This window comes from Streptopelia decaocto (genome assembly GCF_964273445.1).
Source record: "Streptopelia decaocto genome assembly, chromosome: 1".
Lineage (NCBI taxonomy): Eukaryota > Metazoa > Chordata > Aves > Columbiformes > Columbidae > Streptopelia > Streptopelia decaocto.
In genome coordinates, this window is record NC_138663.1 from 74,169,765 (window position 1) to 74,313,943 (window position 144,179).

The 144,179-nt window shown below is 39.6% G+C and overlaps 1 protein-coding gene across 1 annotated transcript; it reads left to right on the forward strand.

The window, feature by feature from the left end:
- The first annotated feature begins 19,296 nt into the window (after positions 1-19,296).
- On the forward strand, positions 19,297-101,406 carry SHISAL1 (shisa like 1). Its single transcript, XM_082066504.1, has 5 exons — positions 19,297-19,409; positions 58,825-58,923; positions 67,389-67,602; positions 75,103-75,426; positions 101,109-101,406. Coding segments are annotated over exons 2-5 (606 nt in total). The 5' UTR covers positions 19,297-19,409; positions 58,825-58,856; the 3' UTR covers positions 101,110-101,406.
- The last annotated feature ends 42,773 nt before the right edge of the window (positions 101,407-144,179 follow it).

Sequence of the window (144,179 nt, forward strand, 5' to 3'; positions counted from 1 at the left end):
TTGATATATATCAGTGCAGTAGTATAAAGAGATACCTGAACTAGAAATCTTTCTCTGTGCTACAAGCCATGTAGTTTCCTTAGCCCAGTATTTAACTTGGACACTTTATTGGTTCATTTGGAGACATCTGAGGCATGTCTACACAGTGTTGTGTGTTAAAACTCCAATGTGTCAACAGAAATATCCTCCCCTAGAAAGCCACAAAAAAATAGGACCAACTCTGATTGCCCTAGAGCTGTTTGTGTACCTCCCTTCTCAGCAGTCAGTTCTCAGTCATGTACCAAGCACAAAGCCGGGACAGAAAGGATGAACAGTGTTTTTATCCACTAAATCACAAAGGGAGCTCAAAGAGCAAGAAATGGCCAGCCATCTGTGAGTATGGCCAGGATGATGATATTGTGATCAATCATCAGGAATGACTGGAACCATGGTGTTCCGTCTCATGCTGAAGACAGTAGTTATGTCACTTTCCACCTTTTCCACTGTTTCTCAGCAACCTGGTGTTCTCCAAAGGACTTCTGTTCTAGTGCTGACTCACATTTACCCAGCATTAGTTGAAAGAACTGACGGCAACTTAGCCATGGCCTGGGAGTATCACAGAATCGCAGACTGGTTGGGGTTGGAAGGGACCTCTGGAGATCATTTAGTCCAACCCACCTGCTAAGGCAGGTTCACCTGGAGCAAATGGGAATGTGGCGCATAGGATTGCACAGGAATGTGTCCAGGAGTTTTTTTAATATCTCCAGAGAAGGAGACTCCATGACCTCTCTGGGCAGCCTGTTCCAGTGCTCTGGTACCCTCAAAGTAAAGAAGTTTCTCCTCTTACTCAGATGGAACCTCCTGTGCTTCAGTTTCTGTCCATTGCCCCTTACCCTGTCACTGAAGAGCCTAGCCCCATCTTCTTGACACCCACCCTTAAGATATTTATAAGCATTTATAAGATCCACTCTCAGCCTTCTCTTCTCCAGGCTGAACAGAGTCAGCTCTCTCAGTCTCTCCTCGTAAGAAACGTGCTCCAGATCCCTAATCATCTTTGTAGCTTGCTGCTGGACTCTCTCCAGTTGTCTTTCTCAAACTGTAATGCCAGCTCCTCTTAGCCTGCCTTAGAATTGTGCATGAACACCAAGAGAAACAGCTCCCAGAAGGAAGACTCACCAGCAAAGACTAATCATAAATCACAAAAACAGAGCTGCAAAAGACCTCAGCATGTCATTTGGTTTCTCACTTTGCCCAAGGAAGAATCAACTGTATCTGCCTCATTCGAAACAAATGGTGGTACAGCCTGTTGGCAAACACTTCTAGTGATGGCATCAAGCATACAGACTGCATTCCTACATTGCAGAAACTTCCTTTGGAATCTCTTCCCATTTCTAATACAGGTTGAAACCCAGTGATGACTGCAGCATAGTGAATTGAGCACCAATGAGCTCATGGCTCTTTAAGCATTTTCCTTAGAACACTTTTTTTCTATAATGGCAGACAAATGTGCATTCAGGTCAGCGAGATGAAAATGGCAATGTTATTGTTAAGCAACTTATATGTTTCAGTCAGAGGTTTAATGGACGCTGAACAGGATGTTGAAAACTCTTCCAGACCACAGCTATTCTGAAGCTCCCATCTCATCCACTTTCTTTTTGTTAGAAACCTAAGTACTCTGTTGCAATCACATAGAGAAACTTGCCATGGGAAGGTAACCAGTCTTTGCTAGAGTCATGGAAAATGAAGGGGTTTTCCTGTCCGTTTGTGTAAGGTGTTACTGCCATTTTAATACTCAATGAGTAAGAAACTTTCCACAAAGCATTTAAAAAAAATGGAAACAAAGTTGATCTGTGGTGTCAAATATTAATTAAACGCAGCACTCCTCTGCTTCTTCCTGAAAAAAGGCCGTTGCTGTACTGAAATGTATCTCTTGCTGCAGATCTTGTTTTGCTACTGAGGTACAGTTGTTGCGTAAGTTAGTTGTTGCATAAAGTGTGAGGTGCTACCTGACAGAATAGTATCTGCTTTCTTGACACAGCTTTTCAACACACTCCCTGTGTGTGACACTACGTGGTATGGCTCAGCTCATTATCATTAACCAATGATAATAAATAAAGAGAATAAAAGTTAGTTTGCTTAAGAAAAAGCTAAACATGTTCTAATTTAGATTTATTTATACCCAGTCTGTGCTGCCAGCAACAATTTCCAATTTTTCCGGCAGGGGGGAGGGGCATGGTCCTTGAATTCAGAATCCAAAGACCATTATCTTACCAGATTATTTTTCTTGTTCCCTAAAATGAAAGGTAAGAATTTAGCTAAATCTCCTTCCATTTTTTTCCCTCATGTTTTACTCTTGTATTTCATTTTTTCATAAATAGCTGGATTACTTTTAGCAAATAAATATTCTAGAATACAACTATATCCATTTCATTTGCATACCGGCTAGAAGAAAAATAGCTTTCCTTCCTCTCATATTTGCATGTAAATTTTCTTTTTAAAAAATTTTTTTTCTCCCTTTCTGTCTTTCTTCCTGGAAATTTCATGTCAAATCAATACTTGAAATCTCCCAAAGAATATAACATTCCAAATAGGGAAAAGAAAAAAGTTATTATGATAAATGTCTTCCAAAGAGATTTATTTTTATGAGAATATAAACACAGAACCTTTCATCAGCATATTAAAACTCAGATCCTCATATGCCTCTGAGCCTGTCATTATCTATAAAAATAATCAAGCCTTACATCTGTCACGGCTATACACTCCTGCTTTCATTTGCAATCATAAGCACTTCAGGTACTGAAGGTACCAGCCGTGCTTAGACCATGAGCTCTGAGAAAAATGCTGTTCTACTTGGTCTGTGATTGCACAGTGCCCACCACAGCCTGATCTGGATCTGTGGCTTAGACTCAAAAACAACATATCAATACATACAGCAAATTACAACGAGAAAACCACTCTGTTCACTTGACGCTGAAGACTCTTGCCCTATTCCTCACCAGCACCTGAGCAGTTAGCATCATGCTCGTGGAGACAGAGGTGATCCTTGGCCTTGCAGCTTCACCACGTTTGGAGCCCAGCAAATGATGAAATAGTAAGGGTCGTTTATCTTTTATTTCCAGGAAGGAAAGCATCACAGAAGGCCTCAGGAGATGTTGATTCAGTTTGTGATGTCTTCTACAGATTTCTCATAAAACTTGAGAGAAATTATTCACTCTGCCTTTGCCTAAAAAGCAGATTTTGGCATTTTCTTTTTCTTCTACCCAGGTCCTTTTTAAGCACTCATGTTATGAGTTATTCTAAATGGGGAGATTAATTTTGTTTGCCCTGCGTCTAACCCAAGGGGAATCCAGTATCAGTGGGGATGTTAGGCTGTACTGTAGTAGAAATTATAGAAACATTAGTGATTATTCTTCAATCAATTACATAATTCAAGGTTAGATGGCACTCCGTGCTTTAAAAGTAGATGAAAGTGAGACATATTTCTAACCAAAGAATGATCTTAGGAAACTATGACTTACAGTATTCAGAGTGGAGTGACTCAGACTCATAAATTTTACTAATTATTTATCTACCAAAAATGCATTTGTTTAACAATTCTTCACTGATTTGGCTGACTGATAGTTTAAAAATTGTAAAAAGAAAAAAAAAAGGTAATATAAATATGCTGCTGTTCATTGTTTTCAAACAAGATTTTTCGGTTTTTAAAAATAAAAAAGAAAAATCAAGATAATACTTCTGTTCTGGTCAGCCAAAATATTCAGTAATTTGGAATTATTTATTTTACAATCTGTGTTACTGAAAAAAAAAGTTGAGTTTAGCCCAATAAAAATGTAAGGTAGCAGACACTCAGCTGGTCTGGCTTAAAACAGGCAATTAGCAGTGAAATTGGCATATGTTGCTGCTTGGATTATTTAGCTGGCTGGATGTTCTTGGATTTATTTAGAAGCCAAACTATTAAGGAACTGACTCTACAGCTTTCCAGAACTTCACTGCCATGAATATAAGAACAAATGTCAAGAACAGAGTCAACTTTCTCAAATAAACAATAGCGTCTCAAAATTTATAAGAAGCTGTGCTATTGTCCACATTCACAATTCAATGTTTTATTTTCAACATTTTTTAATATCAAGGGTGAATTGCATTCTCATTTAATACAGTTTCATGTTCCTTACAAAAGACAACACGGTAATAACATGGTATTGTAGTTTATTTTCATCTTCCTGCATTATTTAGTATTTCTGAGTCACTAATTATGTTTGACAATGCCTAGTTTATCAAGCAATACTGCCATTCAATCAGAACTGAAAGGCTCAGCTCACTTTGACCAACTAAGAAGCTGCTTCTATTACCCAACGTAGCCTCTTACATTTTCATGGGCTCATATTGATCATGAGGACAGAGAACATTACTGGATGCTAGTTAGCAGAAATTACAGAAATGTCATGCAGAAAAAGACAGCATGGCCAGAGAGACAATTCTCCCAGTACATCTTTTTGGTGTCTTATTTCCTGAACAAGTGCAAAGGCTCCGTTGGCTGTGTCTTAGTAACGTCCTTCTCTGTGCTCTGACAATGATACCTCAAAGATACTCTCCCAGCTTAAATCATCCAGTTTTTGCCAGAGGCTGAGGTACTGTGCATGTGCATCTTACACAGATGAAAGTGAATTAAGTCAGACATATGATTTTGTCTCTGTAAGTGAAAAGAAGGTTAAATTTTTTCAAACTGAAGCACCACCAGCCTAGCCAAACTACTTCTTTCTTCTATCTAACCAGTCTTACAGGGAAGAATGAAAACAGAAAGCTGTTTTAAGTACTGCCTGCTCACCTTGTAGTCTCAACAAAAACTGCATCTCTCCCCTGTCTCTTCACCGACTGCCACTGAGGTTTATGTTTGCCTGCCAATGCACAGAGCATTTATTCTTCCGGACTATAGTGAGCTGACATTTTTACAAGGCAATTTTTTTCTTATGAAGGAAGGAATTGGACACCTTAGCAGATTTTAGTCATAGATAGTCAAGGTGACCTACAAAGCTGAATTTGTCATGAGCAGTGTGTTCATTCTTCAGAGGAAGAAAGGCCCAATACCAGCCATGGCTGTTTCTTTGTGATGTTTTCATTGTGATGCCAGTTTAAGCTTCCACAAGAGCAAAAAGAATGAGATCAGCAATGAGATTTTTCTGTAGATGAAGCACATGTTGTAAGTTCCTCCTAGAGATAAACCACCAGACTCAATGAACTATGAGTATGACTTATCAAAAATAATTATTTTGTGTAGCCTGTAGGTCTCCCTGCTGGTTCTGTGTTAGTAGTTGTATCTCTCCAGACTCAAACAGTATTTCAATTGGTGCTGCTCTGAAGTAGCTTTATATGTGTAACTGCTATAAAAAGGAAAGAAATTAACCTCAAAAATAATACATTTTGTAATAAACGATAGAAGCTTCCTTCTGTCTGGTATTGTTGAAAATGTAGTCAGGAGACTTATCTTGAAGGGAAAACAGGCACATCATTTAGAGGAGACTGAGAGGGAGAAAATCTTACTAATGACACAATTTAATACAGCAACCTCAAAATTAAAACATCTATGATCTTTTAGACTGCAAATAACACTGAAGATACTGATTTCAGTTTATGAATGCAGTCAGACAGTAGGAGAATGGGGTATCCTACTGCTAAAATAACACTTACAAAATTGAAGACACTTGGAATTTTATTTGGCTTCATGATCCATGCACTGTCATGCCATATTCCCTAAATAGAGCCAGAGTTAATTATAAGTTGCAGTGTGGCATGTGCTACATGCATTGACTTTATGACAGTAGTATATTATGTTCACTTTAATCTGTAGCTCTTATTTTCTGTGTCACTGTGAACAATTTCAAAGAACATTTAACATAACTTACTATTTAGTTTTCTGCTGTTACACATTGTGGTACAATGCTATTTAATAGATAGGGAAGCCTATCATGCAATGTAAAATGCTGTGCACTTTGAGAGCCAGAGCTGAGTTGACAGCAATATGAGTGTTGCCTGTAAAAGAGAAGCCTGGCACTGGTGCTCTCTGTAGCCACTGTGTGAATAAGTGGAAAACCCCTTTCCATCACTGCACATGATCTATGCAAAGCGTTGGTGACCTGATATCTGATGACCAGCATTTCTTATCTTCCTCCATTTCAACTGAGGCCAATGAGAAAAGCTGGAGCCCAGAATTTCTGAAAATCAGACTCTTCAAGCCCTATATCCTGCACCTGTTCAAACCAGTATTCTCATGGATTTCACTGGAAGGAGCACAGTCCTTTGGATTTAAAATTAGAAAGTCCTTTCTCAAGGCACTGGCTGAGAGCAATGCATTTGTGTTGTATCACTTGGACAGATGCATCTAGACACGAGGTGATTATTTACATCCCATCCAGCGTAAAATACCTAAACTGACAACATTGTACCAACTTATTTAAGGAAAAAAAAATGTGGAACATCTTTGTCAGAGTAGTAGAGGGAAAATATAGAGATGGAGAGAAATGTAGGGGCCTTCTAGTCTTATTTATGTTGTGCTGAAACCAGAGAGGTAAGCTGATAGTAACAAGGGGTGGAGGGTCACAGAGCAGAGATGTCTGGCTAGCTAGTTGGGGATCTTTTCACACCCTCAGTTTAATGGCACATTTCTGTATGAAATTGGCTTCAGACGGTTTCACTGCCTGACTGTGCCACCACAATTGCTCACTTATGGAAGTGAGAAAGGTCCCAAGTTTATGCCAGTTTAATGCATCCACAACTGACTTCCATGAAAGATAAGCCAGACCCCATGGGCAGACACAAATCGCGAGCCTACTTATGTATTACCTGAACAACTGTTTCTGCTATGGAAGTCTAATAAGTATATACACACTCTCGAAATAAATAATATCTACTGAGCAGCAAATATAAGCTGTTTTGAAATGCTGGTCATAATACTGAGCAAAAAGTTCTTTTTTCTGTAACACGGTGTTTCATTATGATCAGGGGACCTTTTTTTTTTCTTCCACCTGCACAGCCACACAGACTTCTGCAACTTCAGCTCAAGGGAGTGAAAATCCAATGTGGCCTTTGTTCCTTTTCAGAAGAGGTTAACAGTGTCCACCCTAATGGGAAAATGCTTCACGTCCTCCCCAGAAGAAGCTTGGGAGAAGAGTTTGTCCCATAGGGGACGTACCCATTTTCCTTTTATCAATGGCCCATGAGAATTTGTTCTGCTACATGCTAGGGAGGTGTTATTTTTAAATTCCTCTTGTACCGTTTCCATGAGCAGCTAGCATACTGGAGAAAATATGTTGTATTCTGGGGTTCGGGGATTTGGATGGCACCGTCACGGTGTTTGTAGACATGTGTTGACATATTTTATATTTTTGGTTCAGATATTCTTTCTTTTTCCTTTTGGAGGATAATAGAGCACAGCAAGCAAGCTACTCATTTTGAGTTAGGTAATGGGAGAGGGGGAAGCAGCTGAAAAAATAGGAGAGGATGCAATTTCATTATAGGATCTTCCTTTGAATATATTTAATGATTTAAATTGCGTGGGAGTCAGACAAGGTGGTACTGACTGTCTAGTCAAGGAGAATTTTCTCTGGTCATTGAAGTTCTTGCACAATACTTAGATGTTTCTTTCAAAAACTGTGATTGAACAGTTTTCTGAAAAAGTACATTAAACATACTGCTCCTCCCTCCCTCCTCACTTAGAGACACGGAGCTAGTTAAAAGCTGCCTGCTAGAAGAATAAATCCTCATAGTAACTGAAAACATTAGGAAGATATAGATGCATATATACATAAAATCCAGAGGAAGTGACTATCTTTAATAAATATTTTTTACAGTATTTGCAATTCAAATGTTATATTGGTGTGTGAATGCTAGAGAGAGGCCTAAAATGAAAATGACTGGGAAGTAACTATTTTTATTGCAAACAGAAAGAAAGGTACAAGGTAATCAAACAGCATACACAATGAAAAGCAAATCAGATTTCTGAAACTCTTCCTGTATTTAGTGACTCCCATGTGGCATTTGCAACACAAGCGAGCAAACTTGTTTATTTTATAAACAGCAGGCCAAATCCTTACATCCTCCCCGTTCCCCTCATGCCACCCTAACACCACAGATGCTGATAAGTTGATTTACCAGCTGCTTTCTCAGCCAGCCTGCAAAGGGATGTCATCTCCCTTGAGCTGCATCCAGGGCAGAGGGTGAGCTAGAGGAAGGAGGACGGTTGCTCACGGACGGAATATAATTTACTGGTTTGAGCTGGGCAAAGGGCAAAATCAAGCACAGCCAGCTGCATGTGGAAGAGCATCATCTCTGGGCTGCTCTGAAATGTCAAGTGGAAGCTGAAATATGGTGTGAGTGAAGAGAACAGAAGTCCAGTCCACCTGGCTTGTTAAGACGTAATTCTTTTCCTTTGCAAAATGTAAGATATTCTCACATTTTAATCATAATACGAAATTAGGTGAGATAGGTTAGAAATATTGAAATATTGCCAGAAAGCAGAACTTCATACCTCAGTAGTGATATATATATACAAATTTATCACCCCAGACACATTGCCTGGAAGCCACTTTAACTAATGGCTAACCTTTCTCACTATTCTTCAGCATTTCTGTTTTCTAAGTATTTTTGACTTTGTAACATCAAGGAACTTGGCTATGACTCATGTAATATGAGTTCTCCTCCTGCCTCTCACATCATTTCCCTGGGTGATCTTGAACAAGTTACTTCATTAATTTTAATTGGATGCTGTCATGAGAAAAGGCTTGTAGGGCCGGGCTGTGAGTCTGCAGTCATTCAGTCCTTGTTCGGGCAAATTCCTATTAATTCTAGTGGGAATTTTCTCTGTGTCAAGACTGCAAGATTTGCCACAATTGCATGTGCTTAAAAGGCTGCAACAGTTGGATATAGTTTCTGGTCATGTGAAGGTTTATTAGTATCTGTTATTACTACTTATCTTCTTGTTTGCCACTTGAACAAATTCAAAAAGGCCCTCCCTCAGCCTTTACCAGCTGATTCCAGTCACAGGAGGCATTTTCAAGCGAGTCTGTATGTCTGCCAGCAGCTCTGCCTAGTCCATTCAAACTCTGGGCAAGCCTTGGCCATGAAAGAAAAAGCACAAAATAATGTGTGATTTATTTTTTCCTTCCTACAATTTTGCAGCAAAAATTAGCAGGTAGATACAGTTTCCCAGAATATCTTATGTTCATGTTCCCATCTCTAACTGGGCTGTGAACAGCCCAAGAGAAGGCAGCCAGGCTGGCTTCAATTGCAGGAAAAATCCAGGCAAATGTTACTCTTCAGCAGAGGAGACCAGAGACAGTTTAAATAATTCTTACAAGATTCTTAAGAATATTGCAAATAAATGGAATCTGGAAATACTAGATTAGAATGTGATTTACATAGCTTTGTAAAGCGAATATTGCTATTATAATTAAAGCAGTGACAGCTACTGATAAAACAATATCCTCTTAAATGTAGGAGCACTATAAAAATATAAGAAGAGTCAGAAAAAATTACTGGAACTGTGTAAAATAAAAATAAAATTTAGAACAAATATTATTATTATGTTCCATCTGGATTCTCTGCAATTCCTCTCATATTCATTTCTGATCCTTAGGAGGCTGGGACAAGCTCTGGACGTGTGGAAGGGGTGAGGAGGAGGTGTTTGTGGTTTGTGAATGTTTACCTTCAAAACTGAGAAATAACGCTGAAAATATTTGTGAATTCTTTCTATTTACTCATCTGTAGTTTTGTGGGGTTTGGGGGCTTTTTTTGTGGTGGTGTTTTTTGTTTTTTTTTTTTTTTGAAAGTGTTTTTGCCTCAAGAGAGTGTCGAGATTTCCAATGGGCATGACCAGTGGTGCTGGTAGCATTCGCTGGCTGCTCTGAAAGGGCTTTAGTATGAGAGTCAACACAAGAGGATTCAGAAACCTTGACATACAAAGGCCACCGTGAATTTGGGTAAGAAGCAATCACAGTCACTGTCCCCATGGCTGGCATTAAAGACATTCAGCCCTCTAATTCTACACATACTTTCTACAGGAGCCCTGAGATCCTTATAGCGAACTGGTGTCTGTTTCATCCCTTACAGTTCCCTGTGTGTTTTTGATGAGCTGTCTCTCTTCCTCTTTCATTTTCCCTGTATTTCTACATTTCTTCCCTTTTCTTCTGCTACCCTTTCTTACTGGCTTCTCTTTTCACTCTCCAAAACACCTTTTGTTTCCAACCTCTGTTCTCCACTAACCCCAAAACCTCACATTTCTCTCTCCCTGAGCCTCTCCCCTATCACATACTGCACCAAAGACCAGATTGCTCTCCCTGTTTATGCACAGTGAGCAACTCAGTACAACGGATGTCACCTGGTGAGTTAGGCAACCTGAGTATGACTCAATACAAATGGATATGCTTTCTGGGAAAAAAATATAGTTTATCCTGTGAGAAGGAAAAAGAAATCCTCTAGCCAAGACAAATCGAAAGCAGCATGCAAAACAGTTGTCTATTTTTCTGACAATTATGGAAATACAAGCTTAATATTATTACATCAAATGGCTAGTAAATACTACTTACAGACACTGATACTGTTTAATGTATTTCATCCTGAAAAAAAATTCCATCAGTCATTGCTAACAGAACACCATAGATATACAGCCATCATTTAGCAAAGGACAGCAAAACTGCAACATCTAATTAGGTTTGTGTTGAACAGTAAAGACCTTTCTTTTAGAAATCTCACTTATAATCCCTTCCTGTGAGAAGACACACAGAGTAGTATTTATCTAGCTCAGACAGAAGTGGACAAGTTTGAGCCTGTGCTTCCAGAAAGAGCAGGGATTTCTAATGTACTCAGGGAACCTCTAATTTCTTTCTCTCTGGGTTTGGCTACCAGCCCATCAGTCAAAATGGTTTCTTCCATTTTCTATAAGCGATATGTGTTGTCTTGATGTAGGTGTGCCACCCTAAAAAATATTTTTTTCTCTCAAAATAAACAGTGGCCCAAAGATGCATGATTAAGGGACTGAAATGCAAAGTAACCTATTTCTGTTTCTTTCACTAACAAAAAGGGTGTCTGGTATAAATAAGCAAGAAGGGAAGGAGCAGCATGCAGCAAGAAAATTTGTATTGAAGTTGCATTTCAAAGTGAAGATAACATTTTCTAAAATATCTGTGAGTCAGATCCTCAAGGATATGTAGCTGTTTTACTCTGATGATTAAATAATTTTAAGGATATGGGCACAGATTATTTAGAAGGACACCTAAATACCTATCCTCCAAACTGCCTGTGGTTGGTGTGTCTGTTTTTGCAAAGATTTACAAAGAAGAAAATACTGGAGAGAGTATAATACAGTGCATAGCGATGAAAATGCTGTACAAGCTCATGAGAATTTCTAGAAAACACCCGGACCCTGATGAAAGCAGTGGTGCTGTTTGGTATGCTGGCTCTTCTAAGGGAGGATGCAGCAGTACGGTAAGGGAGAAACATGCTGTCGTGGGGAAGGTCACTATCCCAGTTTCCATTTCAGGCAGGAGAAGAGTTTTACAGTGGAGTTAAAGATTTCCTTTTCCAGTCCACCAGTAAGAAATCCTAAACAGGAGGATGAAATACTGTTCTGGATGTAATAACTTATTAATACACATGGGGTTTTGATTATGAGCCATGCCCATTAATAGTAAAGGCACATCTACTGGATGCAAATCCTAGCCCAAGAATGACAATCTAAAACCTATGAGCATGGAATATTGTGCAAGAGAAACCTATTTACATTACGGGTTTATAATTTATTTTCTCTGTCTGTCTGCCCTGCACTGACAAATTCCATGGAGATTGAATATGAAGGAAAACATAAGCAACTCTGCAAAGTATGCTTCAGTCTCTGGGTTTGGCTCACATTAAAAACCGTTTCACCCAGCTTTTGTAGTTCATTACCCTACAGTAGAAAAATCCCCTTGCTGACATGCCTCAGTGTTGCCCTGCATGTTTCTTATTCAAAATCTTTATTTTTTTCTTCTGTGAATACTAACTTCAGGGAATATTTCCAGTGAAGTTCCAAGACATAAATCATGTAAATCTTTCTTATAGTATAAAGAGTATGGAGATCCAACATCTTGGCTTCTTCTGTTGAGCAGTATGTTTTGACATTTTCAATGTTTTAGGTTCTCTCTTTAATAACATGGATTAATATGATGTGCCTACAAAGAGATTAAGTGAATAAATTACGCAGGAGATTAGGGGGAAATCTCATTTTGTGCACCCATCAAAATAAAACCTTTTCAGACTCAAAGAAAAGCAGCCTCCCTTTTCTCCCTCATTGGATCAGATCCTTAAATATCCTAAAGCTATAAGAGGACTGAAAGAGATCACTGAATGTGAAGCTAACCTATATTCCTAGTAAAATTCTAAACAATCTCTCCTGCAAAGGTCACGTATGCCAGCTAAGAAATACATGAGTCAGACCCATGTGTCTCTCAGGTGTATCACCCTCCAAAGCCCATAAAGTGAACAGGCAGAGCGGGAGTTAGCTGTACAAGAGCTTCTGCTGTTTTATAGTAGCAAAATACAACAGTACACATTCTTTCTTGTTTGGAAGACCTTAAAATACTTTACAAACAACATGTCACTCAGCATATCTAGGAGACCAGGTATTTCTGTGTTCATGTTATGGATAGCTAAACCATCCGCTTGTCAAGGGTACCAAGAGAATCAAACAACTGGAAAAACAAACAAAACAAGTTGAAACAAAATCAAAAATTATTCCCAAGAATCTTGTGCTGTACCTACAAGAAAACACACCTTATTTGCTCTCCTTCCTGCTTTAGTTTATTATTTCTCAGTAAAATATTGTCATTTCACATCTGTGCAGCTCTTTCCATGTCAAGGATCTCAGACTCCTTTAAAAATTGTGAAAGATACAATTAAGAAATAACAGTCCCACCCCTTAAGTGTAGCCATATTTGCAATGTAATTTAGCCACTGTTCAACAATCCAACTCTGTGTAATAATCTCTGACAGAGAGTGAACAGTGACAAAATAAAACTTAGGTGATATGCATTGTACAATAATTTAAACCATAAACAGTGGAGAATATAAAACTTGTTCCAGGATTTGCTGTTTTTTCTCTTCACACTTCCCATTTGTTTTGCATAACTCTACTTACATTGCAATTGTTCTTCCATCACTTTTTTCTCTTATTAAGGATTCCACATCCAAGTCCAAATACTGCATCTAGCTGCATCTCTTTTTTCATAACCAGAGAGTTTGGCTAGGCACTGTGGCCATGAAGACATACTCAGATTTTGTAGAGCCAGATCCCCTTTCTCTTTCTTTCTTTCTCTTTCTTTTCCTTCCTTCCCTCCTTCCCTCCCTCCTTCCTTCCTTCCTTCCTTCCTTCCTTCCTTCCTTCCTTCCTTCCTTCCTTCCTTCCTTCCTTCCTTCCTTCCTTCCTTCCTTCCTTCCTTCCTTCCTTCCTTCCTTCCTTCCTTCCTTCCTTCCTTCCTTCCTTCCTTCCTTCCTTCCCACTTCCTCCTTCCTCTCTCCATCACCACAAAGACACACAGTCTCATCCAACTCTGACTTCTTTGGAACTGGTAACTTCTCTGCCATGCAAAGAATGATTCAGAGGGTTGGGTTGTCTTTGAAAAAATGGCAGCCTTACAGAAAACTCTAAAGATACCTTTGCTTTTAATGTCAGATAGAAATGCTGTTCCAGCTCTCCACCCACTGCTTTACAAGTCCATTGTAACACAATCTGAAAGCAGAGATCTATTAACCTTTTGGGAACAATGGAAATCATACATTTTCTCCTAGGCAATTAGTAGAAAGTGAACAAGCAAAAACTATCTAAAAGATAGAAGAGAGCTTGAGAGGCTGGGGACAGCCTCACTCAGCTATTGAGGGATAATCCACTCATCGTGTAATATTTCTGTGACAAGTGTTAATGGGTTTTAAATGTCAGGTGTTGTAACATAACCCACTGTCTATACAAAGAAATAACCAATATTTTTTATTTGCTTACACAAAAATAGTTACCCTCCTGTCTTTCCCTTCTGAACAGCAGCTGGCTGGGGTGCATGCGAGTGGGAGGGAGGTGCTGCAGCCTGACTTGCTTAGCAATGAAATGGAGGAGAGAGCATCCTGAATTCACAGTAGGCTGCTCTGTGGGAGGAGGAGTGAACGTCCTTCCCTCCTTGATAACAGGATTAATGCCAATCCCACACATCCATGTGTATTCTGAGGTGGATTTATCAGTACAAGTCCTTACCGCAAGCTAGCACGGCAGAGGCGTCAGCATTGTGTATGTTGTGACCTGTTCTGCTTCTCTAGATGTGGCTTGAAAGTGTATATTTGTGTACATGTGCCTACGTGTTTGTGTAAATCACACAGCTAGATGTCCTTGCACTGCTATGATTAACTTTTATTTTACTTCTGTTATTTTCCTTTTTTATTTTTGGAAACCCCAGATAATTAAAACAATAACAAAATGTTTATGCTGTAGCTAGTCCTTTCCAAAGTCACAGCTCCAGCAATCTCTGCAGAAATACGAACCAGTGTTCTTGGTTTTCATCCGTTTTTAAAATATCAGTTTCTTCTTGCATATGAAACATACATATATACATATATACATATATACATATATAGCCTAGACAGCAACAGTGAGGCCTGTGTCTGAGTCATTTCCTTGACATTTAGTCCTGAAAACCACCTTCGGCAACCATTCAGGGCCATGTGGTAGCCAGCGCCAGGTCCAAACCACCTGAGTTTGGACTTCCCTGTTTGTGGTCAGCACTTTGATTGTTAATTCACTACAGATGTCAACACTTTTCATCTGGAAGGATCTAATGCCTTAGGTGTACCTTGTTAGCACGCAAGTCCTTCACAAAAAAAAAAAAATCAAAACATGCAAGTTCCCCTTAGATAATATTTGAAGATGTGTTATGAAAGATGGATGAAACAATACTTGAAAACACTCTTTTTCCAAATACTATGTGGAAACCGTGTGCATTTCGTATCAAAATAGTCCAATGAAAACCATTTAAAATAATAAGAATGGTGGATTGGCCATTTCAAAAATGAATCTGATATTGACATGTGCTGTACTTCTGTGCTCATAAGGCATTATTAAGATTTCCTGACATGGCCTAGGAAAAAAAGCTGTGTTTATGTTAACAGCTACACAGAGAGTAAAAGTGCCCGGAATTCCAAGGATGGAACAATACAGCCTTGTTGGCTTTGGCAAAGTACAATCCTTAGTGATGAAAACCTGAGAAATTTGGGGTCAGTCCCACAAAGGCTTACACATATGCTTATCTTTATGCATAACTCATCCATGCAAATCATTACAGCATTTAGCCTCTGACATGACTGCTTCAGCACAGAGTTCTGCACTGTAAAGCTGAGGGTGTGAGGGTGTGATCTTGTCCTTACTGAACTCAGTGGGACTTTCCGTGTGAGCAGTTATTTATGTGAGCCAGCAGAGCTGGCCCATAATTGGCTAAAACAGTAAATTAGCTGTTCAGATGATGTGAGCTTTAAAATAGTGCTTTTCTCTAACTTCAGAGGGGAAAAATGAATCTTTGAATAGTGGCTCTATGCTATTTTTCATGATTATATTATTTACTGTGATGTCATTCCAAGGTCCAAATGAGATTCCCATTCAAGGTTTCTTTGTACCACAATCACACAAGCAATCACTGCCTGGATTCTAACCATCTTTTGTATTTTTATGTACAACTTTAAATTTGAAACCTTGAAGTAGTATAGGCTTAATCAGGAACACTGCTATACTCAGAAGACCCAGTCCTAATACCAGTTTCAGCACTGGTTTAGGCAGGAGTGATAGATAAATCACTTGTATCCTGTTAATGTCAGTCTCCATACCAAGGTATGTACTTGGAAGTTTACACAGTGATAGATGTAATGATTTTAAACAGCTTTTATTATATGAGACAGGAGCACTAGAGCAGGAAGTCTTGCAGCTATACAAAAAATAAGAAGTGTCTACTAACTACCAAAAATATAAGATTGTTTTTATTTTATATTTACTGCAGAAGAACCATACAACATCAAGCAGATGATGATGAGGCTGTTGGGACACAGGCATTTGGTTGCTGCATCTGGCATTAGCATGGGATGGCAGAATCACTGATCAGGATTTAATTTTCATTTCTTGTCCTAATTTGCATTTCCTATTACTGTTTGTTGCATTTCAGCCCTGTGGGTTTGGGATCTGACCAAAAACCAATTGAAAACTCAAACCAGTGAAAGTCCAGCATTTCTTTCTCTCCTCCAAAAAGTGTCGAACAAAAATAAACACCCTCCCTCCTGCTGTTTCCCCTCTCACATATACCCACTCAAAAATGTCTGCTCCTCAGGAAACAGGCATGAGCAATACAGAATCATTTGTGTCATATTTAAAGGAGAATCTGGCCATAGCTTTTCCTTTGGTCACTCACAAAAATGAAATAGATGGGAGTATGTCACTCTAATAGAGAAGCCCAGAAAAAAAAAGAAGAGTGGCTGAAGCCCAAGTACCTCACATGAATGGCTTAAAAAAAATAAGAAAAAAAGAAAAAAAAAAGAAAAAAAAAAAGAAAAAAAAAAGAAAAAAAAAAAGGGACTAGAACAGCTTATTGCCTTTGTCCTTTTCAGGTTTTAGTAAGTTGAGGGATCAACAATATTACAGAATGGTAATAAAAAAAACAGACAGATGAACTGGTGGTCTACCATTCCTGTACTCTGTCATTATTTTATGAAAAAATAACACCAGCCCACTTAGTTATAAGAAGTTCTGTTTGCTATCTGTAACAGAATTAGTCCCAATGGGACGGTGTAGCCTAGTTTTATGTGGCTGTGTAATGAGACATCCTACTATGAGAAATTGGCACAAGCTGACAGGGGACCTTGATTTCTGTTTGAAATGGTTCAACTCAACAGTTTTTAAACAACTGACTAAACTTGCTAATGTGAAGAAAGTCATGGTTTATATTCTTGCCTGGTCTGAGAAGTGCATCTGCAATTGCTCCTTTCCATGTGGAACACCTGTGTAGAAAGTGCACTTCACCTGCTTGAATATTCAAAACATGTAGTTTCATGCAAAAATATGAATTAAAACATGGCAGGGAGAGAGACTAGGGTTAAGAAATTATGCTTTACTTCCTCCAGATCATAATTATATTTAGAATTATGGGAAGCAGTTTAGAACATCCAGATTATGCTATCAAGCGGCCTAATTTAAACATAGCTTCATCTCCAAACAGTAAATAATGCACATGTGGTGAGCATGAGTCATTACTCTTGCAACAGTGTCTGTGGAGCTCCCTGCTTTGCATGATTTACACATTAAAATGTAAATGAAAAGTAGGTTTTATCATAATTTGAAATCATTTATAGACAGTGATTTAGAGCAGTCTCCTTCTCTGAGGTCACAGCCACCTGATGAACTGTGGCACGAGAGGAGGGATGGAGAGAAGAGGAAGCTTTAGCCATCTTGAGAAAAGTAAGCTCGTAAATCAGTGTCTATCTTCTTCTCTTGGATTTGCTTTAGATTTTGTCTGAGGGTGATGGGTTCTGCTGTGGCAGCAGCAAGCATCCTGGCTATGCAGATGTGCTGTTGAATCTCCCGTGTGTGAAGCCAGGGGGGCTCATGCTGCTCTGCCTGCACATCTGCTGGAGTCACAGTGTAAAAAAAAAATAATTATAATAAATTAAAAAATAATAATGAAAGCCCGAGGTTTCACAGGTTTTGACTGCTGTAAGATATGTGCTTACTCCCGTGCCTTAACTCCTGCTTAGCAGATAGACCCTGCCTGAGCCTCAGCTATTTTAATTCACAGGGAGACGTAGGACTCAAACTCTTACGCAGTCGCCGAGCAGAGGCTGCGGTTTGCCAGCAGCGGTACCAGGCTGGTGCCTGCGTCACGCTGCTCCCAGGAGATGCTGCGCCGGTGCCTCCACACACCCGGGCAGCCCGTTCCCCTTGCGCTCGTCCTGCCCGGTGCCGGTGCCCACGTCTGCTCGCTACCACACGGCCCATACCCCGTGCACAGGTGCGGAGGGCAGGGCCGCCGCTTCGGACAGATGCCAGTCCCGGCAACTCTCTTACAACGCGTTTTCCTAACGAATCCCAAGTAGACTTTTTGCTGCGGCTCTGCCGGCCCCCGAGCGGGCAAGCGGCACCGGAGCCACAGGAGGACGCGGCGCCCAGGCTTTTTGGTCCCTCCGATCAAAATGTCCCCGGAGGGAATTACTTTCTTACCGAGCTGCCGAATGCTCCCAGAGTAATTTTAAATCACCGAACCACTATTTATTAACGTAATGCTCTTAACACTGAAAGTACACTTAATCCTCGGCGTCCTCGTAATGAGCCCGGAGGAGGAGGGGCAGGGAAGTATGGAGTGGGCTACGGGCGCTGCCCGTTAGGAGCCGGGCAGGGGCAACAGCGTGGCTGCTGCCCGCCCGAGGGCGCCGGCCGGGCGGGGAGAGCTGGGCTTGGGGAAGCCGCCGCGCTCTCGCCGCCTGGCTCCCGTGAGAGAGGCCGAGCCGCCCGTTCGCTGGTGACAGAGACCAACTTCACCAGGGCAAGCAGCCTCGAGGGCACCGAGAGCGGCACCGCACCTGCTGATAATTGACCGCCCCAGCCTCTTGCCCCTCAGCGTGCTCCCTCCCGCAGAGGGGCGGGGGGCGGCCACAGGCAGCCGCAGAAGCGCCTTGGCCGCCCGGCTCCTCGGCGGGGCAGCCGGTGCCGGCAGCGGGCGAGCAGCGCGTCTCCCCTCAGCGAGCCCCGCAGGAGGAGGAGGGCATGGGGCACACCCGCTAGGTTTCACCTCCATCCGTGATGCCGCGGCAGCCGCCGGCGCTGCATCTACTGCCCACCCCCTGAAGACACCGCTGGGCTTTCTTGAGGTGAGCGGCCACCTCCGGGCGGCTCTACCCTTCCCCGAGTCGGGGCAAGACTCCGTGCAGCAGTGCCCTCAGTCCCGCAGCAGGAAAGAAGTACTGGGTGCTCAGGTGGGGAAGTTTGCGTGCGGGACAGCAGAGCCGGCAGCCGGTGCGGGGAGATGTGGCGCGCCCGCTCCTGCGCTTCATCTGTTGTAGAGAGGACGCGCGTGGGAGTAGGGAGGCACCTGGAAAGCCGGCCCCAGGTGGAGGGAGAGCAGCTGGTTGGAGCGGAGGCGGGGGGAGGAAAGGAGAAGGTGGGGAAGCAGGCGGGGACAGGAGGGGATGGGGGAGCTGCAAAAGGAGGTGGCGGCTCCTGGGCACCGGCGCCTCGCCCCTCAGTGAAGCACCGCTGCTCCCTGAGGCTGATGGTGCTGCCGACCCAGGCGCTGTTACTGTCCTCGGCTCCGCGTGAGCGGCGTTTTCCTTCGGGGCTTCGCCGCGCAACTGCTGGGAAAAGTGGCTGTGCCCCTAGAGCGACTTAGCGCAAGGTTAGGGGTTGGTTCGTATGGGACTTGCGGAGGGCGGGGAGGTCGCGGATCGCGCTTCTGTGTTCGCTCCCGGGCGCTACCCAAGAGGAAACCTGCGGGCGCTGAGTCCCGGTTCCCGGCAGCGCTGCTGCGGCCTCGCCGACCGGGAGCGTAGCGGCGGAGCAGCGGCGCCAGCCCGGCCCGCGTTGAGCTGGGCGGCCGCCGCCTGTCTTCTGCGCAGCCCGGCGGCAGCTCGCCTTTCAGAAACTTTGTGTGCCTCTCTGAAGCCAAGGCGGTATAAACAGCGCGGCTCAGGGACCCGGTGCAGAGCGCAAGCTGCGGGATGGCTGTCTTGTTTGTTTGCCCATTATCTAGGCTGCTGGCAGTAGGTTTTTAATGTGTGTGTTTGGGATTTGAATCTGTATTTATTTACAGGACTCGGATATTAATCACTCCTGTCTTACAAAGCTCATTAGTGGTGACTTGTTACCATGACAACAGGACCCCTCTGAGTCTTCGGGGTTATCTCTTTGCCCGATTTTTATTTTATTTTATTTTATTTTATTTTAAAATTTTCATGAAGCCTGTTTGTACTAGTGTCGTCTTTTATCACCGAGGAGAAAAATAAGCAAATAAAACCTGTGTTACCCTGTAGCACCTATTCAGAGTTCTTCTAACGCTCAGTTATTGTCCCAGCCTTAATGATACATGGATGGGACTAAGCAGGTGTCTGAGTTATACAAGATTTCTTAGTAGTTGTTTTCCTGCCTTACCTCCTTTAGCAATAAAGCTCAGACTAAGATATGGTTTGACTTGTCGCTTGTTCAAAGTACTCCTTAGACGTGTTAGTACTGAAAAGTGTGACATTTGTTATCTTTGTATATCGTTTAGTAGCACAGAACCCTTTGAGAGGTGTGATATTGCGGTCTCTGTAGGTTTATTGCTACAGCAGAGCTGGGAATCAGGAGAGACTTATTGTGTAACTTTGTCACCTTCTGGTGGTGTGACCTTGACAGGTCTCTTAACTTCTTTATATTCCATTGTGTCTCAACAAAAGGGAATGTTGCCCACTTGTGTACCTCTGAAGTGCTCTGAGCTAATCAAGCAATACATTTTTCTAAGATGGAGTACTGCTAAAACTTAATATATTGTTTTCTGTTATGAGAAGTAAACATGTCATACATTGCTTTAATGATACAGATGAAAATCCCCCTTTTTTGTTTCAGTCTTTATTTAACACTGTACAGTCATGTTAGCTTTTCAAAATATGTGTAATCATCCCATTTATGCTAACTACCAGTTACTGCTTTCCTGGGTTAACTTCATCAGACAGGTAAAAATGTGACTCCCTATCAGTCTTAAATTTGTAGGAATATATACTGTGATGAAGAGTATACATTCAGCAAGAAGTAAAGAAAAGGCTGTAAAACTGATTTACAGTCTCAATCACTTGTCTTAGCATTGCAGCCTGAGAGGGACTTAAATGCTTTTTTCAAGTGAAGAAGTAAGCAAGCACACACTTTTAACTATATGTCAAGTTAAACATCTGAAAGTGTTCTACCAATTTTCATTGTTTTCCAAGAAACATTTTAGCATGTAGGGTTATGTTGGGAAGCATGGGAAGCGAGTGTGTAGGAAATATTTTAGAATATACGGTTCTAAATCAAAATACTACCTGAGTGATGTTGAGTTAAAACCATTTTAGATTACATGAGCAGTAAGTTATAATAGTAGGGGAATTTAGTAAGAAGTGTACATTTTTATTCTTTCTTGAAATGCTCCTTTTAAGTGAATAAAATATATCTGCAATAAAATAAGTATATCTTTTCTACTGTGAAGAGTCTGTCCTCAGATTAGTTAAGCAAAGTGCTAAAAGGTATGCTCATTCAAGATGCATTCGTGTTCTCTAAAATCAGTAGGCAAATTTCACTTCAAGCATCCTTAGTTACCAGTGAAGTAACTTTATGAGTCTCATGAAGAGAGAGGAAGAAGACGAAGTGACTTCTTAGTCAGCATCTCATCTCCTTTGGATGCCACTGACTTAAATTTCCATACTGAACTCTTAAATTTTTACTATTTAGTGCTGCACAGTCAATACAGGTAGAGAGAAAGTTATTTAGCTATTACTTTGTGCTTTACATGCTCTTCAAAGGTCAGTCTTTTATTACTGGTGATAGTAAGGACATCAGACAATCCAGTTCAATTCTCAGATCCTAATTGTCATGAGACGAAAAAAAAATCTTCATTTTATTTTTTAGGATTGATAACAGGGCAGTGAGAAAGATAATTCATAAGAAGCCTATATTGCTTTTGTAGTTATTTTTCAGAACAATAACCACTTAAGATTGAAAGAAGACAACTGAGTATATGAGCTGTCACTGATAAAGGTGTTCTGTTTGAGGGAGCGGGAAAAAAGTGCATAGATGTGAAGGCTAAATTCATATGTATGGATTTTGATATTGGTTTGTGTTGTATTTTACTCAGTATTATACCAAAGTATCTTGGAGGTATGCTGGTTTTCATAAACAGATGCTTCTAACGGTGTTCATATTCAAGCTACACATACTGCTCAAACCAGATATTGCTGAAATTTTGTTGGCATGTAGAAATAAACTTGGTATTGTTTGTATCTCTGTTATTAAAAGTCCCTCAATGGCTTTGGTGAGAAAGGTACCGGACCAGTATTTGATATTTTCCTTAGTCGTCCTGCCCCTATTTATCATTCAGTCTGGCTTATTTGGAGTGTAGGATCTTCACTGTCGAATCTTGTTATGGGCATATTTCTCTGTTGGAGCAGCAACACATTACCAGAGTACAATAACAGGAGATGATAGCCAACATTTTTCCTGTTATCAGTCACCATGGTCTTTGCATGATGAATAGTTACTATCTGAGAGGCAGTAGGATTGTTGCAGATCAGTGTGAAAGTATAGTGGAGGAATTGTTTCTAGTACTAGTTCCTTAAAATTCCTTTTTGCTAAATATATTTGAAGAAAATAGCTTTCAGATAAAAAGTTCACAGGTCTGTCCTCCAAGGACTAGAGAGTAAATAGTGGCTCATTCATGCTTTTTCACCTGTGTTTGCTGTAAGGTTGAATGTACTAGTTTTCTGGATGTAAAAATAAGGCAATCATTAATTTAAAATATGCATATTAGTGGCAAGGGTATCATAAGTCTGAAACCAACACTAAAGATAAAAAAAAAAATCTTAATTTCCGCCCCCACCCCCCTCTCCTCGGTGTTTTTTAGGAGGGAGAAAGGAGGGAGGGAGGGAGAAAGGGAGAAAGGAGGGAGAAAGTATCCTTGTGAACTTCTTGAGCTTATAAAACACACAACTTCGTTTGACAGAAGTAATAATGTTAGAAAGGTATGAGAGCTGTTTACATATTGTTGCAGTTGGGAGGTTAATTATGTTCTTCATAAACTACTACAAAACATTTACACTTCAAAATATTATTTACTTGGTTCAACTATGTCTCTTTGTTTGGTCTTTTCAAAATCACTATGCTAATTGATACTGATGCCTTCTGATAAACCAGGTTTTTAAATTGAGGCAGAGTTATTTCCTATGAAAGGTTTACAGATAAAAAACTGACTTTTAAAGTGATCTATTTTCTGTTATATATGGTAGATTTACTTCTTTCTTTGGAATTTAGCTGTCAAAACTGAGATACAACAAATAATGTATTTTCACATACCAATGGAAGGTGAAGTAAAACTCTTCTGGTTTGGTTATTTTATTCTTCTTAAGGGTAAGGTCACTTAAATATGAATATGTAGAAAAGCTCCTTCCCAACCTTTCATTTACTTGCTGCATTTTTAATGAACTCTGTACAATTATTTCAAAATGACTTGGAATTTTAAGGCCCAAATTTGAGACAACCCATAGAAATATGTTTAAAATATATATTCTGGAGGGAAGATTCCACCAGGTCTCTAATGCCTGATGTTGCAAACCTGAAAGTTGACATGCACAAACTCTCTAGTAACTTTGGAAGTTTTGAACCTGGGTGTGTTTTCTACTTACAAAACAGATGAAAAGAGACATCAGCTCAAATTACTTCAAAATTCAAGTTACTTCCAAATCTTTTTATTGCTCAAACCAATAATGGAATTCAGTAGTTGTAGAGCTCAGTCAGTGATCAATTTACACATCACTGCAATATAGACTATAGAAAGTTAGAGGAGTAAAGTAAACCTTCCTTCTCACAGGGTCCCACTGAACATGGTGTGGCCTCCTGCATGAAGGAATAAAATGCATGGAAGTTTTTGTAGGGACTTTAAACTTCAGGAGGCAATATGGTATTCAGTGAAGACAGGCATCACAAAAGAGTTACTCAGATACTGGTGAACTGGGTAGTAACAGTTAGTGGTGTTAATAGTCACCAGAAGCCCAGTAAAAGCAGAAGCCAAGTCACAGATGTTAGAGTAGATCAAATCTGAGAGCGAGCAGACCAGACTGCCTTACTGTTTCAGAAACACCAAACAAAAGGATTAGTTTCAAAGGCTGTGAAAACAAAGACAGAGCTATTTGCTGGCCTCTATAGATTCTGCAGTATGTAGTCTTCATTATTTCTGTGCTTTTGCCTCGATTGTAGAGTTCATCCACTGGTGATGGGAAATATCGGTGGTGTAATTCTAATTCAAAGAAGATGACTAGTGTCTAGAGGCAAAAAACACATGGCAAACCGTTTGTCTTTGCCATATTGTATCTTTGCTCCAGCATCTGGATAATATCCAGTAGACTTAAGAAGCCTCTGATCTCAGGAGAATCCTTGAAAATCTAAGCAAAGTGCAGTCTTTGGAACAGTTCACATTTAAAGCACTGGAGGAAAAAAATATTTTTTTGTTTCATTTTCTTTCTGAAAACTGGAAAAACATAGGCAAATCTATCTGATAGCAGTTCATAGGACAGAAGATAGATTTCTGCTTTGATTGGTACCCCAGATGCGCATATACCACTCACCAAAACAGAGTCACAGAATGTTAGGGATTGGAAGGGACCTCAAAAGATCATCTGTTCAAATCCCCCCACTGGAGCAGGAACACCTGGATAAGGCTACACAGGAAGGTGTCCAGGTGGGTTTTGAATGTCTCCAGAGAAGGAGACTCCACAACCTCCCTGGGCAGCCTGTTCCAGTGCTCTGGCACCCTCACTGAGAAGAAGTTTCTTCTCAAATTTAAGTGGAACCTCCTATGTTCCAGTTTGCATCCATTTCTGCTTGTCCTGTTATTGGTTGTCATCGAGAAGAGCCTGGCTCCATCCTCGTGAACACCTAACCCTCAGGAAATCAATGCACAGCAGGAAAATCAGATAGCATGCTCCCCACTTATGGCTCAGTACCCTCTGTCAATACAGAATACCTCCAGAGAGGAGCAACTGAGTACTTAGGTGAGTTCAGGTGGCATCTCAGCCATTAAATCCTGCTTCTGAACTGCCTTTTCAGCTGGCATAATACAGCATTGTTTTTATGGTAGGCCTGTTTTTCCCAGGCTGTTCCACTTGCAGGAGGTGTGTTCTGAGCTCAGCAGCTGGCAGGTCTGGCTGGCTGTGCAGGGTGGAAGCCAAGGTGCAGATTTGTGATGTTCCTCCCCTGCCTCTGCATGTGCAGCAGTCCCAGGAACAGCCTGCTTGCTTCTCCTTTTGAGTCTCTTGATATGTAGCTGACCTTTTCACACTAGTGAAGCTTAGCAGGCCCACCCAATTTTGTCACTTTATGCTGGGCTGTCTCTTCCAGACAGGGAGTCTGTTCTTGCTCTATTTGGAGTCAAGGGCAGAATTCTCACTGATTTCCATAGGAACAAGATGTGTTCCTAAACATACTTCAGTAGCTAGAAAGAAACTTCCTAATAAAGAATCAGATTATAACATTACACGGAACATTGTTCGAGGCTTCAAAGCTCTTAACATTTACATGCTTGCAGACCAAGCAGTGCAAACAACAAATCTCAGGGCATTCCTGGCAGGACTGTGGAGGATTACCAGCTCGCATTCTGCCCTGAGAAACAAATGAGGCTTGATCATATTACTAATGAAATCCTACTTATTCTAATAGACATGATTCAGGCCCCTTGGATTATATCTGGAATAGAATTCTAGAAGCAGTGAAGTGTGACATAATAGCTGTTACACAGAGGATTTACCATGACAAGCAGAAAAGGCAGTGGGATTTCAGTTCACCTGAAGAAGCAAAAGGCCCTTTCCACATTGATATGGAGACTGTTGGAAGTTACCAAGGAAAACTTTGGACTGCAATTCTGCTGCTTTGAGTTGTTACACATTGCTAAGACTAGTTCCCTAACTAAAACTTTTTTTTCCCCTTCTTCCTTTGGATATTTCTTTTTCTCTCCACCTTGTCCCTGATCTTACTGACATTGCAATGTTTCACTTAACAGAGAAACCTTTCCAGTTACAGGCCTTTTCTTTAAGAGGGGTTGAAATGAAGTACCTAGAGCCTGTTGGAAGTAAGGGTTTGCAAAATGTAGCTCATAGGTATCTGCAGTTCTTTGCTTGCTTTCTGAAATCTCTGTATTCCACTAATTTTGCCACTAGAAAGCCATTGCTCTGCCCAAATAAACTTGTCAAGGTTCAAGGAAGTGGTGGGAATGTAGCCACTTGAGTCATATAGGTAGAGTGTTTGCCATTTGCAATGCATTCCCAAACACGAGAGCTCCAGAACTACTTTTTCACACTATTTTCAGCTTGTGTTAGTCAGAATACTATTTTATCTGAATACCAGGTGAAGCATGGTTATCACTTGTCTTTGACCAGTTTGTTTTTGTGGTGAACATTTGGGAGATTGCATGTTTTCCCTGTAGTGTCCTAACAGCATCAACATTTATTAAATTCTTCTTCACCTACTCTCCTGTCCAACAATTCCTAACACTTGTAAAAAGAAAAGCAAAAAAAAAAATTTTTTTTCTTGTAAAGCATTTGGCTGACATGCTTTCCTGTTATGTCCCTTCCCAGGTAATTAGTATTTTAACATTCAAAAACGTGGCCAAAATTTTAGAGGTAAACTTTTCCAAGGCAATTGTGACTACTTCAGACACTTTATCTTGAATGACAAATATGAATGTTCAATATGCATTAAAATCCAGGGTGCTGGATCTTGTGAATGTCTTACACAGTTAAGGTTGGGTTCTTTGTTCCTGTCTTATTTTCTCAATACAACCATGGCATGTCATTTGGACAGAAAGCTGCCAAGATTATAGAGAAATTTTATATTCTAAAGATACAACATATCCCAAAATACAGAACTTGAATACAAAGATGTTTGAGTGATTTACTTGAAAGCTGTAAATGAAAACATAAGACTATAGCCAGAAAGGGTGTTAGTCTGAACTTTTATGGTCATGAAGAACTTAATATTCTCCAAAATGAGAGAAACGTTAAGCATGTGTGAATGGAAACTGAACAACATTTTCATAGGAGGGTCTTTATTGCTGTTTCATGGGGAAAAAAAATTAAGACTCATTCTTCTAAATATCATCGGTTACACCAGCAGTTATAATCCCCTTATTAGATATGTGGTGCAGCAACACTGACCTGGAGAAAACACTGGTTGCATGTCTGGCTTCTTGGAAGAGTTGCTCACTTGATGGATTGGGCTAGAACTGAGAAGTCATGAGAGAAATCAGTGAGTGGCCTTTCTCAATATTGAAACCATTTTTATTAATCAAGTTCGGTATAATCATGCTTGTTATCTTTTTTTGATTGTGTGGAGTTTAAAGAGTAATTCATTGTGATCCTGTTGTAAATCCTTGTGATGTGGCAGCATTTCCTTGATTAATATGTTGCTGAATTTTCAGTTTTAGAAATACTATTGGCAGGGATTTAGAAATCTGGAATCTAGCCAGAAAGCAAACAATCACTGAAGCCAACTTTGTAAAGAGATTCTATACACACAAGTTGGAGACCGTTAATTATTACTTTGTGTTGCAGCCTCCCTTGCCTGTATTTGGGTAAATCTGTGAATTCCTACGTGAAATAACTCGATAGCCATGTAACTGGCCACAGAGACATTGCTCTAGTGCAGGGGCGCTAGCCAGCGCAGTGATAACTGAGCCTCATCCTGTCCCATAGCCCTTTAAGGACTGGTGGCAAATAGAAAGGATTCTGTGGGCTTGATGCTCTTCTACTTCTGGTCTGTGATTTGTGACATTCTTCAAGTTGTTCTATTACTAGAAGAGCAGCAGGGTGTATGAATCACTATGCGGTCAGTGTCTTTGCTGCAAAGATCAGGCTCAGTCACCCTTAACTTCTTCCCATTTCTGTTCTTTTTTCACTCAGGGTGAGCTTCACTGTTTGTCTTTTGACTAATGTCAATCAAAAGCAGCTCCCTTGATGTATATAATTTTACACAAGAAACCAGCTCACATCACACATTGATGATAATAACTTTTTAGGAGTCTCACACATGGAATTATATTTAAAAATTAAAGCTTATTTTGCAGCAAAGAAACTATTCACATTTATTACTGAGTAGAAGAGCACAGGTGAAGAGTTATTGAACAGGGCTCTTTCCTTAATATGAAGTAATGGTTTTCGAAACAGGGATTCTACTTGTATAAGTCCATGGGCAAATTCCTTTTTATTTGCATGGAAGCAGGATCAAGCCCCGTGTGTCTGAGGGATGCTATTGTGAAAGTCACTGAGTCTCCTCTGTAGGAATTGGGATGCACTCCTGACTAGTTATCTAAATATAACAATGTGAAATTTATGAGGAAGAGAATTGACAGGAATAATATTTCTTTGCCTTTCTACTCTTCATTTTTAGCTTCCTGCACTTTGGGTCATTCTTAGCACTGAGCTGTTCAGTCCATTAATTATCATTGTTAGACAGTCTCTATCTTCTTTCTCTGCGAAGAATATGTTACTATGAGAAAGTTCTACCCATCATTAGTCATTTAAGCCCTAAGGCCATAGTCCAAAGACTGCTTCCATTTTTTTTTTTTCCTAGAATTGATTATACATGAGAGAAATGAATATGTATCCACATGCATAGGTCTTGTTAAAATTAATTTGCATAACGTGTTCAATTTATACTTCTATAACTGGTCTGATGGCTCAGTGATAATATGAGGGGTGCAACAAGGTTAATGCTTATGGCAAATTTTGGTCCAGAGTTTGTAACCCTTACAACTATTTTCTAACTCCACCCATTTTCTCCCTAAATCTTCTGAGTTTGGACTGCAGTGGAAGATATGCAGTAGCATGAACATGAGTCCAAATGATACAGAACTGCTAGGAAAAATAAATTGATACTTCACCTGTTGGGCATCAGTAACGTCTTTCTAAATTTACTGCAGTGAATTTCTAAATTTACTGCACAAGGCTTTGGAGTTTTAAACATTTAAGAGACTCTTTCTGTCTTTTATTCTTCTCTGAAGTATAAAATTTAATCCAATAATCTCAAATCAATGGTAATTACAGTCCAACCTTAAAACACTAAACAAGAGCTTCAACAACACCGGCGTGCTGCCTCTTTCTCACAGTAAGCCCTAGTCAAGATTTGGTGCTAGGTGCTTTGTAAAGAAAGGTAAAAGAGGAGCAACATTCTCAAGGAAGTCAGCGCCTTCTTAAGCAGGATCTATTTACGTTGTTGTCTGTTTTGATAATTAGGCTTTAAAAGCAAGCAGTGTTTTTGCAACCTTCTGCATAGTAGTTAAAAATTAAAAGCCCTGTAAAAAATAATGTGAACGAAACTGTAGTGCTGTCACTCTTCATGATCAAAGCTGAGATTTCTCTTCCCTTAGTTTCTGAACTTGTTCTTTCTTTTCTGTTCAGTCTGCCTTGTCCGTCGTGTATCCCTCTTTAGGCTGGCCTAGGCAGGCATATAATGGAGAGTAATAGGACTCTTGTCATTTATTTTAATTACTAAAGTTAGGACTGACTGTGTTTTTGCAGTATACTGGTGGCATGGGCTGAGCTAATAAAGTTTGGGTGTTTCATGAGCCTAATACCTCTTTCCTTTGTTTTTTCCTTTCCTTTTCCTTTCTGCCTGGTATGAAGTAAACATTCTGCTGGTTTAGCTTCAGGCATCAAAACCAAACAAATGTTCATCCCATGTAAACATAAGCATCTTCTCTTTTTGAAATTCAGCTGCCAAAACAACAAAAAAACGCAGTCAGTTGCATAGCCTTATTGGATAATATGTGTCTGTCACAGAATGACCCCTCAAAAGAACATGAGTTTTCCTGTGAATTGACATGCAGAGGACATGATATGATCAGTTTGTTTCCAGAGTCCTTATCATTGTAAGTCCTCTTTCATGGAAGAGAAGTCCGGTCTTCTTGCATAAGAGCATTTTCCATGACTGAAAAGCCAGAGACTCACAGAGTTCAGGAAACCACTAAAAAAGTGCCAAAGCTTGTTTTAAGGGAGTAAATTACACATGTCAGTTTCTTGAAAACAAAGTTAAGACATGGTCCTCAAGGAACTTGGTGTCTTCAGTTCTTAAGCCCATGCTGGCTATGCTTTTCATAGAATCATAAACTTCTATGTAGTTTCAAAAAGTGCTGTTAATATGAAATGTAAAAATATTTTTTGATGGATACGTGTTGGGTCTTATGGTAGAACTATCTCACATGTCATTTCTATATCCATGCTGAATACAGTCCATCAATATGATGGTTTTGTTAATTTGGGGAGACAATGCGGGGGAATCATGTAACCTAAATTAAAACACCTAGCTATTAATAGCAAAGCAGACCAAATAAAGCAAGCTAAGTGTTGCATGGCTTGCTACTGCTAAAAAATGTAGTGAATAATAAAACAAAATGTAGTGATTTAACAAATACAGAACCTGAATTTTGAAGTATTGAGTGATGATGGATGCAACTGAAATTTGTGGGAATGACAATCTTTGGCCTTCCTTTCACTGTGAAAGGGATGAGGGCTTTCTTGCAAGACTAAGCAGAAACATCAATGCTTTAAAATAAGTAAGCAGGAACCTAAGTAATATTGAAGTTTGTTCTGTCACAAGAGTGAAGGAGCTCTGAAAATGAAATTATATGAGTAGCTAGCAGCAGATCTCAAACATTAGAAGAATGAAATAATGCCTAAGAACATGCTGCTTTAACACAGAAGGAGTAACCTACCACATAAAATTGAAACAAAAATTCCTTCTGCACGTTCTGTTTTCTTAGTGGTATGCTGTACCAGTTTTCGGTCAAAAACCAAAGTTCACTAGGATACAAACCCTTTGTTGTTTTTTACCCTATGAAGCACACTGCAATAGAAAGCAAAATCCTCAAAACACAGGTGATCAGCAGGATACAAGTAAGGCATAAATATCTATACAATATTAGATTCTTGCTAAAAAATACTCCAGGAAGATTCTCATTTCTGTCTCATTGTGACAACTAAAGGGATCAGCTGTTTTCCTGGAAACAGCTTAAGGACTTAGATGAGTCTGTTTTTTCTGAAGACCTTTTTCTTCTGTGACTAAAAACTACACAGTTGGCAGACTGACCACTACACAACAGTCGCCTGAACCTTTTGCCTGCTGTGTACCCTGTGCAGGGTCCAGAGCAATTTTAGGTTGAATACCTAGATGGTGGTTGTCTATACACAATAATAACTACATGTCAGTACAGTGGCTTTGTCCTTTAATGGGAATCTGCTTTTAAGATTTGAAAGTCTGTTTGAAGAGTTCTCTTGGATGCTCTGACCCTGAGTTGTATGTCATTATGTTTTGTGGTTTTAGAGGATCCAAAGCCGGGTTGACTATTCAGTACACAGAGAAGGGTGGATTATGAGTCTCAAATTGTGAAGTTCTTCTTACTGTACCTGAGCATTAGAACTCGAGGCTATGGTTGGTTGTATTTGCCCAGAAACAGACTTTCAGACAGACTGGAGTGCTTCTAGTACCAAGTATTATACTACATCTTCTAGTACCAAGAGATTTCAGAAAACTATGATCTTTGCAGCCATCAAAAGGTGACTTCAAAGTCATGATCCGTTCTTGTTGAGTAATGCTTTGGTTTTGCACAGGCATTCTGCAGAAATGGGGAATGGGTCAATGAGACTGGCCTTTGGTGTGGCTCTTTTGGATTGGGCAGCTGACACAGAAAAATTATGTAAGAGTGGATGTTTTGGGTCAGGTTAAACATCCATTAAGCTTACTGCCATGTCTCTTGAGGCTTGTTGGAGTAGTTATCCTGTTGTGTAATTACAGGACAAATGTATTTCCCTAGATACTCACTCTCAGCTTCTGGCCATCTGTATCACAAGTCCTTTCTGCATTAGAGGTCATAGTTTTGTTTTTAATAGCTGTTGGTGGATGATTTTATCCATTAAATGTATTGAATTATTCTTCAAATATAAGTGAGCTTTTGTTGTGAAAAAAATCCAGTTAAACTGCATGCTCTGTGTGGAAAAAAAAACCTCACAACAACAAACACCTTCTTTTGTTTTAGAACTGTTATCTGCTAATACTGTAAGTCTTGTATGATGAGAAGTGATGCATGATTGTTCCCAATTCAAGTTGCCCATGCTACTTGTACATTTGGATAGACTTTTTAAGGGATTCCTTCCCGGTTGAATCTTCCTAGTCTATTTAAATGTTTGATACAGAAAACATTCTACATCTCTTACTATCCTTCTCATCCCCACCTGTTTCCCTTCCAGCTCTAGAGATGTAGATAAACAGTAAATAGTGCTATGATGTAATGAGCTTTTCTTTTGTTCTCTTTTTTTTTTTTTCTCAGCAGCTTCTGAAATTCTACTTTCTACTGCTACTGGGTGCTAAATCACCATCTACATGGAATTGACTTGCATAAAAATTTTATTATAGCTTTCATATCTACTTCTAAGGTGCAGTAGCCCACCACTGTGCAAAGCTAGCAAGGGAAAGGAGTTTCCTTTTGGCATTACTTTGTGTTTGCAGACATGAATTTCATATATCATTTTATCTCCCCAGTTACTCAGCATCATGAGTGATGGATTCTACTTGAATGATGTCTGAGTGAAGGCAAGGAAGTGTTCTGGCAAGTTGTGGATGCTCTGAAGAGGCAGTCAGCTCAGTATAAGGGAATGCATGTCTCAGAGCTTGTCATAGTTTTGCAGAATTGGAACTCCTAAGTCTCTAAAATAAATTTGGTCAAGAAATTTTCCTATTAAGCCTGTGTGTTTCTTTGCCTTCTGCCACAGAGTCTTTGAAGGACTTAATTGGCAAAACCTCATAGCCAAATGAGGTTATGGAGGGAGTAATGACAGAAGGAATGTGGAAGGTCTGCCTTATTAATTTTCAGGATCATGGGTAGCAGTGGGAGGAGCAGAATACCTGGTTCCAGAAGACAGGCTGAAAAGAAGGAGAGGAAAGAGACCTAGAATCACCAAAAAAAAAAAAAAAAAAAAAAAAAAAAAAAAAAAAAAAAAAAAAAAAAAAAAGATAAAGGCTGATCACCTCCAGAAATCTCTTAACTTAGAAACACAGGATCTTGATAGCAGGATTACAGCATGGTCAGGTACTTGATTGGTTGACAGCAGTATTCGTGGGATATGTGCGCTGCAGCCATTGTAGTTCTGCAGATTTTTGTTTTTTCTCAACTGGCAACAGTGAAGCAGTTCCCCACCATGACTTTATGCTTTATTTCTTGTACAGATTTAAAGATTCTGAGACAGAAGTGGTACTTGTTTTTTGCTCAGTATACAGTGTCTCGGTCGGCAATAGGAATTAGACACCTTGGTGCTGACAGAAGCGACCTTCAAAGTGATCTGTATTCTCTATGCTTATTCATACTGCTTTAAAACTGGAGGATGCAGTTCTTAATTTTCTTGTGTAAGGCAATCTTAAGATGTGTCTTCTTACAAAATAGAAACAAGAAGAAAAATCTTCAGGCTGGTCAGATCTTCCCCTATAAATCTTAAGTTTTGCCCATGTAGTAAGCTAGTGATGTCTTCAGTGAGTCATCAAGTGTTCAGGGTTTTTCCCTCTCTGTGTTTTTACCTTGGCTAGAGTATGGGTAATCATTACCCCTTTGGGAAAGCAAATTTCAGTTGTTGGTGTTGCAAAAGAATTGAGTTCATCATGGAGTCACACAGAGACAGATACTTAAGGGAACTACTATCTAGCTAGTCTTCACATGAGTTTATCTCAAGGAGACAGAACAATAATTGAACATCATCAACAACAAACAGTAACAGCTCAGATCAGATATTGAAGAAAACTGAGTTATTTTTGCAACAACCCTTTGTCATGGTATCCTTATGGTTACCTGAATAGTTTGAGGTGCTTCCATTTCCAAATGTTGTATTGTTATTTTTAGGGGATTTATCTTCTTGTTTTGATTTACTCTGGAATTCTAGTTCTTTCCAGGGCTGTTTAGACCTTCTGGTCACGCTCTTTTGCTATTTCTTTTAGATTAAAGCATCAGCATTGTCAGCATTAACCATAATCAAAATAGGTATAATTTTCCTTTAATTACCTTATTTTCTGGAAAAGTAATCTACAGATAACATTCCCCTAAGGGATACCATAAAGGTATTTTGTTTTTCTAACAGCCTTAGGCATAATCTTGGGCTGCCTAAGGTATAGGAAATATTTGGAATCATTCATCTCTTCAGATTTCTCCCCTCATTCTCTTTTTATGTGCTTGATTGGTTCTTCTCAGCTGATGTTCTACCTCTTTTTATACTGCATGTGCATTCACTTTTTGCTTTTGCATGTTATTTCAGTAGCCATATGACAAAAGACTCCTATCATGATCTGTGACTTAAGGCACAGAATGCAGAGTGCTGGAGCTTCTTGAGTTCTGTTCTGTCTCTTCCTTTACCATGTTAACACCTCCTTGGACCCTGCATTAGCAGTTTTATATACACAGGAGCAGCTGTCTAGTGAGCAATGTGGTGAAACTCCGTCATGGGTGGTTCCTTCTTCACTATATTACTATGCATTGTACCTTTCTTAATCCATTTACTTCAGCATTTTATTCTATACTATCCCATTGTGAAAACAAAGTACTCTTAAACTCAATTTAACTTCTATACATGAAGTTTTTTGGTTGTTTGGGTTTTTTTGTTGTTGTTTTTGTTTGTTTGTTTTTTGTTTTTTTTTAAGTTTTGATATTGTGATTTGGCTAACCATGCCAACTTTTGTATGCCAAATACAAAAGTAATAAACAGCCCATTTGATTTCAGGCTGATAATCTTGCTTTATCGTCTTCTAAAACCCTGTTTATAACTCTTAAATAGAATGCTTCTGAATTAATTGTGTTACTGACATGCTTCTCATTCATGTTATGCAAGCTCTGATTCTTATATGCTTTCGCTTAAGTGACATAATTCTCTTATAGTTGCTGCATCTGTTCTTCATACAGCAAAAAGTTACCTTGCTGTCAGTTTACCATAGGTCCACAGGTGACTTTCTGTATCAGATTTCTTTTGCTTGTAGTAGTTTGGGTTCTTTGAAGTTTTGCATAGTGGTTGTATGTGTGGATTTGCTTCACTTGACACATCATCATTTCTTCAAGGAAGTTCAAGTCTGTATCTTCCACCTGTCTTTCTCAGTTTCTGTTGTATATTGTAGTTAAAGCCTGGTGCCTTGTCAGTGCAGTATTTCTCATTTGTCTCTAAGGATGTTCTATAGTTGTCCTTCTCTGCTGGATTTGACTGAAAGGCAATCAACTTCTGTCGGAAATAAGGTTTCCTAAAACTGTCTCACACCTAGCTGGTGCTCAGTGCTAATAGGTAGGATGTGATTCATCAGACTGGACGTATTTGTGCACAATGGAGTTCTCTCCACCTGTTGTTATTCAGTGGAGTCAGCAGCACGTTCCTTATCTTCCAAATGGAGATGTTCATATTGATTTGCTTCCTATTCCATGGAACTGAGTGTAGATACAGATCTGTGTGCTGCAGAAGGTTCTTAAAGATAGGTGAAACACATCCCAGGAATTTCTAAATAATTGCCAGGGGAATTTCTGCTCAGGGACACTTAAGTTACCCCTCTTCTACTAGAGGTAATGAGTAGATGACAGGTTTCTTGTTCTAGTGTTATTTTGGTGTGGTTTGTTTTGTTTTGCTTTTCTTCCTGGCATACCATTGTGCACTTGATTTTTAGAGATAAAGCATGGAGCTCAGCAGCCTTTTCCACAAGAGAGATAGGAAGCAAGAGCAGTGATCACAGCAAGTCAATCCATCCTCATGGGCCAGTGGGCAGTCTCTACTTTAGATAATGTAATCTTACCCAGAAGACTTGTTCCTGATATCCCTCTCTTAATATCTATTATTGGATAAATACTCAGTCCATAATTTTGATGAAGTTGATCTTGAACAAGCAAAGCAAACTGGGACAGCAGAGCTCTAGTGCACATAAAACTCAGGCCTTGTGCATTCAGTACTGTCTGACAATAGCAAGGCTGAAATCCCAGATAAGTCCCTTCACAGGCATGTACGGCATTGTTTGGCTAGTTAATCTAATAAGTAAATTAATATTTTGTTAATAATGATTTAAAGCGTCTTATATTCTGTACCTTGTTCTCATTGGTTGGTCATGGTTATTAACGTTTAAATTCTTTGGAGATGTGAGACTCGGGAAAGGGGATATAAATTGGTGAAAATCACACAAAGGTGCCTGTAGCATGGTACCAATTAAATAGATGTGGGCTAAAATGAAGCAGACATTAGCAGAGTCATTTGGGTCTGAGATGCTGGGTAACAAAACTGGCAGTGTTTCTAGTGTAGAAGGAATTGTTCTTTTCAGGTAGTTTGTAAAGTGACTTAACAAAATGATGAAGTAGTATATTATGATTACTATGGAAATAAAAAATACTACCCTTCCTTTTGTTTTCACTTCAGTCCTTCCTTAGCTGCATTGATTCTTAAAAGAACTGGAACAGGCTTTGAATTTTCATTCTGCACAACTGGTTTTAGTTTCAAAGGCTAGTTAGGGCAGAAAACTAATTCAACCATTACAGTGTTCAAAAATACTGTGTACCTGGTAGGCCAGTTAATAGTAGTAAGTGCTAACATTTTGAACTAAGTGCATTTTCCTAGACATCTGAAAGAAATGTGCTTTTACTAACTGTAGATACTTGTTCAGTTGGACTCCAGCCTGTGTTTTGCATAAACTTGCTTTGTATGTGCAGCATTCTTTTCAGTCCTGAACCTTTGCTACTAAGAGGCTTTTGCAGTTTTGGTCTGACTTTTCATTGTTCATTTTTATTACTGTCCTATCTCATGTTAGATTCTTGTTTTCATTTTATGTAGAGTACTATGTTTCAGCATAGTTAATAGGTGATACAATCAGAAGACAGTAAAAAGCTTCTTGGAATAGGATATAAAATGTAATTTAGTGGATTTGAAAATCTGGTTCATCACATTTAGCATTTTGAGACAATGTACTGTGATTTCTAGCTTAATTCAGGCAGAATCTGAAAGATCAAGCTATTAAGTGGAAACAGTTTCATGAACTCACCAATTTCTAAAGTTACTATACTGGATATGCAATTTGCATTATGGTCATGTAAATCACTGCTTGGCTGGTCATTCAAAGTCGGGACTACACGAGGTTCTGACTCGTTCCTGTTTTTCTAAGCCTGTTCTGCGCCCTTTGTCACGTACACAAAAAGTCCAGGTAACAGGAAAGGTTACTCTGGTGGAATGTGACTGATCTCATGAGGATCTTTCAAAAGACAAGGTCCCATTATATATTGTAAGGCATTTGACACAGTCTCCCACAGTATCCTTACAGCTAAACTGAGGGAGTGCAGTCTGGACGATCGGGTAGTGAGGTGGACTGTGAACTGGCTGAAGGGAAGAAGCCAGAGAGTCGTGGTCAATGGGGCGGAGTCTAGTTGGAGGCCAGGATCTAGTGGAGTGCCTCAGGGGTCAGTACTGGGGCCAATATTATTCAATATATTCATCAATGACTTGGATGAGGGAATAGAGTGTACTATCAGCAAGTTTGCTGATGACACCAAGCTGGGAGGAGTGGCTGACATGCCAGAAGGCTGTGCTGCCATCCAGCGAGACCTGGACAGGCTGCAGAGTTGGGCGGGAAAAATTTAATGAAATATAACAAGGGCAAGTGTAGAGTCTTGTATCCAGGTTCCAGTATAAGTTGGGGAATGACCTATTAGAGAGCAGTGTAGGGGAAAGGGACCTGGGGGTCCTGGTGGACCATGACCATGAGCCACCACTGTGCCCTTGTGGCCAGGAAGGCCAATGGCATCCTAGGTTGTATTAGAAGCGGGGTGGTTAGTAGGTCAAGAGAGATTCTTCTTCCCCTCTACTCTGCCCTTGTGAGACCACATCTGGAATATTGTGTCCAGTTCTGGGCCCCTCAGTTCAAGCAGGACAGGGAACTGCTGGAGAGAGTTCAGCGCAGGGCAACAAAGATGATGGAGTGTAGCATCTCCCTTCTGAGGAAAGGCTGAGGGAGCTGGGTCTCTTTAGCCTGGAGGAGACTGAGGGGTGACCTCATTAATGTTTATAAACATGTAAAGGGTGAGTGTCAGCAGGACGGAGCCAGGCTCTTCTCTTTGACAACCAATGGTAGAACAAGGAGTAATGGGTTCAAACTGGAACACAAGAGGTTCCACTTAAATTTGAGAAGAAACTTCTTCTCAGTATGGGTAACAGAACACTGGAACAGGCTGCCCAGGGGAGTTGTGGAGTCTCCTACTCTGGAGACATTCAAAACCCCCCTGGACACCTTCCTGTGTAGCCTCATCTAACTGCTCCTGCTCTGGCAAGGGGATTGGACTAGATGATCTTTTGAGGTCCCTTCCAATCCCTAACATTCTGTGATTCTGTGTATATCATATCACAACATATATCATATCACAACATATATTGTATGATATATCTATCACATATTTTATCTATTGTATACACCATGTATGTATAGATCACACTGTATATTGTGTGTGTATGTATCTCACATATCATACACATAATATCTATCTTGCATATTGTGTGTATCTTGCATATGGTATATATTGTGTATCTTGGATGTTGTGTCTCTCTGGCACATATCGCACAGATATCACATATATCACACAGACATCATATGTTGTGTCTATATTGCGTATATCACATATAAATCACATCATATACATCATGTATACATCACACATCACATATCAATATCTCATATATCACTTATTGCATACATAATGTCACTGTCTCATATATTGATATGATATTGTCATATATGCAATATATTGCATATCTCACATATCGCATATATCCTTTATTATATGTCACATGTTGCACATCATATTGCATATATGGCATATATTGCATATATATGATATAATGCAGGGCAGTATGTCTCCTTCTTTGGCAAATGACAGGGAATAGCTGCAGTATGACCTCCAGGCATCTGTGCTGCACTAGTGGTACAGGCGTGGCACTGCTTGAAAGAGGATTTGAGTTCACAGCATCACGGCTTGATCAAAGCAGTGATAATTCAAGAAACAGAGGTAACTTTGATTTTTCCATTGTTTTAGCACAAACAGCTGAGGACAAATGTTAAAGCAGGACAGCCTGAAATGCCATTTCTGTTGCATCGTGAAGTACATGTAACAATAAATGTTTAAAGGCAACATTTCTGTAATTAAATTAAAACCAATAATGTTTCCAAATCTCTGGTATCTGTCTCTGCTCCTGTGCATTGCTTATATGAAGTATCCTGACTTTCTCCAATATAGAATCCTTTTTGGTCACCAGAAGGACTAGCGTAGTGATGACTGCAGAGTCCAAAGGATGAAAGTCAAGCTACTACATGCAAATGGGGGCTCCTTTTGTGAAGGAAGTATCAATGTACCTGTCAGATTTTAAAACCCTTCGGAAATACTTCAGAAGAAAAAGAATATTAATATCCAAGGATATGCCTTGTCACTGAAGATGAAGGCCTGAAGATATGTTGTCCACAAATGCTACAGAAACCTTTCAAATAATGGGGGTAAATTGCTTTCACATCACTTGTTCTCCAGAAGTAGAACTTCCTACTGTTTGAGCAGAAGTCATGCTGCTTGTAATTAATGACAGAATCATTTTTATCTTTAAAGAGCATGTTCTGAAAAGAGTGAGACATCAAAAAGGTCCAAGTCTATTAAGAGAAGTAGGATCTTTGATTTTTTTTCAATCTATCTCTCACTTTGAAAACCCTGCACAAGGCAAATCGCATTGATACTTGTGTGTTGCAACACTGACAGAACTGTACTTGTGTAGAGGAGAGAGAATGTGCTCACAGTGTGTCAATACTATAGCAGTTGTGGTATTTCTGTTATACTTGATTATCACACTTGAGACCTCAGTTGTCAGTTGGTCATGGAGCTCTTAAGCAACTGGATAGACCTTTATTAGCCTGTGCATAGCTGAAAAACAGAGTATCCCTTGAGGCTGTTGAGTGTCGTCTGCAGGCTGTGCTTAAATGTATGGAAATTATCTCTATGCACACTTTCAAATTGAATCAGGTTTGTAACAGTGGAGAAAATGTGAATGTTTGCACCACTAGTTATGTTGCGTTGTAAAACTGCTGGTTTTCCTGATGGAAAACAGCTTGCTTTAATTATTTGATTACCTTTTTTCCAGTAAGAAAGTTCTGAAGGATTCATTTTTTTTATTTTATATTATGGCTAGCTTTTGACTTCATTAATTTCCTGGTAGCATTGAACCAATAGAAGAATAAACATATTTATCTTTGTGTGAATGAGCAATCTGAACAATGTGTTTGCATGACAGAGCACTATGAATTGCGCTGAATATACACAGAATTTCATTTTCAACAATAAATTTTATTAAAAGCAAAGAAGCTTTAGTCTGGTTTTTAGTAGCAAAAATAGGTAACAGAAATATATATGGTATAATAATAACAGGACTTTTTTCTTAATGTACAACAAACCTTTCCAGAGTGTTTTTCCTGTTCTAACTACAAAGGTAAATTGAAATATGATGCAAGGTGGATAAAAAAGTATCAGGCTAATTAGGTGCCACAATGTTGTGTTGACAGGTTCATAGATCCATTACAGTGGCAATGCTTTTGCTGTAGTGCCCACTGTGTAACTGCTTGCAATAAAATCAAATTACTTTTAGACTTCTTGCATTGCATCCTCTCTCTTGAACACACAGACATGCCCGCATGTGTTTTCCTTTGTCTACCTCTACTCAGGTTTGCAAGAAATTTCTTCATATGCTGGAAGACTTGCCTTTGTAGCCAGGAGACATGCTATAGGAGGCCCTAGTGTACCATGTACCATGGATGTCTCAGCTGTCTCCCTATTGAGTTTTTCTGTCAGCTGATAGCTTATTAGTACAATGGGAAACCTGACTGGAGAAAAGATGGATAATCAGGGTGCTTTTCCCTTGTTATGAGACCAAGAAGGAAGTTTTCACTGATGTTGCTGGTAGTACTGATGGTTGCTCTATGTGAGTGGTTTCAGAGATCCACTGACCTGCTCATATGCTGAGTAAGGCTGAATTTAGTTGGCTCTCATTCTTCTGCACTTATAGGCAAATAACAGAACCCAAACAGTTCCCTCAGGTTAACTGGCAGCACTTTCGAGTACTGATTTACTCTGAAACCTTGCATATGTACTTCTATGGGAGATCTGCCTTTTTAAGAGTAGTATTGGCTTTCAAAAAACATGCTGATCACTCTTTTCCTACAGAAAATTTTAACATGCCTGGGGGTAGTCAACCCAATAGGACTGCCTGGACTTTTAAATGAATGATTTTAATTGCAAATGCTTTGTTAGCCCTTCTCTTGTGGGTATTCTTCTGAACTGGCTGTATTGTACAGTTACAATTGAGACAGTGCTTTATTAACAGCTTGTTTCAAGTTCATTGAGCTGATATCCCCACAGGTTTCTTCTAAAGTGCATCTATTTGTCTTGTATTGCACATATTTAGCAGTCAGTTGGAGATCTTTAATGCAGAAGTCCATGTATTGCTATCACATATATTGCTGCTTTGACTTTTCTTATTGCTGTTTGGGTTGTAAACATTAGTTGTCATATATGTTTTGGTCCTTAACCAGTTTTCCTTTCTGCTTACTTTAACAAACAATGCCTTGTGGATTTCTTTATGGCTTGCTTTATCTATTTGAAGATCCCAGGTATTTTTCTACTAGATAAACAAGTAGCCTTACTTTTTCAAATGCATCAGCGATTCTCAGATGTCTGCTTTTTGCAACTTTTACCTTTGTTAATTATCAAATGACTGTGCCCTGCAGGGACAAAACTTTGGTGTTTAAGTTCTGGTTTCAACCTCTTGACTTCCCCGAGGATTATCACTTCTTCAAATGAACTTTCGATCTCATCTCTGAGTATATTTTGCAATAGTCTTAATTTGAAGAGACCCTTTGTGACAAGTTTTATGATAATGAAAAGCAGTTAACAATGTGAATGCCTGGCCTGGTTATGAACCTTTCTGTGAAGGATTAAGTGGACCTTGGTGCACAGAGTCTTGTGATTTCAAGCAGCAAACCTGATTAACTGAGAAGTGTTTCCCTAAGTGTGATTATTTTTTTTTCTAATTTTATTATTTCTTAATCAGTGCTGTACTTCAAGGTGAGATTTTTATTTTAGACTGAGATTTCTGTAAGTTAGCATGGCCTTCCCAATTATTGGTAATTACCTTATAATGTGAGGAAGATGCTTTCGAAATTCAAAATTGCCTTCAGAAGCTGCTATGCTTAGAGTTTATGAGCAAGATAAAATTGCAGTTTTTCCCTTTTTGTTTGGCATCTTCAGTATACAGTTGAAGTAAAGACAGTGGTGGGGGAAGGGGAAGATTTCACCAAAAAGCATCGTGTGAGAGCAAATAGCTCTTAATTAGAAGTATGTAAGGTTAAGAACAAGACCTCCTTTAAACTGACTTTGTTATTCACTGAGTGGTGTTTCTAATTGGTAGGGTTTCTGAACTACTGTGATGTACCTTCTCAAAGAAAACAGGTTTTAAGCTATGTAAACATCAGTCTAATCTAAAATGTTTCAAAACCATTTCGTTACTTCTTCAAATTAATTGGCGTTTCGATACTCTTTCATTTTCTAAGTGCATCTTTGAAATAAGCATTATGATCCATGTCTTACCAAAAGATAATCCTACCTTCCTAATCAAGGAATCTTGAGTTTCTCACGTATTTATCACATGACAAGATATACAAGGCTTGCTTCAGAGAGAATACTGAAAAGACTTAGGCTGTCGATTGGAAGGTGGGATGCAAAAGAACATATAAAATTACAAGTGATATAGCAAGAGACGATCAGCCCTATTGTAATGCATGAATAAGAGAATGTTAACCTGGTCCAACAGGATTTACTATTTATTTACAACTAATCAACAGAAGTCATTGAGTTAAAAGATGTCCATGCTGATAAGAGTTCCATAGGAGTCCAGACATTTACAGAAACAATGAAATAAGTGTATAATAATTCACTGTTATGATAGTTAAATACAGAGTTTTCAGGAGAAATTTTCTCTTCAAAACATTGTAAACCTCTAATAAAAGGGATATAGAAGAAATTTATCTCTAAGATAAACTTCTGCTTAGGTCCACTTTCAAATATCTAACAGTCTGTTCTGCAGAAGCATGACTGGATTTGACCTGTGACTGATATGACAGCCAAATTTTATGTAGGAATTTCACTGTAACTTCTTCTAACCTGCTGAAATACCTCTAAAAATCTACTGTTAAGAATTGAAACTTCAGATTTGTGTTCTTATATTTGAACATTTGTCATTGACTTCTGTGTAATGAAGTTGGCATTAGAATTAGATTTCTGAGTTAGTGGCCATATGGAAAAATTAAAGCATATTGTATGAGGAATGGGGTGACATTAAATAGGGTTAAACATAAATGTTTTTGCCTTTTCAAGGAGGAAAAAAAACCTCACAACTGTTAAACCAACCGAGAATGTTTCATTTGACCCAGGATAGTGTGTGTTTCGCTTTCAATATAAACTAGAGAGAAATAAAATAAGCTTTTGGATGCTTCTAGAATAAAATTTTGGGTTTTTTCTGTTGTTCTCAAATGTCTACATCTAGAATATGATGCCTTTATCATTTTAAAACTATATTACTTTAAATTATTATTCTTGTTATAAAAGTTATTTTTTGATGCATGCTATATAATCAAAATGTTCTATTTTGGTTTACACCACGAACAAGCAGGAAATCAGCTCTTTTCCTTGAAGAAGGCTTTTTAAGAACAAGAACTTGTGTAATTACTTACACAAGAACTTGTGTAAGTTCTTGTGAGTTAAACTACACATATAAAAATTTATACAACTGGCTTAAAAGAACAGAGCTGAACTTAACTGTCTAGAGTATAGTCATCTGATAGTGCTACCACCCTGGCCAGTAAAAAGAAAAACAGGATGATTAAACCAAAGTTCTAGTGGTTGTAGTACGGTATAATGCTAGCTGGAAGGAGAAAAAACAAACAAACAAAACCAACAAAACAAGAAACCCCAAACAAACCCCAAATCCTGTTGCAGTTCCAGTGATTAGTCTTATCTTTTACTTCTGCCATGTTTAAATTTGTTATGAATATACATTTTAGGATGAGGCAGCAGGATTAACAGTGTCTCAATGCAAAGAAGAGGCAGAAGAAACCCTCAAAATTCATGCACATGGTATAAGGTCTTATTCTGGCTTTTGAAAACTATGTAAACTTTTCTTTGAGCAGCTGATTTCCTGTAATCAGTAAGATTTCAATGCTTAGAAATTTTTCAGTATTGTGGCCAGGACAGTTAAAATTTTCCTATTGTATTAGTGTAGGATGGATAAGATGCAAAATAAGAATAAATTATACCTTTGTGTGAAAGACCTTGGATTGCCTAAACCTTCTTAGGAGGGCTGTGTTTATTTGCTATGTTTTGCTATGACTACAAATCAAAATTATTTTCTTAAAGGAAAAGTTCCTTACAACATATTTAAACATTTGTTTAACTTATAGTTACATTTAAGACCTGTAGTAGCTACAACAGCTGATGCACTGACTATTCAAAAGCCATTGGAAAAGGCTCAAAAGCCTCCTTTATACCATTGTGGTGCTTGTAGCATGTCATCTGAGTAGGGCAGTAATGCAAGATGGTATTACATGACACAAATTACACCAAAACCTGCTACAGTCTGTGCTTACCCTTTTAACTGATATTGAAATCTAGGTATTAAAACATGAGGATTCAGGAGCAAGGGGGTCGACCAAGATAAGGAATTTTCTTTTGGGAGATAATATGACAACAAGGAGAATACAGAGTAATATATGACCTTTCTCAAATACCACAAACAAAAGCAATATGTTTAGAAGACAGTTGATTACCAAGGAAGCTGAGGAATGGGCCGCTGACTTTGAGTTTTGCCTAGAAAAGATCATGTGCAAATGAACTTACAGATGATGGAGAGGTGGAGGAGCATTTTAGAGGGAACTAGAAGACAGAATAAAAATCAGGCAAGGAAAGGGTTTTTCAGAAGTCATCTGATCTTTTCTATTCCCACCATTTTGGCTGGAAGGACTAAATTATTATTTAAGAAGCAGAAGATGGAAAGGAACAGAATAACATTAGTCAGAAGGGGAGAAATCACTCCTGCATCTGGCTCTTATCTCCTTATTTGGAAGACCCCATTTTCCATTGCACTGTCAATTAGTTTCTATCTCATCCCCTCCTTTGCCTCTTGAAATATCTTTCCCCCAGAGTTTTCCAGAGATATCTCCATGAATTGTCATTCCAGGTAAAATAAAGAAGGCAAGTTTCAATCCTTCTTTCCTAAATTAGACCTCTCTGTTTGAGGGTAGGCTGGAATTCAGGTTTGGAACCTATAGCTGAAGTGAGTTATTTCCAAATATAAAAGGCCTTTCTGCTCTTCACAAACTTCATTAGATTCAGTTCAACTACATTTGAGTTCTGAGGATTTCATAATTCATTATATTTTGAGTGCAATTTACTGTCCCAAGATACAGTTGATTGTCTGGGGTTCATCTATGCTGCTAAATAAATTACATAGTGGATATCAAAATCCTTATGGTTAGTGAAAAGAAAATCACTACAGAATGAGCATCTGTGATGGCTGTCAAAAGAATTACAGATTTATTAGACAAGAGGGCAAAAAAAATTGTTAAAACAGATACAATGTTTGGGAACAGACCTTTAAAAAGCATCAAGATACTAGGGTTAAAATAATATTCTGCTCATCAAATTTGCATACGTATTGTGCCCACCTGCCTCAGAAGCTGTAGCACTGTCTTATATTCTCATAGGTAGTGGATCTGTTGACGTTGTTCATTTGTTTGTTTTCCCTAACCTGTTTGGTTTTCACAGGAGCATGGCATTTTTAATCAGCATTTACTGTTCAAGGCATTAGACCTAGAAACTTGGTATACAGTTGTCAAATCTGATGTATTCTTCCTTTATGACTGCAACTGCTCAGTGGATTAGCTTCAGTCTGTAAAATAGAAATAGTACCACCTCTCCACTTGTTTTTTTCATTTGTTTAGACTCTAAAATATCTGGGAAAAAAATAAACTGCAGTACTGCTTCCAAGTAGTATCTCTGCTGTGTGGCATACGTGATGAATGCTGTACTTTCTTCCTTACATTTGAATTATTTGAAGCTGATCTGTTCTGTTGATGATCTGTCTACTGGCTTATAAGGTAAAGAGGAAATTAATTGTCACTGTCACATTTCAGAAAGTTCTGTCAAATGGAACTTTTGGGTACTGCAACCTGAAGACAAGTAGTGGTTTGTTACAATGGTTGTGAGCATCTGATATAAAATGCTGATCCTGTTGACTTCAAGGCAAAAATCCCACTGACTTCAATAAAGCCTGTATTTTACCCTGAAACTTAATTATGAGTTAGTGAAGGAGCTAATCAAAGCACTATATTAAAGTTACTTTGCACAAGATGCAGAAATAAATGCCCTTCTCTATGTAGAGGAAACTTATATAGCAGAAACCAGTTGAGTGGGATCAAAATACATGGCTGGGTCGTACTTAGTTTATGCATGACTCAGTGTGCTTTCCATCTACATGGTGCTTACTGTTAGTGCATGGTGAGGTAAATTGGATTGAGAGGGATGCTGAAACTAGAAGCATAATACTGGCCTCAGAAAGGTGGGTAAATCATTCTTCAGGAGTACTTTGTTTCCCACTGCAGTGCACAGTTGTCAGCTCAGGGGCTGACACATCCAGGAGGGTGGTAGTTCCTCAGTTGCCTTGTGGTCATGAGCCTGTGTTCAGGGTCATTTACTGTTGATTGGGATGTGGGGTGATTGTTCCACAGTCTCCAGTATAAACTGTGAGCCCATTGACCTCCTACCAGACTTGCGCATGTATCAAGCAAGGGTGAAATTGTATTTCAAGTATAGCTGACAGCAAAACCTTATTTCAGTAGTGACATAATTTTACGCCCATCTGAATCCAGTGGGACTTGGCCCCATGATTGAAACCAAATATATTCATCAGTCTTCATAATGGCACTTAGTACAGTCATATTCTGGAGGCATTTAATTTTGGCCTTTAAGCTTCAGTGTTTAAAAACATAAAACTGATCCCTATCAATATTGGAGTTTTTCATCAATGCAAACTATTCTAATAACTATGTGGAGAGAAGTGTACATATAGGTGTTGGAATGACCCAGAATACCATGCCAGAACCCATCTCAGGTGTGAGCTGAGCTCCACTCCCTCCCTGCCTATACCTGAGGCTTTCAGAGCCTCTTTCAGCAGTTCTTCCATACAGATTGTTCTCTGTGTACTACTGTAATTACAGACGTATAAATGACAAGTGTTTCAGGCGGAAGTAATTTCTTAGGTATGTGGCTGCATGGAACAAAGTACAGTGTTGATGTCAGTGGCTCGCGACTAGATTTCACAGGTACTATTGTAGTACTTGGAACACTAAGGAGTATGCTCTGTGTGTATGATGTATGCCTGTCCACTGAGCATATACAAATAAATATTAAACTAAGGAAGCCACTTATAAATGAATCGTGGTTTCAATCAGTAGTTAATGCTTTCTGGTACATTCCTGTATTTTTGCTCAACTCCACTGGGTTCAATGGGGAGTGGGTGTTCAATGCTTGATCCATGTGAGGTCAAGAAGCAGGATTTCTGTGGAATTCTATACAAACCTTTTCAATTGGCTTCTCTCACACCTACCTCTGTGCACAGCAAAAAGTCTGCAGAAACCCCAAGCTAGACCTAAAATTAGCACTTTTTACATCCTGTAAAACAAAGGAGCTGAAACAAGAGTTGGGGCCTGTGTAGTCACCACCAGCAGCACAGCTTTCTTTTACTTGGCTTTTCAGTTCCAGAAATGCATGCTCAGAAAAAAAAAAAAAAAAAAAAAAAAAGTTGAAAGCCACTTTTCTGTTGCTCTGCATGCCTTTTTTCCTTCTGCTTGGCAACCTCCACACCTGCTGTTCTGACTACTAAAAATTGTCCTTTCTTTTGTCCTGCAAGTACTTCTGCCTAAGAGGAGGGGACAAAGGATTCACTAGCATTATTCTTAGTTCTGCTGCCTTGTAACTTTCAAACTTAAGTTCTTGTTAACAATTGAGTGTTCTTGGGGCTCTAAACTTCAGGTTTTTTAATTAGAATGCCTATGAGCTACAACGGCTGCAGTAGCACAGGCATGTACTGTTATAAAAACCAGCTTTTTAATGTATTCTTCAAGTGTATAGCAGGGAAAACCAGCACTTTCTGCTGCAGTGTGAGGCTGGTGTGTTTAACAGGAATGAGGCAAAAGAACAGGTGAAAGGAAGTTACTCCATCTTCTACCATACAGTTTTTCTCTCCAACATTTGTTGGCACAACGCTCCCACACAGTTTCCTTTTTTCTTAGCTTGTGCAGTGACAGCTCCTTATCCTGTTCTAGTCTACTTTAAGAACAGCCTTCATTGATGATGTTACTGAGAAACATTTCAGTATATGCAATGTTTGAATATACCATGATAGATGTTTTAAGGGGAAGGCTGTTTCTTTCTCATTTTACTCTGATGGAGGTTTTTCATTATTAAATGAGAGGGTGAGCAAGATTTAACCAAAATATTTACTGCAATCCAAAGAGTTACTTTTGTCTTAAGAGAATGCTGATGTCTAGTTTCAGATTTCAAAAGTGAAAAAGTCTTGCCCTTTGAACAAAATCATACAAGAGCCAGTTCATCCCAGAAACACTACTACACACATGGACAAGGTAGTAATCCAAGTGTGGAATTGTGCCAGGTCACCCCAGGTGACTACCTGGTCCATTTAATTTCTCATAAACCTTGTTGCTGTCAGCACTAAGGTTATATCAACACTACTCTGTAGTATAAAGACAGCTGAGCTGGTCCTAGGTGAACCAACTTAAATACTGAAAGCAACCTATATTTCTTCACAGGATAGATGAGCCTACACATGTAGGTCTGCACTAGGACAACTGGTATGCTTTCAGTTCACATTTAGAACTGGCTTGCAGTGCACATTAAGATGTTTTCCTTAGGAAAGTTGAAATAATACTGCTGAAACACTTGTAGTGCAGACCCATCTATGTCAGATAAGGTACACATTTTGTTGGCATAGTAGAATAGTCCTACTGAGGAAAAAAAGATAATAGCATTTTTGCTAGTTTAACCACAACTGTCAGCTTCTTCCAGTACTGCTCTATTAATCAGGGCTTTCCTGACTTTGCTAGCTGTGCCAGCAAAATTAGCTGGTTTTCCCATTGCAATGTGTACTGGTTTTAAAATACGTTAAATAGCCTGGTGACATTTTTGAACAGGAACAAAAGTTATTATTTCAATACTCACTGTCCAGAAGAACATTTTGGAGCTTTTTAGAAAGTATTGGCTCCAGTACTGTAAGACAGGGCATCGTTAAGGTAATAACTGTTCAAGGATTGATGCCTAGTAGTTAGCCAGAGTTGAAGTACAACTTGGTACCCATACAGGCACTTGAAATGTTTGTTTAGATTGTAAAGGAATGGATTAGTAATTAATATTTGTAAAAGGAAACATCCTTTCTAAAGTTGATGGAAAGAGCAAAAAAGTATCCATGGGAATTCTTAATTCCTTTTAATTTAACATGTTTAAATTTATCCTTTTTATGAGTCCACTTTAACTTTTGCTTAACTTCTCATATTTTTTCACTTCTGAGCAAAATAATTTTTGAAACTGTTACCAATATGCTTAGGTATAGATAATGATTAATGATGTTCAAGAATATGAGAATGAAATACAATTTAGATGTCAACAGATTTTTCATAAGAATGTTTGTTTTTCAGAAAAGGCCATTTTAAAATGAAAATGTATCAAAAGTGTTCTCATAGAGACTATAGGTAGTTCTTAATTTCTGTATATAGGTACAGCTGACAACATATTGGTGAAACCAAAAATTTACTCACTAATTTTTCACTAAATAGATTGTTGATATATTACTTTTTTTCTCAAATGGATAATGAAAATACACTAATGAGGTTTACTACCATATTTATAGATACACTTATTCTCAGGTTTTAGAGCTGTGCTTTAATATAGAGTTGAGCAATATTTGTCTGTCTAGCAAATTTGGGAAACTTTTAAAACATGCCTGTTATAAAACCGCTAATCTTAACTAACATTTTATTTCTCAGTAATGTCTTTAAAATTACATGGACAAACTGTTTCCAATAAACTAGTAGAATTTACATTATTTAAGAATTGTAATATTTAAAATTAAAGTACATTTGCTCTGGTTCTGTACTGAAAGTAGCTCAAAAACACAAGCTTAAGTTTCCCTAAAGAAGTGATCTGCATTTCTTAAAAGCTGAAATAAGTTGATTAACAATCAAGATTTATAATCACTTTAAAATTAATCCTATCTTGCTCTCAAGCTCTTTTAGGAAATCATTTCAAAACTGTGTCTATTCCCTTATCAGTCCTACCTCATGGGAGACCAAGAGCATTCATAAGTTCAGAGTCACAATTCAGTTGTTTCAGATTACTTTGCTCCATGGATAGATTAGGTTTGATACTTTCATCTTCCTAGATTTATTTATTATTTCATTTATGAAGCACTAGTTTCAGCTCATACAACTGGCTAATCTTAGAAGCTGATTGCACAAAATCACTCAGCTGCCTTGTTTGACTCAATTATCCAGGTATACATAGAATCATTCCAGTTGGAAGAGACCCTCAAGATCATCAAGTCCAACCATAACCTAAATCTGGCACTAAACCATGTCCCTAAGAACCTCATCTATATGCCTTTTAAAAACTTCCAGGGATGTTGACTCCACCACTTCTCTGGACAGCTTGTTCCAGTGTTTCACAAGCCATGAAGAATTTTTTCCTAATATCCAATCTGATCCTCCCCTGGTGCAACTTGAGGCCATTTTCTCTTGTCCTATCACTTGCTACTTGAGAGAAGAGACCAACATCCTCCATGCTACAACTTCCTTTCAGGGAGTTGTAGACAGCAATGAGGTCTCCCCTCAGCCTCCTTTTCTCCAGGTTAAACAGCCCCAGTTCCCTCAGCTGCTGCTCATCCAATTTGTGCTCCAGAACCTTCACCGGCTTTGTTGCCTTTCTCTGAACTCTCTCCAGCACCTCAACGTCTTTCTTGTAGTGAGGGGCCCAAAAGTGAACACAGCATTCAAGGTGGGGCCTCACCAGTGCTGAATACAGTGGCACAATCACTGCCCTAGTCCTGCTGGCCACGCTATTCCTGGTACAAGCCAGAATGCTGTTGGTGTCTTTGGCCACCTGGGCACACTGTTGGCTCATATTCAGCTGGTTATCAATCAACACCCCCAGATCCCTTTCTACCAGGCAGCTTTCCAGGCACTCTTCCCTGAGCCTGTAGCACTGCCTGGGGTTGTTATGACCCAAGTGCAGGACCTGGCACTTGGCCTTGTTAAACCACATACAAGTGGCCTCAGCCCAATGATCCAGCTGATCCAGATCCCTCTGTATGGCCTTCCTACTCTCCAACAGATCAGCACCCCCAGCCAGTTTAGTGTCATCTGCAAATGAAAGTTTAGTTCATTAAAAATAAGGTCTCTAGATGACTCCAACAAATCTTTGTCAGCTGCCTACACTCATGCTGATACAGTAGCTACAGATGAGAATATATGAATATTTCAGTCTCTTAGCAAAACTAAGTGTTGTTCAGAGATTTAGGAAAGATTGCACATCTTGGCTGCAGAAGGACTTTTGCTCATGAAAAGTGAGAAAGTTGCTGCTAACTTGTAGCTGAAGTTAGTTATGTGTCAGTAAATCATCACAACTATAGCTGTTATTTTAAAATAGCTGACTATCTCCACAAAGGAATTTAGTTATTTTTCCCCAAAGTGAGATTGAATGTATACAGTGAAGAGCCAGTTGTAGGACAGACAAAGATGTAAAATTTCCTGACCCTTATCAGCAATGAATCCAGAAAACCAAATATTTATCCTACCAAATGCAAATACAGAAATAATTCCGTCAAGAAGTTGATTAGCTGAAGTTTATTTGCCCTACGGCTATGTTATAGCAATGTCTCTAGTTTTGCTATGGAGTCAGTGAGGAATTTGGCTGTTAATAAAGATTTTGTGCTATCTTAGGGAAGATTCTCACTAGCTACATTTTGTGGTCTAAAGGTCTGAATGTAGCACTGATTCTCTAAAATTGATTTTCTTATAATACAATAATTCTTTAATTTCTGTGTCAGATTCTACTGCATAGTATACTGCCTAGTCAGGGTGGGAACTGCTAAAATCCATTTCCAACTTGCACACGGATGATGTCTCTCTTGTCATGTAGGTGTAGAACAGATCGCAATGGCTGACTAAATGTGTTGGTGAAAGGGGAAAGGGGTAAAAGAGGCAGGTGATGAATGAGCAGCTTTGACAGTTGACAGATGTAGCATGTACAGGTTTCTTGGCCTTGTTCTATTAATAACAGCTATAGACTGCTTGAAGTTCAGAAGATGGTCTTCAGGCTGTACTTAATTGCTTTATTTTTTAGAACTCGTGCATGTTGTTTCTTCATAACTGTTTGGGAATAGCTAGGGGAAATAACAAGCATGGGTGGGGTAAATAAAACAAAGTAGTTAATATTTTCAATTTTATAAAATAAGAGGGAAGAATTTAATTACTAAGTTAGTGTTATATAAATTTTCTAGTCTTTAGCAATACCAAAACCCTAACTGCAATGCTTTATCTGCAGTTGTGTAGAGACTCACACAGGCTTAACTTCAAGCATATGTGTAATAAGATGTTTTTAGGGAGAAGACACTGTGTAATGTTAATGCTGCACTATAATCCAAGTGGTTTTCTACCAGCAGTTCCTTTTCATAGGTTGTTTCACTCATTTCAAATAAGACAACTGTCAACTGAAAACTAGAATCCATTTTTTGTAAATATTTTCTTGAGATTATTGCAGTGTGAAACCACATGTTTTCTTCATAATCAGGTTTGCTTTCATGCCAGTTACACTGCTGCCTTTGTAATAAGACTATAATTTCATTGTAATAGCATTCATGAACTCATACTAGATACATTTTTAAGCCTATTTTAACATGAGAAGTGAACAAAGCTGGACTATCAGTTAGGTTTGGATCACAGCCTTCTCCTTTCCATCTAATTTTAAACAGCTTTCTTAACAATTGTCTCAGCCACATTATTCATTCCCTCACTGGTGCCAGTGTTGTCTGTTGTCTACAGATGAGCAAACAGTTTGAGAGGAGGCCACATCCCTGCTGGTGATCCTTCTTGTCCCAATAATGTAAGAAGTGCAGCAAAGCTATTATGTATCTGGGGTCGGTGAGGGTCCATTAGGAGACTGGGAAAAAAGAGATTCTGTAAATCAGAGCTTTTCTAGGTATCATTTAATGATAACTGTGGAAGATAACCATGTCCCAAGAGAATGGAGGAAAAAGTGGAGGCCATCCCATCACTGCAATTGTTGCTGTGGCATGATTTGCCAGGGCCAGGTCACTGGTACTAAGACTGGAAGGCCTGCTGGACATTAGTGTGAAAAGAGGGAGTCATCCTTAATTACATCGCGTGCGGTGGTATGTTTTTACCTATATAGTTATGTCTGTATGTAGATGTACCTGTCTTGGTATAACAGTGGTACACCTCTGTGTGTTTTGATTAACTGTGAGGATTAGCAGAAGCTCTGTGGCTCTCTGCGCTTTTGTAATGCTGTAATTTTATTTACTTTAGAAGAGTTGGCAGCTATTGGGGTATTTACTAGGACCTTCTGGGCAGTAAGAAAATACAAGCAACTGAAACTAAAGTTACACACTGTTGAGGGTTTTGATTGCGGGGTGACAATAAAACCCTGGCAAATGTATTGTTAACCTCCTCTCCCCCACCTTCCCCCTTTTGCCCATCCTTCTACCCCCTTCCCACTAAGAACAGGCTATTGGGAGGGAAAGAAGGACAGAGAGAAGAGAGTTTGAAAAATTAAAAATGTTTTACTAATGCTACTGATAAGAATAGAGAAAATAATACAAAATATACAAAACCAATCTTGAAAGTCTCAGCAACTGCAGAGCCAGCACCTGAAGTCCTGGACTGGACTCTGCAGCCAACCGGAGCTGGATTCAGTCTGTCACTAGGCCTGAGTTTGCAGGGATGACTAGCAAGGTCCTCTCCTAATGTCGGCCATAAGGAAAAGGGAGAAAAAGAGAAAAGGAAAAAGGGACGAGATCCTCATGATCTCCCACTTTTATATGAAGTATTCACATGAATGGAATGTTATACACAGTTGGTCAGTTTCTTGGTCACCTGTTTCTCGTTGCCCCTCTCGCGAGATGTCCATCCATGCTTATCAATAACTTTGCATTCCATTGCTATGTTTACCAAAACATGTATCTGGTTCTCCAGGAAAATGCAGCTAATATAAAAGCTTTAGCTGACAGGCAAATTCACTAAAAGAGAAACTTGTTTTTTAACAAAACCAGGACACACGCACAACCTTGCCACGAAGTGTAAGATATAAGAGGAGATATATTAAATACGTTTTTTAAGGAAGGATTGTAAGAAGTAGAAGTTATTAGCCTAAGAAAAAACTAAGTGAAGATATTATAGCACTTTTTGTATGTGTTAAGACTGATGCAAAGCGAGATGTAACCAGTGTATCTGTAGGTAAATTGTTCTCCTGCTCTACTGATTGTAGGATGGGCTTGAATCAAAACAAAGGAGCTGCGAGTAAGACATTGTAAAACCTTTCTAGCCGTGAAGTTTGCCTGAGAAGGCTGGAAAACTCCTCTGGTGGTGGACATTCTGTGAACTTCTACTAAGAATGGTTTAGATGTTCTTAATCCTGTGATAGAAAGATGGAATAAGTGATCTCTTGAATTGCCTTATTTTCTGTTATTCTATACAGAGAGCTAAGTTGTGAGGCAGTGCTGATGTATTTAATAAATTCTCTTGCTAGCTCCTTTTGTTCCTCCTAATAACCAAAAAATGCAAAATGTGCAATGTTTTTCAAACATCTCTTCTAAACATAGCTTTTCTTTTCCTTCAGAGTGAGGGGAAAATTATTTCTACACAGAAATCTTGCCACATGAAATAGTTATTTCTCTTGGCAATGTTTCTTTCCAATGAGTCACTGATTCCCTTCAAGAAAAGGCAGCTAGATAAAACTATAATGATAAGCAAAGCAATGTATGTAGCAGCAGAGTAAGAGCTAAAATATCATGGTGTGTAAGTAAAAAGTAAAATTTGATGTAATGATCTGTCTGTCTGGTTGCTGCACCTAAAGTCCATGGTGAGGAGGGAGGTTAAATGCAAATGAGTTGAGTTTCTGTACTGATGGTGAGATTAGAAGTTACAATGCAATTGCAGGCTCTTTGTTGGCAGACACAAAAAGCCACCCACCTGTTGTGTCTCATGTTAAGGTCTGTTCTCCTTGCTTATGACATTACAGCACATTTCCTTTGGATGTTGCTCTCTTGAATCATTCACTTTTGCATCTTCCGCAATGGAAAGCAATATCCTAACATAATCCTTACTCTGAAAATAAGATAGCAAAGCACTTTAAAAACATGAGTAAGGACCATTTCTTCTTTTTTATAGTAGACATGTTGAAACACAGAGTGAAAAACTGTGATTCCTCAACTGTTTCTTTAGTCTACTTTGTGAGGTAGCTGCAGAGATACTTGTGATTTTTAGCAGAAGGAAGTGATGTGAAGCTGGGAATCTCAAAGGATGTGGGAAAGGATGAACATTCTCCTTCCCACCACAGTGACCAAAAATAAGCTTAGAATAGTGCATTAAAAATTAAAACCAGTGTATTAGACTACACTTCTAATTGCTGATTTACACAACTAGAAAGAAAAACTAATCTCTTAGCTTCCAGGCAGTCAGATTTTATTTAAACAAACAAAACTACAACCAAGAGTATCTTTCTTCTTTCCTTCAAATGTAGTTCCCTAATTTTAAAGTGCCCTGTCAGTCTTGACTAATAATGATTCTAAAAAAGATACTCAGCTAGATCACTGCTAATTACTGTGTTTTCATCACCTCTATTCTGTGGCATAGCAGTAGGAAATATTTGGTATGATCTAGGCACTTTCTTTTAGCCTGCCACCTGTTTTCCTGACCATCTCTTTCACCTAGCTGATTGAACTCTAATAGCTCTGACATCCTCATATTTCACTAAATATGACTGCTTTAGTCAGACAACAGCATGTAAAAAGCAAACAAATAACATTTCAAAATAATCAAGTAATGAATAGTTAGTTGTATCTCTATCCTCCTAAAAATAGTCATATTCAGTTTAATCATCACTGAAGCAGTAGTTATAAAATCTGAATGTTTCCCTATCATCACAAATATGTAGGCACGTATACATACACGTGTATTCTGTCACTCTCCTGGCCTTTGATGTGTGGCTCTAATGTTCTTGTCCCTTGCTCTGGTCTTCCCAGCTGGCATTTAATAAAATAGAAGCATCACAAGACTTGGATTAAAATGCCAATTTCATTGTTGCCAGTTCTGTTGGATGTAATTGAATAGATCTTCCCCCTGGAAAAGCTTCTAGATTTCTACATTCAGTACAGACTCAAAAATTACCAATAAGGCTGCATGTACTCAATTACTATCAAGACTGTACTTTTTCATAAAATATGCATCTTATTTCCAATCTGAGTTAGTCTTCCATAACTGATATGCTGTCCTGTTTTTTTGCATCATTCTCACTGCCTGGTCAAATTGCATGCTACTGTTTTACAGAAATCTACTATATTATTACTGTCTTTAAGCTACCTTTGCCAACAAAAACACTGAGAGAAATAAAATTTACCATAAGCCCACAATGATATGCAATAATTATATTACTTTCCTAAATTATTTATTAATTGGATTTTGTATTAACCATTCCATTAATTTCTTCTAGATCCGCATCACACTCACAATCTTGTAATTACCTGGATTATCTAATTTACTTCTAAAAATGTCCTTAAGTTTCTTTAGGTTCTCTGAAAGATGCCATAGTTTCCCAGAAAACTGAAAAAATTTTATATATAGGTCCCCCAGTCAGCTTTGCTAACATAACTGGATAGAAATTACACAGAATTACAAATATCAAATTATGAACCTTATTATCAACTCACTAATGTCATCCTAAATCATTCTTGATATGGAAATATTTAATAATCTTCACAATACCAAACATCTGTCTCTTCCCAGATACACAACAGAAGTGCTTATTTATCTTATTTTTAAATTAAATGTTACTAAACCCCAGATTTCCCTCTATTAATGAATCAACTATCAAAATTCCTGCAGCTTTGTTTTACTCAGGAAAAATCTTATTCCTTTTATTCCTAACAATATTGGTAAGAGCTTGTCCTTTTTATGTTTTTCTTTATTAACCTCCTACATTCTTAACCTCTGGTTTATATTCAATGTTATTCCTTCTTACACAATTCTAACATTGAGTCTGCTTGGTGCTTTAATTAATACGATATTCCTTCTGAAAAAAGGTGGTATCTTTTTCAAACAGGATTGAAACTTAGAGAAATATTCTTAATTAGCATTCAAATTTTCTGCAGTTTTTGTCCTCATGGTGTTATGGTTTCTAATTGTTGTCCCCTTGGAAGAACTGACTTAAGAACTGACTTATTTTAAGCCTACAAATACAGTTGTTTGGATGTTAATCATGCTTCCAGATAACAGTATAAACTGTCATGATTTCTTGTACAAAATTTACCACTGATTTTTACCTTTATGATCTGGTGTGTTTTGTTTTTTTTTTTTTCACTTACTTAGAGAATCTACTTGTACTGGATGCACCATTTTTTGTCAGTGAAAAATTCCCCTCCCCTTTTGTTACATGCAGGCACAATTGTTTCAGGATTTTAATTTCATCCGGTAGATTACAGTAGACACCTATCTGGTATTTATATGATACAGCACTGATTTCTTAAACGTTTGGCATCATGTTGCTCTTGAGCTGTCAGAAACAACAGTGTAATTTTTGACATAAAGTGCCATTTTCCTTTCTTTTTTCCAAGTTGCTTCCAATTTTAACAACCCAAGAATTAAACTCACCCCACCAGCTTTCAGCAGCACCACCTAGGCTTTCTGGTTTATAGCACAAGCTCCCAGTGTTGTTGTACAAGCCAAAAATTACTTTTTTATTATCTCTAATGTCAATGTGAGTTCAGGATGCTGAAGACCTTTTATGTCCAGTGTTGGTCTGCATTAGCAACAACAACAGGGTAGGGTACCAGACATTCCTGCTGATGTTGTGGATGACACTTGCATTAGGAAAGAGCCTCTGTTAGAGCTGTAGAATTTGCAGCTGGTGACGTTTGAGTCCATATGGATATAAGATGCATTTGGACTCACCCTGTTATGGGCCTGTTTTGCAAAAAAAAAACTAGGATATCCTTTTTATGATGAGTGTCAGCCAAACTGCATATCTCACTCTCATTTCTAGGAAAACAAGAAATAATAATCCCATTAAATGCTCTGATTCTAATGAAACAACGGGGGTTTTTTTTAAATGTTTCCAACCATCTCAGTTGATTGACCCACTTTCTGAACGACTGCACCCTCTAATGGGGTAAAACAGATTGACTTTCAAAGCAGACCATTTATTTTTATATTGTTTATATCCTTCTAGTCCTTAAAAGCTTAATACAACAGCCCATTCTTGTGACAGTAAAACAAGCATAGTTTTGCTGAAAGTAAATTACAGGGAATGTGTGAATATCCAATAAAGACTTTACATGATTCATCTCTACTCTGGCTTAATGAAAAGTATGTAAATAGCTGTGTATGTTCATGGTGAAATGAGAAAGGAATTTTAATGAAATCGTGGAAAGGAAAATTTATTTCACTTCTAAGTCCAGAAAAAAAAAATGTTTTGTTTTTGTTTTTTGGGATTTTTTTGTGTGTGTTTTTTCTTATTGTGTGAAGCCATCTCATTTTTACCAAAGCTTTGTGGGTAAGTAAAAGTTTGAACAATGAAAATGTGATGAAACAGACACTTAACCATGATGTTGCATCTTGTCAAACAGGTAATTCTCTAATGGACCAATGAAAGCCAACGATGACAAGTTGTGGTCAACATTCCTTGAATGTGCTGATGGTTCTGCTTTCATTACTCTTGTCAGCAGGTAACTTTTATACTTCAAATTTATCTTTCACTGATGTGTGCCCCAGGGAAAATCTAATTGCAGTTTAATACTGGGTTCCTGCAAAAAAGATCAGATGATTGTTAATTAAGTAATAAATACATAAAGCGTCTTTGTATTTAAGAAATGAAAGCTGGACTTTGAAATGCAGTTGAAAATTCTGTTTAAAATGAAAAGATGATGGGATGCTGACATGGTAAAGCAGGCTGAAAATATAAAAGAAACAAAGCTACTGTTTAGATACGCTATTTTTTCAACTCATCTAGATGAAAAAAGCAAGCTCTACACCACCATAGAATCTAGTCATTTCGCTAAATAACAATCTATTGGAAACAGAGCAAGTCATGTTGCAATTGTGTATTTTTGTATGTGCACATGAGTACGTAAGCACATGAAGGACTGAACTTGGAAATTCAGCTATTCTTGAGATGAATACATGTTAGATATAATGTAACTTGTCTTACATGTATTTAAAAGAAAAATGCATTACATCATGGTATGCAAACATTGTTATTTTCCTGAATCTAAATAATTCACTGGACCAGGGAGTGGTTCCAAAGATTTTTGTCCTGATGCTTGGTATATCTACCCTAGATATTTGCTATTAGCACACAGAAAGGATTTGTGCAGAAATCTGTCAGCTGTTAGATGGAGAATTAGTCAAATGCTGTGATTATTAGTTGCATTCATTCTTCAGGAGTTATCTATGACATTAAGGTTTTCTGTAATGATGAATGAATACTAAAAAAAACAAAGGGTTCTTAGTCCAGGTAGATTTGATCCTATGAGTTTTTAACTCTCAGTACAACCTCTTTTGTCCTCCATACTTGAAGTGCTTTTTAATCCAAACAGATTTTTTTTTTTTTACATCACTGATCCTTATTCCCTGGTACTGCATCATATCCCTAAACAACATACTTAAAACTTTACCAGGCATTATCTATCTTAAAGTATCCTTGTGCTCCAGTAAGAGTAGTTACTACTCTGTCTGCCTAATGTTTATAATATTTAGTCTTAGATCCTCATCAGTTAGTTCAAGTGTGTTTTGTTGCCCACAGTCTCATTGCTTGTTTTCAAGTGTTCAAGTTGATTCTTGCTAATGATAGTTCATTATTTAGCTGTAGCTGGCACAGTCCCCTTGCTAGCAAAGTTTTAACATTATCAACTAGACTACTTCTCTGCCTGATCTTAAAACTTTCCTTTAGAGTCCTTCCACTGATATCCCTATGTACGGTGCTGCATCCCTAGTTATGTCACTGCCCTCCTCCCATGTGCTAGCATCAGGCACAGGGCTTCTAGCAGCTTCTTTGTTGTTTTCTGGTTTAAAGTCATGTCAGAAAGCTATGTCCCTGATGGATGAATGAAACAAATTATTTGAGACTTCAGTGAATGTATCTCAGTGGTCAAACATCATAAAACTTTTCCAGCTGCTCCAGTCTTTTCTGTTGTTTTTTGTTAAGTTTTTATATCTTTATCACTCTTTACAGGGGACTTCTACTAGAGACTTACTGATATCCCACTTTCCCAACCATATAAAATAGAAACATCTTTGTTCCAGTTGACTGGGACACTGGAATTACACCATGTGTGCCAATAGAAGTAGTCAGCCACTGTTGCCTATACACACTTACTCTCTCAAATCCAAAGATAAAGCAAGTGTTCTGATATTTTTTTTTTCTCTTAGAAGAAAAATACTGCCCCTGAAATACAGCATTTTTATTTGAAACTAATTATGTATAGCTTTTACTTCTTCCATAATTTATCTATTAACATCACAAACTATTATCTTTGTAAATATGTTCCTTAACTTCTGTTGCTCCTTGGCTATTAGTATTTTATTATCTGACATCAGTTATTAGCATGTAGAGTACAGGCTTAATTTGAAATCATCACAAGTCTTTCATGCCAGCCTAACTCTGCTCCTCGGGGAATTTTACTACTGGCATCTGTAGGAGTGGTTTTAGGTCATTGCTAATTCACACATATTTTACAGGATTAAATTTGTTAGTTATTATTTTGCAACCAGCATGAAGTTTTTTTGTTTTGTTCTGTGTTTTTTTTAATTGAAGAGAGGTCAGCTTCCATAAAGGAAAACTACTGGCTTTATGCAGTCAAAATGACAAGGGGGGGAAAAAGGATGCTGCTGTCACTGGAATGACATGAACATCATCTTTAAACAGAGCTGAAATGAAAATCTAATGGCAAGACTCCTTTTGAGTTCCTTAGATTTACAGACTTCTGTCTGAGAGATTATGCTTTGCTTCCAAATCTTTGATATACCAAGATTTACAATCTTAATACTAAATTTCTAAAATCTTTATACATGGTTGAAAACTGCTCTTAACAATTGGAAGCTTAACTTTCACTGGCTCCAGAGGAAGAATGAAAGTAAGGGCACAAGTAACAGAAACATTCCCAGAGCAGCTGCTTTCAGAGCCTGGTCTTCGTTGTCTCAGAAAAGGAGAGAAGCAGCTACAGTGGCAGTGGAGCAAAGGTGTGATGAGATACTGAGGTCATGGCTCAGTGTGAGGATGAAGTTTGGCAGCATTAGTTGTGTGGTCAGGAAATAGATGCTGTTGCCTAACATGGGCAAAATGCTCTTGCATTAGAGACAACGCTGAAAAGAAGGGCTTCAGTTCAAAGTAGCTGGGCTATGGCACCTTTTAAGAAAAAAAAAAATGGATTGAGAATACTGAAACTTAGGGCTGATTTTATGTAGTCATGCTAGTCATGCTTTCAGACCACCTTAATTCTTAGATTTAATTTCCAGCATTTGAATTGAAACACATTTATAAAATCAGGGATGACAGCAAGGCTTACATTAGAAGCAAAAATTGTCAGATTATTTGCACGTTACAGTATATTTTTTTCTTGAAAGTAGGAAATGAACATCCCTATAGCAAAATTATCAGAGGATCTCAAATGATTGGCATCATACTAAGTAAAATGCATACATGAGAATATTTCTGTGGATCCATATGGAAAGCTTATAAACACCAGACATTCTGAAAGCCTTGGGACTTAAAAAAAATTAGTAGCTAGATTAAAAAGTTAATCAGCATTACACAAATCTCTAACTGTGAATAGGTAGAGAATAACAGAATATTCTCCTCTCAAAATTAGGAAGAACAGAGACAGGAACATCTGTATTGCTTACCTGTTCAGTAATGCTTTTCAAAAATAATATTAGAATATGCACATGCAACTCCACCTCAGAAACAGCTGCCATCTTTGCAACACACAACTTAAGAGCATTTCAGGTACAATACTTTTATCCAAAGTATTTCTGTAGAAATAAGACTCTTTAATCCTCAGGACATAACCAGGGTTATTGTCAGGGAAAATACTTAAAAAAAAATTCACTTTGTTTATTACAAATGTGATTTTCAGAGAAGCAAAGACAACAAGTAAAATTACAGAGATTACAATAAACTGATAAAGTTTTTCCACTGTGTACTAGGTCTGGCTGGGATGGGGTTAATTTTCTTCACAGCATTCCATATGGTGCTGTCTTTTAGACTGGTGATCAAAACAGTGTTGGTAACATGCCAGTATTTTAGCTATTGCTGTACAGCCCTTACACAGGGTCAAGGCCACCTGTATTTCTGATTGAGCACCCCAGCCAGGAAGCTGGGGGTAGGCAAGAGCCTGGCAGGGGACATGGCTGGAACAGCAGACCTGAGCTACCCAAAATGATATTCCATGCCATATAATGGCATTCTCAGTAATGAAATTGGGGTGGAAGTTTGTTCAAAAATTGCTTGGGGACTGGCTGGGCATAAAAACCCCAGACAGCGCTACAGGCTCAGGGAAGAGTGCCTGGAAAGCTGCCTGGTAGAAAGGGATCTGGGGGTGTTCACTGACAGCTGGCTGAACGTGAGCCAGCAGTGTGCCCAGCTGGCCAAAAACACCAACAGCATCTTGGTGTGTATCAGGAATAGTGTGGCCAGCAGGACTAGAGAAATGATTGTGCCACTGAACTCTGCAATTGTGAGGCCCCACCTTGAATGCTGTGTTCAGTTTTGGGCCCCTCACTACAGTAAAGACATCCAGGTGCTGGAGAGAGTTCAGAGAAGCACAACGAAGCTGGTGAGGGGCCTGGAGCACAAGTCTGATGAGGGGCGGCTGAGGGAACTGGGGCTTTTCAGCCTGGAGAAAAGGAGGCTGAGGGGAAACCTCATTGCTGTCTACAACTTCCTGAAAGGAGGTTGTAGCATAGAGGGTGTTCGTCTCTTCTCTCAAGTAGCAAGTGATAGGACAAGAGAAAATGGCCTCAAGTTGCACCAGGGGAGGAGATATTAGGAAACACTTACTCACGCCAAGGGTTTTGAAGCACTGGAACAGGCTGACCAGGGAAGTGGTGGAGTCACCATGCCTGGAGGTGTTTAAAAGGCATTTAGACAAGGTTCTTAGGGACATGGTTTAGTGCTAGAGTTAGGTTAGGTTATGGTTATGGTTGAACTTGTAGATCCTGAGGGTCTCTTCCAACTGAAATGATTCTGTGATTCTTTCAGTCTGCCAGTGAGTGATTGCTTTAGCATCACTTGTGGGTTGTTGTTGTTTGGTTTTTTTTTTTCTTACTCATTTATTAAAAGGTCTTTATCTCAACCCATGAATTTTCTTTCTTTGCCCTTCTGAATCTCTCACCTATCCCACTGGGAGGGGGAGTGAACAAGCAGTTTTGTGGTGTTGAGCTGCCTACCAGGGTTAACCCACCACACACTGACTACCAAATTCAGACTGTAATTCAATCATCATGTTATGCTCTTATTTGTGCTTTTATTTTAATCACTAACACACATTTTACTATTTAAGGATTTGTTTAGGACTACATTTTATTACAGACATCACTCCTCCTCTGACCTGATGTTATCTTCATTCTCCATTCTGTAGTCATCCCTCCCCCAGTTTTCATCCCCAAAGAAGTTTGGGATTTGTTTTCCTCTTAAAATGGGAAAAGAACCCATATAGGGATCAGAGGGCACTTTCACATGTGCTCTTAGGTAAACCACTTTGTAGTGACAAGGAAGCTAAACTTCTCAGGGTCCTATAGCCCTGTAGTGGGGCTATACTACAGTGCAATGTCTCTCTCAGAGCACTGAATAATTTCAGAAGTATGGAAATATTCAATTGCTTATGAAATATAAAGCACTAGTTTTAACTTTTATAACTTGCACTAGATGAATGTACAAGTCAGATATAACCTTGCAGGCTGCAGTTCATTGTAGTAGCTTAACACAGACGTAATTCATCTAAGCTAAGTTGTAATAATAACATACAAAAAATGACACTTTTGCTATCCTGTTATTTGCAAAGCTAGTTACAGCAATAAATATCTTCCATTAAAATGTCCCAAACTTGAAACCACTATCTATACTGAGGCCTTCAAAAATTACTAACCTGTAAGTAGTTGTAATAACATAACTTTTAAAAGGAAAAACAAGTCAATATATCTTCAGCCATAAAAGGCATTATACCTGCATTTTGAAAAAACAACTATTCTGCTGATAATGCATGATAAACAAAATTTTTGTTACACTCTGAGCCTTTGCAAGTAACAAAGAAGAAAATTTTGCTTCCTAGGAGCAGCTGATATAATCAAAGTACAGATATTCCAACTAAGAAGGAGTAAGACAAGATGGCTAAAAAGTGGGAACTGTCAAACTGATCAGTTCAGTTCAGTTATATTTTCTCCATGGCTGCAACTGAAGAAGCACATGCATTAAGCCATCTAATTCTGATTAAAAAATCTGTAGGTTCAGTGAAAGTTATCCTTCAGCTGCATAGGGAGAACAATGCACAAGCTGGGGAGAAAAGCCCAGAACACAAATTTTCAGAACATAAGTAATGCCTAAAAGAGAAGAATGGAATGACATTTTTCTTGCTAGAGAGTTTATTGCACAGCTTTTTTGATACAGCACATACATATATTCCTTTGAAGCACCTGAGGCTGGCCATTTATCAGAGGGGGAATAGGTAGATAGATGGATGCTCTTCTGCTGGATACTGTAAATAAAAATACCATGGATAAACATCACTGTTGGAAGTGCAGTGCTGCACTATGAAGGCTCCCCCTTCACTGGCATTTATGTGGTCCACTAATAAGGCTTACTTCCCATTTGTTGGAATCAGGGATGGACTCACCTTTTCTAGTAGTAATAATGACCAGTACAACTACACACATTGTAATGCATGTAATGCACCCTTGCAAGTCGATATCAAACACTTAGAGACTTTTATTAGTGCCTAACCATGTACATCTAATGCCATTTGACTTGGCCAAGATCATCCATGTGTACACCAGACCTACAAGAGACTTGCAACTCCTCCACTGAAAGCTGGATATACCAGACAGAACAGCCTAGGGAAGTTTTAGGTGGTACTGGAGACCTGTATTAAGTAACTGAATGAGGCTCCTGTTCTTGTTAGAAATCAAATAATTAGTTAAAAGTTCTATTTGAAGGTCTGTTTGTGAATTTCTCCCATGCCATGTCTCTTCCCTTATTTTCTAAATGTAACTTTTCCCAAAACAAATGATACATAGTTAAAACTAAAATTAGGACGGGACAGGTTACAACCTCAGCAAGTTCCCTGTTCATGGGGAAGTGGGAGAAGTGACTGATAGACCACAGAGTTGTTGCTACTCAGGGACCTGGACAGGCTGGAGAAATGGGCTCACAGGAACCCCGTGAAGATCAACAAGGGGAAGTGCCAAGGCCTGTACCTTCCTGGGGAGGAGCAGCCTCAGGCACCAGTATGTGCTGGGGGCCAGCTGGCTGGAAAGCTCTTTACCTTTGTGGCTGCATTAGTAGGAGTGCTGTCAGTAGGTCGAGAGAGGTGATCCTTCCTCTCAGCACTGGTGAGACCACAGCTGGAGGGCTGTGTCCGTTTCTGGGCTTCTCAGTACAAGAGGGAGATGAAGCTACTGGAGAGAGTTCAGGAAAGGGCTTTATTAATTGGTGTAACCTTATGAAGTGCAGCTACCCACAGCATTGTTGTGCCTCTGTTCTCTAAGCAGAGTCAAAGTGTTTCACTGCTAAGAGTGTTCAGACTCTTGACTTCTACATTTCACTTTCCTTAGAGCGTAAAGCCTTTGGGGGTTCATGTAGTTTTACATGATGCCTGCTATAATACAAACTATAAATCATTTAAAATGTTGGCAGGATGTGGAGCCAAATATTGGCTGTAGGTTTTTTTTCTTAACAGACTTTTCAGATGAACCAGAAATTCGTGTGCAGTTGCCTATCACTGTCCTGGAAGGGATCTATACCCTGCTCCTCTGCATGGTTTATTAGCTCAGGAGAACTAAGATGATTGCACAGCTTCCAAGTCAGAGCTGTCTGCAACTTGTAGGCTTAAAGCACAGTCAGAGAGTTTGCATCTGCTCACAGTTTTACCATGTACATGTAACCACTGTGTGCCTGTCACCACACAACAGTCAGCCTCAAGTCTGCATTCAAACAATATATATGGAGAGCATCGCCCTTTCTTTCTCCCTCTCTCTCTCCCCTTTCTTTCTCCCTCTCTCTCTCCCCTTTCTTTCTCCCTCTCTCTCTCCCCTTTCTTTCTCCCTCTCTCTCTCCCCTTTCTTTCTCCCTCTCTCTCTCCCCTTTCTTTCTCCCTCTCTCTCTCCCCTTTCTTTCTCCCTCTCTCTCTCCCCTTTCTTTCTCCCTCTCTCTCTCCCCTTTCTTTCTCCCTCTCTCTCTCCCCTTCCTTTCTCCCTCTCTCTCTCCCCTTCCTTTCTCCCTCTCTCTCTCCCCTTCCTTTCTCCCTCTCATTTATTTTTTTTTATTCCCCTCAGGAAAAGTGAAGGTGAAATCAGTGTGACATATTCCTGTAAAAATGTTCTCAGAGATGTAATAAACACATTACATGATAATTTAATAAAGAAATGTAAGAACTCCCAGGAATAGCTGTATTTCTATTAATTCTATCTATTTCAAATTCAAAGCTGTTCAGATCTGTTATACTGTTTTGTAATTAGTTTCTGGAAGAATTAATCCTTATCAATTAATGACCTTTACAGTAGAGAAGATACTTTTCTGTCAAGAACAGTGACTTTAAATTGAGTGCCATCCAACAAGTCACCCCAGGAAAACCAAATGTGAACATAATTGGGTCGTTATGGATATCCATATATTTGTAACAGCAGTATGAAAATGCTTCCCTAAATATTTTTGTGCTTCCTCACATGGAGGGCATTTCTTCTCTTCTATTAAAAGAAATAATATTAATCAGAAACATAGTAACAATAAAAGTCAAAATACAAGAGGCCAAATATAGAAATCTTTTAGTGATAAATGTTATGATGTTGAAAGTTCTGAAATATTAATGTTTTTTCAGAAATCAAACAACAATTGTTTAAGCTTAACCAATGAAAATTATAGTTCATAACATACAGATAACACAAGTGACTCACAAAGCCAATATTGTTCTTTGTTTTACAGTGTTGTCTGCACATTTTCGGGTCTGTGAGCCATATACGGACTACAAAGGTCGCTACCACTTTGGTTTTCACTGCCCCCGTCTTTCTGACAATAAATCTTACATCTTTTGCTGTCACCATAACAACACAGTATTTAAATACTGCTGCAATGAGACAGAATTTCAGACTGTTATGCAGATGAACTTAACAGGGAACGCAGATGGATATATGCATAAGTAAGTAAATGAGTTTTAAAGTACTCTTCACCAAACTCTTCCTGGTCTAATAACATAGTCTAAGGTGTACTTAATGGTGGAAGCAATTAGCACAATTGCACATACAGAGAAACATTACTAGAAGGTTTTTGCTGTTAGCGAACTCCTAAAAGAAAGGAAATTTCAGCTTTTCTTTCTTTGCTTTGACATGAACTATAAACATTGCTAAGAGAGCATGTATGTAAAAGTTTCAGATAAATGTAACAAATATAAAGTTACACATAAAAGTTACAAAAGTCTCTCTCCTGATCCCAGTCTGATCTAAATTATGTTTAAATGTGTATCAGTAAAAATAAACCTCAAAGCTGTCTGTAGGGGAGAGAAGGAGTGAGCTGACATTTCCCATATCAACACAAATGTACTATTTTGAATCTCTCATGTTTTGAACATAAATCTCTTGTAATCACTGACCTTGGAGAACAGAATGTATTTGCTTATACACCAACATTGTGTGGTCTCCTTACCCTGGGATACTCCCATGTACTGCTGGGGCCTGTCCTCTCAGGTAATTGTCAATAACTTTTCTTCTAAAGAGCCAATAAGTAGCACATAGAGCTTTGTTACCATTTACCTATTTACAACAACAAAATCTTCACCTGTGATCTGTCCCCTATTAGTATTTGATATTGTGGCCACACTCATTTGCTGCAATTTCTCTGGGTGCAGATGATGATGTTCAGCTGATATAAACCCCCAAGGTCAAATTCTGATCTTTCTGCTTCCCCCTGCCATTTTATTTTGGCATCCAGCCCTTCCAGGCCAAGGAAGGGGCAGATTAAAGACAACTGAAATTCCAGTCTATTGATTTTTATTTACAACATGGTTTTTAGCATTTTCTTCCATGGTGCAAAAGTCAGTTGTTGTGTTGTCATTCATTCCTATGGAAGCAGGTGTAAGTCTGCTAGGAGACTATGGTGCTGAAATACTGATAGTGGCTCTTTTAACTGCATCCAGCAGCAGACAGTTTATGGACTCAGCAAACTCTTGTCTTCCTTAACAACCACCCGTCATACAGCTCTGCCCAGAGAAGTTTGAATCTTGCATAGATGTAGAAGTTGCATTCTCTAACTTTATGGGCATTAAAGTGACAGTCACCTAGTATGAAGAAATCTGTGTACTGTGTAGTGTAAAAGAAAGATAAAATAGACTCTACTACTATAAAATCAATGTGCACCTATACTGTCTTGTTACTGCATGTGCAGCTGTGGCCTTGAGGTGAAATTTCCTTGCCCTGGCCTTGTAGTGCTTCTGTGAACACCAGGAGAATATATCACACAGAACACTGGGGACACACTTCAAGCCTAACAGGCCCATGAAAGGCCACCCATTTTCTCCACCATTTGTGCAATCTGGACAACCTAGAAAGTGGTAGCACCCTCACCTGGGACTTCCCAGCTCTGCCAATGTACGTGTCTCTAGGTAACCTGATGGAGTTTATACCATAGCGTCATCATGTGTCCCAGTGCCCCTATGCAAGGCATACTCTACGTACACTCCATGGTAAAAGTAGGATGTGCTCCTCATTTATTTACTGGGATGACCATGCTACCACAGCAGGAATTAAATGTCTGCCTGAAGAGAGGCCCTCACAGGACTCTCAGTACAGAAGGGCTATGCATGTAGTCACAAAGACAGGAACAGTGATGAAACAAGAGTCTCAAGAGTGGACTAGTGTGGCTATTTCCCCCACACTTTTCCAGTTCTCTGTTTTGCACACAGCGAATTTGCTTTAATTCTTCCTTTACTGTTCCATAAACCCAGCACCAACACTGCTGAGCAGCCCAGTCTGCCTAACAGGCAGCTTCATCACAGAGTCTGGGATGCTACTGGCAAATTGTAATTCAGCCAAGTAGCAAGCCAGCGCTTCAGGCTTTTTCCAGTGTCTCAGCAGCTACTCTGTAAAGCCATGGCTAAAGCTCACCAAGGTAAGGCCCTTCTGTTCTTCCTTTCACCAACAATCAGCCATTTTCCAAAGCAGACATGCACAAAGAACAGGCACAGTCTGACTGCAAAATACGCCCTGGGATGTAGAACATTTCTCTGCCTCCTGCATTCGCTGCATGTCCACTCACATCTGTATGTGTACACACGTGTGCTATGTGCTGATCTTTTGCCAAGGTATGCAAAATCATGCTAAATACAATAAAAAGCTTCTGGAGATGTAGCTTAGAGAAATGCAAGAGTGGCACCGGTATTGCCTTTTTGTAACTTCCTGATACATCACTTTCAATAAATCAGTTAGGGCCAGGAAAATGAAGAGGTGCTAAGTTTCCACTTAAAACTCCACCAATGTAGTGAGATCGGGAGAGAGATCTTCCCACCCTGGGCTCACTGAGGTCATTAGAAAACCTCTTGATAACGTCCGTATTGTGGAGGGGCAGAAAGAGTGAAGCCTAGATGTCTACATTAAAACTATTGTAAAAAGCACCTTATTTAACACAGTCTGATTTTATTTAACATATTCAATAATTTAACTTTATTTGGATTCTCATTCATCCAGGGTTCACTTTACAATAACAAAATCAGCTCTTTGTTTAGATCTAATTTCACACACCACTGAAAAAGTTTCTGATGAAACCTGTTGTACTGTGGCTGGGGAGGATGATTTAGGATATGGGAACAGCAATGAACTGAAAAAAAAAAGGATTATACTTTTCAGGGAAGAGTGATTCAATATTATTATTTGATTTATTTCAATATTCTTAATTGGTCTATTTCCCCCCCAGCCATTCTTGTGATCATCAAAACAAATTTCTTGGTTTATAATACAGTTGAGGGGAAAAAATTAGTGATTTGTAACTTCTTTGTCATGACACAGCTGAAAAAAATGCATTTGTCTTATATAGTCACACAATATAGCAAAGTTTATTTACGTTTTTGCTGTTACTATAACTAAAGATCCCTATGTTTTGATAAGTGCAGAATGCTAGGCTATTATATCTTTGCAATCATGCAGATTAATTGGTCTGTAATATTTTTGAACGTGAGCAATTCATTTAGTATTGAAAATAGAAATACCAGTGATGTTTAACAGACAAGAGAAATTCTGCCACCCAAAGTATTTTTCTGTAAAACTTTCTCTAATAAGTTGTTTAACTGTTCTTAAAAAGTAGTGTTCACTTGAATCTAGTATTCATGCACTCTTTGGTTTTCTATTATGCATATTTTGGTGGATTATTAGCAGTAGTACTATGCTGGGGGTCCTTTATCTGATACTGGAACTGTGTTATGGCACTCTGTAATGCATCCATGTTTTTCCTTATCTCTTATTCCATGTTTTTCCTTATCTCTTATTCCAGTTTTTCAGGGCTGAATGGCTTTTGCATGCCATGCTACAACATTGCACCAAAAGCAACACGAGGGTAGAATAATACTATCTTTCTCTATGTGCAGCATGTCCCCTGCAGAGCTGGCATTTGCTTAAAGATCTCCAAGAACGTCATATTTACAATAAAGGAAAAAAAAAATGTCAATTCTGCTACCAACTGTTGCAAAAAGATGTAATTTAGCTGGGAAGACCTCTTAGATACTACAGTAACAGATTCCACAGGAAAACACAAGATTGGGCAAAGGCCTTGAGATGATAGTAAAGACAAAATAGGAAAATCTAAAATGTCTATGCAAAAACTACACAGATTTCCTCAGTGTTAGAAGTACCAAGGCATTTGCCAAGGGTGTCAGCTTGTGTTTCCTGGGGGCAACACTTAAAAAGTGTTACTACTGCAAGTAACAGCCCCTTTTAAGGAGAATAGGCAAATAAACAGTTTCCATGGCCATCTGCCCACATTTAAGCTCTGCAGCTGTAGAATTCTGCTGCAATTGTTTTGATTTGTTGTTTTTTTTAAGCCTGAATTCCCAAATGAATTATTTTCTGCTCATGTGCTGCACATAAAAAACAACAAACTCTTCTAAAAAAAATATAGCCTTGTCCTAACCTGCTTGTCATCTATCTCAAAAAGTTAATGAATTAGATGGAAGGAATCGTATGGGTAAGAATGATACTTTAAAAAACAAACAAACAAACAAACAAAAACAAAAACCTGTCTTCATTTGTGTGTAGGGATGTTAGATAAATCTAAGCAGGATTCTGTAGATGGACTAGGAGGAGATGGACGATAGAAGTATTTCTTCTTCTCAGAGAGCCCAATTCAAGGCTCCCTGAAGTCAAAGCAGATCTTTCAATTTACACAAGTGGGCTTCATATCAAGGCTATATGATGTATACATCATATTTCTATAGAAGACAAAGTATCTTAAAATAATGAGGCACTAAGCTTTTCTGATAGGTCTGTGAATTATCCTGTTTCACAGAGAAGGTAAAAGGAAATTGTCATGTAACTTTTACTCCAGATTTCGCTTTCGTTTTTGTGTGCCAGCAGCAGCAGAGAACTGGGCATCATGGCTTTTGAAGTAACTTTCAGTGTTATATTGATAAACCTCGTGTTGAACCTAAACAGAAAGCTCCAAAATGACTGATTGGAAGGGGCAAGAGCACTAGAAGGGCAGGGCGAGGTTTCCAGCTGGCAAAGGGGAGGGGAGACACAACCACACCAAAAGAACTTATACTTGATTGTCCCTGTGAAGGAACAAACACTTATAATTTGAACCTTGGTAGAGTCAAAGCAAGTCCTAGGAGTTTTTTTATTCCCATTTTTTTTCTATGCCTCTGGCCTTACTGTTATTCAGTGCAAGTAAGATTGTTTATTTTCTAATTAAGACATCATCTTAATTTGTAGGGAAGTTTTAATTTTTACTACAAGTAGTAGCCATCAGCAAAATCAATATTTTCTGCTATCTTAATAGTCTGAGAAACAGAAAACATCAAAGCGTGGAATTTCCCTTTATGTACAAAACATACTACTTATTAATTTTGCTTGTGCTGTTTCACAAGGCCCTTTTGATAGTGCTGTTGTCCTACTGTCTGTTAAAATAAAGCAATCTTTCATTTTTGTACTTGTGAGAAACAGATGTTATTCAGAAGGAGCAGATGGATAACTCACATATGGCATGATTAATAAATTGTTGCTTTAAATTGGATCACTCAAAATAGCTCTAAATTTCAGTAACCAAAATTTTGACAGGTGAAACTGAATACCTAAAATACAAACAAATTATTTTGAGTTAACTATAAGAAGTGTTCCTACCCTCATGTTGCCAAAACAAAAATAACATGTTTTTTAATATTTCCATTCTTACTATTGATCAAATACAGCTCACCTATGTGTAAAATGGATCCTGTTGGCATCAGTGATGGAGAACAAGATTTGTTACAGTGGATTTCTTCCTGGTTTTTCCAGCCTATGCTTCCCTTTTATTTATATTAGCAGAAAATAGAAGAGTTTACCCCAATAGGAATAAATCCACTGAAAGCCAAGAGTAGCACTGCTGAGAAGCCTGGATTAACCAGACCCTGTTATATTTTCAAGTGCCTGGACTGCAAAGATCTTACTGCATTACAAAGGTCTACACACTGTTGTGTGAAGTTAGGCAGACGTGTAAGTCTTCAGTAGAGCCAAGACTCTTGAGTTAAGAGCTTTCAGAAGCAACATATTTTGCCTACTTCTAATCCTCATGGAGATTTACTGAACTTTTTTGAAAATCCTGGGCTTGCATAGTCTAAAGTTACACAGGAAGGGACCTGTTAACATGTCTGGCCTTCCTCTAGTTACTTAACAGTTATTTGCTATAGAACCTCACTTAATCTAAGTGTACTGGAAAAATAATTCCCTGGAGAGGAGAATCAGTCTCCTTAAGTGCTGATGGGCAGCAACACAGAAATAAAAATACTGATTTCTTATCTGATTTCCTGCTTCAAATCCTGATTTATTTTTTTTTTTTAAGTATAAAATGAAAGTCATACAAAAGTTTAAATGGAAATGAAAGTTCAAAGCAGAGACTTGAAATGTTTTAGATCCAAAAAGGCATGTTTTTAAAAATGTCAGAATATCTTTCTGGCTTGTGTCTGTAATATGTGTTTTCAGCCTTCTTTCTTCTCACAGCATTTCTATTTTTGATCAATATTCTGATAAAATACAATTCCCTCAAAGTTTCTCTGCATGTCTATGAAGGAGAGCAAGGTTGTGTGCGTGTGTGTGTGTGTGTGTGTGTGTGTGTGTGTGTGTGTGTGTGTGTGTGTGTGTGTGTGTGTGTGTGTGTGTGTGTGTGTGTGTGTGTTCAATTTTATTCATTTAAGTTCAGGCTTGATGAACTGGGGATTGCCTACCTATTAATTCAGTATCATTTTTTCCAAAACTGTCTTCGTAATGACATTTTTACTGGTATCCCTTCTGCTTGATCTCTTTTTTACAGACCCTCTACACATACTTCCACATTAGCCCTTAGGTCTAGATAGCTGCCTTTGTGTATTCTTAAGTCTCATTCTTGCCCATTTCTTTCCCCTCTCTTCTGACCTCATCCTCCCCACTAACACAGTTTCCAATCCAAACTGCGTTTACACCTGACAGTCATTTTTCTTTTAATTATATTGCATCTCTGGCAGAACTTCAGCACTTCTTCCCCTTTCTGATCTCCAAATTCTTCACCCCTCACACCTTCTCCTCCCTTTTTTTCCCTCATTTCTTTTAATATCTTGAGTCATCTGTTACAGCTCCATGTACCATGTCAGCAGCTGGTCAGCAGCCTTTACCCATATATATACATATATATATATATATATATATATATATATATATATATATGCATTATAACTACACCAACATATACAGTGAAATGTAGTACTTATTTTCCTTCCTGTGAAATATATTGTATATGATCTTGTCAATCTTGTTCTTCCTTCCTTCCTTCCTTCCTAAATTTATTACCAGCAAACTAAGGGATCTTTAGCAGTTGTTCTTGGAAGCATATACTTCTACTAGTATCTTCTGCATCCAGCAATAGTTAGTTGTTAAATTCAGGGAAAATTCAAGCACATTAAATGTATTTTAAGATAAGTGTTTTATAATGTGTGTCAGCAGTGAGTGTTTTCAATAGTATAGATACCATTCGGTCTCCACTATTACAGCATATTTTTGTGTGGTTAAGCCTCACTCTCATAAATGCCCTATCACTATCAGTAGGGTGACTCTCTGGGGGTAAGGATTTGCAGAATAAGACAGAGGAGCCATCAGCCATGTCAGTAGTCTCGCTTTAAAGCACTGAAGCTAATTGTACACCAAATTTATGTGCTGATATAAATACACAGATGAGAGGGATAAATAATATATTCCTAAAACAGGGAGACCTAGTTTTTAAAAATAGCCCGTGTCACGCAAATATCAGTATTTAGATTGAAATAATAAATGTTTTTTCATTACACATGCTTTAGAATAAGTTGGGTTTTTTTCATCCATCTTTATATTATATTTATATAATTAATGAAACAACCAACCTTGGTAAACTTACACGATTGCTATTATTGATATATGAGATTACTTTTTTGTTTTTCCTTCTTTGTTTTTCACAGCAACTACAGTGCACTGTTAGGAGTGTGGATCTATGGCTTTTTTGTGGTGATCTTGCTGGTACTGGACCTTTTATATTACTCTTCAATGAACTATGATATTTGCAAATTTTACCTGGCACGGTGGGGAATCCAGGGAAAGTGGATGACACAGGGACAGAGCCGATGGATTAATCCTGCTCAGGACCCAAGCCAAGTACAGACACAGCCTCAGCCAGAGACACAGCCTCAAACTCAGCCACAGCCTCAAACATCACAGACAGTACATACTTTAAAAGGAGATGCTTTAAGCCCACCCCTGATGTCTTTTCAGAGTACATCTGCCTGGTAAGTAAATTAAGCCATATTGTGACATTTTTTTTGACTCTGTTGTTTTGCAGCCTGAAAACTCTCACCTGTGTTTGGGAAGTGCCCACAAATCCAGGCTGAACAGCGCTATTTCTAGCACATAATTCTTTATATTGTGAACTGTCTTACTGAGTGTTTTCTTACTCCAGAATATCTTAAGTCATCTTTTAATACTGTTCTCAGAAAAATGGATGCTGCTGTATTTCAGTGCTAAATAGCTTTACAACTCTGTGGTACAAACAAACTACAAATCTTTGTTCTACATCAGTCATGAAATTAATTTTAATCTCGTGTGGAAGACTAGTTGCTGTGTGTATCTATTTATCTGTTGGTCTGGTTTTAAAGGATTGTATAAATAGCAACACTGAAGTAGCTTCACACTGTTTGTGACATGAGACACAGAAACAACATAAAAACCAGGTTAGTTTCTTTTATATGCATAGCCAAAAAAGCATAGCTTGATCTCATTTGACAGGGTGACACAAGTAGGCTACTGTAAAGTTAAATGCTACAAAACAAAACCTGCCAAAAAAAACCCAGACCAAATGGGAGACAGGATACTTCAGGCGCAGGTAGAACACACAATATAAATAGGAGAAACTAAATACTGATAGCCATGAGACAAAATGGTATTGAATGTATTTGGACTGTTTCTACCAAACACAAGCAAAGGAAGAGAGCTGAATAAAACAATGCTCTGAATAAGGTGTCAAGAAGGGTAGGGACTTTTTTCTTGGCAAGACAGCGTAACTACATTTATACAGTCCTAAAATTACGTTTGGCTGTTTGAAGGCAACCCTGGGGCTGATGCAGCCCCCGGTGAAAATGAGTTTGATGCCCCTGGCATAAAGATTTGGAAGAGGGCAGAGAGGATACAGAGTCACTAGTGTATTTCAAAAGTGTTCCAGAAGGGTGAGTTTTGGCAAAATAAAGTGATCTAAGAATGAATGGGGTGAAAAAGGTGACAGCACTTCCCAAAGCTGTAGAGCGTGTAAAGCCACAACGTTGACCTTGATCTGAAACCTTTGGATAGCACTGTGTTACAGACGTGATGAAGACAGCAGTAGTTGTTTTATTTCATAACTTGCTCTCTAAGTGTAAATCTAGAGCAAATAGGGTCAAAGATTTTTAATAACAGGAAAGGTAGTGAGAGTTCAACTGGGGACAAGGATCAATGAAAGAGTAAGTTGTTTGCATAGTAGCCAGAACTGGGTGTATCCAGTACAGATCAGAATTAAGGACCTTTCTAGCAGGCCTTCTCCAAACAGAAGGGTCTAACAGTGCTACTTAAGATAGAAACCTGCCTGTGCTCAGTTGTAGGCACTATTCTTTTTACTACTTCTTCCTCTTCTCTCCTTTTTTCTTCTTCTAATTCCTTCAGCATTTTTGCACATTGATTTCCCAGTCTTCAGTTAGAATTGCCATAGAGGTTAAGACCAACATTTGTAGTACAATAATTGCATTTTAGCTAAATACATGTGTATGTGCATGTGTGTATATAGAGAAATATCATGACTTCATGAACATATATATGTATAAAATATTAACCTGGTTATACCACTTGGTAGTTCTGCCATACATTACAAATTGAAGGAAACTATTCAATAATTCATGAAGGATTCTTGGTCATTTTCCATAACTGACTTTTGTTGTTTTGTTTCTTTGCTTTTTTTGAAGCATTAAGCGGAGAATGTATGTTAGGATCAGGTGAGCATATCCCATATGCTCCTTTCCCTGTGTTCGCAGGAAATGAGCATTGATAAGTCGCTCCAGTAACCCTCACCCCTTCCCCAGTGAACTGTCTGTCCGTGCTCCCCTCAGTGCCCATAAAATTGTTTCTTATTTTCCTAATCCTTTCACTGCTCAATGGAAGAAATAAGTAGATGTTTCCTTAGCAAAGCCATATGTATCCCTTGTATTTCAGCATGTAAAACACTACAAGAGATGCCATATTTTCATACTTGTAACCTGCAACTTTTGAAATTCACAACCCCTTAACTGAGTGCACAGATGACTCAGTGTGAGTTGGATACATTAAAAATATGGAGAAAAAGGTAGTGGGCACTGGTGATCACAGCCAAGGTGTTTAGCATGTAAAAGAGGTTTTTAAGTAAACAGCTCCCTCGGAAAATGACAGGCTTGTGTGCTAAGACAGCAGAGAGTAAGAGGAGGTTGCCTGGCTATCTATTTCTCTGTTAGATAATCTCCAGGTTATATACATGAAAATGTGGTCATTTTGCCATCTAAAAATTAGGTATTCTTTCAGAGTCCGGTTCTGCCACTGTCCGTATTTGACGAATGACCTCAGTACTCTCTTCTCAAAATGCAATTATACTGCCAGTGAAGTGCAGTGAAGTAACTGGGTTTTTTATTTCCATCTTTGGTTTTAAAATTGCCTCATCTATTCATATCTTTTTGTAATACATACCTGAATTTCAATTATTCTAGATGATGATACCAGCTGCTTTGGTAACAACAGATTTCCAGTCTATAAAATGAACTTTTCAGTTTGTGTTGGCATTTTTAATGTGTCCTAAACTTATCCTGGCTTTTTCCTCTGTACAGAAAAAAGCAGTTTTCTTTAGCATCTCACAAACACACTTATGTGTATACATATTGGTGTTATCAGGTGAGCTTTTTGAAACTACAAAATAGTTTTATTTTTTTTTAATCCTGTGAGATATGCATATATCCCAGAACATAAAAATTTAAATACTGTTAAAAACATTTTGCAAAACAGTTTGCAGGTTTTCATGATGACAGATGCTGTTGAAGTTGTTAGCTTCCTGCACTACATTTATTCTAATACAGTTTTAAAAAAACCTGCCCATTCTAGAAGACACTACATGATGATAATAGGAAACTGATTGTTGCACATCAAGAATCTCAGCAACACCAAAGACCTTAGGTATCCTTATTGCAGAGAACTGACAGTGTAAGAAACTATCCCAAGAGAGATGGCAGGATTAACCCATAATTTGTAAAGCAGTTTGGGATCTTCCTCGATTTAAAAAAAAATATGTAAGTGCTTTTTATTTTATAATTTCTTTTCTTGTTGTAGTTGGAATGCTGTGAACTGGCAATGAAATCAATGACTGAAGCAGATATGTCAGAGAGAAAAATCAAGCAAGCCATAGTGTATAGCGGGTAGAATCATCCCCAAGATGTTTAAACATTTTGTTGTAGCAGATCAATTTATTATTTACTTGAGACAAAGAGGACCATGTATAGCCATAATATTATTATAACGAAAGACGCCTGGAATCCATTATACATGCTGCAGGCTGCTTTGCAGAGGGCTTGCAGTGTTGTGCAAGGACAGGAAGGAAAATCATTAATCTCAGAAACATCGAGCCCGATTTAGAATGTTGCTTCGTCATGTAGTGTCTGGATTTTGCAGCCCAACTAATGTTGATTTCTTCCTTAGTATGGAAACCATCTGAGGGCTGTCCAAAGGCCTGTGTGGTCTGAAGGTCCTGGTGGATGTACCTTCTGCAACCCAAACACCGTCACAGACTGCAAGTGAATAATCTTAACTGTTGTGGTGGTTCCTCCAGGTCATCGCTGAGGTGCATGAGCTGGGCCCCTCCATGCTCACTGGTCCATGTAAGAACCTACAGTCTGGTTAGCCTGAGCAAACTTCTAACAGCTGGAGATCAAACAGCAACAAACAGGAGGCAAATTGTTACTACTGCTCAACAAAATACAAACCAGAAATATTGTGAGTTGAGGAATCAAAATCCTGACTACTGAAAAAACTTGTTCTCACAACCACTGGATTGTTGTTAATAACAACTAAAAAAGGTCAGACTAGCTAGGAAGATCACAGAAGAGGGAGTGTGGGCCAGGGCAGCCTGGCAGAGTTTCTCCAGATTCTCCGTGACCGTACTGTGTTCCAGATATGACAGGGGAACAGATGAACATGATCTCTCTGCCTTGCTCTGATGATGTTAAGCTCCTCTACACCTCTATCAAGGATGCAAATCACAGGGAACACTGTCTTGAAGTCTAATTTTTGCCGCTCTGTTCCCTGCCTTTCTGCACAACAGGACAGAGAGGCAATGTCTGCACTGTATGTGATCATATATGTTATGCTACATGACTCTCAGTTTCAGAAACCTGCTGTTGTCCAGAAGCAGGAATAGTATCAGCCCAGCAGGGTAAGCCTGTGCTTATTTCCTTTATGCAGCTGGAATGGGTTAGACAAAGGCAAGCCTATTTTACTTCCCCTTATTAGATGCTGCGATCTGCTCTTGCTGTGAATTCCTCTGAGTCACATTGTCTTCTAGACAACAAGTAGAATAGGTTTTAGGCCGCTGCTATTCACCTGCTACTTGACACCTCTTCAAATGACTACCAAAGCACAAAGAGAGAAAAAAGCCTATAAAAATATTGGCAGGGTTTAGAAGCCAGCAGGTAACTGAGCATGTCCACAGCAACTGTGCAAAAAACGCAGGGAATACTTTGCTGGTGGCTAAAAAGGCTACATGAAATAATTTCCTTTGATACCAAATTTTGAAACAGGACATTGGCACCGAAGTGGGTTGGCTGTGCAGTGTGAACATGGCCATAGTCCACCGAAAACTTTAGGATCTGGGGTGGTGAGAGGGTTTTGTGCAGAGGCTGTTCTTGTAATGGGATATTTACAGTAACAAAGTGGACAAAATCTACTTCCTTCCATTTTAAGAAAAGTGTTTTGAAAATAACAAAGATCTCAAATTTACATTTGCAAAATCACCATTAAACAGGAATAAGATGATACTATTTTAAAGATGCAAAATTTTGCATCATAGGGCAAAGCATATTTTTAATTTACAGCCCCTACCTAGATTTTTATATTATACTCAGAATAAATATGTCAAAGCAGAGCACAAATAGTGTTTTTCAAAAGGATGGAAAGAAATAAAATTCAACACTCATCTAGTGCTTTTATGAAAGAACTGTCTGGAAATTAACGTCATCTGGAGAATCTGTCTGGTAACAGACATGAAGTGTGTTGGGCAACATCTACATTTACATGTGTGCCTTTATTTCCTTCTAAGTATATTGGGTTAGAATAAGAGATATTGATGAATGTGTTTTCTTCTAAATGTTCTTATCTGTTTGCTAGGAATGGCATAACAGTAAAAACAGAAATTGCTTAAAAGCAAAAGCAAAGATAAAGAAATGACTTTGCTCCTAGAAGAGCCAGATGGTGAAACTGGTTTTGCATTGCCTATCCCTTCTCCTGCCTATGTCAGAGCAGGACACCCAGAGCACAAATAGATGGTGGGCTTGGAAGCAAACAGATCAAAATTGGCAATGCTCCAAGCCTTGTTTACTTGACTCAGTACTATAATCATGCAAATAAAGGGGAAGATTTAGGTTTTAATTTCATCCTTAGCATTTAAATAATTCAAGATACACAAGTTAGTGAGTGCTTTCTTTCTTTCTTGCATTTAGAAATTCACTCTTAGCATGTGAAGTTAAGCCAATATGCAAGGTTTCTGTCCATCTCAATCTGAGTATAGGCAATCCTTGTGTATATTGACAGACACAGTGTCTTCTGTTGATATATATGTAATATATATTGTTCATTTCATGCCTTATTCTCCTTTTTCATTTGCTGTGTAAATTATAGACACCATATTGCAACAGTTATTTCTCTACATTCTTGTTAACTGCAGATTCAACGGATATGGGTTGATTGATATTCTCTATTTTAGCTGTTTCTCAGCCTTTCCATCAAATTAGGACTGGCACATCCATCAGCTTCATGAAAGTCTTTCTTTTATATGGACTGTACAGTTGAAGTGATTTAAATGTAGTAATGAATTGTCGGAAAATAGCGATTAGAAGAAAAGTGAGTAATCTGAAGACTATTGCTAAATGAGCTCTGCACACTGAGAAATGAACGCCAGTAAAAACACTGGAAACCAGTTCTGAACATCTTCCATTTTTAAATTTTTTAAAATTCCTATATATTTTGAGTAGAATTTTTTGCATAGAGATCCTTAGCTCACCTACATTATAACAAAGCCAGAATACCACTACTGAAGAAGCAGATAGCTATGTAAAATTTGTGTGAAATCAGAAGACTCCAATTAAGCCCACAACTGCACTTCATAATGTCACAACATCATAGCATCACTCACAGGAATGAGTGTGGCATCCCAACTTTTATCAACCAATTCTGTCTTCTCTGTCGCAATAGAAACCACTTAATTTTAAAAGACTCTAGTTATTTTAGTAGTTACAAAACTCCTACCCCTTTTATCCTTTTAGGTGCCAGATGCTCAGTAGTAGTCGTAATAGCACATGCATGTTTTACACATTTTATAGATGCACTGAAAAATTAAATAGCAACGTGTCGAGGGTTTTGATTGCGGGGTGACAATAAAACCGTGGCAGCTGTATTGTTAACCTACTCTCTCCCTCTTCCTCCTTCAGCCCCTCCCTCTCCCCCTTTCCCACTAAGGACAGACGATCAGGAGGGAAAGAAGGACAGAGAGAAGAGAGTTTGAAAAATTAAAAATGTTTTACTAATGCTACTGATAAGAATAGAGAAAATAATGCAAAATATACAAAACCAATCTTGAAAGTCCCAACAACTGCAAAGCCGGCACCTGAAGTCCTGGACTGGACTCTGCAGCCAACCGGAGCTGGATTCAGTCTGTCACTAGGCCTGAGTTCGCAGGGACGACTAGCAAGGTCCTCTTCTAATGTCGGCCATAAGCAAAAAAGGGACGAGCTCCTCGTGATCTCCCACTTTTATATGAAGTATTCACGTGAATGTGATGTTATATGCAGTTGGTTAGTTTCTTGGTCAGCTGTTTCTCGTTGCCCCTCTTATGAGAGGTGCATCAATTCATTATCAATAACCTCGCATTCCATTGCTATGTTTACCAAAACATGTATCTGGTTCTCCAGGAAAGTGCAGCTAATATGAAAGCTTTAGCTGACAGGCAAATTCACTAAAAGAGAAACTTGTTTTTTAACAAAACCAGGACACAACGTTATTCTAAAGATCCTCACTTAGGTCCTGAAGTATCACAGAGAAACCTGAGAACAGCCCCAGCCACTTTCCAAGTACAACTGAGTGTAACAGCTGAGCTCCAGACCCACGTACATTCATACAGTCTGGCCATGTCTCTCAATAGCACATCAAAGGTGTCTAGGCTGGCTGATTTCACTTTCATGTTTGCATTTTAAAAGCTACATCAGATGTTGACATTCACTTCTGATATAGTTCTGTAAATACAAATGTAACTGACAATCAGCCTAGTCATCTCTGACATGCTTTTGAGAGTAGCTGGATCTAGAGTGGCAAAGGCAAAGGTATGAAGCAGTGAATAGCTCCCATGTATTGTCTTGAATTACGCAGTCACAGCTGTATTAAGTTTTATCTGGCAGGGACCAAACTTTTATTACATTGATAAAATTCACCTAATTGCTTTTAATTTTCTAGAGACTAAATAAGGCAGATGAACAAGGAAACAGCAGGGAGAATAAACAGCATCAGCCACAGATTGCAAGTGGTAAAAGAAAGAAAAGGGGAGGTGTTAAGGAGCTGGAGTTCATGATCTAAACAGATGAGCATTCATGTATTTATGCAAAGTTGCAACACGATTTTTAGGAGATTTAGCGTAACTCAAGAGTTCTGAAATGAAAGAAAGCACTTTTTCAAAAAAAGGAAAAAGAAAAGAAGTAAAGCGCTGGACAGAATACTGTCCATTTTAAGAAGGTCATGCCCCAGAGAACTACTGCAAAAGAACCATCTATGTACACTTAGTGCTCTTAACAGAAGTGAGAAGAAGAAAAAAATTAAGTCCCTGAAGTAAAATCCCGTTGCTTTCAGTGTCTTGGAAAATCAACTCCAATGTATATTTTGGACACCAAGAAACAGATAAGTACCTAACACAAGGAGGAACAAGCAAGTAGTGGAGCTGAAGGTTCTGCATGGATCAATGTATTACTCTCTGAGTTACTGTTAAATAGAAAGCCATAGGTAATAAATAATCCTTTTATGGGGTTGCAGAAAATATATTAGACTATGCTAAAATTTCTACATGAAATAATGGCATACTATGGAATTCCAGACAACAAGTGGAAAATTACAAATGTCAAACACTTATCTGATAATGCTGAACGCATGACCATAAATGGTAACAATGTCAGACGATTATTTGCAGTGAGATCTGAGGTCAAGGATCTACCACATCATTACCACATCATTACTTGTATTGTCACTGTTCCCTGATTAGATCATGATGAAGACAACAATTGCAGCAAGCAATTAGGCATTTCATCAGAAAAGTGATAAAACATGTTTGTATGACCTTGGTTTTATAATGATGTTTCACTGCACAGTTCAAGAAAAGGCCAGCAATTAGACACACTCAGTTTGTTCATCATTAGGAAAATATCAGGTATATGGCTGTTTAAGTCTCAAAAGCAAAATAGATCAAGAAGGATTGAAATTTGAAAAACATTGAAGTCATTTTACAGTTCAGTAAGTCATGAGAGAATGCTGATGTCAATCAGGAAACAATTTGGAAGAACTTCAAAGGTTTTGGAGAAGTTACACTGTCATAAATACATATACACAGGTATCTACAGCAATCATTGTGAAGATCTATTCACTGCAGAAAGAAAGCATGCGTCTGCAAAGACTTTGAGATTCACTATTATAATGTATTGGAAACCAGAAATGCTAGAGAGCTAAATCCAGTTTAAGACATTAAGCGGCAGGAATATGGTAAATGTCACTGGAACACCACCAGAAATGCTGTTAATGTTGGTCCCACGTCAGGTGATAACATGATCCCAAAACAGAACAAGTGAGATGCTTTGCTTTAAACATCACAGAAAACTGTTTGATCAGCACAACATTGTGTAGCCTTCACAGAGCAGCATCAAAGGAATAAAAGGTGGAAAGTGGGCACCCATCATAACATACAGGAGGGTATAAATTACTGTAAGAAGTAGTTACATGTGAAATAAATAAGCTACCTCACTTTACTTCCCAATAAGGTAATCTGTTTCCTGGTGTTTGTATGTATTGGTAACCTTTACTTAGGCTCCAAAGAACCTCAAAGGTGGAATGATTGTGGAGACATAACCATTTACAGTAAGTCTTTAAAGCAGCAATGTGAAGGTGTTTGCACAGTGATTCGTTTGATCACCTGGCAGAACAAGAACTGATGGGCTCAAATCTAAAAGAGGACAAGGTCCAGCTATTACACAATTTTTCTTTCTGAAGGACTGGTTCTTTAGTACATAGTTGAGTAGTTTATGCCCAAAGGAATCTTCATAGTTACTGGAATCCTGTGTATTAACTAGCTAATCATATCTCTGAGGCGAATTCTGTATTAGAGCAATTCCTTGCAGTCATTAAAGTGATGCTGCCCTGAGAGCTGACACACGCTACACAGGCTGTCTTCTTTCTGTTGAAAATCATTACTATCTTGTAGCAGCATGTGCAAAAGTAATAGCAATGAGCTTCATCAAAAATTACAGCAAATTAATTAAACAGCCATTAGCTACATTCCACTTTAATTAGTGATACAGATTTTAATCAGTCATGCAGACAAGGGAGGCAAGTTATTTTCTATTGCATTCCCAACTTCTCATCTCTGAAAAGTGATGAGTCATAGCGAGTTGCTGAACCCAGCACCTTTTGTCATTCTCATGGTAACAGCTCATCTCCAGCACAGTTTCGCCTAAAAAGTTCTGAAGAAACTGTGATTGGAAAGAAGCCAGTATCTCCCCTTTTTGACCACCAAAAACCTCCCAAACATCTCTGATGTTAATAACCGAAATAGTCTAGAAAAAAACACCTGCTTAATTTACATTTTAAGACATTTTAAATAAAAGTACATGAAGGACTGGGAGTTGACATTTTCATTTTTACTGTTCACTGAAGCCTCTCAGAGCTCACAGCAAAAATGACATCCCAATTAAACCGGCCCCACTGTTCGCATGAACAACTAAAAGAAGACAAAAATGTGGATGCATTTTTGTGGATGTGTTAAAAATACAACCTAACTGTGACACTATTGAAAACAAAAATAAATTTGGTTCAGCATTTTGCAAACTCTTGCTCTTATTGACTCTTCCTCTCTTTTCCCTGGGAATACATAAGGCAAAAATACCTGAGGCAGTCCAACAACGATGTGAAATACCTAAGTAAGTTCATAAGATAATGCTGGCTGTAAGGGACAGGTTTTGGAGGAGTTAGAGACAAGTGAGATAACAGAAAAAGAGCTTGTTAAGCGTTGGGATAGTGACAGAAGTAATCCATATCTTCCCATTGTAAATCCTGATCTTTTGGTAATCACTAATAAATTTTACCTGTGTGGGCAATCCGTGCCTTGTTTTCTTTTTTGCTTTATTCCATTTAGATTAGCACAAACATGGTGTAGAATGTTTAAAATACAAGATTAGTGAAAATTAGCTAGGGGATTGGCTAGGGTTTCTCTCTCTTTCTTAAGTTCTCCTGACTACTGGCTGTAGCTGGAGTTAGCACTGCTTTTTGAGTACTAATAGTCTGTGGTGTGTTTAGCCACACAGTGCTTATGTGAGATAGTCAAGTTCTGTTATTTCCATTTGACTGATGAGACAGAAAAGCTTATCTGGTTACTAAGGGCCACTCTGGAAGTATCTGACAACACTTCTGTTATTGTAATTTGCGTAAAACTTTGTAAAACTTGTAATACCATAAAAGCAAGAAATTGATTCCCTACCCCCAGTCTCATTCGTATTGCAGTTTCCAGAGTATCGTATCTCCTTCATATCTAGGAGGCAGTAATTCTGGGATTGTGGAGGCATGTGTAAGTCTGTAGGTTTGGGGCCCAGCAGTCCCAGGTTCAGCCTGCTCTACACACACTCGTATGTGAACACAGATTCTTCTACTTGGGTTTTGCACCTGACGTGACATGCTATGAGGAGACCATATGAGTGACTTTCTCACACAATGCATCATGTAATCTAGTGCTTTGGCAAGATTCTAGTAAACTATCTAGGAGAAGATGGTCATTAAAGGATTCACAAACTTTTGCCGCTGCCTCTCCCTTAGTTGTATAAAAATTTGAAAATGCATTACAAAGATCAAATACACAGCAGGCTTTAGTCTAGCTCTTAAAGGCTGATAATACCACACTCTGGTTTGGTATCTGAAACTTAGCACACACACCTGGGCAACAAAATTCCTGTCTCACAACACTAAGATTGCATAATTTTTGTTCTGTAGTAGAAACGAGGACATAACTCACTCTCTACTGTTCTGTTTTAGGCATCACTGATATAGAACATCCTGAAACCATTTGAAATATCCAGTAATACAATAGGTAATAACCCACCACCAGTTTCCTATACAGTATGATGGCTAAGCAAGCTAACAAAATTCTTGAGTGTGTAAAGAGGAGATGATGCTAATTAGAAGTAAGGAACTGTCATCTTACTTAGTGGTGAGACTACTAGAGGGAAACGTCACCTTCATTAGGGCCTGTAGCAGAAAAAAATCTAATGGCATATGGGAAAACATTCAGAAAAGAGCTGCAGAGCTTATTTGACTTTCGGAAAGTCTGTCAAACTGTGAGAAGTTTAAGAAGCTTAAGGCTAAAAGTGCATTAAAAGGCAATTTGATCCCAGGCTGTAAATTCTTTGTGCCAAGGAGACTTCAGATAATAGAAGAATGTAGCAAACAAAGGCAGAAAAAGATCCAACACCTGGAAGATCAATTTATGCAAATCTTGACTGGTGATAAAGAGCAGAATTAACCTAAGTCAATGTAGCCATCTAAAAGTCAAACATCTACTAGTTATTTAGGCATCCTCATGAACACATTGAAAGAGGCATTTCCAGAGGGGTAATCATCCCACCTCTCTTAGGATGGACTGAATGACTTGGAAGCTTCCTTGTATTTATTTTTTGTCATTATGCTGGAAAATGAGCTTATACAAGTCACTAATATATAACCAGCTGAAGTCTGACAGTGGGATTCATCTCACCTAAGTGTATATTTCTTTTCAAAGCTGGCAACTTGAGGCCATTTTCTCTTGTCCTATTACTTGCTACTTGGGAGAAGAGACCAACACCCTCCATGCTACAACCTCCTTTCAGGTAGTTGTAGACAGCAATAAGGTCTCCCCTCAGCCTCCTTTTCTCCAGGCTGAACAGCCCCAGTTCCATCATCTGCGTTTCATCAGATTTGTGCTCCAGACCCCTCATCAACTTCGTTGTCCTTCTCTGAACTCTCTCCAGAACCTCAATGTCTTTACTGTAGTCAGGGCCCCAAAACTGAACACAGGATTCAAGGAGTGGCCTCACCAGTGCCAAGTACAATGGCACAATCACTTCTCTAATCCTGCTGGCCACATTATTCCTGATACAAGCCAGGATGCTCTTGGCCTTTTTGGCCACCTGGACGCACTGCTCACTCACGTTCAGCTGGCTCTTGATCAACACCCCCAGGTCATTTTCTACCAGGCAGCTTTCCAACCACTCTTCCCCAAGCCTGTAGCACTGCCTGGGGTTGTTGTGACCCAAACATTGCATTTTCCTAACATTACATTCTCATCAGACTTACAGAGCTGTCAGAAAACATGAACCAACAGCTGCACATAAAAAAATCATACAATCCTTTTTCCAGTTGTTTCATCCTCTACCATTAGAGAATACAGGGGACAAACATGTGGCTGCCTTCCTCTCCACCTCTTCCAGTAAATGCCTGATTATGCAGCTGGTGCCTAATAGCTGTTGATGCCAGTGAGACTGTGCAGTGATTGCATAATCACACCAAAGAATGGAAATCTCTGGGCAAAGTCCCATCTCAGCACCACCTGCCAAATCCTCTTCTGTCACGTTCTGCAGGCACAGAAAGCCAGTGGTGGTGAGAGAGCTGAAGAGGTGAAGATTATTTTTCTGTGTAAGTAACTGGCTTCCAATTTTTATTTGGAAGTGCTGCAAGATTATAATGGACACAAGAACATTGACACAGCACTGTGGCATTCTTTGTTACAGTGTGTGCATGTGATAGCTGTTGTTGAATTACTCATTCTAAATTATTACATTCCTCTGCCTCTCATCTAATATTAAGGTGCACACCTGAAAACTGCAGTCGTCAGTGGGCAACTGCAAGAAGCCTAAATGTCTGTCATGAAAAAATGAGCATGCGATGGATCCACAATACAAAACATGCACACACACACAAATGAGTGAACAATGAATAATAATGTAGAACAAACAGAGAATAACCACCAGCTGGCAGCAATAATTGTTCAAAACAAAAATTTCCATGCTTCATAAATTATCATTCAAACCAGGCCATAACAAGTGGAGTACCTCAGCCCGATGACGCCACGCAAGCACCATTTTTCCTTTCTCTGTGACTCAAGAAATGCTACTCAGCAGGGGTCATACGCTGTCATTGATCCATGCACAAAGACCCTATTGCAGCCAAAGGACGTTTTACACCCCAGCAGGCCAATATCTAGATGCAGCTGTGAGACAATTTTAAAATAATAACCCAGTCACAATCCCACCACTGGCGTCAAAGCGTGTTTCTTTGTAAATCCGACAATACAGCTGAGGTAACCATGAAAGAGAAATTGTTTTCTTACCTCTTCCATTCTGCTAAAATTGTCCAGGGTTGTTGACCTCTTCTCTTTCTACATCTCAACACACCTCAACTCCTCCTATTGCTTTTTACATGGGGAAGGCAGGAAGGAAAGAGACATTTCTTAATAAAATTGTCTTTCTAATGTATTTTCCAGCACATAGTGCTGGTTCCAGTGATGGTGTTGCAGGTGTTACCCTTCTACTTCTAACTACAAATAAACAAAGTTAAAAAACATTTATTGTTTGGATGGTTATGTGCAAAGAAACATATACTGGATCTACAACAGGAAACCAAACAGTAACCAGACTAAATTGCAACAGCTTTACTCTTAACTTTTTAATTGTTGCCATGATAATTTTGTTAATGCTAAAAAGCTGTTCTATGCTCCTTTTTGAAGTATCTTCAGACATCTATTTTAAAAGAAATAGTTTTAGATTTCCTACTGCTAGAAAAGCCACACAAATTCAGTTTAGAAAAGAAAAATCATACACAGAAAGAACAGTTACAGGAAACACAATTGAAATCTAGCTCTCAACACAGTAATTACTACATATTTTTTTCTTGAGCTCTGACTCAGAAGACTAGCCCTTTTAATATTATGAATTGAAAGCAGAAAATAAAGCTCTCTGGTTAAAGGAATAACGATTTCAAGCAACACAATTTTTTCCATATGTCATTAATATGCATTTTATTTCCAGAAATGAAATAATTTCCTGTATTGTGCAGAGGTAAATAAAAAAGCTGATTTAACTGGAAGTACATATACAAGACTGGGCTAAACCACAGGTTTGGCGATCAAAATTCAAGTGCTGAAGTAGACTCCTCCCTCCTAAACAGACCCTTCTGCAGCTGGAGCCAGTTGAGCCGCTGGCAAGGCTGAGGGAAGCAGCGCACACATCTTGTTTCAGCTCTGCTGGAGGAAGCAGCAGTTATTACAGAAAGTTTTCTATGTGCAAGAGAGAAAAATGGAAACGGGAGCAATAACGAGAAGTAGCGTAGTAAGGCAAAAGAAATGCAGAGGCTGGGTGGGGACTGAGGGGGCTCTTCCAGCATCCAGCGGGGCTCACAGCCAACCTCGCTGCCGGGTGGTTGTTGGATACAGACACGGTTACTGGCCACGTCCCTCTACAGGGCCACTGTTCTGTCCCCTCACCCCTGCAGCACCCACCCTGCTGCCAGGGGAATGAAGAGCCTGGGGTATTACGAAGTGCAGATGATCCAGTTGGGATCAAGCCATGTATTAATCTGATCTGCTTTGGAAACCAGCTTTGCCAGCTTCTTTCAAGGGGAATCTAGAAAAAATTCTTCTCCTGCTTCTAACTTAATTCCTCTGAAATCTCAGTGGCTTTTGGTTTTATTGACTTCCACGGGCCTTGAAAGAAGTCACCACCTTGAAGCTCTGCAAATGGTACCTAAATGCTCGAATCTAATGTTTGGCTAACCCCTTTCATTCCTTCAGCATGCTTCAAAGTTCAGTTTCCAAGAATGTGTTAGTTTTTATCCTCGCTTGGACTTCAGGACATGCTGGGCAGCAATTCTAATAGACTGAATTTTCCTGATACCCGGGTGGCAAAGAGCGCCAGGCAAAAAGAAATAATAAAAGGAGCAGTATATTCACCTGACATAGGTTGGACTAATTCTGTTTAGCTTTGAGTTTTACAAAAAAACTAAGCTACAGTTGTGTATAAAATGTGGGACATTATCTACAGAGATAATGGGCAGATAAATAATAGATACATAGATAAGATACATAAACACATGCATGTGCACTCATACCACTATATAGATACCCACATACTTCCTTACATATGTCCACATTTCTCCTTCACTTACTACCTTTTTTGTACAGCTCAATTAACTTCAAAGTATAAACCACATACATCATCCTGTATAATAAAGCTTCATTTAACCTCAGCTGTAAGTTACAAAGACCTGTTATAACATTTAGAATTGACCATCCACATGAGTAAAGATACTCAGAATGAGTATAGCTTGCATAAACATCCATTTAAATTATGTCCTTAATTTATAAATAAATTATTGGTCACTCTATGGGAAATGAATTACCAAAAAAAAAAAAAAAAGTTATTAGACTTAATAAAAGAATACACTCTATAACTGCTTTTCTTTCTGAATGAGGCACAACCATTATGCCAAAGTTTTGGTGTCATTGTTTTTAAAGTATCCCTAGTAAAATTTTGGGGTATAGTAGCAGATTGCATAAGCAGGGAATGGCAGCATCCTAGCAAGCTACATCATGCATCACATGGTAAGTTTTGCTACTTGCTTTTTAAACCTGGCTATCAATTTATAGCAAAGCAGTATCTTGCAAATAATACGGATCTGTTAAATTCAAACTGCCAGCCAGCATGAAAGGAAGCCCTTCTCTCATATCATGTACCTGAATTTTACATAGAAGGGCACACTCTTGTAAAGCCTCTTGTACTTTTCATTGTGCTCGCTTGAATTTTAGATATATGGGTTGACACTGCTGTGTAAGAGCTCAGCAAAAGTGAAGAATACTTGAGTATCTTAGGCATGTCAAAGCGCCTTTGTGAGAACAGATTGTGAAAGTCTGTAACATCAACTTTTGGGAAACTGAAATGAACTGAAACCAGAGACATTCAGATAATTCAGTCCTTACCACTGATATAGAAATACTCAGTGTTTCACAGAGGTTTTACAGCAGTACCAAGAGCTTCCACTGGAGGGGAAAAAAAATGAAATAATAAAGTATCAAGCCCTGCTCCAAAGAGTGCCCATCTATTACCCCATGCACAGCAGCATGCAGCATCTCTTAGGGTGATTCAGTCACGAGCCTCTGGGATGCACTTTTCCTGCCATTTAGCCAATGGAAGTTCATGAGAGAGAGGAGGAAAAAAATCTTTGGGACTGCATATGCACGTGTAGGGTAAGAAGCTGGTTTTCTTTCCAGATGTAGCTGTATGTGAGGAAATACCTACAGATCTTGGCTTTTCCATCAAAACCTTTTAGTATGTTACAGGTTTTAAACATATGAATAAAATCTGTTCATGAATAAACACGAGGGAAGATTTCTGACCAGAGCATGGAGAATACAGAATAACTTCCACTTAGTGGTATCAGATTGTAAATAGCAGAATTAGAATTAGACAAATTTACATAGAAGATTATATATTTGCATGTGGCGGTATAAGACTGAACACGATGGTAACTGAAATTGATCCTAGCATTATACGTTTTTGTAATTCAGTTTTTGGTGGCAGTGGAACTGCTCATTCCCTAAGTTAGGCATGGGACTTATAGGCACCTGCACCTGAAGTGATCACTCATCAGTTTCTTTTGGAATCGGTAAGGATCAAGGGGAGCCTCCACAGCATCACTCACCCAACTTGACAGCTATCCCAGGAGAATGAGAGTCGCTCTGCAGAGGTGCCTGTTGCTGTCTGTTAACAATAAAGGAGCCTGAGGTGCCCCACTGAAAATTAAGGCATCTAACCATTTTGATGTCTTAAGTTAGGTGAGATGAAACCCACTTACACTATCTATGCAGTTAAATTACACATAGCAATAATCGCCTTTCCAAAGCAACATGCCTGCCCCAAATCTTAAAAGAAACAGGCAAAAAAAAAGTACTGTCTTGCCTATAGCAATAGTTCCTCTTGGTTTCTCTGTGCCTAAGTATCTCAAGTCATCTTCCTCTATGACGGGCATGCAATTCAAGCTATTTAGTCACTCCAGTTAGCTGAAAATATGTGAAAATGAGCACAGTCTCAAGTGGAACAAGAAGTCTGAGTTCATTACATGATACCCCTATTCAGTTTGGCATAGTGATTCATTGAGGTCTTGAAAAGAGCTGAAGGCAGTTCAAACTGTATACAGAACAAAACCAGTTTTGTTCTGTTTTGTATTTTTCGTGTGAACCATATGAATTAATTTGCCTTCAGGTGTACTGGTTACTTAATGGTTGACACACATTAGCCTACAGGAAAATTTGGCAACGATCAGCCAAATGGGTTTCAGCCTCAAGTGACACATATGATTCAGGTGCTCTGAAAGTGACTCAAAGGTTTCATAGATGTCTGGCAAATTAGTAAGTCCAACTCAGTTTCAGTTTTGCTTGTAATTGGCCATCCACACTTTTAAGATACTTTGGAAGGCCTAGGGTGTTTGAATATTTTTTTGAAATAACCTGAAGACAAGACAGAAGACATTTCAGGTCATTAAAAATCAGGCGGCAATGCTTCAGTGAGGGAAGACACATGCAGCTTTACAGTGATCATCTTTCAATTTGTGTCCTCAAACCTTCATCTGGTCCTCTATTCAGCAGTCATAATCGAGATTCTGAATGCTTCATATTTCCTTAAAAAAACAAAACAAAACAAAACAAAACAAACAAACAAAACAACGACAACACTCAAGAAATTCTCCAACAGAACTGGATGGTTTTGCTGTCCAGAGTTGTGTTTAGGAGTGTCGACCATTTCAGGAACTATCAAATGAAAAACATTGCTACTAACTGAAAAGTACTTGACCTTCAGAAGCATAGAATTACTTCAGAAACCATTATTCACAGTAAGTAATATTTATTTATGTTAGCAACCCTATTGGTTTCACATCACTGCTCTTTATAAGTGAGAAATGTAAAATATGGCCTTTAGTAAAAAACAGAGAAAATTGTATCCTGTGTGGTTTCATTCCACTCCCACCCAACCCAGTTGATGGGACAAAAAACATACTTAATTTGCACAATTATAGATATTCCCGAGACTCTGCAGGAAACCTGTTTTCTGTCTTCGCTTGGGTCTGTTAGCCAGGCAGCCATATTATTACAATAACAAAAGTTAAGCCCGCTGCTGTTTTAACACCTGCAGTTCTGGTGGAGGAGGTGGGGAAGGCAAGTCCTTTCCTGCAGCAGCTCTCCAGGCTCAGTCCAAGTGCCAAGTCTCCTCCCACGTCCATCTGTGAGACAGACCTGGGATGTTAGCAGATCCCAAGCTTCTCTTAGCAAAAAGGCAGCCAGATGATTGGTAACAAGACCATGCACTGCACCAAAACCAGCACTGGTGCAGGACTCTCCCCTTCATTGCAGGGGGGAGCTGACAGGCAATTTCTAACCAGTTGCAATTTGTTTTCCTGTTCTCTGGCTACCAGTATGTTCTCTGACCCACCAGTATGAAGCCCAGATATGTCCTATAAAGAAAGTATTCCTCTGAAAACCATCTTTGAACTCCATATTAGCAAAAAGAAGTCATGGAATCAAATAATTTAAAAGTAATTTAAAGATGGAGACAAAGACGCTCCACTGGTGTAAGGAACCTTATCTCATGTGTGACTACACACCAGTGGGGGACTTGGCTGTTATTAATTAACAGGTCTTAGTACAGGGCTCAGGTTTACCTCGGAAATAAGCAGCAGCAGAGTGTAAATCCTTCAAGTTGCTCTATGTCCCTCTGGTACAGAGAGTGGCCCTGAGCCTCCCCTGACCCACCAGCCTTTCCTCTACAGGACAGCAGCACAACGAAGGACCTGGCCAGCAGGTACCTGCCATCCAATAGCAGCTTCTTCTCCTGTACAAGTGCCCAAGCCAGACGACCCCAGGAATGCAAGACCTTTCCAGAGTTTCTAAAGCTCCCTTAAAGCCAGTGAGCAGCTCTCAGCAGTGATGAGAAGTGCAGTTTGTTTTATATCCCCCAGTCCATACAAGAGTTACGCAAGCTTAATCCAGACCAAAAGAGATGGGATTCTTAAGAAATGGAGCATGCAATCTAAAAACCAGATTTACCAACACTCATGGCAAATTATTAAAATGGAATTTTCATAAAAATTGCACTGCTTCTTAATTTGTGCACTTGACTTTTCCTAGTAACCCTTTCTCAAGCATTGTCAATAATTATTATTGAATACATTGCTACAATGCACCAATGTCTAAGAGAGCTGGCAGCATTCCCTTTTGCAATATATGAAGCCTTTATGTGATAACTAGCTTCCATAACACAGACCTTGGGGGTAAAGATGCATATATGAGGTTCTTAGGGACACGGTTTAGAGGTGGACTTGGCAGTGTTAGGTTGACGGTTGGGCTTGATGATCTTCAAGGTCTTTTGCAACAAAAAAAATTCTAGGACAGGCAATTCTTCTCTGAAAACATAATGGAAGTAAACACATGCCTACTTCCCACCTATATTTCCCAGGTAGAAGGGAGGAGAACTCTCTGACAGGTGACATACAACCCCATTTTTAGTGGCTGGTAGGTAGGACCTATTCCACCTGTGGTTTTGAGCTGGTCCTATTCATGCCTTGTGTCTGACTTGTTCCTCATCGAGCACACCATTGCACTGATACCAGCACATTGCATCACGAGCTTTACATTGCTGTAAACAGAATCCAAAGGAAATGAATATAATCCAAATGGTTTCTTCCCACGTGCAAAGCAACAATATGAGCAGACAGCATCTCTTGTGTGATCGTGGCTTTACGAGCATGAATCACGGAAAGCAGGCTTTGTGGTGCTTCAATGGAACTACTATGAACTTAACTTACACCAGCAAAAGCTTTCTCTCCTGATAGCCTTGTATGTGTTGAAGTACATAGTATCTCCCAGCGCAGCTCAGGGAACATGGCAGGAGACTTGTAAGCAGGCCTTGTCTTTCCAGAAGACACCAGCTAAATGCATATTCTTCCACTCACTGTTGCAACCGATCTATCTTTTGCATGCTGCTCTTAAATAAGAATAGGAATTCACAAGCTATGATAGCAATAGGGTAGTTATATCCTCCAAAAGAGCAGAAAGACAGAGAAACCCTGCTAAGAAATTCTTCTGTTGAACCAACAGGCAACTTCTTAATCTCCTTAGCACTCTGGTTCTACCCCCCCAGGTCCATCACTCACACAACTTGATCACTCACACAACTTGGGCTTCACAGTTCTGTGCTTAATCCAGAGTGTGTAATAACCTTTCTAGTTGTCTTTCACACCTGCACTAGGTAAGTTATGGGCTGCCAGCTTAATAGAGTTGGTACTTGCCCTCAAATAAGAACCTTTCCAAAACATCCCCATGGAATATGATCAAAATTCAACAAACCCATCTATCCCGTGCCTCCCTGGGGCTTATGGAACTTTTATGAAGTCCTGCAGTGTTTCTTAACAAATGATGGATAGAAACATTCCAGACATTTCTGACTACTTATCAAAGAGATTCTCTCAATTGGCCTGATTTATGTGTCCCTCAACCACCAAGAGCACACCTACTGGGCCAGAAGCTTCTGGTTTTGTTCTTAACACATCATAGGTACTTCCACCGTCTTTTCTTAGGTCTTCAGGTAAGGGATTGCTTAACTCTGATGAATCTGACATGTATTGCACATTTATCCTGTTTAATCCCTAATACCTTCCTGACATATTTTCCTTCAAACATATTTTGACATTTCTCTCCCCTTTTGCAGAATTGTCAGCTACAGTAGAAATACTATGTCAGTTGAAAATTCAGGGTCTGTTTTTCAAGCTGAAAAATTCCAGTGCTTGGGTTTTATTTAAACTCTTAAGCACTGGATGTCTATCTTTCCTTAGCCAGCTATTATTTTAGAAACATTAGTGATGGCTACCAGTGACGGTGGTCATTTTACATAATGGCTGTGACAAAATTGATTTGCCATCATTTAAGGCAGTCCTCTCATCTGACCACATGCAAGTGTCGTGACATATTTCACAACTAGAGCAGAGGAGGATTTGTGCTGTATCAAAAGTGATGTAGCCCCATAAAAAGTCACTCAGCCTCAGGATGAAAACAGGGGTCAAACCACCACCCCTGTATGGCAAGATTGCAACATCCAATGCCACTGCTTAATGTTAAGTAAGTCATTTTAAAAAACTGCAACTTTTGACCTCTTCAGGACTGAGCCAAACTGAAGCAAATTTTAGTTGCTGTTGAAGTTTCCCCTACATTGGAAGAACCTGAATCTTTTAGCTATTTTTATTTTCTCCTACAGAAAAAAGATGACAAGCCCCACTAAAAAAGTCTGAGACTTTCTGCTTTCTTTCACGTAAACAAGAGGGCCAAATTGGGATTTCACCAGTAGCATTCATTCTGGCATTTCATAACTTTTAAGAATTAGACTTGGTAACCAGAGCAGCTTTTCGGCATGTATTTAGCATATAATGTTATATGCTATGTATGGTATAGCCATATGAGTATACAGAAGCCAAACTTTCAAAATCATTTCCCTGCTCTTTGGCAGACTCTACAGACAGAGGGATTAGATTATGTTCTATTTCTTTCTGGTTTGTAATATATTTAGACAACTGAATGGCTTTTCATTTGGTGCTTGTCCTGCAATTCATGTATCATATCCTTTCCTTTCAATCTCGTGAGGTTTTTTTCAAAATCTAGTGCATTGTGCTTTGTCCTCCCTTGTTCTTCCATTTATGGGGAAGAAGGACATTCCAATTGCCTGCGATAATCAATGCATCTGCCAAGGACTTCTTATTACAGAAAGCTGTTTTGTTAGCCTGGTACCCAAGCTCTTCCTATGAACAGAGACAGTAAGAGCTTTTCTTCCACTCCTAGCATGATCAGATTTGAAGGCATTGCAGCAAAACCTCAGCAGGCTCAGATCACTGCAGGTCTGCTTAGATCAGTGTAATACAATTTTATGCCAGAGCAAGATCTGGACATTTGCAGAAACTGTTTGCTTTGTTATCTCAGGTCTGAAGGGGCTGTGGTGATTGACGGCGCTTTTATGTGAACATTAACTTAGCAAGAGGCCCTGGAACGGTGAATGTGGCAACTGTTTACTTCATTTGTCAGAAAATTACAAAAGTTCCTGAAGAAAACTTGTCTCCAGAGGCTCTGAATCATTCCTTCATTATTAATGGATGTCATTTTTTCCAGCGGAACTAAGCCACCGTGCAAAGTTATAGCTGTGGAAGAGGAGGCTATCTTTTAGTTAGCTACTTCCTTGCTGGGCAACAAAAATCAATGCACCTCAACTGGGTGTTGTTCAATGAGCAGTCAGGTGGAGCAGCGATGGCAACCTGGGGTGCTAAATGCTGCTGGTAACCTTTGCTAGTGAGCACGAGCAACCTGAGCCCGATTCAGAGCACACGCTTCAGCAATAAATAGGTTAAAATGCAGTAAAAGTGACCAGAAGTGACAAATAGGGGATTTCTGTGGCCAAGCATGCTGTGTTGGGAGGCTGGGATATCATACTCCGGATGACTGCACATGGGAATTTGCATTCATCTGTCTTAGGAAAACGCAAGGATTTTCAAAAAAATGATCTAAAGCACTCAGTTTTACCGGTCCAGTCATCAATCAGTCAATCACAGCCTCCCTTTCATATCTCACTAGAGGAAGAGGACCTTTTAGCCTGGCATTTGCCCTGTCAGGGTTCAGTTTCAGGCAGAAGCTATTCATTCAGCACCAGGCTCAACCGAGAGCTCGGAAAACACAGGGTGAATATTTCATACTCGATGTAAGAGGCTTTCAGAGCTGAGTGTGGTCTATGTGTTGCTGGCTCTGCTGTTCACATCCTCCCACTCATTCTCCCTTAGCTTTATACACAGAAGGGGAACTGGCAGAGAATCAAAGCTACGTGCATGAGTGGTATTTTATCTCCTGTTCTGCATACAAATATTCATAAACTTTTCCGTGGTCTCTGGATGTGGGAACTCCCATTTTACACCACCTTGGTGACACTCTTGATTTTACATTAACCTTGGAAGAACGATCTGGCCAGGAGCAATTCTGGGACTCTCAGGTACGGGAAAAGAGTAACTGGCTAATGTCGTATTTAAAATGACAATGTGTCCTGAAGCACACAAATGGCTGCTCTCCTTGCTCCATCTCTAAACATCTCTTAAAAAAAAAAATAGATAAAAGAAACTGCATCCTGTCCAACAGTCTAATGATTTAAATTATGCAGATTGTAGATGAGTAAAGCATTTGATCTGAGCTAAGGTACACGTAGCACTCTACAGAAGAGTGAAACAAAACAACTGAAGATGCTGTGAAGGACGTAGGTGGCTCCAAGCCATGATAAGTGCTCATACTCTTCAGTTTCTCCCCAGATATTTTTTAGATTAGTTATAACTAAGTATCAGGATACTCTCTTCTGGATGCAAACAAACTTGTTTTAAACTTTGCTGCCTACAGACCTCACAAGAGGCAGGTTTGAATGTTTTGTTAGTATCCCTTTCTACCAACATTAGAAAAAGGATAGCGACTGAACAAAACAACGCAAAGTAATTTTTTTGTATTTCTAACATGAATAAGGCTGGCTAGGTTATTCACTAGAAAGCAATCAAACCTTGACATAGGTTTCATTTGGTTGAGTTTTGAAGGCTTAAATCCTCTGATTTAATTATGAGTGAATTATGTATTTCTACTCAGAGGTCCACCTTGGCTAACAGCACTGCAAGAAATGCCTAAATCTGAATTAAGATACTCCAGTTCAGTTACAGCTCAGGGGACTGCCTACCTGACCTTGCACTTCTGAGCAGATTCATTGCTGCAAATTGAAAAGAGTTATGCTGACGCAGAAGCTGAGACTTCAGGTTCATATACTGGATAGATTTGATGGGTAAACACTAGATAACCTCAGACAAGCTGATTCCCACAGATAAACGTCTGTCTGAGCTAGATGTTTCTTTATGTTTTATACATTAATAGAATGCAATATGTATAATGCAGCACATAGACTTGGGAACACCCAATAAGCAAAGAACTCTGTCTGGTAAGAGAAGTTAATTAAGTATTGTTGCTACTAGGATATGCAACAATGCCTTCAACAGCTTATCTTCGTACCATTGTGCTTGCCTGCTTGAGCAGATGCATTGCTTTGATTTATTATTATGATGACAAACCTTGGTCTACCTCAAAACTTTACCTAGTTGCGCTTTCAGCCAATTTACCTGCACGCTGCCATAGTTCATATATGGACAGATCACAAAGCAAATTACACGTGCGCACACTGCACAAGGTGAAGATGGGCAGATTTAAAGCATTGGTTATGTGCAGAAGGCACTGTAAGCAAAAAACTATGAATACTCACAACACTTCCATGAGGAAAGCACATGAATATAAAGTTTATTCGTTTACATATGTGGAAAATAGACGTGCATTTTCTCATCATGTGAAAGGAATAGAAGTAGGCGGCTGATGCTTGGTCTGATGCATAACTTGATAATGAGTGTGGTAAGAAGATGTTGTGCCATTTGATAAAGACATTTTCTTTATGGTCACAGGCACACTCATATACACAGCAGTGAGACAATCCAAGGAAATAAGATTTATTTCAAAGTAAATTTATGGTTACAGAAGGAAGCCCTCTGCACTTTGTACTTTCACGGTATACTACAGCCAGTAGAAATGAAAAGTTTAGCAGTTCTTTGCATTTCCTCTTTCATCTTTCCAGGCAAATAATTGATCTTTTAATCTCACAGGTAGTAGACAATACAACAAGGTGGAATGGGTACACTGACATATGTACCGAAAGAGGGATTTGGGGTGAAATCTTATTTTTATCATGTAGCATACAGCCTTGCTATCTCCAGCAGCCAAGGCTCCATCACCTGCAGGAAAGCATTCCATCTCCCTCCCTGACAAGATCTACCAGGGTTCCCTCATGTTGATGCTCAGCTGGTGGTGGGCCTGGCCCGTCATCAACACCTCAGGTGTGCACCCAAAACCAGGAGCCAGGCAGCACTTCATGTTCTCCCAGGTTACAGGTAGGAGTAAGCAACTTGCACACCTAATGCGTGATTAATATTTTGCAGGACCAGGACCAGCTTAATATGAACAGGGAGAAAAAAGGCTGGCCTCCCACTCTGACTATATAGAAAAAAAGAGGAGAGTGCAACCATCCATATCACACAATCTCACACTGGGCCATGTAGAGCTAGTGAGGGAAGGTAGAGGCCTACTGAGACCTCTTATTTCTTTCTCATGCTTTTCTGTCCTCTCTCCTGCCTCCCCAAATCAAATCCACAACTAAGAAAACTACAAGTTTTTCTTTACAGGAAATACTTCCATGTTGTGTGCTCATTAAACATTATGGGAACATTTGTGTTTTGTTTCTTCCAGAAAATTATATTGATGTGCCTCAAGATGGGAGAGGTAAGATCCAACTTGAAGGAGCAGCTTCCAAGAAAATCAACTAAATAACAAGAGCTGAAAAAATGATGAATAATCAGGAGAAAGAAAGACTACAGGAGAGGTTGAGCAAGTCACCTGAAGAGAAACACCATCCAGACAACTTCTATAGAAAAATTATATAGAAGAAGAAAGTAGTCTGTAAGCAATATTTTAATTCTAGACCGACAATATTCTTTCTGAAAGAAATCATCATATTTGAGGAAATGCTAAAGAGGAAGAAAATTGAGTTGCTCTGGCAAATCCACACAAATATGGAAAAAGATCACAAGACAAACCTTTGGTAGATAACTTTTACTTTGCCTCCCCATCCATCTATTGCCATTTGAGCCTAATCTAAGTGTCAGAATACTGAATGTGAGTTTTTCCAAAGTTCTCTGGTGAATATTTTGTCACAATAGGGTAGATGCTGGCAATCCCCATCACTGTTAACCAAATCGTTGTATACATCACAAGGTAAGTGAAGCTCTTTCATTGAGTCAAACTGCAGGGTAGCAATCATGTCAACCTTAATACACCTTTTTAGATCATTTGCAATGATTCCACTAAGATGTCAAACATCTGAGCACATCTTGGCTTCAGCTTCACACACCCTCCTGAAGAGGGAAGCTTTATTAAGAAGCAACACAGGCACCCCATTCCACCCCATAGTCCTTGAAGGTGAAAGAGAAACAGAAGAAGATCAACAAACTATATATTTCAAGAGCAATAATACACTTGGCCCACTGCTTTACAAGGCAATAATCTAACTCCCTCAGCCACTGAATTTACCCCTCACAAATCTAAGAATTCATTTGTAGGCCAGAAGGGTAACAATGCTACCACGGAAGTATGTGGAGTACTTAGTCACAAGGTTGCAATAGCTTGACTTAACTTTCTACAGGACAGGTGTATTTCAAAATCATGGAGTATCAATTACATGAGAAAATCCTGTGAAATCAGTCATTCAAGATATACACATGGAGAAGCTGGCAATGATAACCAGAGGAATCAATCTAGAAATGATAACGCAAAACCATGCTAATGCCAAATTAGTCCTTCATGCCTAATATTTTGTCCTGCAAATCTGAATAACTTGAAAATAACTACATATTTTACTGCATAACCAACACAAGGAACACCTTGTCAACAAACAGTCAAGTTTTCCTTTTGTACTACTTTGATTTGAGTGCATTTGAGTCTTCTGTTGAACTTGAAAGGGATAGACTACTGAGTGATTTGAGCTAATTCACAGCCACCAGACCAGAGTGCATGATGGCACATGTCTAAAGCCACAGAGGATTAAATAGTGCTGGGTGAGCCAACAAGGCTGGAGACCACAGGAGTGCCCAGTCTTCACAAAAGGCCTAGTCTGTGTAGGATACCAATCTGCTCATTCCCCTTTTCTTTACAATTGAACTAGTAAAAGATGTTGAGTGTTACTGAGTAAGGGCAGGCAACAGCTAATAAGAAAGAATTCAAGTGCCACAGGTGGGAGTGCCACCCTGCAGGCATTAAGCCCCATCCTGTCCTGCGTAAGCAAAAGGCCTGGCCTCTCCTCGCAGAAGCTCCTGCATAAGCACCTCTACATGCAACTCAGTTTGCAGAGCTGCCACAATGCAGCTGGGGTGTTCTACATTGTGAGAAACATAGCACTTCAGATGAAATGGAGTCAGTATTTTTTTCCACCTTGATTCACACTAAACTGAAGATTCTAGTTTTCTAAAAAGAACATTTCATCAGATCACTGCAGAACCATTCAAAACACTTCAGCTGAGAACAAAAAGGACCTACAGCCAAGACTTGCTGTAAAGTAGCTTGCAGATACTGGTAGACAGTGCAAACTCCTCTCTCCTTGATGATGAGAGCTTCAGCAGGGAAAGGGTCAGTGCTCCTGATGGTGGGGAAATTGATCCTATGAGATGTAAGGTGGTGCTGTAAGTGCCAGCTTGCAAGAAAAGCAAAAGAAACCAGGTAGCTGGAAGCAATGCCATCCATGCCTCTGCCAGCATCACATCCTCTCCACACTCCCACATCAGCTCCAAGATCCATAACCCCTGCAGATACCCAACAAAGTCTGTATCTACAGCAATCAGTCTTACCTTGGCGCTTAGCAGTAATTGTTTGCTCCTTTTACTTTCTGCCAGCACCTGCTGTCTTTGTGAGGTGATAACCGCCACAGAGAGCTTTGTAAAAAGCTTATGTTCATGAAGGAATTTGTATTAGATACTGGTTTGTGTGACTTACTGTATTTTGTAAGGGTTTTTTTCCCTTTGGGAATTGTGTGTTATTAATGAGCAGTTTTATGCTTTACTTCTAGTACATGTATACCTTGTAATTGATGTGCTTTTTGTTTGTTTGCTTTCTTTTATTCTCGGTACAGAGCCAGTTAATGTAAAGTAGATACTTTCTGGCTGAAATTCTGATTTTGTCTACTAGTTAATTTATGGATAAATCTATGTTGTAGCTGATGAACAATTGTTCATCAATTGTATTGTTATAATCATCTGAGAGCCTCTCTAGTTTAGCAGAATGTAGGATCCTGAACAAGACTAATAGCTCACCACGTTTCCCTACCACCATTGCTATCGGCCCTTCTCCCCTAGCATTTGGGACATTGTAGAAGAGCACTGGGTAGATAAACAGTCACCTGAACATCTCAACCATCTATCTAGTGGTGCTCCGATATCCCTCTGCCTTTACCTAATCAAAATTATGGTGAACCAGATAAAATGCAATGAATTCTTCAATTATTTCTGCAGAAAGAGATTGGTTCGAAGACAATATATCTCTAAAATAAAAGACCTGGACTAAGGTATATTTTTCTCTATGCCCATCCTGTTATAGTTGGAAAAATAAAGGATATGAAATTAACATTTACAGAAGTGTATAATTCCCTTGCACACCCTGTTTAACAATGGCAGATGTCTGTCTCAGTAGCTATTAATGACCTTTGTGCTCCAGAAGCTCCCTTCCTTGTCCAACTAATTTTCTCTCTTCAGTTTTACTGAGAACTGAGTGTCCAACTTACTAATAATTGCTGTGTATAACATAGGACATAAAAAGATAAGTTATAAAGCTTGTGCAGGACTCGGTGTTGTAATTAACCATCTTTCGTGCCTGGTTATCGGTCTTACAAAAGCACAGAGTAAAAACAATCTGGCCTCTTAATGTGTACTTCAGCATATTGTAGCAGCTATTTTAGATGATAACTGTTTTTAATAGTTTTATTATGGCTGTAATTTGTATATGAGGACTGTCCACCTGAAGAAGCAATGAAGTAACATGTCAAAGTGATTTTTAAAGTCAGTAACCTCACCCACTTGCTAGGAAGAAGCATCTTTTCTCAACTTCGAGAATTCTCTTGTATAAGACAGCTATTTATTCTAGTCCTCCTTTCCATGAATAGTAAATTAGTAAGAAGATAATATATACAGTACAATAGTCTATTTTAATGGTCTGCAGTCAAATTTTAGGCTAATTAAGCTAACTAGAAATTCTAGGGTTACAGTGATTTATCATTCTTTATTAATACATTTACAGTAATACTGTTTACATAACATTTGATGTTTGAAATCAATACATGCCAGTGTCCAGTGATTTGCTAATCTAATTTCTGATCTAATCCTGTCCTATTTTTTGCAGCATTATCTAACTTCATATTAAGAATCATGTTGTCTTTCTAAAGTGATTGCCAAGTAAACCAAAAATGTGTTTTACACTGCTATTGCACTGCTCTTGTCTTTATATACAGTAGTTTTTATAAAGATGTCCTTAGGTTTTAATAAATGAGTGTAACGTAAACTAATATCTGTAATAAAACTTGCTTTAATGTTTCAAAGACTGTCTGGAATAGCTGTAGAGAATTGAGTTTCCACTTCTTTCATTAGGTTGAAACTTCATGCTTCCCTTTTCATCTGCAGGTAAATCCCTAGATACCAATACTCCATAGTTCATACAAGCAGTTTATACAAGGGGAAATGAAAAGAGTGTATTTAGTGCAAAGAAAGATGCTTGGATTTGCATAAATACATACATTGTCCACTTAGTCTGCATCATATTTCCAGCAGTTGCTAAAACCAGCTACTTAAGAGGGAAACATGAGATACTGAGCATAGAGTGCTAAGAAACAAACGTAATCTTTCCACAACTCAAGCGTGACAGAGAAGGACGAACGCGCGACTGAGCAAAAAGCAACATTGAGATTCCCACACACAAAGTGCTGTGTCCCACACGGATGTTATGGTAGGTACACCTACCCAGCTGAGGCAGGGGCAAACGCAGTTTAACTGTACAGAAAGGCAGGACCAACAATCCACAAAAGCAAGACTTGCGTTTTATTTCTTCTGCCAGGCTGAAGGACTCAGACGGCTTTCTAGAAAGGCCTGGACTTTCTAAACATACTGTGCTTTGTCACCTGTCATTTAGGAGGCACCATTGCAAGTATTCCAAAAATATTAAGTATGCAGAGGTGAAATTTCAGCTTTCATCCTAGTAAAAGGGAACATTTTTGACAACTGGATTAATCACACAACTCCTGCCCCACCCTCCCATGTCCCCCCACCAAAAATATAAAACGCCACAAAAAAAATCCACAATTCCCCACCACCACCACCACCATTGTTGCTTTCTGTTGGTGGCTTTGCTTATACTTAAAGCTTCTCCTCCATCCACTCACTCCTTAAGAAAATTTCAGTAATATCCATGGGGCATCTAGATCCTAATACAGCGAACGGGTGGGAGGGAGAGTCCTGGGGGACTTCTTGCCTCTCAGTACGAGTTGGTTCCCTGTACAGAAGCAGTTCTTGATCCCTTCTGCCCTGCAGCTCCCAAGTGTAAGGTTTCCTAAACTGTTGTCCTGTCCAGCACTTGTGGTCCTCCTTGGATCATCTAAAATCTTTAATGTCTGAGTGAAACACTGGCAGGCACAAACTCAGAAAGTACCTTTTCTAATTAGAAATTATGCTTACAGTATCAGGTCACCAACCCCAGACTAGAGACTGTGCTGCAGGAATACATCTAAACAGTCAAAAAAAACCCACAGAAATTTTAAGCCAAATTTTGGAAAAAAAAAAAATCCTTTGTAATGACAGTTGTTTCATGAAACATAATTCCTGCGGCTTCTGTAACTATGCACATCAGCTCAAAAATGGAAAAGGATCATTTTCATTAAAGCAACACTTCAATAATTCTAGGGGGGGTTTGCAACTCTAACAGACCACAATTACATCCCACTGTGCTAACACTTACGGAGATGTATTGCAGAAGAAAAGAGAGGACAAAAGACAGTTCTAAAAACACATGAATAATCACAACCCACTCCCCTTCTCAAACTGCACTTGCAATTATGAAAATAGTTAAATGAGAAGAAAAACAGTAAATTGAATTATCAGGTGTGTTATGGTTCCCTTACGAAGTTTCAACGATTTTTACAGTGCGCTTCTAGTAACTGAGTAAGAATTATATTCAACACATTACGCTCAGCAGGAACAGCTTTTGTATACCAAGTGAACAAATTAAATATCTCTGAAATTTCCATAGAAGATGTTAAAATGCTGATAGTGACTTACAGACTACCATTACCAAGCCATTATCACTGAATCATAAACAAACAAGAGCATCACAGCCAGTTCCTTGAAATAAAGTGTTTGTTCTTGCTCAAAAGCAGCAAGAATGCTGATCTGTTTGTCATTCACAAGTACAGAAGGACAAGGGGAGAAAACCTATCTTAGTTTTGATGTTTACTTCCAAGAAAACAAAATCCCATCCCTCTCACCCAAGTTATTCTCAACAGTTAATCTAATTTGTGTGGAAAATTGAGACTGGGGGGGGGTGGGGCAGAAAACCCACACAAATGCATTAGGTATGTGTGGGCATTCATGTGCAAGTGTATAATGGCTTGAATTTCCTAGTGGCTTGTGCTCATCCTAAAAACTAAAGCAACACACACTCTTTAATATGAAGTGTATGCCTGCATATCTACTTTTGCTATTGTGCAAGCCTGCTTTATTCTTTATTTTTCTTACTTGTTCTTTTTTATTTTTTTTAAGCTAGGGAATACTAACATAGTATTTCTCAGCCAACTGTCTGTCCCACTGAAATAAACTATTCTCCTTGCTGGTGATTCTTTCACAATCGAAAAAACTAACACACAAGGTAGGGCAGATTTAAAATGAAGAGGCTGCTTACATCAGGGAAGTTTTTGGTGAGACCTGCTGAGAGTCTCAGGCCACATTCTGGGCCACAGAGGGTGACAGCACGTGGATGCAAGTAGCTGCTTTATCGCTGTGAGAGCTACCAGTGACAACTGAGCTTAAATCCTTAGCGTTGACAACAAACAAACAAATGAAAAGTTTGACCCAGGTAATGTTTGAGAATACTGTCCTATTGGCCAGCTAAATTATGGTTTTAATTTAATCTCCCAAATTACTTTAAAATTAATTTTGGTTTGAATTACTTTTTTAAAAATGAATTTTGGTTTCAACTGACTGCTGGAAAAATGCCTTTTTTTTTTAATTTTGGACTAATGAAAACAATTCAAAACTTAGAAGCATCTAAGCATCTATATTTCATTTGACCTCAAGTTTTTTACTCCCCAGCATAGAATCTACTAGCTCTTTTCTCTGGTATTTGCTGGCCTCGGAATCAAGTGTATTATATTATTGATAACTAGTATTGTGCAATATCAAGCTGTTCACTGCAAAGCCACTTTTCTCTAGCATGCCCAGATTTTGTTAGAAGATTTTATGTTGCAAAATGCTGCTGGGGTAGGTGGTGGCACAGTATGAAGTACAAACTCCGATGAGTGAGTAATAGCTGGGATTTGCTGTATGAACTCCATTATCATTTTAACCACATAGCACACTGTCTCTCCCCTGAATGAACATGCTCTAAGCAGCCAGTAGGAAAAAAAAATACAAATAAAATAAAATACACAACAACACTTTGGAATTTATCTAGCCAGGAGACACAGCATCCCTGTGCCATACCTCTTATTACTACGCACAGATATGAGCTCAGACTTTTCACAGCCTTTCCATTTTCTCTTTGCTAACCACATGGATGTTTGCTAATTAAAAAGTAAAAATCCCCAGACCCTAGGAAAAGAAATCACTCAATACTGTGTGTCTGAAAGATTTTACATTTTGTTATACTACCCATACAAGCACCACATGAACAACAAGCACCACTTAAGCCCGCAGCCAAATTTTTATTGAGTTCCTGAGCTGCAGGTAAGCAGCACAGGAGGTGACTTCTGTTGTTTGTGCTATGCAGTCATCACTCCTCCATTTCATATCTTAGTCCAGCACTGCCCATGCACAACAAGCTACCGCTCCAACCACAGCAGTCAGTGCTTTTCATACACCTGCAGGTGCTCCCCACCCTCCCCAAGACCCAGCCGTGGCTTCTGGCACTTTAGCGAGCAAACAGCTCGCTGCAAGGACAGACCACTTCACCTTCTAAAACACTGTCCCTCCTAGTCTACACGTGAATGTTTTTCTTTTCAGCCAAGACATCATCAGCTGATGGCTTCAGTTGGGGGCCTGACTCCTTTTTCTCAGGTACTTCAGCCTCATAGCGACAGAAGGGGTACCACAGACATCCAGAAGTGCCTGAAACTGGAATTGATTCAGGACTGAAATAAAATAGGAACACTTGGACTATGTGAACACTGCATCTTACTCTTTTAAATCCTCCTCCCAATTCCCAGTGCTCAGACAACAGGAAATGAGGCCGTGATATTATATGGGGGAGCCACCAAGATTAAGGAATCTCCTTACATAGCACCGCTTTGCATGAGAGTTTCCAGCATCCTTTTGCAGAGAGACAAATTCCTTTTCGGCAGGAATGGACAAATTGTGCAAATCCAGTTTTCCATTTCACTTCTTCTCCCTGACACTTAAATGAAGAATATTTTGGCTGGATCATAGTCCTAACTCTCCATCTCTCTCCAGCTGGTGAAAAACGCCTGTTCTCCCTCACAATCCTTGCAGCTCCGCCTTTGTAGTCACTACAGATTCAGACCTCCTAGATGAGATGACATTGCAGTGCCCATTTGGAGGTCCAGTGTGCTCTGGACAGAACCTTGTTCCCAAAAAGACTCTGTCAGAGCTGTAATAAACTCCTGAAGCCTGGTGCTACGGGCAGTTTTCTATGCTGCTTGTGGCCACTTCCCAAGGTTTGATCAAGGATTCCTCTTTCTGTCCTCTCTTCCAGGTCTCAGCTCCTGGAACACTGACATCGCCTTTGACAGGTCTCCCCTTGTTGCAGGTGTGTTTTTCCAGCCCCACCACAGCTCTCATGCCTCAATCCATCAGCCAGTGAGGCATTTCCCTCCTTTATCCCATGAGCCAGAAACATCCATGTGTACTGAGGAAGGAAGCGGCTGCTAAAACTAAAAACACTTTTAAGTGCGTGCTTTGCGTTTGCTATTTGAAACCACGTTCTGCTGTCCAGATGTTCTCCAGCTTGTACCGCAGGGTTGGGCTTTGGCTTTGCTGCTACCCAGACTCTGCTGAGATTAATTGAGGAGACAAACCTCGGTGAACTGGCAACCGGCAAATAAACTTTGGAGGAGAGTAGGGTAAAAATAGCACAGTCTGAAGGAAGGCCAAGCTGCACGCCTGCTAACTGTGAGCCCAGACCCCTCCAAGCCAGAGGGAACCCAAACTCCTCTTGTTGTCAGCACAGCTGTTTGCACGTATCCAAGTAGCAGCTGCCTACCTCAGCCAGGCTCCTTTTCCACCGCAAACACACAGAGAGTGACCCACATCAAAAGAAGTAGCTGCTCATCCAGTGTGTGTGAGCACATACCAAGGATGTGTCTGAAAGCATGAAGAGGGATCTGGCCCAAACCCAGAAAATTTCAGCCTGCTTGGCTAAGGTCTCCTGGATTTGGGCTTGCCTTCCCTGGGCCATCCCCCAGCTCAAGCCATGGGCTCGGCTGTCTCATTTAAGCCTATGTAAGTTATATCTCTAATTCCTCCAGAACTGCTATAGGAAAATGAGCATTACAAACGGCTAGTCATGGAAATACACACAGAAAATGTCAGAACTCATGGGAAAATATAAAACTGGATGACATGGGTGGGGTTTCTGCAAGAACATGAAGCTTTTGCCAAAGCAACTGCAGGATTTGCCATTTCAGGCAAGTAGCCATGTTTCTCATCCAAAAAACTTACTCTGGTGTAACCGAAACCATTTACTTTAGCAGAACTACCCATGGGTTTACACATGATATCCGGCTCCAAGGCATGAAAGCAGGGTATGTCAAACTTGAAAGCAGGGTATGTCAAACATGCAGAGCTTGCGTGGACTACATTTGACACCAACCAGTTCTTAACAGGCCCCGAAGTTTATAGGGCATTAACAGAAAAGAATATAGAGCAAAAGGCTGAGCTAGTTGTTGCCATAGACTATCAGAGGGAAGAAATGGAGAAAATGCCTGGTCTGCAGAATAATGCATGGTCTTCTTTTTAGTCCCTCCTAATAGGGCCTTCTTGGGTGTAAATATGAGCTATCGCTTCTAATGCCTTGATACAGAAAATCTGTAGGTCAAAACATGCATAACAAAACAACAAATTCAAGGCTTCAGTCAAAGCTTTGTGAAAACTGCTGTGGCTATTGTAATCCCAGCATCTGCTGCTTTATTTCTCCCTTATTGAAAAAGAAATGAACTCAGTAAAATGGTGGTAATTAATTCTGCAACAATACTTAAGAAGGGAAAGTTTGATTTTAACAGGCAAAATGGATTTAACACAAACATATTCAGTTAGAAGAGCAGGACATCTCAAAAACATTTATATTTGAAGCAAGAACAAAGCAGTAATAACCACGCTTTACAGGAAGCATTGCTTGCTTTCTGGTGATTCATAAAGCCCGGGAAATAATAAAATAGATGGTCTAAGTTTTTTCTTCCCTGTTTCCCCCAAACCGAGGTGCACAAAGGAGACAAATGCCTACAGTGAAGCCGAAGGCAAAGTTTTGTTATGGGCTTAATGTATTATAGGAACACATTGAGGTCCCTCTCACTAAGGAGCTCAATTTTTTTCTTATAATGTTGATAAATCAGTGATAGGTAAGGCTTCTTTCTTCACAGTTCAGTAAGGAGTTTGCACCCTCTGCGCTTTCAGTTTCAGGCAGCAAGTTAAAGGTCCCAGTGCCCTCTGGCCAGTGCAGCAGGAGGCGGGGGGGTCAGAGACCTAGCCCTCTGAAGCAACACCTGGACATCACCTGGACACGTGTGATAGTGTGACCAGATGGGAGGGATTGGGTGCACAATAATCCATGTTGCTCTGCACAGGAGGAAGAGAAAAGCATAAAAGTTCCCCAGCTTCCTCAGAGGTGACCAAAAGAAGCCATAGGTTAGGCAGGCGTCATAGTAGTTTTCTTATAATTATTCAGCTCTAGAATAATGAAGAGCTCTTCAGTTTTTGGAGACTGACTGTCAAGCAGGGAAACTTTTCCTCCCCTGCCAGCCCCAGCAGCCACAGCTCCAGCAGAAAGAAACAGGAGCTCAAGCACACGCATCCTCAGTCAACATCCGTGGTTAATCCCTACCAAAACAATGCTAAAGAATCAACTAAAACCTGATTACAGCATTTCTCATGAAAACATTTTGCTCACCAGGAACTATGATGTCATATGGGCTGTAAAAGTTTTATTTTTTTTTATTATTATCCTTCATTTTTTCAAGGAACTGTAGGAAAACAAACTACAGATCCAGTCACTCCTGGATGTTTGCCCCAGAGAACTTCTTAATATTCCTTTTATCTAAAATACCCTCTCTCCAAATCTGCCTGACATGTTTTCTCAGGATGCAATCTGTCATCAAAAATGTTTCAGACAGGGTTTTACGGCCCTCACATCAAACCACAACTAGAGGTCAGGTGGGTTTTTGGCTGTCAGAAGCTCTCTGTAAACCCTTGGGCTGCACAATTCATCTATCCCTCACCCTCTCAGGTCCCTAACAAAACGTGTGTCTGAGTCTGGCATTGAAAAGGAACAACCTGGAAATCTTTACGAAGTTTTCAAATGCTGTGGTGAAGATGTCAGAGAAAGGCAAGCAGTCCATACGGACTTTGCAGACAGACATTGGAAACTACAATACAGAACAGGCACATGACCACAATAGCGTAGCACAAGCACCAAGCAATGAATATGCTCTATTATCCTTGATTTTGGTCTTACCGCTAATGAATTCCCAGTAAATTTACTATAAAAAGGTAAAATCCCTAAGAAATCAGAGCTACCACCGATAGTCATGAAGAAGAGCAGGAAGGATTTAGCCAATGTATTTTAGCAGCTTAACAGAAATAAACTTACGCAGTAAGTCCCTCTTGGGACACTTTTAAAGGGAAGTCTGAAGGAAGGCAGAAAGAGATAATTTTGTAATACTCTGTGTGAATTCCCAAAATAAAGAGCTTTATGGATATTCCTTTGAAATATAAAACAATCATTTATTCCAGCTGTGTTCACATCCTTTTTGCCTTCCAGGGTTAATCTGCTGAAAAGCTTTTAGCTGAGATTAATGTAAATCCAGCTGTCACTAGACTTTTCTTTTTTATCCGAAAATTAGCACACAACAAACAAACAAACTACTATTGGCAATAATATGTTAGCAAAAAAAAGGGACATTTACATTCGGACACAGTTCCCACAACATTGCCTTTAATGCTGAAAGAATAAAATGAATTGAATTTGCTTTCCAAAGGAAAAGAAGAAGGGGGCATGAAAAAGGTACTCTGCAAATTTATAACATTGCTTAGGATACAAGGAGATTAAAGCTAGAAGCTTAAAGTTGCCGATTGCCTGTGTGGTTATGGGTAGTGATAACGTCACCATAGTAAGTGATACTATGGGTGACATCAGTGGTTTCACCTCATACCAATAAACCCTCTAAAATGTTCTGCAGAAAAACACACAATTTGCTTGGGTCTGTTGAATCGCCAGGCTCGCTTTTATGTTTAGCAATTCCTGAGACAGGGCTAAAATTTCTTTCCACCTCTCACCAGTTCTCTTGGTCTCCCACACAACTGAGAAACACCATGCCACGTGCTCACCTTTAGACCCTCCATCCCATGCACCTCATTACTCTGAGGACACCCTCACCCCTGGCTTCCTTACGAGGGACTGTAATAGCAGGATGTGGTGTGGTATGGTGTGGCAGAGCAAACCTGCTTAATTCTGCCTGTGCCTCCCTTGCCCCAGATGAACCCTGCACCCCCAGGCAGGAGGTTTATTGAGCAAGCGCTTGTCCCCCACGTAGTGCATGAATCCCTCAGCTCACCCTGCCCTGACATCTCTGTACCACCGCACGAGAGGTGGCTGAGAGGGTGCTTCAGCGTACCTGAATTAACTCATCGGTTTGCCAAAGTGAGACAAGCCTTTAGATAGGTGTATTTTACTCTTCACGCAACTGGGCTGGAGAAGTCAAGCTGTCAACAGGCATTGCTCACAGCCCCAGAGATGTGGGGGAGGACCTTTGGCTGGCCTTTCCCATCCCAAACCACTCAGCATGGGTTTGGCATGTTGGTAACAGACCATCTCCCCAGCATCATGATGCCAGGCCTTTCACTCTCAAACAGAAAATGGAAACAGCAAAGCACAGCTTCACCATGGCTGGCTCTAGCATCAAAGTTTCACTTGCAGGACCTGCCGGGTGTCTGGAGGAAACGTGGCAGATCTAGTTGCAGTGGGTTTGCTCACAGCTGCTGAGGCACCACCTCTTCCCTGGCTGGTTTGGTGTCAAACCAGGGGACTAGACAATCAAAACAATTTGCCAAAATCCCACAGAAACTTAAATTAAAAAAACAAAACAAAAACAAAACTTAACTTGATCCTCATGGCGTGCTTCAGCAAGGCCATCTGCATACAAAGCAGTAACAGTAGACATGGTTTACGTCCCAGTGACAGACCATGATAAGTGAGATTCTGGTGGCAGCCTCTTCTGGCTGTGGGTATCATAGCCAAGGAGCCTCACTGTGAGCTTCAAGACACAGCTGTTTTGTATCCCTTGAGCTGCGCTGGAGTAAGGGGCCCTTGTAGAAGGTTAAATAAAGACAAAATCTACAAACTAAAAGAGCCTAACCAGATTGGCAGAAAAAAAAAAAAAAATGCTTCACCAGAACACCACAAAAAAGAAACCAAAACGCCACAGTGCAAATGCACATATCAAGGCTGAAAATTTAAGGATGAACATCCTTAACCAGAACAGAGAGAAAAAAAAAAAAAAAAAAAAAACAAAACAAAAGAAAACAAAACAAAAACAAACAAACAAAACAATCAAGATGGCACCAACAAGCATACTTTGATCTGGTCTTGACATGCCAGTTTTTAAGGCATCTTTCTAGGCCGTACCGGATTCCTTGATACACCACCAAATCTCACCTAGGTGTATTTAACTTAATATTTTTTAATTCTAAACTTTAATTTATGTACTCACCATATGGAACTTTTTTTTCAGTGCAAACAAAGTTGCTGTCACTTCATAGTACACAGCTGGACACTGGTAACTGCATCACCCTTCCTTACCAGAAAGAAATAATATACTTTTTAAAGCAGGGTTACTGTTCCACCACATTTAATTAACCACCAACAACTTTTTGATTTACAGTAATCACAACCTTTTATCACAGGCCCTGTGATAAAACCTATTTTTCTTTTTTAAATTATGGGGAACCTATTTCCAGCTCTATGGAAAAAAAATTGAAACAGCAGCAAGGATAACTTTCCAGAAGAGCTCCACAGAATAGCAGAGAAAATCTGCAGTGTAGTGGGAGGTTAAATGAAAGCTGTGCAGAAACTGTGGCCTGCACAACTAGTCCATTGTCCGTGGACCAAAGAGCACCACTGCCACATCACAAGGTCCACATGTAGATGTGTACACACAGGAGGTGGCCAGAATCCAGGCATTTTTTTTCACTGACAGTTTTTTTCAATGGAAAATGCTGCTTCAATTCTGCCCAAATTGGTAGAAAATAGAGTGAAACAATCTCATGAAAATGAAATGAAGTTGGACCTTATTCTATCACAGATGTTTCAGAAAGATGTATTCCAAAGTGGATTTTTGAAAAAAAAAAAAAAAAACACAACAATCTTTCAAGCCATATTTACGTTTTTTTCTGAAGTCTAAAATGGAAATAAAATGAATTATTGCACACAGTCTCTGCAAGTAAATAATTTGGAGTGAGAAGGGGGACCTCCCCCAAAAATCTCAAACAAGCTCTTCTCTGATGAGTACTACTAGCAGATACATATACATTTAGATACAACTCCAGTCCTTCTCTGCGCTGAGACATAGAAATACATGTCTGTTACAGCTAAAGAGAAGCTTAATTGGAGCTGAAAAAGTTCATGCTTTCAGTTTGGGAGTTTCCCTTGTCAGTAACCAGCACATAAACCAGGATGGAGTGCCATTTTCCATTGCCTTGCTTTTGTGAGGCCATAAAAAGATCAGCCTTAAATATTATAGCATACCTTTTTTTTTTTTTTTTTAATAATGAGGGAAAGATTTTTCCAACATAAGCTTACTAGGAAAATTCTTCAGGATGATCAAAACCTTCTGAAGACATTGAAGTACTGACAAGGAATGAGAAATTCAAACATTATAGAAGTTGTGGAATTAATTCCCCTAACATATGTACAAACAACTATCAGAGAAACCTTAAAACATGAATCTGTTTACTTGTTGGTTTTCGGCCTGAGATTCCCTGTAGGGTAACTGTGAGAGCACAAGCCTAACCACATCCAAAACAGCTTTCCCTACAGAGCTATTAAAAAATGCTACACAAAAAGGGAAACATATTCCTGAAAGTGCCAGGGCACTGCAATATCCAAGCATCTCATTGGCAAATGGACTACTAACCACACAGTATCTAAGTTATAGCAGACATTTTAGACTGTAACAAAAAATTCAACTTAAAAATAACATTTTTAAAACAGCAATCACAGAGTGCAAGACCTTAAAATGTGATAATCTTAGAATAACATGTCATCAGAGCTAAAACTAGTAATGATGTGATATGAGGTGGCTGAAAAGAGGTTCTTCCTGGATCACTACTGCTGTGCCACTTCTACCTACTCCTTTTCTGCTTGTTAATAGTTGCTGCTGCTTTTGCCTGAGAGTGCAGGAATTCAGCCACATATCAGAGACACGTATCCATAAAACTGAAAGGTTTAGTGTGAGTTAAATCATCAGATGTCTCCTCAGTAACACCAAAGTCTGGGCTGTATCAGTAGACCACCAAGAAAAGGAGGATTCCTGATCTTCTAGCCTTCCTTGAGACACTGCTCCCAAATCTGTCAAGGCACTTCCGCTGCCACCTCTGAAGTGCTGTAAAGTTTATCCTCAGGAAGCATCACAGGTCAATGCTGTCTTTGTCTTTTCCTACTTCCAAAGAGCTGAGGCTACCCTGAAGCAGCAGGGTTTCCTTTTCAGCATCCCCCTGCAGCTGGCCTACTCCTCAAAATATCTGCTAATTTTGTCTTGGCAGGTTTTCTGCAGGAAGACAGACTGCAAGAAACAGTCCTGTTCTCTTCAAGTGGAAAAAAAACAAACAAAAGCAAAAACAAACACAAACAAACAAAAAAAATAGTTGAGGCCCTCTGAGCTCAAATTTTGTACTTCTCAACTATTTTTCTCTGCATGTAAAATTCAATAGCAGGCTCCTCTGGAAAGCCAGCACATACAATGTACCAATGTTGAGGTATTGCTGAAAAATTCAGCCACTGTAGTTTATCAGCGTTGGGTGCAGACCCCTTCCAAGCATGTGCAGTCTCACAGCAACATGCACACCTGGTTGAGGCTTTGGGAAATTTGCAGGTCAAAATAACCAAAATAAACCCTAGGAAATTTAACATATGCTGCATGAAATACTTTCCTTTTCTTCAAGGGAAGCTCTATTCAACAGACTTTCTGCTTTGCTTTTAATGACAGCATCTGTTTGTTTTATTGGGCTGTTTTCCAGCAACATATAGACCCTCCTGAGCTGCTTGCTTTTTGGTGCTCACTTGCACAGCAAAAACAACAAATGGTGAAAATAAGATGCTGGTGAACAAGTAAAGGGTCGAGACCGTGTGTATGTGCAAAGCTGGCAGCAGGTGATGCAGCCACCTCCTGCTTGCCCACACGTCACTCAGGCTGTGGCACCAGCCATGCCGTGATGCACCACTTGGCCATCAAGTCCCAGCACTGGCAGGGACATGGTGGGCCCCGAGCAGTCTGGTTGGGCTCACCAGCACCACAGAGCACAGTGCCCATGGCCTTCAGCGATGAACAAGCTTGGCTGGGCTCAGTGCTGGGATCTGAGCTGCAGCACCAGCGACTGTCCTTTGCCTCCCATCATTCATTGGTTTTTAGGAAAAGGTTCTTTATCCAGAGGGTGGTGAAGCACTGGAACAGGCTCGCCAGGGAGGCAGTTGCAGCCCCAAGCCTGACAGTGTTCAAGAAGAGATTGGACGACACCCTCAGACACATGGTGTGAACTGTGGGGTTGTGCTATTCAAGGACAGGAGTTGGACTCGATGGTCCTTCTGGGTCCCTTTCAACTCAGGACATTCTATGAGTCTATGATTCTATGTCCTCTGAGGGTTTACTAGCAACATGGAAACACACTGGAATTCCTTGGGTGGGAAGCAGCGTCCCAGATCATTGAGATTTTCAAAACCTGCAGGGGATGCAGAGAAGTCAACAGGTGCCCTGCAGCTGCTGCCCAGCACCTTCCACCTGGCCACAGGGTTTCCATTTGCTGTGAAGTCACAATCACCCCCTGTGCTGTTCCATACCAGGTTGCTGACAGTATTAGGAAATTATCATCCCTTTTTCTTGCCTATCCACTTAAGTTTTCCTTTATGGTCTTTTTTTTTTTTTCCTTCTCCCCCTTACTGCCTTCTTTTCTCAATTGCATAACTGCAACAATATTCAAAGCTTTTAAGGATTACATTGCATGTATAAAGAAAAGTTAGGCGTCAGGCTAAAGATATATCAATTACTCTGTTGCTCTGTAATAACAATAAGCAACACAATACAGATCAACTGCAACTTCTTAAAAGCTTTTTGTCATCTACTAGCATTAAAAGGGAGTTACGTGCCTCCTGGTGTGGACTACTTGCTTTCTTCTGTTTCCACTGCAACACCATCAGACTCCAGCAAGCTTACATGCAGGAAGAGCTGCAAAGAGAAACCCATCTTCTGCCCCTCCGTTCCATCCACTGTGCATACCTAGATTACCTGAAGCATTAGTAAGCTCTCTGATCATAGATCACTAATAGTAAATCCTAAGGATAGCTAATGGGTGATTAATTAAATGCAATTCAAAGCCAAGTACAATTCTCTCTGTATTTACATTTTTAATGCCGATATGATGCAATTGGAAAGTAGCATGTCACCTTTAAATAGCACTTCACTTCTAAAAGTTAAAAAAAAAAAAAGAGAGACCAAAACAAAACAAAACAACAACAACAACAAAAACACAACTCTCTCTTTTTTACTGCCAGTTTTCTGCCAGCTTATTCAGAGCAAAATGGAGGTAAATAAACCTAATTCCCTGGACTGAAATATATCTCATGCAGCAGATAAGCAGAGGTTAAGTCTAAATACAAGCAATCTGAGACTCACAGAAAACAATGCTGGTAGAAACCTCGGTGAGTGACCTCATTGATGCCCAGGGCACAAGGCAGGACCAAGTCTACCACAACAGCTGCTGAATCTGCCTGGCGAACACCTGTCCAGGGAGAAGCCTCCATCCCTCCAGCCTCGCTGCTCCTGTGCCCACCCAGCCCAGCACATACAGCCCAGAAGCTTTCTTCAAGCCTGTGGGATCATTCAGAATGTCATTTACCACTCCCCAGAGGTCCACCTGGGATTTGAAAGGATGGTTGTCTTATTTCTTTTTTACACAAAATCACTAAACAGAAAGACTTCACTGTTTTTCTAGGGATACTACTGTCCCGCTGCCTTCTGCTCTACCACTGAGCAACTGGTTGTGTTTTCTCTTACAACAATAGTAGAGATTGTAGAGAAACAGAAGGGGAATGGCCTTCATATATTAACTTTGTCTCTTTAAATGTTCTCATTAAAGACTCCTTAAACATCACTGAGCAGCCATTTGCTAGGACTCCTCTTTCAAAAAGTGAAATCCTGCCAAGTCCCACATTCCTAAGCCACTCGTGCATTTTAATCCTTCTGCTTGGGTGCAGGGAACAAACCTGACCGGTGATGTTTATCAGCCTGTCACCAAATATAAATGAAGCCTTCAGTGTTGTGGATGGAAGATTTCCCCAGCAAACACCAAGCGATAACACTTGCTCCTGTTCAACAAAATAAATCAAACAGCTGGCAAATGTGATCCCATGTGTACTTTTTTTCCAGAAGTATAAATTCACGTTAGAGAGGAGCCTCAATTCAAATGCCACACTATTGTCAGAAAACCACTTTGGCTTTGATGGTGGCCAGTGGTGTTGGTGCCAACCTGCTTGGCCCTGGCATCTGCTCTTCCCATCAGCTCTCCCCAACTCCTTATTGCTCTGTGCAGACCCGGTGTGCTGCCTATCAATCATCATTATGGGGCAAGAGATACCTTTTGGTAATTATTATTGCACGGAAAAGACACAACTGTGAAGCTGAAGTACCTATGAGAAAGGGTAGGTAATGCATCGCCTTTCTCAAAGGCACAAAGATGTGGAATAATTTTACCTAGGAGCTAAGCCTAACATATACTTTGAAGAAAAAAAAAAAAGTCACCAAAAGCCAAATGTCAGTGAGAAGAGTTTCTCCAAGGCTTCACACAAGGGCCCTTGGACCACCATGGGCAGCAAACACCTGAGGAGAAATCCATCGACCTGGGCTGGTTGCACACCGCTGCTTCTTTGGTGTTGACTTCAGCTGCAAAGACTGTCAGCATTTTTCTAATATTTTTGTCACAACTGACATTACACAAGATTTCCACCATGGCCACGGGAGCATCCCCCTACCATAGAGATGAAGGGCCGTGTGCAGGATGGAGAAGTTAACATCAGGCACTTCAAAGGATGATTTCTGCATTTAAATGAGCCGGGCAAAACAAAGTCCCTTTGGTACAATGCAGATTAACTCCTATCACTGACAGATCCAGAGGGAGAGGACCACGACACTACACCAAACAAGAAAAGAAAGATTAATCTATTTACAGATGCTAAGAAACTGACTGTTGAAAAAAAAAAGATATATATAACGAATCCAAACAAACACTTCTTGAAATGTGGCACAAAAAGGCACAGGCATCCCTCCATTATACTTTCTCACTAGCCCTGACATACCTTTCAATCCCTCATTTTGGCAGAATGATGCTACAAAGTGACTCACAGCCCCACACAGAGAAACTTGCTTGGCATCAGCTGCCTGCAAGGCCACCGCGAGTGGGAAGTGCTGGCTGCCCACTCGGCCCATCCCTCCTGTCTGCCTCCCACAGCCAGCAGCACCGCAAGGGCTCCCCACAAACCCCTCTGGCTGAGGTCAAATGCCATTGGGCAAAAAGGAAAGAAATCTTCTCCAGTCAGGATTTTTGGTGGTTTGGGGGTTAAAAGAAAAGGCGGGGGAAAAAAAAAGTCTGTCCAAAATTATAAAAATCAACATGTTCAATATACTCACACATCCAGCTGGGAAGGATTTATAGCTCCATGTCCTGGAAGTAGACTTTTTGGAAAAAAAAATAAGGAGAAGCAGCTCTTGCAACTAAAAGAGGGGATGGGAATCATCAATGCAAAGCCTCATTTTTACTTAGTCACAGACATTAAAAATGGGGGGAAAAATATAGCCCCTGAGTATCCTCAACTGTCATCACACTGGCTTGAAGCTGGGAAGAAGCTGGCAGGGTGTTTCAGCCACCATGTACTGGAGGCCAGATCTGAACCAGGGATTTAGGGATAACACAGCTAGTTAATGGCTTCCCAAGCATTACAAATGTACCCTATACAGTACATGTGTATCTGAACCCTCCTGTCTATACTAGGTAAATCTATCACATAAAAGGGAAAAACTCTATATAACTACAACAATAACCACAACACACTGGTAAAATAATGTGCAACACAACTTATTACTTTGCCTAAAAAGGCCAAGGTGAATTTAAAATTAGTTTAGCATAGGACTGATCAGGCTTGAAATCACACCAGTAAAAATTGGTTTTATTAGGAAGAGATTTTTAGTGGAGACAAGTACTGACAGCCTGTGGCACTCTAAAACCAAAAAAAAAGCTAAATTCAGATGGTCGGGAGATGCAGCTTAAAAATAAGTAATTGTAACCTGACAATATTTGGTTATTCTTAATCTCCTTATCTTCCTGGAAGCTTAGTCAACACCTAGATTTTGGGGTTTTTATTTTTTAAGCATCCACCTATGATTATGAGCACTGAAAAAAATATTTTTAATAAATGAAAGCTGAATTTCTCAAGTAGTCACTTGCCTCTAGAGGATGAGACATCAAAAGGAGGGTAGAAAAACCTACTGCTGAATCAATTGAGTAAATTTCATTATCAAAATTTCAGGAGTTCATGATAGATCTGTTCCTTCAAGTCTTTCAAGAGATTTGCAAAAATATATCATTACTTCCTACAATATGTTACAAAGAGAAGTTTGAAAATCTGTCTGAATGCACATTAATACACCAAAGCAAGGCAGTGACTTTGAAATGCAGAGAAGTTCCCTCCCGTCCTTCCCACCACGTGATCTGAAGGGGAAGAAAAGGAGAAGGAACAGAGATGACAAATTTAAAGGGAAAAAACAAACAAAACCAGACAAAAAACAAACCAGCAAGCCCAGGCAGGAGCAGTGCACAGATTGTTTTAGGTGGCTGCTGAGCCACAGGTGTAGGGGACTGTGCTCCCCATGTGTTACTCTCTGCCAAGTCCTTGAGGATGGGACAGTCATTACAGGTGTGCACACTGGTCTGGAAAAATGGGCCAGGGCTCACCCAGAAAGGGACCTCTTCCAGTAACCCACCAGCTAATGACAGGAAAGGCTTGGAAAGGTTTCTGAGGGTTGGCCATCAAGGAAGAGCTCTGAGCCAAGCAGGGTTGATGGGCCTCCCAACTCTTTCTGTACTCTCCATACAGCTGCAAGCTCTTTCCTCTCCTAGAGAGACAAAATTGGTTTATCTGCCAGATCAGCATGAAGGAAGAAGAGTCTCCATATCTTTACTCTTTTTGACCTCTGTGTTTCACAAGGGGCATGTTTAAGCTTTTTGCACTAACCTGTAAGTTCAAAGAAACTACACACTGAAGCCTCCAGCCTTCCAGAACTCCTGAGGGGAAAAAAAGGTCATCCAATTCCACAGTTTTCCCTGGGAATTGCTCCCAAGAGCTTAGAGTTTGCATATTTGTGTGCCTGCTTTGCACTAGACCACAACAGACCATGACGAGCCAAGTGCAAGAGAAATGCTCTGCAGATGGTGCCACATGGATACCAGACAAACCATTTTACTGTCCAGCAAAACCACTAAACTTTTGCATCCCGGTCAAACTCCCAAGGCATCCAACACAAGTAATTTACTAGCTAGAGGGATGTGTCTTTCCAGTGCCAACTCAGGTCTCAAGTTTACTTATTCTTCTCACGTAGCACAACTGGCAGAAGTAACAGAGCAAGATCAAAAGGAGAAGAAACTAGATGAGAAAAGATGAAGTATGAAATAATACTGGTAACAGACAAGCTGCAATTCATGATCAAAGGAATGAATCAGGCCTCAGCTATCTAAATAAAGTACCTTCCCCCATTTCTGAAAGGAAGAATTTGCTATTGGCCCTCATGTCACACAATCCTTTCAAGTATACTTAGGTGGCTGAAAGAAAAAAAAAAGTGACAGAGCACCTCAAATTTTATTTATTTGCTTTAATCATCACAAAAGAGGGCTCCCTGGGATCTCGCTGCTTTCTCATCCATGTTGTATGTAATCCAGAAAACCAAAATAATCAAATCCCAGAGCATCTTCCATTCCAGTTAAAGCAGGATACTGTCAAAATGAAGTCTCATGACCATTACCAGCTCGAAGCAAAGGTTCCTCAGCAGCCAGAGCAGCACTGGCTGTTCTCAACTTATACTGCATGCCCCACACATTTGCCCCGCTCCATAGGCATGCAGTGCCAGCACCTGTGAGTTGACCCTACCACAAAACTTCAGCTCCCTAAAGGAAACATGCTACTACCTGGCTGCTTCTGCCCTCCATCCTGTATCAGCTCTGCTATGGACACACCAACCTGCAAGGCAGTAAAATTCCCACCTCCATCTCCCCAGTCAGGGAAGGCAACAGACTGATGCTACCAACCCTATGGATCTTCTTGGCCATCTGCACTAAGGTGTAGGCAAGACGCTCAAGGAGGACTTGATGACCAGGTAGTGGAAGCACATAAAGAGAAGTGACTTTGTAGCCACCAGGACCTCAAAACCTGAAAATGGAGAAGTAGCCCAAGCCCCTCACCCACAGACACTAGCAACCCCATGATGAGATGGCTGCCATCAGGTCTGCTACCGGTGCTCAGGTGAGCAAAGGAGATCTCCCCACTGTGGTTACCGCTGGTTCTGCAGCACCCATCATGCAGGTCCATCCTGGGGAATGGACTTTAGGACCCCAGAAAAAAAAGAGGAGGAAAAAAAAAAAAAAATAAAATCTAAGTTTTCACTGCCTGAGGAAAACAAAACAAAACAAACAAAAAAACCCCATAACTGATGTTTTACAATTCAGACAAAAGCAAATAAAACCAAATGTCTAGAAATTTCAAGCTGGACCCCCCGACACATTAAACACCAGGAAGCAGGAGACTTTCTGTGACACATCGCAGGTCTGGGTGAGTTGTCCTTTACCTCCCTTGCCAGCATCCTACACAAGAAATGGATCCAGACCCATCTCCTCACTTTAGGGTATGCCAGTGCCAGCAGCAGCACTGGTACCACTTTACTCAGCATCCAGATTTCTTGTGCTTTGACCTTTTGCATCAGTCAGAAAAACATTACAGGGCTTCCTCACAAAATGGATGGTTTCACAGCATACCTGTGCATGGAGATTTTGTACCGAGAAGTGCTTCAGCCTGACATCACTAATAAATAATGGGCACACCAAAAAGCTGAGTATTAAAAGGCTTTGTGTCCCCATGGGAAGGACTGAGTTTTGCAAGACCTGGGCTCATACTTCTATATTTTACCAACAACTTGACGTGCAGAAAACTTGGTTCACCCAACAGAAAAGGCTGCAGGTTTTGGATTCTTTTTTGTTTTTCAGTGTCAGCTTTGAAATATACAAACTGTCCTCAGAACAGAAATTTCCAAGTAATTTGATGTCTGCATGCCAAGATTTTTCAGTGCAATCATTCCTGAACAGAAGGTGAACACTAGTAAACACATTAAAAGGAAACATGCTAGCATCATTGGAATTAATTCCTCCATTCCTGCTGACAACAACTGACACATCCCCGTGGAAATCTGAACTTCACAAAGCTGCACCTTCTGAGAGAAAAAAAACTCCTTTGACAATCCCAGCTGTACTGCCAGGTCAAACAGTTCATTTTATCTCTTCACCTTCCCTCATCTCATGTCTATTTAAATTAACCACTGAGGCATATTTCTCTCCCTATTATTTTTTGGAATTGCTTTTGACTTCTGGGGAGCTCTCACCTCCGTACAAGCCTCTTGCCACCTATTGTAAAATCGATCATTTCAGCATAAATTTTGACTGGATGTGTTTTCATGATTGCTTCGTTTATGTACATTACTCACCTAATAAACAATTGGCAAGCAATAAGTGACTCCTGGCTCAGTGAATGGGCACGACGCTGCTAGGACTAGTGGAAACATTATCCATCAACACATGGTGTTTCATGGAAAAACAATAGAGACATGGATTTGCAGCAGTGCGATACAGAAGGTGATGACAGCCAAAAGCAGGGAAGCTGGATGGTGGCTGCAGAAATCCAGAGTTTTGTTTGGCTTTGGATATAAAACCAAGCTGCTCTCAGCCTTATGTTTTCAGCTGACTTGGCTGCAAAGTATTTCAAGATTATCTGGTTCAGGTGATGTTTTGGGGCTGCCTCTCCAGGCTGTTTTGCTGGCCATGTGACCAAGAACCATGTTGTCATCCCATCACTTGACAATCTGGATTTAATTTGCTTCCCAAGACACAGGGGCACAGAGTCTCTGCCATAGGAAGAAGAGGACAGTTTAGGCAAAGACAAACCACACCATGTGCTCCCACACCACCATGCCACTCAGCTTGCCTTGAATTTTTGCCTGTCCTTCAGGTATGCAGATTGGGTGGGTAACTCCTGTTTGGCTTCATCCCTCTTCCTCCTACTGTACTCTCCTCTCTACTTTTGCCAGTGCATCTGAACCTAGGGTGATTGTTCTGCTTGGGTTTGGGGTTTGTTTCTTGAGGTAGACAGTCCAACTACAGCTGTGGAACAATGTTTAGAAAAAAAATCATTTTATGGTTGACAGGATTGAGGGGGAAATAGGGTTCAAACTCAGGCAAGGAGAGGACATTTGTGAGATGGAACTGAGTTTATGCCAGAGAAAGAAGGACTATGGAGGCAGAGGGAGGAAAATTTTATGAAGAAAAAAAGAAGAAGAAAAAATAGAAATGCCAGATGTTTTTTCCCCATGTTTGCATGTCAAAATACAAGGAGTCTGGCTAAGAAGAGGAAGGCTCTAGCTTTGGGAGACAGAGATGTCCCGAGACTTCCTGAAGGATGCAATCACAGAGACCTGCTAGGGCCATGTCTCAGTAGGGGGTAGGACAACATAAGACTCTTGACCACATGGAGTACAACTTATATCTCAATAGATTCACAAAAAGATAATTCAACATCTCCTGCCTCCTGAAGATGCAGGCCACGCTGAAAGGAAGCTCAGGTCCAGGGGCCCCCCACCACCATGAGGCAGGTTGAAAGACACCACGTAGCCCCTAGCTACCTCTTGTCCCAAGGCACACACAGGTTCATATGACTCCCCGTCTCTCCAAAAATACCACACCTTCCCTAGACAGCTGTATTGCACATTAACAGACTCAGAAAGGTACAGAAAGTTAACGTGAGATGCCAAAAAAATTATTCCTAAGCAAGTGCTTTATCACACATCATCTCCAGAAGAGAAAGGCCAGGGCAAGGGCTGGGGCTGGGGCTGCTCGTACAATGACACCTTCCGACACTGAGCATCCAGATCCAACCCAACCACACTGCTTTCCAGTGAGTCTCTTCCCCACAGGCTAACACTGTGCTGCAGGGGGACAAGAACAGCAGTCATCCTCACACTGCTTGGGCAAAGGATCACCACACTCTGTGAAGTTTTCCCAAAGACCATTGCAAGCCCGAAAGGTTCGTTCTTCCACCTTCACATCTCCAGTGGGACTTTGTGACTAGACATCATCAGGGAAATAGAACAATGTCCCAGTAAGGTGGACCAGAGTCCTCACTCCATCCCAAGTGGAACAAAATAAGGAAAGCACAGACCTCTTCCTAGAGACTGAAGGACTGTGCCTGATAAGCTGCCTCAGGTTTACAAACCAGGATATTTAGGGGTAGAAACTCCTTTCCCTTCCTTTGATAATTAAGGTCGATACCTCACATAACATGTCCTTCTACTGATACAAATATTTAAACTAAGCATCCTGATTTATTCAAAGGGCTTTTGTTCTTATCTAGGTTTTTTGTTGTCAGCTTTTCTTTAAAATAGAGAGGTGCCACCAAAAATAATTCTCTAGCAGAAGTCATCCTTCAGTGCTTGATTACTGCAACCCTTCAGTTACAGAAGCATTTGCACAATTCAGTAATTCCCTCCCAACTAAATGTGCAAAACATCAATACTACCCATTATTTTTCAAAAATTATCATGTAGACAATTTTATTTTCATTCCATTCACCACAAGTTTAATGTGCTTTCTCTAAGAAGCAGCAAAAGAGAACCATTTGTATTCATGCTCTTGTCTCTTTACCCACGCCCATTAAAAGCCCTAGTGTCAGTATTAGAGTACCCACTGGTTTTAAGAGAAAAAGGGGAAAAAAACCCCAGCAACAGAAAACCTTCACAGCCAACCCTGACAAAAACTAAGCTGCTTTCTCTTGTTGACAACAACCTGAGCAGAGCTGCAGCCTGTCCAGCAGCACCTTTGACCTGTGCACCAAACTCTGAGGGGCTCAAGATGTGTGTCCTTCTGAACTGCCACCTTTTCCCTTAGCTCAGAGTTGGGCAGCATTATAACATTTATAATTCATCAGTTTTATATCTACTTGCCTGCACTAAGAGCTCTGAGACACAAGATTAAAATTCTTGTTGCAAAACTGAAGTCATCAGAACTTCCTGCACCAAAAAAGCCCTACCTCAATTAATAATTCATACACCCAAAGAAGGAACAATATTTGCTTTACAGTGTGAGTTTGGGGCCTGATTTTTATGGCCTGAAATGTCCAAAGGAGTATTCATAAAATAATGAAATATAAGGCATAGTCTGGCAGACTATTTTTAGAAAACTAAATTATCAAGCTTGAACATTAAAGCTAAAGCTAGGGCACTGCAGGACTAAGCAGAAAGAAACATAATAACGTCACAATTTTTTAATTTATTAAATATTTGCTCTTTTAAGTAAAATTGTACTTTTGTAATCTCTCCATTTAGAGAAGAGTTCTGGGAAATATTCATGCACACAGCCTGATAGCTGAATCACCTGCATTTGCTGTGCATTCAATTTGCTTTTTCTGTATTATTCACTACCACAGAGATACGGTGATTTAACATTAATTTAATTTACATACATTAAATCTGCTCAGAGTATTTGCACAGCTTGACTAGAACTATGGGACCAGCTTTCCAAATTCAGCTAACTTCATGGCAAAGCCCACAGGATGCAGTTATTTTGCTAAGCTGGCTGTGGAACACAGTCACCTCTTAACTTCCTGAATTTAACTATTCATGAAGAGTTAATTACTTCTGTTCTGGGTATTGGCAACAGCTTGACAAGCCTTATGCATTGACATCTTTACCCTTTTTCAGACCATTGCTCTGCATCTGTGTCTGCTTCAAAGCTTTTCAGAAAGCCTCTGTGTTGATCAATACTGTTTTCCTTTTGGAAATCATAAAATTTGCCCAGTATAAAAGAAATGTCATCATTTTGAGAGCAGAGGGAATCTGGACCTTCACAGTTACCTTTTTGCTCCTTGCATCTGTCTAAGTCTTGCTCTACAGTGCTATCTATTCCAGACCATCAGTCAAAGCATCCGCTTTGGGCAATTATTTAGAACAATCTTTATTAGAAACCTGTTCACAGGTGGATGCATTCCACAGTTGCTACAAAACAAACAAACACACAGTCACCGTACTAGCTGGTGGAAATGTTCATTGCTTTTAAATCTGGGAGATGAGAGCCTAAGACTTATAACCCACAGATCTCAATCTGAATTTTCAAAAGGTCTCTGGACCATGGGTTTGACATAATCACGACAGAGAAGTGGCATCTGCTTCACTGCAGTCACAGCTGCACTGGCATCCCAAGTCTGGGGATCAGCCCTTTCCCAGCAGGGTTTTGTTTCAGTTGTAAGGAGTAACTTGTACCTGAGCTCAGCTGATGAGCTCACTAGGAGCCCAGCAGATGTGCTGCAATGAATACAGTGGGTTGTTTGACCCAGTTGTAGATGGTCAGAACTTGGAAATCGGAAAAAATAGATTCTTGAAAGTCACATTTTGAAATTTTAATCAGCTTCTGTCTGAAGTATGTCATCTTTCCTCAAATGAAGAGGAAGTGACTCAAAATGCAATATGAAACAAAACACGACAATGGCTCCAGTCAACAGCTCACACAATAGGACAGTAATGCTAATAGTACGCCTCTACTGCTATGAAAATCCTCCTATCCAAAGACTCTGTTTGCCTGCACACACAACCCGATGTAGGTAATTCATAAAGGTTTTGCAAAGGGAAATACAGAGGCAGGTTTCTGTGGAAAGAATGGTAAACAGCGCTGTAACCTTAGCTATGGGATTATGGAGAACAGAGGAAAACACGGCATGGGGACATCCAAACACAAGGCTGGGAAGAAACATTTGGGGGCATTTGAGGTAAATGTCTACTCCAAAAGCCACAAAACAACCACTAGTGCCTGGCAATAAATTTATGTATTCTAGTAAAGGACTAAAAACACCTATCTGTAAGGAATGGATGTGAAGGAGATTAAGGGATCTCAAGATCATTACCAGTATTCTAAGTCTCTGTAATAGTAGGAACATGTAATATTTAACTTCTAGAATAATGTTGGCTAACTGCATTCCATTTTTTAATGGAAAGACAGAAAAGAATTTGTGTAGTGCTTGCCAGCCTCACCAGAGGAAACTGTCTTCCAGGGAGACCTTATAGCAGCTTCCCAGTACCTAAAGGTGACCTACAAGAAAGCTGGAGAGGGACTTTTTACAAGGGCATGTAGTGATAGAACAAGGGGTAATGGCTTTAAACTGAAAGAGAGTAGATTTAGATTAGATATAAGGAATCAATTCTTCACCATGAGGTTGGTGAGGCACTGGAACAGGCTGCCCAGAGAAGCTGTGGATGCCCCACCCCTGGAAGTGTTCAAGGCCAGGCTGGATAGGGCTTTGAGCAATCTGGCCTAGTAGAAGGTGGCCCTGCCCATGGCAGGGGAATTGCCGCTAGATGATCTTCAATGTCCCTTCCAACCCAAGCCATTCTATAATTCTGTGAAAATAGAGGACTAGACCAGAGCCTTGCAGAGTGTTTCTTGTGATGGTACAGGGCAATTCAATGGTGCAATAGGAGAAAGAATTGAAAAGGTAAAAGTGAGAAGAGTAATGGGCTGAGATAAAGACAGTTTAATAAGTTTAAATAAATTAATAAATAAACAACTAAGAACAAAACCAAGAAAAACAACTAACACAACCCCTCCCCCCCAGTTGCTCACTACTAGCTGTCTGATATTCAGCCAGCTCCCAAGCAACAAGAGTTCTGGCAACAACCTCCCTAGTTTTTGTTGCTGAGCATGACATCCTATGGTATGGGATGTCCATCTGGTCAGTTCGGCTCAGCTGTCCCAGATGTGTCCCCTCCCCATTTCTTGTGCACCCCCAGCCTACTCACTGGTGGAGCGGTGTGAGAAGCAGAAGAGGCCTTGATGCCACAAAAGCACTGCTCAGCAAGAGCTAAAACATCCCTACATTATCAACACTGTTTTCATCACAAATCCAAAACACAGTACCATACAAGCTACTATGAAGAAAATTAACTTTATCCAAACCAAAACCAGTACAGCCCTGAAGGAGAGTATGAATCATAAAATCATACAATAGGTTGGGTTGGAAGAGACCTTCAAAGGTCATCTAGTCCAGCCCCCCTGCAATGAGCAGGGACATCTTCAACTAGATCAGGTTGCTCAGAGCCCCGTCCAGCCTGGCCTTGGATGTCTCCAGGGATAGGGCATCTACCACTTCTCGGTGGAACCTGTTATTTCCCTGGGGTGTTTTTTAGTAGAATCAGATACACCAACCTCTGGTTAACAGATACATGCAGATCCACTTCTTGTCTCCCACTGGTGTGTCATCTCCCGCTTTAGAGCAAAAAAATCTTGTTATTGATTCCTAAGTATTATTCATCCTGCCTCTCCCACTTCATTAAAACGTCACCCAGTTCTTCAGAACTACCATCAGTCTACCTCTCATCTGAAAATTTATGGGTCATCCCTATTTTCTAAGAAATATGTTGAGCTAGAACTAACCACTCACAACCCTAATAATCAGGTTTTAAAATTAAATAAGAGCTTCAGAAAGCAAATGAGAAATTGACCTCTTCTGTGCTGAATAAGTATCAGAGAGGCTTAATGTTTTATAAACATAATCTTTTGGCTACCTTAGGAAGCAAGATTTTTTAGGTTATGACCTACCTTCCTACAGAAAATGCCATATGTGCAGGGATACACAGCAATTTATTTCTGGTTGTGTGCTCCTCCTACCCCTGTAGAGAAGCTTTGCAAGCAGACACAAGGAGATGAGTTCAGCTCTTCTAGCTCATTTTAGGATGGGGGTATATAAACAAAAGATGAAGAATGGCACATATTAAAAGAAAATTATGAGAGTGAGTAAGAAAGCAACAAGAGTCAGCAGACAAACCACCAACAGAATTTGCTAATTATCCATCAGCTACCATGAAGGTAAGTGTAGAGGAAGCATGATGCCCCTAAGCTGTCACCATCGTCTCATCAGGGCTCACTTCTCCCAAACATCTTTTCTTTCTCTCCTTTCCTCTCCACTGAACGACAGAGTCCTCGGGGACAAGCTGATGAGGAGCAGGAAAATACAAAGCTCGGCAGGCAGGCAAGCCTGACACTGGAGAGCTGACAGCTCAGGGACGTTGCCTCTGTGCAAGCTTGCGAGACTCTTGCATTCCAGCATGGAGATGAACTACACATTTTGTGTTGGCTCCACAGGTACCGTCCTTCAGTCAAGACAGACTGAAAGCTGGTGGAGCTTCACGTTCACCGAGGCTTTGCCGTACAGTCTTTGTATTCTTTTGTCTGAACTTGAGCTAGATATGCAGAAAAAAAACCACAAATGAGAGATCTTCTGTTTATTAAACTGTGTATAAAATTACTATGCCACATGGGTGCCATCTGTGTTAGCAGCAGTGGGTATTAAAAGCGAACAGTGGAAGAATGAAATTCACGCTGCATGGCAGTTTGTGCTGAATAATACTTCGTGGTAAAGGCATTACTTGAAAAGTGTTTTAAAAATCTGATGCTAAGGCAGTTGGCAAAATTGTATTTAAGTACCAATTAAAAATTGGGAACTGACATTCTGATTTAAGAAATATAACAATTTTTCATCTCTATTTTCCACTTAGCCCATACCTGGAATGAAGAGCACTCTTGTAAACTGAAATTACTATCTAAAAGCAATGCTCTGAGGGAGTTTTCTATAAGCTTTTTTTTCAGTCTGAGTTATCACATTTTTTTACCTTAGCAAAATACATCTAATTTCCCATTCACAGAGCCCAGTCTCTGCTTGATTTGCAGCCCAGATTTTGCAGTACTGAGCAAATTCCTGAGAAGCAGTCATATAAACCAGCTAGAAACAAAAGGAAAATAGTCAGTTTTGTTTCACTGTGTAAGGAGAAGGAAATACAAGGAATTAATGAACAGAAGAAATAGGAAAGGCAGGGCAGAGAGAGGAAAAAAAAAGATTTCCGCCACCACATTTAAATGGCTAACAGCCTCTCCCTTCTATGGAAAAACACTTGTTTACTGCAAAGAGATCCCTGACTGCCACAGGACATTAACTGTGTAAAGATGGGATGTTAATGCTTTCTGAGTCTTTATGGCAGACTGCATGGATTCAAATAGTCTCAAATAGGTGTCCATCATGCTTCCCAAGCTGCAGGGTTGCAGCTCATCATTGTAGACCCCCAGACCAGAGCTCTGGGCTTTCTGACAACCCTATTCTTCACCCCCCACCCTCACACTTGGGCAAGTAAATTCACACCAAAGCCCTATTAACACACAATCCCATTTAGAAAGAGAGCCTTTAAAAAATAATTTGATAACCACCACCACTTTTACTCCTGCAAGCAGGAGAGCACTGCAGGTCTTTTTCGGGGGGCAGGGGGGTGGCGTGAAGTTATAGATTCAGTTTCCCACAAAGCAATCTTAGTCTCCTGCCTCTCTTGAGTGCACCAAACAAACAAAAAACCCCTCTGTGATTTCTGTTTTTACACCTTTCTTTTACTGACAACATGACAATCTGCTCCCTCTTCTCTCAGGAAAACACCTGATTTTTAAAAAACAGCCCTTTTCTGTCCGTCCTTTGCAGCTAGGAGACTTCTAGACCCCATCCCTCTAGCTGGAGTCAGCCTCAAATCAACAGCCCCCAAGCAGAAGACACTGGTCTTCTGCAGTTGGCTCTTCCTGACCAAAACGCAAAGGAGTATGATGCTGTGACTGCCTAAGCTGCCTTTTCTGCCTGGTAACATATCAAGCAGAAGTGGTGCTTTGGGGACAGACCTGGAGAAATCGGTGCTTCTCTCTTGCCTTCCTTCAGGTTTACAAGACATGATGCTGTGCTGCCCCCACTGCAGCTCCTGCCTTTACAACCACTGCATTGGGGACATCCACCCCACCTGGGGCCATGCAGGTGAAAACACTTCCTACACACCAACTGGCATCAAATCCTTGCTGCAGAGGGAGGTTTTAAATCAACCAAAAAGGCTGAAATACCAAAGAACAGTCCTCAGATAACATGAATAATCCTGAAAGGCAGAGGGGTTCAGCCATCAAAATGGAATTCAGCTTGGTACAGTCCAATCCCTAATCTGTCACAGGAGTAAATGAAGAATGCAGAAGTGAGGAAAACTAGTTTTGGCATTTATTTTTCTTAACTTGCACATGTTTTAAATTTAAAATGGGAAGGGCATGTTATTGTAATGAGAGTGGGCAATATATGTTGTTTTCTATAAAAACAGGCAGAAGTTACATTACCATTGACACAATAACACCATTAATACTTTCTCTGAAAGCACAGAAATGCATTAAAACTTAGGTAAAGCAACCTTGTCAGACTATCTTTTTGTAGAATTTACCCCATGGACCTTTTAACTTAAGTAAAAGAATCAGTTTTTATGAACTACAAACACTTGCACTGCCTCTCTGAAGTAAACATTTTTCAAATTAAGTCTTAGGTGGGTGGCAGCAGGAGAGGAGAGTCCATATATTTTTTTTTTTTTAATTAAAGTTCCCATTTCTCTCGGTGTTAAGTCTCTCAGTGACAGAACTGGAGCAAAGTGTCTGTGGGGAGCCCCAATAACCACTGAAATTCAACTCAAATAGTTAATCTTTAGGAAGCGTGTCATGACAATCCTAGCACTTTCTTGACCCTTCTTCTTTGCAGATGCCCAACATTTGGTAAAACACAACTGCCTGCTGTGCCGAACAAACCAGTGCTGTGCTGTGCATGGGAAGACTGAATAGAAAATAAACCACCCCCACCACTAACCTACGATATTATTTAACCTCTATTCAGTTGCACCTTGCCGAGATATTACTGTTGAATAACTGCCCCAGAAAAGCAAGGAATCAGAGATCTCTTTTACAAAACATACTGGCTTAGAAGCTGAAAAAATTCCTGCTTGGTAGGGCTTGGGCTAGAAACTTGGTCTTTAAAAAAGGCAGCCTTAGGTATTCACTTGCACAATCTGCCTGAGTGCACAGGCCAAATCTCTGGCACTTATTGGATGGGGAAAAAAAAAGTTAAAAAAACACACACAAAAACAAGAAAAACCTCAGAGGTAATTGTAACTATAAAGCTATTGCTACTATTAGATAGCAGAAGAAATCATCACAAGTGCCCAGTGCCACTCACATCCACCTTGTTGTCTCATTTTCTCTCAGAGAAACTCAAAATGTTGTGCCAGGGGTTGGAAAGCACACACTTAGAGAAGCAGTTTCAAGAACTTAATGGAAAACATTTGCAACTGAGATAAAATAAATGTACCCTTTAATATTAGATGTTCAGAGGGAGACTGCTTAAGCCACAGAAGCAGAGCAGAAGAAAGGGAAGGGGTAGGATCATATCTTTAAAGAAGATAAGCCTTTGATTTTAGTGTAGAAGTAGTTATGGAAGAAAACTGACACCTTGTTGGTAAGATAAAAGTAACCTAAATTATACAAAGGTTCCTCTTGCCTGATTTGAAAGACATTTATTCTCTCCTGCAAAAGATACTGGGAGAGAGGAATCTGATAGGCTGCACTGCTGTGGTAGAAAACAAAAAGCTAGATCACCCGCTACAACTAAAGGCACTGAGAAGAAGCCTACAGGCTGGTGGAATGAAACTTCTGCAAAGGAAAAAGTTGAATTTCACTTCAATCACTGTTATACCAATCTTCTCCCAGGGAAAAAAAAAAATTGCAAACATTTGCATCGTCTGCTTGATAGTGACCCATTCAGCCCACACACCCTCTCTGAAGGCCAGCAGGCTGTGAAAACCCATTTTCAGTTTAACAGACACATGTCATATTTCAGCTAGTCTAATCACACAAGTGTTCAAACACACCCAAGCAGATAATTCAAGAGCAGTTGTTTCTGCCAGTGCTGTTGCAGCATTTAGGGATTCACATGCAGGGCAGGGAGGACATCAGAAACATATTCTGTGTTCACATCTCTAGAGATGCGGCCTGGAGCAACCCTCTGGGAAAAAAACAGAGTCGTATGAATGGCAATAAGGAGACAACTATTGCACTTTTAACAGCAAGGTCCCTGAGCAGGTGCTGCCAGGAAAGGGCTTCAAGCTGCAAATCTTTGTGAGGCTTGGCTGACCAGCACCATGGGAATTTAATTCTGGCAGGGCAATAGGATTTAAAAGATATCCATTTGCTCATCACTGTTTCCCCAGCTATGTGAAATGGATATGGTGAATTTAGAAACAGCTGGCATGTCCTCCTGCACTGCCAGGTGCCTGTCCAGTGGTTTGAAAGCCCTGTGGAGGCTAAGTGTCCAAGAGCTATGCCAAGGTACCAGTGCTCTGAGTGTTGCTGATTCCCCCATTTTGCCCATAAATGGTGGGATTCAGTTACAGAGACATCCTGCATCATTTTCAACACAATGGGAAGCCTCATCTAGTCTCCAGTTGTCATCCTTCCAGAAACGGATGTCCCTCTTTAACCTCGTCATCATTGTCCTATTTGCCATCAGGGTCCAAGTGTCTCAGATTAATAAAGACATCACGAGTGGCACCAGAACCCTAGATGTAGACAACCAAATCACACCTTAAGTGTCCTATCCCAGTACTCACTTGTGTAGTGTGTAGAGGAGCTAATAGTTCGACCACAACATTTTTCCTCTACTCTTACCCAGTTGTCTTGCTACCATTCTGGGTTCAATGCGCATATGGATGCACTTCAGGATGTTTATTCTGAAACAGGCAGCAAGAGCCACTTTCAAACTCAGAAAAAGTAATGGCCAGTAAGACATCATTGCTCATCTCCAAATAAGTTTAAATAAATATTCGGTGAATAAATTCTGAAATCTAGAGGGTATTCTTTCACAAATAAAGAGTAATTGCCATTAATGCAAATAGTTGAAACAACACCAGTGGTTTTAACTGGAGAAGGTTGGAAAAACTCACAATAAGCTTTTCAGGCCAAAGCTTTCAAAGCTGACGACACATATTAGAGTTCATTTATTGTTATTTACCATGCTTTCCTTGTTTTCTGGTCTTGCAATGATCATAATCAGATTGAATTTCCCCAGGCACATTTATGACACCAATACATGCAGTAATGTCTGGATGTCTAATTCTTGCCAGGTTTTGAGCATCATCTTCTTCCACAGACTAAAAGAGATTTGAGGTTTTGTTACCTTGATGATTCACACTCAAGAAGTTTCTTTTAAGTCTTCCAGGTCTCAGACAGAATGGCAAAGTGATTCCTGTTGCTCAGAATTGGTCACATCACAGAAAAAAGGTGGCACAAAGAGTGCACGAACACTGCAAGTCTCACCTGGGAAAACAGCAGTTCAAGGTTTTCCACAGCATGAGAAAGAGAAATACAACACACTTTTGAGGGGATTTACCATCTCAGAAGTTAGAAAGGGTGCTCTCTATCCTATCCTGGAATTAATTCCTTAAACTGTTCTTGCAGAGTTTGTCTACTTTCAAACGCCACTGCAATGACAGAACTTAAATACAAGAGATTATGTATGATCCAAAGACCTTTACTGACCACCACTTCCCCTTGACCCACACCCTCCTCCCCCTTCAAAAAAACACAAATCTCTTAGGTGGTTTCACTTAATTAACTTAGTTAACTTTCCAAAACCATTAGAGAGCTAAATGTTGTTTATCTCATAGTTATTCAGAAAGGCTAGATAAATTTGTGGGTTAATTTTAGCAAAGTAATATCTGATGGCTAAGAGCTAGTAGATGTGTGGGATACCAGGAGAGAGTGATATAGGAGCACTGTGTTGTCATGGAAAGGACAAAATTACATCCATAGTTTCTCTCCATTTATAATCCCTATAATTATATTATCTCATAAGGAAAATAACCTCCAGGATGTCTAAGTCAATGACAGTTACGTTAAACCATAGCTTTCTCAGATCAGTTTTATCACATATTTTCCAGACATATTTTGATCTTTTCTTCCACACCCTTAGTTAGGAAAGATCATCAATCTACAAGTTCAATGCAGCTCTAGCGACAGCAGTTAGATTGCAGACTTTATCCACAAAGAAGCAGTATGTTGTTTAGTACAAAATTAATCTGCTGGAGGTTTGAGCACTGACACTCAGGAAATTATTATGCAGCTAAGCACCGCTTATAAGCTCTTCTGTTCCCCATAACCCCTTCAACATCATCAGCCCCAGCATGGCAGGCTGAGGCCAAGCAGCTGAACAGCACTAAAACATGTGTCCCTACAGAGCCCTTGGCAGAGGGACTGTGGGGACCAAAGAATGGCAACACATTTCCCAGAACAAGCCAGAAACTGGGGACAGTACCTTTACAGCTTCTAAAGAAGAACAACCTGCAGGTATTGTCTGGTGGGCAAGCGATACCAAATGGTTAATGAGGGTCCAAGAATTATCTTCCTCAGCTTTGTTTCTTCAGCCTTTGGGGACAGTCATGCCTCACAAATGGCAGCAAAATGTTTTTTCTTCATTTAAAAAATTAGAGCTTCCCTGTGGTAGGGTCCGGATTTTATCACAGCACTCCACCTTGCCACCTTGGCTCCTACAGAAGTGGCCACCTACACAGAGCACTTCATGCCTGCCTGGCCAGGGTGGGCCTCTCACTGACTCTCAGTGCTGAGAAGCAGCATTTTTTTAGCTTCTATCTGGTGAAGCTGGAGAAAACCTTTTTCTTTCTTATTTACACAGCAATTTTGTGAAGTGAGGCAGCACTAGGGCTGTTGCCCAACCCCAAATGAAACAAACGGAAGAGTATCTCCTGAGGGCCGTGGACCACAGATAAGCTTAACACAGTTTGTCATTTCCTCAACCCTCCCCAAACACTATGGGTTTGCAATAACCTTTTATCCTTTCTTCTGGTTTCTCAATAGAAAATTGCTTTTCTTTCTTTGTAGGGCTCTTTTCAGCAAACTCAGACTTTGTATTAGTGCTCCTTTCTGTAGGGCTCAGCTGCTCAATTCCCTTTCCTTTCTCCTGTCTTGACTCTCCAGGTGGTGGCAGTTCCTGCAGCTTATTATGGCCACTAGACAAATGGGCAAACTTTTCATGCAGGAGTTTTTCTTTTCTGGTGAAAGCAAGTACTCTTTTACACGAGTGTACTTAATTTCTTTTTAAAGCTACACGCTTTACTGTAGCCTTTGTAGAAGAGAGGGAAAGAAATCAATAAATAAAATAAATAAACCATAAAGGTATCTTTTTCAGAGTCAAAGGGATGAAGGGGAAATGGTACTGAGGAGGCCATGAGGTTATTTGTGTGGTATTTATCAGCCTGCCATCATTCCTAAAACATGCACCAAAATTAGGGAGCATCACATCACAGGATGCAGAGGTCAGGCACATTGCTCAAAGCCTCAGATCCTGGAGTCATAGAAGTACATTGAAATTTAATACCTTAGAAGAAAGGAGAAAAAAAAATAATAATAATAAAAAAGTAGTTTCAAGCCCTGGTTGCTAGGAAAACAGTACACATTTAAATACGTTCCAAGATGATACAAAAAAAATAAGTCTAGAGCTCTGGAGGAAAAAAGCCTGGAGTTCTGCTTCTCAAATGAGGCTTTTTAGCCAACTAGAGTACATCACCATCAGAAAACTAATTTTTCTTGTGTGAATAGCAGTGTAATGCAATTATCATTACTTTGTAGAGGAGTAAGGAAATGGCTCACCATGGCCATACATAAAGGACTCCTACAGGCAGAGATTCTGGCTATAAATAGTCCAGTCACAAGTGGGAGATGCAGGGTAGCATGACTAACACTGAAAAACAAATTTAAGTTGGCTTTGAAGTTAGCTGACCTAAAGACAGTGTCAATCTGTAGTGGCAAAGGCATTTAGGAGCAGACAGTCAAGTCAACTGAACGTGACAGAAGTTTACTTGGATGAAATTACTCTGAAATCCGAAAGCAGGGAATAAGGCTGTGCAGGTAGAGCTGCCGTCAAGCAGTGAGATTTGGTCAGGCACAGGCAGAAAACAGCAGCTCTTGCAGTGAACATGGACTGGCTACAATCAGGAAGACAAATGGTGCCATCATTTACCTAAGAAAGGGCACCAATATTAGGGAAAATATCATCCCATAGATTTCCTGTCTTAATGTTGTTTTTTATATACTACCATTTTTCCAGAATTTCTTTGAACCAGATGGGCAGGTCTTAAGAGCAGGGACCAGACCTTCCCAACACCAACCAGAGGAAGAGAAATGTACTTGGAAGTTGTGCTATAGACTTTTTCCCGTGATTACTTGTGTAAAGCTTACTGCAAAAGCACGAGCTGAAAATTTGGCCCATTATATTGGATGATAATTGGTTTTGTCTTTTGAATGTCTTCACATACATATAAGTGACCTTGAACATCTGTTTTATGCTCTCACCATTTTTTTTCTCCTTATATATTCTATATTTGAACAAATTACGCATCTCAATTCCTAAACTATTTGACACAGTGTTTTTCCAACAATACAATCCATCAAATGCTGGGGTGGAACAAAATCACTTGGATGGTATATCTGCAGCACATCCCAAGATACTACCAAAATAGAGATGGTTAAAAATACTTATGTGGCATCCTTCCTCCAAGCAGGAGATAAACCCAAGTTACCAGGAAAATGGGACTCTAATCTTGATTAGAGAGTCCATATTCTGGGACTCACTGCATTTGTTCCAGCCCAAAGTCAAAATTAGCATATTTAGCTTAAAAACAAGGCCACTTTAAAGGTCTAATATCTGAGGAAATCTCAGCTCTATTAAAAAGTAAAATTAAATTTAATAACCACTTAAAACCAAAGACCAAAAAACCCCACCCCACAAACAACAACAAAAAAAACCACCTAGCAAATTATATTCTAGCTTTAGCAATGTCAAAAATGTTGGGCCCTAAAAATTTAATTCTAATTATATTAGACCTTTTTAATCACTCTGCTATGAAACCTTTAGAATTTAGGATTTCCCAAGTCTAGAAAATTAAAGATCTTTTTCCTTATGAAAATACGAGGAGTGCCAACCTCCAGGAAAACACACAAGATAAATCTCTACCACCAGCAGCCCATGAGAAACCAGATGTTTAAATCTGGTGGATGCAAGAAAAGATACAAAAGAGCTTATATTCCACACACCTATATGAAGGCTTTCAGAAATAGTCAACATTTCTACATCCTGGTCTTAGACCAGTGATCACTAAACAGAAAAAAAAAAAATCAAAAATCTCTATTCTGCAGGCACTGGTGATAAGGGTATTATTTTTCAGATAAGGAAGGAAAATCAAGATCCCGTACTTGTAGTAGTTAAGATCCCTTGACATTCTTTCTAAAACAGGACTATCCAGATTTCTGCTTTGCCTCTAGTTTGACTATTTCCTCCCTCTGCTGCCCATTTCAGTTTGGAAAGGTATCTTTGCTTCGTGTCCCTATTTTGTAGCGTTGCAGAGAATTGGCATCTACCACATCTGTTCCATACAAGATATTCAAGTGCAATACATTCAGGCTTTAGATTGTGTGGAAGAAACATACTGAAAAATGTAATTATATAAGCAAGTTAAACAGCAGATTCAGGCTCATTTCGGCAACAACAAAAAAATGATTCCTTTGTTTCATTGCTTTGATATTGAAGAACATATTTTTCAAAGGGCATCTAAATGTATGGCTCCTAATTATAAGCACAATTATTTGGTACAAACAAGATACAGTTCAACAGCTAGCTAAATAGCCTGTGTACAGAGGTGTTTTAGATGTGGAATTCATGCAGGGAAAATGTATTCACAGTACTGATACCTCTTTGAAAATGTCAAGATGCTGCCCTAAAGCTCTAGACAAAGTCACAGCCAGTGTATACTGTCAGTTCCAAAAATGAGCCTGTGAGGACTTCTTATTTTCACAGATTAGTATCCACATCAATTACTTCCAACTTAAAACAAGTCATAAAATGAAGACAAGGTTTTACAATTCAATGTTTTCAGTTCAGAACATCCTAATAATACGTGGGTAAAGAGGTCCCTCTTCCCAACCATTCCCTTTTTCTTAAAATTTAGTAAAAAATATTCGAAGCTTGAAGAACTGTAGTATCTTTGCTCTGGTCTTACTTTAAAAAGCATCTTTTCCTCTTTCCTTTTTCTTCCCTCCTGAATTGCTAGTGATAGTTTATTCTATCAGGATTGATAGTATTTCATTGTCCTACACAAAGATCTGGTGACTTACAACAGCAGAAAAGTTAGCCATTCATAAAGGTAGAGTTAGAAAAAGAATTATCAAAAACCCCTTTAAGTCCAAATCCTAGTGAATCATATTTGTGTAACAAAATACTAGAAGGCAGTTCTCTTCCTTTGCCATCTCATAAGTTTCCCTGTCATCCTGTAGCACAATTCTACAACAGAATTATTGTGGTGAGCAAGGCAATGATTATAACAATGGAAATTACATGAAATTCAGTGAGCCACAAAACACTGATATTATTTAGGTGTATGAAAATATGGCTTATCAGAACAGTATGGATGGATGCTGCTACCCCAGCTTTCCCTAGATGGAGGCTGATGCTATGAGATACTAAACATCCTGAGCGCCAGTAACAAGTAAAAAATTCAGAATGCTCTATACCTCACTCATACAGCCAGGATCTATAATCTTAATTATTCACCAGTTAAAGTGGGACCAGTCAGCCATACACACTCCAGCCTACGCTGCAACATGGGCTCCCATTGTCAGCTGCCTCCAGCGTCTGAGGCAGCACCAGTTCTCTCACACACAGGAATCACCAGCAGAAATATAGAAGGATGTATCCTAAGGGTTTCAGCATTTATGCATGGGAGCTGTGGAGCATTAGTTACACAAAAACAATGTATCTGAAGATTTTATTTATTTCTAGTAGCTGTGCAAAGGGAGCTTGCAAATTTAAAAGTGTGTCTGTTGAAAGCTTTACTGCAGGGAAATATCATTGTTAAGTGATTAATAAGAGAAAAAGTAATAAAATGTATGCTAGAAATGTAAATGCTGTTTCAGTTAAACAAAGTCTGGAAAGAGTTCTGTGCACCATTTAATATTAACTGTACAGGTTCCTTCAGACCAAATATCTAGCTTAACAGGAGGGAGCTTATGTATATATTCAGTCTCTGAAGAACAATTTCATACCATTTTGTAATAGAAACCTTTTTGAATTTCTTTCTTTTCTAAGAATAAGCCAGAATAATAAGGGTATTGAAAACCATTTCAAAGTTGAACAACATGAAACTCTAAGTGCCCTCTCTAATGACCCTCTGCCCCTCTGTGTGAAGCATCGTTGCTCAGAAATCTTACACTGATCCACATTTCAGATGCTCTGTCTGTCCCAAGCTCACTAAAAGGTCATTTTTGGACTCCAAGGATGCAGTTTGAAAGTTAAGTGAGCTCTGAAAATAACCTTTCATCTTTAGTGTTGTGTTATAATCTCCCCACAAAATACTAACAATTTTTAAGCCCCGCTGAAGTAATTGTATTTACCCAAATCCATAAGTCTGAAGAACTGACGTGCTGGATTTTAGATACTGGTGAGCAAGTCACTATGCAAGCACATTCATTTTCATTTAACTTATTGATTTTTTGTCTCTCCACACATCTTATCCTGTCATTTAAGCCAAGAAAAGAAGGAACATAAAAGCAACTTCTGCCAGCCTTCCTCCCTCTTCTAGCCTTATTTGTCTCTTTCTTCTTGCAGAAAAGGTCTCCTGTGAATGATCACATCAACTCAGTGTGGCAGAAAACAGCAGCTGCAGGAAAATTCAAATAGCAGAAAGACTATGATAATGTCAATGCATCAAAAGGGTCATATAGTTACTGAAAATTTGTTTTACTGTTTACGTATATCCTTTCATACTGATAATTAAGATGCTCAGGATACCAGTTGCCATAAAAATGCATGCAACTCCTGGCCACTGTGATGGTGGTCAGCACCTCAGAAGAAACTAAATGTAGCTGAGCTATGAGAAAAGGGGCTGGGTCCCAGAGAGCTGTTGTGAGATGGAGTAAACCTGCACCCTCATGTAGCTCTCCAGTTACATCTGATGCCTTTCCTGTCAAAAAAATACCACCTCTTAGACTTCTATTATTCCAAGGGAATCTTGACATTCACTTGGAAGAAAAAAAAAAAAAAAAAAGTATATAATATTTCCTCTAAAGAAAAATCAGGATAATGCAAATATGCAAATGCTAGAAAGCTCAAAGGAAGAATCAAGAGTCCTTAATGTTTATTTTTAATCTGTCAGTTTTTAAGTATCCAGCATTTTCTAGGTGCTCAAGGTTGAATGTTGCATTTATTTTGCCCTTTTCTGCTACACATTCAGATAGGCAGCAGTTATCTAGAAACACACTGAACAGACCAGTCAGGATGGGTATTTTATGTAAAGCAATAGATTACAGAAGGTTACATAGAGCATGGAGATGGTGTATCAGGGTCATATCACCAGGAACCAAAATAACATGACATTACAACTGGAAATTAGTTACAGGGACTTTTGCTACTATTTCTACAGTGTTGTGCCATCATAGATGAAATTTTAAAATGTGGTGATGGTGGGAATGGGAAAGGGAAATAGCTTCGAGGTAATCTGTTCTGTAAAATAACATTCAAGTTGAAAAAGGAATTAAAGAATCTCCTTTTTCATTTCCAGGGAGATAAAAGACAGAAGACCACCATGCTTGGGAGTAAGTTGACAAAGTGGGATTCTTGTCTAACATCAACATCTGTAGCTACACTCCACAGTTAATGTAGAGAAATCAGTGGTTGCAGGGTGGGGTGTATCAGTGTAATTTCCAATGCCCACATCAGGCAGAGATGCATTTACTGCAGAAGCCCACTTTCTAGCTGAGTAGTTCATAGCTATACATAACT

Bases quoted from the DNA above. Each gene is read 5' to 3' on its own strand.
- SHISAL1 (XM_082066504.1), top strand. From the start codon at position 58,857: ATGACAAGTTGTGGTCAACATTCCTTGAATGTGCTGATGGTTCTGCTT. The intron at 58,924-67,388 runs GTAACTTTTATA...TTTGTTTTACAG, and splicing joins TTCATTACTCTTGTCAGCAG to TGTTGTCTGCACATTTTCGG. The intron at 67,603-75,102 runs GTAAGTAAATGA...TGTTTTTCACAG, and splicing joins GCAGATGGATATATGCATAA to CAACTACAGTGCACTGTTAG.